General features: G+C 46.3%; 4 protein-coding genes and 1 long non-coding RNA gene across 10 annotated transcripts; 3 read left to right on the forward strand and 2 right to left on the reverse strand.

The window, feature by feature from the left end:
* The first annotated feature begins 721 nt into the window (after positions 1-721).
* LOC135901409 (copine-8-like) lies at positions 722-54,085 on the forward strand. 3 transcript variants are annotated; one of them, XM_065431177.2, is made up of 14 exons: positions 722-1,062; positions 18,271-18,358; positions 18,414-18,517; positions 19,231-19,270; positions 24,557-24,633; positions 25,914-25,945; positions 26,014-26,042; positions 27,151-27,401; positions 27,466-27,553; positions 32,790-32,843; positions 32,991-33,052; positions 43,417-43,773; positions 44,260-44,420; positions 48,039-54,085. In XM_065431177.2, the coding sequence occupies exons 2-14, from the start codon at positions 18,311-18,313 to the stop codon at positions 48,275-48,277; spliced, it is 1,542 nt and encodes a 513-aa protein (XP_065287249.1). In that variant the 5' UTR covers positions 722-1,062; positions 18,271-18,310; the 3' UTR covers positions 48,278-54,085. The 3 variants fall into 3 exon arrangements, with proteins under 3 accessions (XP_065287249.1, XP_065287248.1, XP_065287246.1); XM_065431176.2 differs by having other exon boundaries at positions 722-1,042; positions 27,478-27,553; XM_065431174.2 differs by having other exon boundaries at positions 724-1,042.
* Positions 54,086-56,054: 1,969 nt separating this feature from the next.
* Positions 56,055-65,406, reverse strand: LOC135901413 (uncharacterized). The gene is made up of 2 exons (XR_010564120.2): positions 65,274-65,406; positions 56,055-58,928 (listed from the first exon to the last, which is right to left on the reverse strand). It is a non-coding gene; the product is annotated as an uncharacterized lncRNA (long non-coding RNA).
* Positions 65,407-65,485: 79 nt separating this feature from the next.
* Positions 65,486-83,225, forward strand: LOC135901410 (copine-8-like). 4 transcript variants are annotated; one of them, XM_065431178.2, is made up of 14 exons: positions 65,486-65,706; positions 72,478-72,565; positions 72,632-72,735; positions 72,796-72,835; positions 72,907-72,983; positions 74,273-74,304; positions 74,381-74,409; positions 75,137-75,387; positions 75,453-75,540; positions 76,266-76,319; positions 76,385-76,446; positions 77,884-78,240; positions 79,110-79,270; positions 79,619-83,225. In XM_065431178.2, exons 1-14 carry the CDS (start codon positions 65,627-65,629, stop codon positions 79,855-79,857), a joined length of 1,662 nt encoding a protein of 553 aa, XP_065287250.2. In that variant the 5' UTR covers positions 65,486-65,626; the 3' UTR covers positions 79,858-83,225. The 4 variants fall into 4 exon arrangements, with proteins under 4 accessions (XP_065287250.2, XP_065287251.2, XP_065287252.2 ...); XM_065431179.2 differs by having other exon boundaries at positions 75,465-75,540; XM_065431180.2 differs by lacking the exon at positions 76,266-76,319.
* An 88-nt stretch (positions 83,226-83,313) lies between these two features.
* Positions 83,314-84,770, reverse strand: LOC135901411 (FMR1-interacting protein NUFIP1-like). The gene has a single exon (XM_065431182.2). The coding sequence runs from the start codon at positions 84,625-84,627 to the stop codon at positions 83,422-83,424; it is 1,206 nt and encodes a 401-aa protein (XP_065287254.2). The 5' UTR covers positions 84,628-84,770; the 3' UTR covers positions 83,314-83,421.
* A 2,395-nt stretch (positions 84,771-87,165) lies between these two features.
* LOC135901412 (adiponectin receptor protein-like) lies at positions 87,166-112,434 on the forward strand. The gene is made up of 2 exons (XM_065431183.2): positions 87,166-88,683; positions 112,142-112,434. Exons 1-2 carry the CDS (start codon positions 87,637-87,639, stop codon positions 112,253-112,255), a joined length of 1,161 nt encoding a protein of 386 aa, XP_065287255.2. The 5' UTR covers positions 87,166-87,636; the 3' UTR covers positions 112,256-112,434.
* The last annotated feature ends 6,953 nt before the right edge of the window (positions 112,435-119,387 follow it).

Consider the following 119,387-nt stretch of genomic DNA (forward strand, 5'->3'; position numbering starts at 1 on the left):
GAATGGACATAAAATATGATATTCAAAAAGTAATTCGCAAAGACAGTTTGCATAGATTGCATATACTGTGCAATATTTTTCTGGCCTTATATTTGTAACTTTATACTTCTCATTAGTTCTTTGTGAAACTGTTACCCATTGTATAATGATGCATGAGCTGCTTTCTTGTATCCTTCATTTTCTGTACATGCCCCCCTCACACAATACTCCTATTTGGAGCCTGTGAGTATTTTGAATAAATGAATAAATAAATAGTTTTCTAGACTAAGACTATGAGACAGTGCACATAAACGACTCCAGAAAAAAGCACCGACAGCAATAACTTAGAGCGCTAAAAACACAAAGGACGTAGCATAAGAAACACACACCACACGCGGTCACTCACAAAGTCACTGAGTTGTGACAGTTATGAGTCGCGGGCACGGTGGAAGATAGTTCTTTTATCGCATGTGTTCCATCGTGGTCGCGGGCGAGCAATAAACCTTAAAAAAATTAGTGCGCAGACTTTTTGCGACACGCGCTCGCTAGCAGACGACGCACTTGACAACGACAGCAAAATTGAAGACGGCATGCTGTATAACCCATGCCTCAAATATGTATACGCAGCAAAAATGTGTCAATATAAATTTGCAGTTTAAATAAAGCACCATTATAAGAACGTACGCGCGCAATCGATCTTAGCGACCGCGTACGTTATGCTGCGAAGAGGTTCTTCGCCCCATGCCTCGCTCGCAACGCCCTCGTACAATTTTTGCACACACGACGCCTCAGCGAGAGAGCGCCGTTCGGTCCACTATGCTTACATCATCGTTTCTGTACCGGATCATTACGGCTTGCTCAGCTTTTTTCTATGGCTTGCTTCTATCTCCCGGTTGTTGTTTAGACTGTGGTGCATTGTCCATGCGCTTTGTGGTGTGTCGACTGCTCGTACAGGCACCGCGGACCACCGGGAGCACGACGAAATGGCGAACCCGACTCAGCCGTTCACTCCAGCGATTGCCTGCACGCCTGTAACCAAAGTTGAGATCAGCGTGTCCTGTAGGTGGGTGCGGCTATGATATGGTGTGTATGCAAGCACACTTGGCGAGCTCGCATAAACTTCGCTAATGTGGGCTTGCCCCTTTACGCCCTGTCGATAAACACTGTCAGTAGTCGCATGCAGCTCTACAGGTGATGCACTCCGAACCGAATTAAAGGAGCAGGGCAAGGCTAGCTCCCTAGCACGGCACGCCTTCGATGCCGCCAGATTGCGTTATGGTACGGATGCTGTCGTACCTCAACAAGCAAGCAACAAACAGCAAGAATTTGTTTACGTATTTACGTTCGGCAGGTGCTCATCGTTTGTATCAAGTGGCGAGTTCTCGCGGTTGGAAACGTTCAGGAAGGGACGGGCGCTTATTTAGGCCAGCCTACTTTTGGCGTTTTTAAAGCGAAGCTTTCTTTGCCTCTTCCTTCGAATTTCCCACTGCAGCACCTGTTGCTCTATGACTACTGTTTGGCACACCGCTACGGGGGGTGGGCCAGAGACAAAGTTTGGACCTTTGCACCGCGTCGAATATGTATTGTGCTCTCTGGAGCTCCCTGGGCGTCGCCACAATAACCTCCAGAAACTGCAGCGCTTACCCTTCTACTAGCGTGCAACCGTCCAGAAGGGAGGTGTATATATATATATATATATATATATATATATATATATATATATATATATATATATGCGCAGGAAAGACACGACAAACTTTTTGGAAGACTTCTTTTACTTAACGTTTTTGGCTGGTGGACCAGCCTTCGTCAGAGTACAGTAACGCATGTACAACACATACACAGCTTTAAAGGCACCGTATCACGAACAGAGGGTGCGCTATCTACACTGACTAGACCGTACACTGCGCATACGGTGCCTTTAAAGCTGTGTATGTGTTGTACATGCGTTACTGTACTCTGACGAAGGCTGGTCCGCCAGCCGAAAACGTTAAGTAAAAGAAGTCTTCCAAAAAGTTCGTCGTGTCTTTCCTGCGTATGCTACGTCGGGTCCTGCGTGCTGAACTTATATATATATATCGTGCCGACCTGCGTATATATATATATATATATATATATATATATATATATATAACTTATATATATATATCGTGCGGGTCCTGCGTGCTGAACTTATATATATATATATATATATATATATATATATATATATATGTATGTATGTGTGTGTGTGTGTGTGTGTGTGTGTGTGTGTGTGTGTGTGTGTGTTACACCATAGTGCGTTGGACGGATGTGTTGTATGCGAAAGTGATGAATGGTAGAATGACATCCCAATTGGTGTGGTCAGGCTTGATATCAAGTTGGACAGCGTGCGATGAAAGCACTTTGTGAAGCCATTAGATTGAGGGTGGTAGCTGGAAGTCATATTATGGATGGTATTGGATGCACGGAAAACATCGTTGAGAAGTTGAGACAGAAAGGTCCTGCTGCGTTCACTCAAAAGGACATGTGGGGCTCTGTGCCCTAAAAAGATGGCTTCCAAGAAAAAGGCTGCAACCACTGCTGCAGATCCCGAAGATAGTGCGGCTGTTTCAGCGTACCGTGTCAAGTGGTCTACAGCTGTGACGATCCATTGTTTACCGCCAGCAGATGAGGGTGGCAGTCCATAGAGGTTGATACCAACCACTGTGAATGGACCTTCAGGACACGGGACAGGTTGAAGCAGTCCAGCTGGAGGTGAGGCCAATCATTTGCAGTGTTGGCAAAGCGAGCAGGAAGCCACGTATTTCGCTACGCTGGTTGGAAGTCCAGGCCAAGAGAAGCGGCTGCGGATTTGCTCATAGGTTTTATGGAAACCAAAGTGACTGGCAGTGGGATCGTCATTAAAGGTCTCCAATATCTGGGCCCAAAGTGATGGGGAATGCCAGGAACCCAACGGTGTTCTTCAGGATGAAACACGTAGGGGTGTAACTTCGAATTTTTGGTCTTGAAGTTCTCCGACTATCGACAGAGCCGAGTGTTAGGTGTGCAAGATGATCTGGGAATACGTTCCATAATGGAGTGGTAGTAGGAGTCACTACGTTGGCAAGATGCAAACATATGAGAGTGGCTGGATGGGAGCCAGTCGAGAGCAGCGAGTGAAGGAAGTGCAGAAGACGCGTCCTGTGGTTTGCGCATGGAAGGTGGGAAGCAAGCAGCGTTTGAACACAGTGGTAGGGGACAACGAGAGAGCATCGGCATCCTGGTGTTTTTTTTTTTCAGACTTGTAGGTGACGTCGAAGTCGGGTTCTTGTAAATGAAGTGTCCAACGGCCGAGCTGTCCCATTAAATTCTTTAGCGTCGCCAACCAGCACAAGGCGTGGTGATCAGTAACGACTGTAAAGTGGCCGCCATGCAGATAAGGCTGAAATTTTGGACGGACCAAGCAGCGGCAAGACACTCTTGCTAGGTGGCTGTATAATTTTTCTCTGCAGCTGTTAGCGTGCGACCTGCGTATGCAACCACACATTCTTCGCAATTTTGCTGACGTTGCAGAAGAACAGCGCTGATACCGGGGCCGCGGGCGTCAGTATGTAGAAGAGTGGGTGCGGTGCTGTCGAATTGACAAAGCACGCGTTCGGATGTGAGGGTACGCTTGAGGGTGTCTGTCACGCATTCGTTAAAGGGACCCTGAAACGATTTTGGTTATTTTCTACAAACGTACTGAGTCGTTAGAGTAGGTTCTTCTGATCATTAATTGATGCATCTAAGTGCTCTGCGTAAAGCGTGTAATTTATTATAAGGTTTTAAAAATACCCATCGCTGCCGATCGCAGCGCACTGCTCGGCGGAATTTTAAGCCGCCCCTACCCATATGATGCAAATAACCCATATTACGTCACATGGGCGAGCTATCTGATTGGCTGACCAGGGCGCGTGGTCGATAATTTTTCCAACTTTATGGTGAACAAACGATGCTCGTAATAGTTGGAATGTTAGTTACTTTGTTTTTGTAAAAAGAAAATAACTTAAAGAGAATACACAAAAATAGTTTTTTTAGTACACTTCAGCACTTCCGGCACACGGCAAGTGTCGTCTGCTTGTGTTACAACGTACTCCATTTTGACGAGAGCTCCGCGGTCGGAGTCGGTCTCAGTCTTTTCGCGAGCACTATGATTCGACTTTGTTGCCTTGTGGACTGCAAACCTAGCGACCTGCAAACCGCGAGTCCAGTATTAGGGCAAACGCAAGCGCAAGGGGACGGGGTCTGGCCGCTTGACTGTGCCGGGATGAGCCACGAGATGAGCAGAAGGGCAAATGTGAACGGTCTGCACGGTGCAGCCACCTGGTGGCACAGAGCTCAACCATACACAGTAGCAGCAACGAAGTGTATTCTTTGCTGCTGGTGTGTATTTTTCGCAGGAGTGTAATCATCAACACGTTGATTTAAAAATGTTTAAAATGTTTTACACTTGGTTAGAGCAATATTAGCGCTTTGTTTGACTGGTTAAGCGCTGCGCCAGCAAGTGTCTGGACCGTGCAGACCGATCAGGCTGCTCACGTACGTCTACGCTAAAGTTCCTTCATCAGCTCGAGTTTATGCCTCCAGTCATATGCCGAAATGACCAGCTTGCCTGTTTTTAGCGGGGTACCGGACACGTTCGGCGCTACGACAGAATGCTCGCAACGCACGCTGCTTCGATAGCTCTCGGTCGACGGCCAAGCGGGTAGCGGAGAAGTCTCGCGCGGGAGGGGGCGTGCTCCTAAACAACCGGAAGTGAGCGATGTGACATCGCATCGTGACGCTGAACCAGTGAAGGCGGAGCTTAGCGCCGCTCGCTCAGCGAGCGAGTTGAGGAGGAAAAGCATAGCTAGGGAGGAGGGTAACTTCTAATCGCTTGAAGCTCCATTAATACGTAACGCTTCACTTAAATTGTGGTGCGAATGTTCTACTTAAGCTGTACCCTACGCGCCTACAAAATTTGTCCGAACCGTTTCAGGGGCCCTTTAATGCCTGGTACGCTTGCTTGAGCGAGCGGAAGGAACACACGAACGCAAGATGCAGCACACACGTAACATTCATTCAATAGGCTATTTTAGCAACAGGAACACACGGTAAGATTCAACACATTGCACACGGCATGCGTCCTCCCTTACTAAGCTTTCCGCTCACACTACCGCGTTTACAAACGTCTGTGCGGCGATTGTCTATTCGCTGTAGTAGGAGCGCTTACAGTACCGGTACTGTTCGACGCGAGTATCGGCGTCCCCCGGTCTGTGGTCTGTCGATGCGATCTGGTCGTCGTCAGTCGTTGTTAGTGTCTGGCGTCACCGATGCCCCAGCCGACGTGACGACGGCACGGTCGCTGAGGGGCTGTCGCGCTCCGGCAGAGCGGGGCTCGTGCCGGCTGGCGCTCCCGGTGCGCGCCGGCCCGGCTTGGTTCTCCGGACGGGATGGTGACTGGCTGTAGCCAGCCTCCGCGTGTCTACGTTCAGCGGTAGCAACGCTGACGTGTCCTAGCAGGTAGGTCCGGGCCAGCGGTGGTTCCAGGGACGTCGGACATCTGCTCGCCGAGCCTGGTACTCGGGCGGGACGTCGATGTGTCGCCTAAGATCTGGGGCAGGACCCAGACAGGCGATCTCCGGCCGTCTTCTCTTGGAACGCTGCGCCCGGTCACCACGTCCTTCTCTGCGCGCGCCCCTTCTCCAAGATGGCGGCTCCACGCGCTCGCTCCACTCCTTCTTCCTCGTCCTTTTTCTTCGTTTCCGCTTGTCACTCCTGACAATGGCCCCCTCGTTTTCTGAGTTTTCGCTCCGCGAAAACTTCCCCCACTGCTCGTCACCTCTTGGGTTTACACGGTGTAGGGGTTGGAGGACGGACTCCGGGATGAAAACCAAACTTGGGAGGATTTATTTTACATTATATACAGAGAGGTGAGAGTCAATGAACCGTCGTACAGTCATTACGGGCCGGCAGCAACTCGGACGCTGCGGCCCGCGGCAAGAAGTTCGAGAGAGGTGAATCAGGGAATCAGGGAATGTCCTGGTCTCTCTGGAAGGCTTCTTATAAACCCTTCGAGCACTAAGTCACGTCATGTTTGACCAATAGGAGAGTCCGCTCAGATGACGCCACTTTCAGCCAATGGTAGGCGCCCGTGCGATGGTGTCATACCCGGCGAAGAGAGTCGGCGCCTGGTCCTCCTCTCTTGATCACTTGAGCCCGGTGCGCTCTTGCCTCGCAGAATTGCAATCCACTTCTTTCGAGGAGGAGAAGGAGGGGGGGCGCTCATGCTCCATTGCACGAGTGCCCACCTGCTCCCGGTGGTACGGCTCCGCAGTAGTGGCAAATGCCTTCTTCAAAGCCGAAGGGGGACGATTGAGCTCCATTGTCCGAGGCCCCCTTCTAATCCCGGCGGCGCACGACCTGGGGGCCGCAAACTTGTTTGCACGTGAACTTGTTTGCTCGGGCGCTCCTCTGGAATGTGCTTTCCTGCTTCTGCATTCCTCAATTAGCCGTGCTGCGTTTCGAAGTAGTTTGGGGAACTCGAAGTAATCGCAGGAAACAGCTCCATATCTAACAACGGACACTGCACTTCACTTCCCTACACCGCATAAAACTTCACTTCGCCGCTTCGTTGACCCATCACTGCATTTCACCGCACTTCACTGCACTAAACCACATGTAACTTCACTTCGTCGTTTCTTCATTCACACATCACTACACTTCACCGCACTTCACTGCACCCACGCGCACATCACGTAAGCACGTATGTTTCTGCCGAGTCTTAACACTACATCAATGTACACGCCAGCACCATTCACAAGGCATTGTCTTTCGCGAATGTTTGAGGAAGACGCCTCAGAAGCTCTAAACACTATATGTATGCGTAGCATGCTGTTCTCAAGTATGATTGTATACCTCTTTAGTGTTATTAACAAAAACGAACATGAGCAGCAAAGTCAGTAATCTCACTCGTGGCACGTTCACTCACGTAGTCCGCGAACTCCAGCCTACCGGTTCTTGTCTGACATGGATACAGCCAGGCAGGAAGCTGTGCACTGGTCCGGACTCTCACCACCAGCGCCTCATCAAGACATGACCTCGGGCAGAATGATTTGGATGACACCAGGAGTTGGGGCGGGACCCAGCCCTGCATGCCGAAAGCTTGTCAAAGTTGTCGGACACAGCGATGATGCGTCCATTGCTCTTCAATTCTTGAGTCCGTCTTTTCTCAAATACCCTCGGTTTAGACATCATGCTTGTTATCTTCGCCTTCTGAGGCGTAGTTTCTGTTGCTGGGATGTCTGTTTGGTAGGTGCTTTCAGCAACCAACTCTGTGATGACCATTCCGGAGTCCTTTTGAAATGGTTGCTCACTAATAGGCGTAGTCCCTAGAGGTACCTTTGATACCAATCCTTTTGATGTGGTTCTCTGGCATATGTCGCAAGATCGCACAAACCGTTTAATGTCGCTTTGCATGCACGGCCAAAAAAATTGTTCTGATACTCGGCTGGTCGTCTTCCTTACTCCTTGATGGCGAGCCATTATAGTGTCGTGCGCCAGCTCGAGGACTGCTCTTCGTAAACTCACTGGCACTACTAGCTGTCGTGTTTCTCTTCCATCGTGAGTTCTGGCTATACGGTAAAGTAATTCTCCGACCTTCTCAAACTTATGTACGACCCGGCTCTTCTTATTCTGAATCCATTTCCCTAACATTTCAAAATAATGTCGCAGCGTACTGTCCGCTTCTTGCCTTTTCTTCATTTCTGTCGCAGTTATATCGATGCCGGTGCCTGAAGTATTCTTTATACCGACATCTCTCCTATCCTGGTTCCTTGTGCTTTTCTCTACTGACAATATACTAGCTTCTCCGGTATACGGATCCGAACTTCTTCCGTTGTCTCTGCCACTTGCTTCGGTGGATTCATGCTCCGTCCTACTTGTAATTTGGATACTGGGAAAACTCCAGAGGGGATCTAGATCATCCACTCTTCTAACTCCTGGCACATTCCCAAGAATGACGTCGTACAGCGGTTCTTTTACGCACCGGGCTTCAATCCAACCGCAATAATAGGGCATCAAAAGCAACACACGAGCCATAGGCATTCGCCTTACTGTACCATCCGCCAATTGAACTGGTGCTTCTGTACCGGTGATATCTCTGTCCGACACCATGGATCGCCTTACCATAACAATGTTGGACCCGGTGTCTCTGAGTACTGACACTTTTCGTCCTTGCAGCACTCCCATTACTACTGGCATCGAGGTTTCCGGGTCTTCTGACCTCGGAACTGTCATGACAGCGCCTGCCTTGTCGCTGTACTCCGGCTCCATTTGTGTCCTGTCACCTTCGATGTGACTTTTGCTCGCAACAACACAGGCAGTCTTATTTTCTGAATTACCTCGGCAGGTTTGTATTGTATGTCCATGCCGTCCGCACCCATCGCACTTCAACGTCGAACTGCGAGTCCGACCCAAGGGACAATTCACAGCCCGATGCCCTATCCTCTCACACATAAAACATTTGATTGTGCTTCGAGTCTGTTCTCTTTCATCTGGTGTCTTTTTATCTTCCTTCCCCTTTCCCAAATTCTTTTGGCCTTGGGCTTCTAAATAGCGGTCAGCGTGTTCAGATAGTTCCGCCACCGTCCTCAAGTTGCGTTCTTTCAGGAATATTGCCACGCCCTGATGACATGATGCTAGAAATTGTTCTGCAATCATGTTGTCCCTCAAGTCTTCAAATGTCTTCTCTATGTTAGCCATCTCCAACCAACGATCAAAGTAGTTGGAGATTCGAGCGGCGAATTGCTGGCCTGTCTCGTTATCGTGTGGCTTGGAGCTTCGGAATTTATCCCTGAAACCTTCTGCCATTAGTCTGAAGCGTTGTAGGAGAGCCTTCTTCACCGTGTCGTAATCTAGAGCGTCAGCCGCTGACATCCGGCTGTACACGGCCAACGCTTCCCCAACAAGACACATACTCAATCCTGTCGCCCAGTCACTCCTCTGCCAGCCTTGTCCAGTTGCTATTCGCTCGAAATGTTGTATATAGGCATCTAGGTCATCTCGCCTTTCGTCAAAGGGGGCGATTAGCTTTTGGGGACACACTGTCGCTATTCTCTGGGGTACCATGTCTGAGCTCCTATTTCCTGCCTCTTCTCCACTGTTATTCATGCGCAGCTGTAATTTCTTTTCCGTAAGCTCATTTTCCAACATCAAGTTCCTATATGCACGCTCGTCCGCAGCTTTCGCTCTCTCCTCCTCTTCTTTAGCAGCCTCTCGCGCCTCTGCGCGTTCTTCTCTTAATCGCTTCTGTTCTTCGTGATACAGTGCTATTATGGCTTCGGCCGACATGCCCGCAGCATTCCCAGCCGTCATCAAACGTTCAAGGTCCATTCCGCTGCTCAAGACACCCCGAGGCACGTGACGAAGTTAAAGGGATCCTGGCAGGCTCGCCAATGTTGTCACGCATTCGTTAATGCCTGGTACGCTTGCTTGAGCGAGCGGAAGGAACACACAAACGCAAGATGCAGCACACACGTAACATTCATTCAATAGGCTATTTTAGCAACAGGAAAACACGGTAAGATTCAACACATTGCACACGGCATGCGTCCTCCCTTACTAAGCTTTCCGCTCACACTACCGCGTTTACAAACGTCTGTGCGGCGATTGTCTATTCGCTGTAGTAGGAGCGCTTACAGTACCGGTACTGTTCGACGCGAGTATCGGCGTCCCCCGGTCTGTGGTCTGTCGATGCGATCTGGTCGTCGCCAGTCATTGTTAGTGTCCGGCGTCACCGATGCCCCAGCCGACGTGACGACGGCACGGTCGCTGAGGGGCTGTCGCGCTCTGGCAGAGCGGGGCTCGTGCCGGCTGGCGCTCCCGGTGCGCGCCGGCCCAGCTTGGTTCTCCGGACGGGATGGTGACTGGCTGTAGCCAGCCTCCGCGCGTCTACGTTCAGCGGCAGCAACGCTGACGTGTCCTAGCAGGTAGGTCCGGGCCAGCGGTGGTTCCAGGGACGTCGGACATCTGCTCGCCGGGCCTGGTACTCGGGCAGAACGTCGATGTGTCGCCTAAGATCTGGGGCAGGACCCAGACAGGCGATCTCCGGCCGTCTTCTCTTGGAACGCTGCGCCCGGTCACCACGTCCTTCTCTGCGCGCGCCCCTTCTCCAAGATGGCGGCTCCACGCGCTCGCTCCACTCCTTCTTCCTCGTCCTTTTTCTTCGTTTCCGCTTGTCACTCCTGACAGCGTCAAAAGCAGTTTGGCATTCGTCCGACCACACGTAGGGAGCTCCAGAAGGAAGGAGTTGATGGAGCGGTACCGCAATGGTGGCAAAGTTACGTATGAAGCGCTGGAAATACGAAGCTAGGCTAAGGAAGCTACGCAAGTATTTGGCCTGTTGAGGTCTGGGGAAGCGAAGGACAGCGGTAATCTTATCGGGGTCAGGTCGAAGGCCCTCCTTGCTGACAAGGTGTCCAAGTACTTTAATGGTTTTGCTGGCGAAGTGGCACTTTTTTGTATTCAGCTGAAGGTCAGCAGCTGAGAGGCATGTCAGGACCTCGTCAAGGCGCTGCAAGTGCTGATGGAAGGTCGACGAAAATATGACGATGTCGTCAAGGTAGCATAAGCAAGTTTTCCACTTTAGGCCCCGTAGTACGGTACAGTGTCAATCATCCACCCAAATGTGGTGGGAGCATTACACGGGCCGAGAGGCATTACATTAAATTCGTTAACTCCATCGGGTGTGGCAAAGGCAGTTTTTTTCCTTGTCTGCTTTGTGCATGGGGATCTGCCAGTATCCAGAGCGTAGATCAAGGCTGGAGAAATACTCCGTACCTTGTAATGAATCTAACGCATCATCGATTTGGGTCAGTGGATGTACATCTCTGCGGGTTATTTTGTTCAAGGCATGGTAGTCTTCGCAAAATCGCACTGAGCCGTCTTTCTTACACACCAAAATGACAGGTGACAACCAAGGGCTTGAGGAAGGGTAGATTATGCTTCATTTCAGCATGTCGGCAACATGGGTATCAATGATCTGGCATTCGGCAGAAGAAACACTATATGGCCGCCGGCGCACGATGGAAGTTCCATCTTTGTCTACGCAATGAGCCGTCGCAGAAGTCTGTCCCAGAAGAGGAAAGTGCACATCGAAGGAGCCTTTATGATTGGATGACGCCACTAACTCCTTCGTCCGCTGTGGCATTAGATCGGTGCTGATGGCACTAGCGAGAACAGAAGCAGGGACCGCATCTATAGCTGTGGGTGGTTGTGAAACAGCAGTAGCCGAGGTAAGCACAGGGACAGGCTGATTGTCCAAGACGCACATAACAACAGCGCCTTTAGGAAGCAGTACTGGCTCAGTGGTAGTGTTGAGTATAGCCAAAGTGGCCATGCCATTGGTGAAGTGAACAAGGCTGGGTGCCAGAGCAGTTCCTTTGGATAGACAACGGGCTGACGGTACAACTAAAACGCCACCATCGGTGATGTCATTGTTAACTACAAGAAGTAGTTCGCAGCCAGGTGGCACCATAAAAGCGTCAGCAATTCGTAAGCGAAGGCGCGGTTTGTGCACGTCGTCGGAATTGTCGGTCTCTGTCAAGTTAACGAGGCATTGACGGCACGAGATGAAAGCAGATGCCAAAGAAAGTCCCACCCTAGTATAAGCATGTGAACACAGGAAGTCAGCACTGTGAACTGGATATGGTGGCGTATCCCATCAATCAAAACTCAAATAGTGCATTGCACCGATGGCCGAATTACATTGCAACACATAGAAGAGCTCCATTGTAACGTGTAAAAAAAAAAGGGGGGGGGGTTACGTGCCAAAACCACTTTCTGATTATGAGGCACGCCGTAGTGGAGGACTCCGGAAATTTTGACTACCTGGGGTTCTTTAACGTGCACCTAAATCTAAGTACACGGGTGTTTTCGCATTTCGCCCCCATCGTAATGCGGCCGCCATGGCCGGGATTCGATCCCGCGACCTCGTGCTCAGCAGCCCAACACCATAGCCACTGAGCAACCACGGCGGGTCCATTGTAACGTGTAGTAACTTTGCATAGACGAGAGCACAAGTCAGCGCGAATAATAGAAATAGCTGCTCCCGTATGAATCAATGCTAGAATTGGTACACCTTCTACACACACGAATAAGGTATTGGGCCGGCCACGCTGGAGGATTTATAGTCTGTGCGAGCCATGCAGCTTTCCCTCCAAAAACTGCACCATTTAGTTTTCTGGTCGATAGTCAGGAGTGTGAGTGGCCGGTTGCAGGGGTGATGTCGAGCGTCGGAGAGGGGAGGGTGAGCAGCGGCGCCCTGGACGGTAGTTGCGAGGCGCTTCAAGAGGTGGAGAAAGTGAGCGTGGGGAAAGCCGGCGCTGGTAGGGACTCGGAGGAAGCAACGAGTCTCTCTCATAAAGACCGTAGCCACAGCATTTGTCCTGTTGTCGTTTTCAACAAAACCGCTCATGTACTTAAATTTAGGGGCACATTAAAGAACACCACAGTAGCGTAGTTAATCTGGAGTCCGCCACTACGGCGTGCCTTATAATCCGATTCTGGATTTGGCACATACAGCCCCATAATTCAAATAACGTTTAATATTCCTGCCACGATTTGATGTGCCGTGTGAAGCAATGAATATGCTCAACCCTCTCGGAGGTTATGAAGTATGGTGCACACCACCACCTCAAGAAACACCTCTTTCTGTGTGTTCTGTGTGCTATGCTGACAAACAGCAGTGGTGCATGCAAGGTTACGTTTAACATCTACTCACCATTCCTGTGTTGGCCTAAAGTTGGAGAAATTAAACATTTGCCATCAACGTCACCACTAATTATCATCGCTCAAAGCAAACAGCACAAAAAGCTTCACTTACATAGATTCCGACAGTGTGCGGGATCTGCATATTTCTTTATTTTTATTTTTCAGAACAGCTCCTTGACAGGGGTAACTGGCAGATGCTGTACCAGAAAGAAAATATTTTTTTCTTACTTTTCGCTTTTGTCGCAGTAAACAAAAGCAGCGGCTTTCCTGTAGTGAAACATAAATAAATATTAACAAAAATAAGTTCTAGTCCTGTTCAAAAAACTCGAACAACTGTTGTACAGAGAAGTGGTGTAGCCAGGGGTGGCACATGGGGAATGTGCCCACCCTCGAAACATTATGTTAGTATGTAGCCTGCCCAGACCACTCTGACTTTCCCTGTAGTATTGCCCCCACCTGCCCCTGAAAAAATTGCCGGCTACGCCACTGATACAGAGGCCATGCAAATTATACATTGTTGTTGGGCAAGCCTATATATAGGTGGATGATCGTTGCTTATGTTTGGCCATTGTGGCTGAAAAGGTCTGCTGATGTAGGCTGAGCTGATTGATGACATTGCAAGATAGGTAAATTGGTAAATTGGATGTGCTGTTTAGATAGTGTGTGTGTGTGTGTGTGTGTGTGTGTGTGTGTGTGTGTGTGTGTGTGTGTGTGTGTGTGTGTGTGTGTGTGTGTGTGTGTGTGTGTGTGTGTGTGCGTGCGTGCATGCGTGTGTGTGTGTGTGTTAATTTATCTTATCATCACAAATGAAGGCATGCCCATTCCATGTGCAACATACTGACTGAGACGTACCTGTGTACATTTCTTCCAGTTCCTTACAAAGGTTTTATGAAGTTCTACATGATGGTTAGCTTGTGTAAGGGGTATCTGAGATCCATCAGGCTACTATCCCCTTGGATTTGAATGTGTTAGAATGTCTTGGAAATGATCAACAGGGGGACTTGTCTTCGTTGGGGCAGCAACTGCTTCCCTTATATAGGGTGTCCCAGCTGATGTCAGCGAAGCTTTTGAAAGAAAAAAATATTTTCAAATCACAGCACGAAATACAATTTTAAAACCTCCATTGTTCGGTCGTACGACCTCTGACGAGTGAACACCATAAGCCTTATAATAATTACAAGACAAACACGCCTATTACAAATAGTATTTGCATCATGATCTTTTTTTTTTTTTGAACAGCTTAGCTAACGTTAGCTGGGACAAATGGTGTACATGTTTCCCAGTAATGTAATTCAGTAAAGTGTGTTGAGGAACAGAAAGATTAGGGGAATGCTGGGAATTTAGGGAACTAGAAACATGAACAGGAAGTAGCAGAGAACTGAATATAGAAAAGCTGGAGGGGGATGGTCCCTTCCCTATCTTAGCTGATCTAATAACAGTAAAAGTGCAATAGACAGGATGATAAGAAACAGACCAGCGCTTACTACAAAATACCATCTAGCCCAAACTGTGGCCCTTATTAGCTTATCCCTCCTTTTGAACACTTACGGTTCCCTAGCTCTCACCTTAGTCTTTTGCACTTCCTAATGCTCCTCGCCTCTAAGTAGAAAATGAATTATGCATATAAATGTTGGCGAGGAGAGCAGTTGTTGCTCTGACAAAGACAGATACCTTGTTGAAACATTGGCTCTAACCTGAGACATTTGTTTGTCCAGTTTTGATTAGGTAAATGTTTTCATCTTCCTGTGAAGTCTTTAATTTGTTAAACCTTGCTTTACATCACTCTATGAAAAATGAACTTAGTACATGGCCGTTACCCATGCATTGACTGCAGCATTCATTAGATAAATGTCTGCCATACAAACTCGTATTAGCACTCTTCTATTAGTGCAGAGTAGTAGGCAAAAGAGTGTGCCTTGAGTCAACTTCTCAACGCATAAATTTGTTTCTGTGTAAGTGATCACTTTGAGTGTGAGATATTGTCTAACCTTGACATGATTGGCAGTTAAAAATTTGGGCACAATATTTTTTTCAGAGAATGAATGATCAACTTAACATTGCTCTTCATAGTGCCAAATTAGATTTTTCCATGCAAAATTTTACAAATAAAATGAGTTAAAGTAGAGCCTTTAATTTTGCTCTTCACCACGACATTCTGTGTTCTGTGAGTTTAATAGCATACTGTATAAAAAATTATGGGGTTTTACGTGCCAAAACCACTTTCTGATTATGAGGCACGCCATAGTGGAGGACTCCGGAAATTTTGACTACCTGGGGTTCTTTAACGTGCACCTAAATCTAAGTACACGGGTGTTTTCGCATTTCGCCCCCATCGAAATGCGGCCGCCGTGGCCGGGATTCGATCCCGCGACCTCGTGCTCAGCAGCCCAACACCATAGCCACTGAGCAACCACGGCGGGTAATAGCATACTGTATAGTTGAGCTAATAAAGAGAACTACCGTAATATCCCGAGAGATGCCCCACCCTGGAAAGATACCCACCCCTGTTTTTGACAAGATTTTCTAGTTTTATAATATAACATGTGCTAGTTCCTGTAGGTACACTGAAATTTAACCCACCACATATTTTCACTCGTTTTTCTCTTGATTTTAGATGGGCTATCTGGGGATTTTATGGTATGTCGCCTTTTCAGTTCTTTTTATCCAGCCACCATGGACAAACTGTCTGTGACGTTCTATGTAATATTGCAGGTTCAATTATTGCCACAGCTTCATTACAATGGAGGCAGAATGCAAAAATGCTTATGAACTTATATTTGAGTGCACAATAAAGCACATCACGTTCACGGTTTTAACACGTGCTTTTTAAATAGAAAGCGCCGTCGAGGTGGGGGCATAGCGCAACTTGTATCCACTAAACTCTAATGTTCAATTATTAGTGACTTTTCTAGCATTACCGATGATTATGAAACACTAGCCGTGCAATGCGGAAAAAATCTTTTTGCAGTTGTCTACTGCCCTCCTGATGGAAATATTGGGAGGTGTCTTGGTTACCTAGAAAAACTGCTCGACTTTTCCTCTTCTAATAAGCTAGACTTGGTAATAGGTGGTGACTGTAATATCAATATTCTACAACCCACATCTCATTCCCGTGAGTTACATCTGTTACTTGCCTTGTTTGACTGCATGAACGTCATATCAGAACCCATGCCCATTAGTTGCGTTCCTGAAACCCTTTTGGACTTGTTTATAACCAATTGCACAAACAGCAACATTTCGTCGGCTGTCATTGCCGCATATGTGAGCGATCACTTGCCCATATTTATGTTTTGCAAACAAAATGAGTTACAAAGAAATGGAACAGATAATCCCGATACATTTATTATTCAAGGTATTAACACACGAACGCTGGATATGTTTCGCCACAAAATAGAAAACATGGATTGGACTCCAGTATTTCAATGCACAGATGATGACGAGGCATATGTAAATTTTATGTAAATTTTTAAAATAGCGTATGACAACTCGTTTAGACCTAGAATGATAAGTAAGCCTAAGAAAATCAGGAAGCCATGGCTTACACATGAATGTATGAACTTAATACAAAAAAATAATGCAATGTACTCAAAGTTCATGCACACACGGGATCCTACTGACCTGGCCTCATTTAAAAAATTTAGAAATTATCTAACAAAATGTTTGCGCAGTACAAAAAAATTTGTATTACGAAAGCTTGTTCTTGCGATGTGCCGGTCGAGGGGAAGCTTTATGGCGGGAACTTAACAAGCTCTTGAATCGTAGTAGTCAGTTCAGTGAACTACAGCTTACATCCAATAATAGGCTTATGAGGGGCCGGGAGCTGGCTGACCAATTTAATACATACTTTACTAATTTAGTGTCAAGTGTCCACGACAATGCAGCTATGAGCTTTTAAAATGAACCTAACATTCACTCAACATTTTTTTCTCTGACTACACCCGAGGAAATTTATTCCATATTCTCAAACCTAAAGAACAGTAAAGCTCGAGATATTGATGGTCTTCAAATACGGCCAATGAAGTATGTACTTGACTTTCTTGTGCACGTGCTTAACCACATATATAACATTTCTCTTTTTACAGGCATCTTTCCTGAAAAAATGCAGCACGCGAAAGTAACCGTTTTATACAAGAGCGGGGACAAAAACGATTTTTCAAATTATCGACCCTATTTCTATTCTCCCAGTTTTTTCTAAGGGTTTGGAAAAAGTAATTGATAAAAGAATCGCCTCGTTCTGCGAAAAACACTCTCTTATATCACCACAACAGTTCGGCTTCCGCCAGCGCATGTTCACAGAACTCGCTTTGCTAATGCAGAAAGAAGTAATATTACAGGCTTTTGAAGAAAAAAAATTAAAGCTAGGCATCTTTGTGGACTTCTCCAAGGCTTTCGACAGAATAAGTCATCGAACCTTGTTTGCTAAATTAGAATACTATGGGTTTCGTGGCCTACCTCTTTCTCTTTTACAATCATACTTAAAGCATAGGAAACAAGCAGTAGCAATCACGAATAACCTTTCCTCTTTAAAAGATATTGTTGCAGGGGTACCCCAGGAGAGCATATTAGGGCCGATTTTATTTAACCTATATGTAAATGATATCATAAAAGTTAGTAACAATGTGCAGTTCGTTATTTTTGCCGATGACTCAAGCATATTCGTCTAAGCATACGATGTTCAGGAGCTCGCTTGCTTAGCGAACTCAACACTTCAAAAAATGCACACCTGGAGTATAGCAAATTCACTTTAAATTAATACAAAAAAAAAATCAGTTTTATTCACACCTTATCAAAAAACAGTTAACCATTCGCTTAATCTGTACCTAGGGAGTGAAAAAATAGCTGTTGTGAGTGAGGTTAAAACACTAGGAGTTATCTTCACCGAACACTTAAGCTGGGATGCTCATGTACAGCGTGTATGTGCAAGTCTGTCACGAGCATGCGGTGTGCTTTCTAGGCTTCGTCATGTACTGACGGACAAGATTAAATTATTGCTTTATAATGCCCTCTTTGCAACTCACATTAACTACTGTACTCTTATATGGGGAACTACTTCATGTAGGAACATTCAGAAAATGTGTACTCTACAGAAAAGGGCACTGCGTCATATAGCGAATGTAGTACACGATGCGCATACAAAGGATCTGTTTCTAAAATATGGCATACTTCCATTTCAACTATGGTATGACTTTACTATTAAAATACAAGAACAGTGTTAAGCAAAACGAAACCACCTTTCTTGGTTTATGCACCTTAACAAAACCATCCGACATACCCTATACGCTCAGAAATAGATAATGTCATGAACAGTGGTGAAGGCAGACATAGTGGGGCTGGATCAGATTCTCTCCTGTTGAACTGAAGGAGCTGCTAAAACATGTGTGCCTTGTGCAGTCTTGACTAGCCAAGTGCTAGCCGAGTACTGTCGAGTGAATACTCCCCATAAGAACATTATGAGTATTAGTTGCACTACAACATAAATTCTATGCTAGAAGAGAGGAATAGGGTAGGCACTGTGGCCTTAAATTAGCCTCTTCCTTGCAGACATCTCAAGCAGAAGGATCTCCTCTCAAAGTCCGACCCTATGTGTGTTTTGTTCATGCGGACCTGTGACACTGACCAGTGGTTGGAGGTAAGATGAGCCAGCGGTGATGACTGTAGGAAGCTACTGACCATTCTGTTTCCAGGTTGGGCGCACGGAAACGGTACGCGACACACTCGACCCAAACTTTGTGACCAAGTTTCTAGTGGACTACTACTTTGAAGAACGCCAGCAGCTCATGTTCAAAATGTAAGAGCTTGTTTGTCTATATATTTATTTTGCTTGCTTGGGAAAGTTTAAAATTTGGAGGACGCTTAAGCTTTGCCTGCAAGAGTGGTACACATTAGCTTTCTAAGACCCCTGACTGCTTCTCATGCTTCCTGGCAACTGCAGCTTATGTAACTGTTCTGTTAACCGGGAAACGCTGGTAGTGAATGCTATGCATGAAGTCGACCTATCTCATAAAAATGCGGCCTCTTGCGTTGCCCGAACCCGGAGGTGGTGCACAGCCATGCCAAAAAATTACATCATTTTCAGATTTCTTTTATTGTTTAACACTTTTAGTATTTCAATCTGAGAAGATTTAACATAAAAGGCAAGTGCTGTCGGTGTCTTGTTTCATGACATTTGTTTGTGGGCTGTCATTCTCAAAGCTCCGAAGAATAACATTGCCAAGAATGCAAGACAAGGTATGAGCAACTTTAGTGATAAAATGGTGTGGCAACATAACCCGCATATATCGCATGTCATATAGCAAGGTGTGGCATATACACATACCTAAATATATACAGTAATTTTCCCCCACATAGCAAGGTGTGGCAAATACACATACCTAAATATACAGTAATTTTCGCCCACGGGGATGCCTGCACCGGAGTCGGACTCCATATTTTCTGTGACATGGGGCCCTTAATTCTATCGCATTAAAATTACTAGACTTGTCTTTCATCTTCTTGGTGCAGGTACGACGTTGACAGCAAGAGCATGAATCTCCAGAATCATGTGAGTGCCCAATTAAAGACATAGCATTATAAGTTATTCAGGCTTGTTTAGTGCTGTAATGATCGAAAAAAACACAGTTTTCATGTGAATATTTGTCCGAGTACTCAAGCCCGTCAGTGTTAAACACATTTGTTTTTTTTTGACCCCTTTGCATTCAGCCAGTAACATTTCCTTTTTTTTTTACTGCTCCTGACATGCTGCGAGATTAGCTAGATTTTATGCTACATTGCCATTAATGTACAAACAGTGGCAATGTTAACCTCTTTTGAGTGACATGTGCCTTAGAAAGAAAGTTTGTTCATTAATGCTTGAAGGTGAAGCACTTCAGAACAGCAGCTCCAACATTTGCATGGGCATTTCGTCTGTGTTTACCTTCTTGAAAAAGCAGCATTTTCTTGGAGTTCATACAGGCTGTTTCAGCAAACACTTCAAAAATAAAAAATAAAAGAATTTCCTGTGGCACATAGCACAATTTTAGTCCATGTGCTGGTCTACTTGAAGAGGTGGACATTACTTGCACATAAAATTGCAATGCATAATTGACTAATTAACAAAAATTCATAAATTAGCTTTTAACTAATTACCTTATTTATTTATTTATTTATTTATTTATTTATTTATTTGTATTACCCTTAAGGCCAGGGGGCATTGCAGAGGGGAGTGGTATGAACAGTTTCAAAAGGTTACAAGAATGCAGTATGTTACAGTAAAAAAAAGAAATAATCATTGCTGATATTATACAATGTTAGCTAAGGTACAAATGAAATGAACATAAAGTCAGGTTAGGAAGACTAGACAGTAATAATATTCGGCGAGTACAAAATAGCTGCTACTTATACAATATTAGCTAGTGCTACTTTAAAGGCTTTGTTATCAGTAATAGTAACAATGTCTGGAGGAAGATGGTTCCATTCCTCAGATGTTCGCGGAAGAGATGACTGAAAAAGACTTTTGGTGTGGCACAATACAAACCCTACTTCGAGAGAATGATGAATGCGATGAGAAACATACATTGGTGGCTTAATTAAATCATTTCGTAGCACGGGATGATAGTATAATTTATGAAACAGAGCTAGACAGGATATTTAACGGCGAGAAGCTAATGGCGGTAAGTTGAGGTTATATTTCATAGTGCTTATGCTTGCAGTTCTATTATAGATAGAATGAATGGCATATATTGCAATTTACAAATTCTAACCAGGCAGTTCGCAAGGCAGGTCCGCTTGAAACAATATCTCAGGATGACACCAGTTTCAAGATATTAATTTCCGAACCTTGCGGAGAAATGTATTGGTGTCCCAGTTACTATTGTGCTTCTACACACAAAACAATGTTTTGTTAAACGGCCCCTCACCAGGCCCCATAGCAAATTTTGGTGATATGCTGCTAGTTGTTACATGTCTTCTAGGGAGCGTTGTGCCACAAAAAGTTTTCAAATCGGCTCATTATAGCTAAGATAGAAATATTTCAGTGCCCATGATTTCAGCAAGCATACTCCACTGCCAAGCAAGACACTCTCTCCATTCGCCCCGTCTAGCCTTCGCAAGCAAAATTCCTTCCCTGCATTCTCCCATACTGGACCTCAAGGATTGCGTGACACACGTCACAGGCCCCGACTTCATTCTTTTTTTTTTTCTCGTTTTTTTGGGCGGGAGGGGGGGGGGGGGCGCTATGCACTTCCGCTAACAGCATCGCGCACGAGCTGTTGTCCCGTTCATGCAGTGCACGATTTTGCGCATTGTGCACAAGGTCACATGACTAGCGGTATAATTCAGTGCTACATGAATACAGAGGCAGAACAAGTGGATCACAGAGCATGATCACACGCTGCAACACGGTAGAAAATGGCATAGTTTCGGTACCTGCGCACATGACAGCACGACCGTGGGAACAAGCAGACGAAGCGGAAGTACATCTCTGTTGCTTTGGTGTGAAGTAAAACAAAAAAACATGCAGTCATTCCGTTTGCGTGTTTTATTACTTCTCTAAACTTCAATTTCAATTTATTGATTCAAGCAACAGATCACACAAATAACAGATGGTGCCTTGAATAATTCTTGAAGTCGCGTGTCACCACGAGCGACGTCACACTGCAGACCCAAGTACGTAGGCGCAGGGACGCGAGTATGTCACCGTCCAGCTTGTAGCGCAGCGGCCATGAGGAGAAGGGAAAAGGGTGTTCGGATTGAAATTTCAGACCATTCTGTGGCGTGTATTGACGTAATACTTTGCAAACACAATCGTTGGCGCTCATTGTATGCTCTGCACTTGTCAGCTCAAAATGGCCACACCTGGTGAGGGGCCCTTTAAGGAAGTAAGTGGAATGACAGTGGATTCTTACAGCAAGTTTGCTGGCACATATCTCGTAAATGGTGTCATCCACACGTATCCAATGGTTTCTCTTCAAGTGGATATGCCTTGCAGTCTTACTCGCTAGAATATGTAAATTGGAATATATGCCATAATGTAATTAGTTAAAAAGCTAATTAGTGAATGTTGTTAATTATGACCAATCATGTATTTCAATTTTTTGCACGTAATGTCTGCCTCATCGAGTAGACCAACTCATGGACCAGGATTGTGCAATCTGCCACAGGCAATTTTTTAAAAATTTGGAAGTGTTCACTGAAACACCCTGTATATACCTCCTGATGGTGCTGATGTGTCAACCTTTCTTTGAAAGTTTCGTCTCGTCAGGCCAGATATTCAAGTCAGCGTTGCACACACTGAAGTTGAAATGATGTGAGTTTGTTTAACCAGTGTCATATTCAAATGCAGCAGGGATCTTGCTCTTGCTCAGCAGGGACAAAGGAACGACAACACAGTAGTGCAGACAATCACAAGGGCATTTATTGCGCCTTTTATGCACCAATCTATAGCCAGCCAAATTGTTACTTATAGAACATGCCGATGGTCGCACGACAAATCGAGGAAGGCCGACTCACCATGACTGGATAGCTAGCGAATATGTTTGCCCGTATGCACGACACGAATGTCTGATCGTTCACATGTCATCATCATCATCACCATCATCATCATCATCAGCCTGGTTACGCCCACTGCAGGTCAAAGGCCTCTCCCATACTTCTCCAACTACCTCGGTCACATACTAATTGTGGCCATGTTGTCCCTGCAAACTTCTTAATCTCATCCGCCCACCTAACTTTCTGCCGCCCCCTGCTACGCTTCCCTTCCCTTGGAATCCAGTCCGTAACCCTTAATGACCATCGGTTATCTTCCCTCCTCATTACATGTCCTGCCCATGTCCATTTCTTTTTCTTGATATCAACTAAGATGTCGTTAACTCGCGTTTGTTCCCTCACCCAATCTGCTCTTTTCTTATCCCTTAACATTACACCCATCATTCTTCTTTCCATAGCTCGTGGTGTCGTCCTCAATTTAAGTAGAACCCTTTTCGTAAGCCTCCAGGTTTCTGCCTCGTAGGTGAGTACTGGTAAGACACAGCTATTGAACACTTTTCTCTTGAGGGATAATAGCAACCTGCTGTTCATGTTCTGAGAATGCCTGCCAAATGCACCCCAGCCCATTCTCATTCTGCTTATTTCAGTCTCGTGATCTGGATCCGTGGTCACTACCTGTCCTAAGTAGATGTATTCCCTTACCACTTCCAGTGCCTCGCTACCTATCATAAACTTCTGTTCTCTTCCGAGACTGTTAAACATTACTTTAGTTTTCTGTAGATTAATTTTTAGACCCACCCTTCTGCTTTGCCTCTCCAGGTCAGTGAGCATGCATTGCAATTGGTCCCCTGAGCTACTAAGCAAGGCAATATCATCAGTGAATCGCAAGTTCCTAAGGTACTCTCTGTTAACTCTTATACCCAATTCTTCCCAATCCAGGTCTCTGAATACCTCCTGTAAACATGTTGTGAGTAGGATTGGAGAGATCGTATCTCTCTGCCTAACACCTTTCTTTATTGGGCTTTTGTTGCTTTCTTTACGGAGGTCTACAGTGGCTGTGGAGCCGCTATAGATATCTTTCAGTATTTTTACATATGGCTCGTCTACACCCTGATTCCGTAATGCCTCCATGACTTCTGAGGTATCGACTGAATGAAACGCTTTGTCGTAATCAATGAAAGCTATATTTGGGTTGGTGATATTCTGCACATTTCTCTATCACCTGATTGATAGTGTGAATATGGTTTATTGTTGAGTAGCCTTTACGGAATCCTGCCTGGTCCTTTGGTTGACAGAGGTATAAGGTGTTCCTGATTCTATTTGCGATTACCTTAGTAAATACTTTGTAGGCAACGGACAGTAAGCTGATCAGTCTATAATTTTTCAAGTCTTTGGCATCCCCTTTCTTATGGATTAGGATTATGTTAGCGTTCTTCCAAGATTCCAGCACGCTCGAAGTCATGAGGCATTGCGTATACAGGGTGGCCAGTTTTTCTAGAACAATCTGCCCACCATCCTTCAACAAATCTGCTGTCACCTGATCCTCCCCAGCTGCCTTCCCCCTTCCCACTTGTATGTGAGACTGGAGCACGAAAAATTAATTTTACACCATTTGCAACCAAAGCGTGAAATCTGTGAGCTTAACAAAGTGAAGCAAACATCCAGTGTGGAACAGTGTCTCCATATATCTGTGCATTTTCTCATGGTGTATTCTTTGACATTTACCCGCCATGGTTGCTCAGTGGCTATGGTGTTTGGCTGCTGAGCATGGGAGGTTGTGGGATCGAATCCCGGCCACCGAGGCCGCATTTCGGTGGCGGTGATATGTGAAGACACCTGTGTACTTAGATTTAGGTGCACGTTAAAGAACCCCAGGTGGTCAAAATTTCCGGAGTCCTCCACTACGGTGTGCCTCATAATCAGAAAGTGGTTTTGGCACGTAGAACCCCATAATTTAATTTTAATTCTTTGACATTGATAGCGAGCCATCTCGTGCCTTATGGCAGCCTTTAATGTAGTTACTATTGCAGCGCTAATCACTGCTATTTGTGCACTAGAATGCGTGCGGCTGTGGAATTTTTTTATCGTTAAGCCTCCTTGCAAACTCCGTGCACAGAGCATTGTGTTCTTGGTTCTGGGTTTTTGTTTGAAAGCTAAATGGGCTGCCAGAATCTATTCTTTTTTTCTTTGTTTAAGCATCCTGTTCCTATCTGGTAGCTCAATATTGATAGGCTGTGAAATTATGACAACTGGCTAGCAGAAGTTAAGAGTGATACTTGTCAACTACGACAACAGAAAATCAGTTGTGGCATCACCTGGTGGTACAGTTTGCCACATAAACTGTTTCCATGTTTCCATGCGACAGGATTTCCTTGGTCAGGTCGCTTCCACGTTGGGTGAACTGGTTGCCTACCAGGGAAGACAGGTCAAGCTACAGCTGACGTAAGTGTGCTCATATATGCCACCCTGTGTAGTTGAATTATGGGGTAAATCAAGCTCCTCAGGACACAAATATTTCCTTGAGTTGCGACATGTCTGAAATATTTGCACGTGAGGTAATCCAAACCGAAACATTCCTGCAAAAGTTTTTGTGTGGAAGCTACAACTATATAATAAGCCGACAAAGGAAAAGCAGGAAGGAAATTAACTGTCTTGTTATTGAACTATAAAATTAATTATGTATTGGGGTAAACATTGCAGTAAACTTATATCCTTCATAAAGCAAAATGTAAATGAAAGCAGAAGAAAAAATTCGGCAACATGATGCACTTCTGTGCACACTTGGTAATGTGCCATCTGGCATCGTTGCATTGCTGCTTTCGCATTTCGGCTTCCTCGGCTCGTTTTGACACTTAGCTGCGACTTCGCATACTCATATAGTGAGGACAGACTCACGGCAACGACGTTTCTCTTTGACTTTATGTTGCATCCTCTCAGCAGGGGATTGAAACCTATGCTGTTCTGTGTGTTGTATGGATGATTTCAATTAATGTATGCACTGTTCGCTTCACTTTGCTGAGCGCTTGTAGCCTCAGCCTTACTGGGTTTATGAGCCATTGGATGTTTTGCTTGCTTACGGGGGTATGAGCCATTGAGAAGGTCAGGTGGGTTTTTTGTACCGCTTGACTAGACGTCACATTTCTGTACATGCATGTGTGACTCCAATGAATGTATACACTGTACACTTCTTTTTGATGAGTGCTTGTCGCCTCTGCATTACGAGAGGGATGAGTGATTGCAAATTTGCTTGCTTATAGGTATGAGCCATTGCTGATGATGATAGTTTGTGTACCATTGGACTGGACATTGTATTGAGGGGTTGAGCCACTTAAGGCTTTTGCCTTAATATAAATTGTGCCTCCAGTGGGAACAGAACTCATTACCTCAGCGTGAAGCATGTGGAAGTTGCGGGCATGGCAAAGCACACAACTCTCATATTTGTGAATCTATATAATATAGCCTGCTTTTCAATCAGGCTGTATTTTTGTGCTTTGGTGGATCAGCTAAATAGAGGAGCAGCATAGAGATAGGACAAATGCAAGGGACAGACCCTGTTTTCTATACAGCAGTGATAAAGTACTGCCCCGACTATGTTTATACACGCTTTTATAGTTGATGCAACACTGTTGCCGAATCTCTTTAAACACAGAAATAACTGCCTTACTTGAAGTTTGTTTGTTGCTTGAGTAAACATTTGAAAGCTATACCTCATCCACTTTCAGGGGACTTTCTGGTGACTGTGGCACCATCTTATGTGAGTCTAAACCCTTGGGAAGTGCCCAGTAATGTGACCACCAAACGGCTTGTGTCTTTTGATTTCAGTAACTGTTGAAGAGGTACTTGACTGCAAGGTAAGCCCGTTTGTTAATTATTGTAATTTTGTTTTATTGTCACGAGTGGCTGCTAACATCTTGATGGCACTGAGTGTAAGTGAATGTCGAGGGAGAAAGCACAAAATATAGGCAAGCAGGTAGTGGCCAGAATAGATGTATTCCTAATACAGAAACTTTCTTTAAATATTATGCTGTAGTCTATAGTTATAACACAACTACTTGTAACAATTGTTGATTCCAAAATTACACATTTGCTACTCATTCCTACTAAACTTGTACTACAGTCAAACCCAAACATGCTTTGCTTAAATTTGTATAATATTTTTATTTTATATATCGAATTCCCTATATATAGAACTTTTTTGGTATCCCTTTCCAATTCGATATATCTGGGTTCAACTGTAAATGTGGGCAAAATAAGCATGGGCACAACAATATACAGCTGTAAGGATTACATTTTCAAACTTCATTCCTGTTTTGAGTTGCTGGCACATGCAACAAGTTAGGCCACTTCTGGTTGCCACAAAAATAACCAGCTGCCTTTTAAGTTTGACATAGTGTAATAAATTAATGCATTGCAACCTTAATAAGGCATGATGCGTATTATTAAAGTGCTGCAACAGTGTGATAATTTTGAGTTTACTACCACTGAAGTAGGTGAAAGAGAGATTTGATTTAACCTGATGGATAAGAAACGCAATGTCAACCCTATTTCCATGGAAGTACACCTTGACACTAAACTGTTATTTGGGGAAAAACATGGCATGCTCCCTGCCCTGCACCTTTTTCTTTGCGAGGCATCACATGGGTGCCCATTTGTGCAGGCACTAATGTGGACTTTCTTCTAAATGTTCCTTGTTTAGTCTCCAAAATACACTTTAATGTGCATCACTGTGCTCAGTCTGTCTGGAAAATGGAAAACATTGTTACTAAAATATGGGCACAGTGGTTAATTTTTAAATTTTTTCCTATTTGTACTCAATGTATTCTTACCTCTATGTATGGGAGAGTTGGGTAGGGGAGAGCCTGTCAAGTGGACTCATAACACCTATCTGTATGTATGCATCCACATATCATTAAAAAACATGAACTAGCCATAATTCATTGCCAACTGTTTTTTCCTCAGCGGGTGATTGACATGCAGTGGCAGGGAAAGAAGTTAGACAGCAAGGACTGGTTCGGAAAGTCTGACCCTTTCCTGGAGTTCTGCCGCATCAGCGAGGACAACAGCTACACGACTGTGTTCCGCACTGAGGTGGTCAAAAGGAACCTGAATCCAACATGGCGACCCTTTACCATCCAGATGCGTCAGCTGAGTGGCGGTGATGATGACCGGACTCTTCGGGTGGCCTGCTACGACTGGGATCTCGATGGAGGGTGAGTGTCCTCTGCATCCACCTGCCTTATGCTCAGCCTTATTGCACACTGTGCTGCATCCCAGCATGTCTTCCAGCCATGATCTCATCGGGGAGTTCCACACCAACGTGCGCACCCTTTCCCAGGGACCAGGCCCAGCAAATGAGTACAAGGTACGTAGTACCAGGGCTGCCTAGCTTGAAATACGGGGAATGAGGCCCTCAGTAGGATTTTTAGGGTAGCGGATGCAGTGTACACTGGGCATCTTGAGTCAGCTGACTGATGAGCCTGAACAAGTGAAGCATTCGACGTGTTCTCCATTTTCTGCTTGCCAACACCTTAACATTATACGGGTGTCACACGGTGCACTTTTGATCACGATCAAACCCGATCTGGATTGAAAATTTCTGTTGCAATTGGCTCCTTTGTGTAAGCTGCAGGAGGGAGCCAATCACGGTCGAGAATTTTGATTTGGATCGGGCTTGATTGTGATCAAAAGTGGCTATGTGGCACTAACGTCAAATAAAAGCGAGTGAATGTGAATGAAGATGTGGAATGCCTGGTAGTTTGCTTCCCATTGAAAAAAAGCAAAATGCATAACAATGGAATAAGCAGCATGAATAACCTGATTCATTTAATAATTTGCATCCATCTAGCAGTGTAGAGTTCAAAAAATTTAGGGATGTTGAATTTACCATTAGCTGCGACATCATATTACCGTGGACATAGCCTCCCGGATTTGATACACTGCTGTCCCAGTCGTCCCTGTAATTCCTAAACACTGTTCCACATCAGGTAAAATTAGAACTACTTGTTCACCTTTATTTCTAGCCATGGGGAGCACATCTGTACAAAAAAAAATGGAAATGTTATTTGAGTTATAACATCATTAGTATAGCAATTAATTAGTAATAGGTCTTCCTAGCTGTCCATTGCTGAGAACTTTATCCTGCGTACCATTATAGGCTGTGCATTGTTTCCCATGCTTAAATGTGATTTTCAAAGTATCAAACCTGTTTAGCATATATGATAGATGGGGCCTTACAGGGTTGTACTTAAGTGGAGAGTCACATGGAGGGCGTCAATACATGCTCGTCTCAATATATGCGGTGCAGTTAGGCTCTCAAATCGTTTACGTACATGCTCATGGAACCAGTTTATTGGAACCACTCGCACCTCGGAAGCGAGAGCCAGAAGCGAGGTTTAATGCCCCTTACACGATGGTGCGCACACTCCGCCTCAATTAGAAGTCACCGAGATGTGTTCCAAGCTGATAACGGGCGGTTGCGAATTCGGCACCGGCCGTGCCTTCCTTGTTTTCGAATCATTGGCTGACCTATACCGAACCCATTTGGCGTGTGCGAACGCCAACCCGGACCACACTGTCCGAAAGCGGTAGCCAGATTCGCACTTGGTACCTACCAGCCCTACCAGACGACTGTTTCTGACACTTGTAATTGCTGCTTGTTGCAGAAGTTGTGCGGTGACAGGGATGTGAAAAGTGTCACTGGCCTTCAGACTTTGGCTCTAGTTCATTTTGGCACAACTGGACAGGCATTGTAAGAATATACGAGGTATTAGGGCAAGCTATGCTAAAGCTTGTTACAAAAATCCTAGAGAAGGAGAATTTGCTTTCTCCCAGACCTTATGATCAAGACAAGATGATCCAAAGTAAAGAAAAAAGCATGTGCCATCCATTTTTTGAAAGCATGATGCATGGTGTGGGAGCATTAGTAAAATCACAAAGCGGAAAGTGGCTGCGGTTTTGACAAGTGCAGCTATGTTTCCTAGCCTTCTTGACTCTGGTTCTGTATGACAATGTCTTCTTGGCTTTGGGTTGAACACTGCTGTAAAATGTACTATGCGGCTTGCATTGTGCATGCAGTAGAGACCAGGGGACTCCTGGTGACGGTCCTACGAAGGCAATCCACCCCATTGCCACCTTCGACAGCTGTGATCAAAAGAACAGTTTCTTTCTTTAGAGACAATGAACTTCGGCTTTACTGAGTGACAAAGAGGGCTGTTTTGTGATAGCTCCATCTGCGGTCTTCAACAAAAAATCCATTCAGGCTGTCAACAAGAACTTCATTCTGGCAAATGAGAAAGCTCAGAAGGTAAAACGCAAAGCCATTTCTTTGTTGGAAAATATAGGCCTCACCAAGATTGTGAAAGATGCAAAACAATGTAAGGTACTGGCTCTAGAAGTTTTTTTCACTGCAAAAACACACAAACCGGATGTGCCTTTGCGTACAATAGTGACTGAAAACAACTGTTGGCAGGTTTTGGTTAGCCACTTTTTGCAATATCAGTTGAGGCATTTAACTATTGACGATCCTTATGGCATAAAGGATTCTTTCGATGTTGTTTCCTTTCTGGAAGACAACCATTCAGTAGCTGACATTTTTTCTGTTGACGTCGAAGATCTTTACTATTCAATACCGCATGATGAGCTATTTCGCAGTGCGATGACGTGCATAGAAGAAAGTGGCGAGGTAGATTTTCGCAATGCGACCAGTTTGTCCTCGGAAAGTTTCATGTCCCTTCTTGAATTTTATTTAAGTGCAACTTTCATCCGGTTCGAAAATAACCTTTTTATCCAGAAAATGGTGTGTGTATTGGTTCATGTGTGGTGCCTGCTCTTTGTAATATCTTTTTATCGTCTGTCGACCGCGCTCTTAAGAGTGTCTTAAACAATGACTCAGTTCAAATTTTTAGATATGTTGACGATTTTCTTGTTGTGTTAAAACAGACTAACAACGAATGCACCGTTACGGTAGCTGACATTTTAACTCTGTTCAATGACAATGGCAAAGCTTTAACTTTCACACATGAGCTATCTAGGGACGGTAAACTCCAGTTTTTAGATTTGCAGCTATCCTTACAAACAGGCCACGCCTGTTGGATGTATTTGCCACGTGCACGTAAGAAACTTTTACCTTACGCGTCTGCGCACTCAGACTGTGAAACGTGCCATTGCTTTGATGTGTCTAGAATCTTCCTTAATGAAATCTTGTCATCACTCTGCGAACATGAGTTTCATTGCACAGTTAAATAGGCTGCAGGCTGCTGGTTACCCAAGTGTGGTGGTGACGTCAGTCTCAGAGGTATTGCTTTAGAAACTGAGAGGGAAGCGGCACAAAAGTAAGTGCATCACACAAAAGAAGAGGCCTGAAGTTGTGCCGTACTGCCACAGAGTGGCTCACGATCTAAAGAATGTCGCCACTAGATACTGAATTCCGGTAGTGTTTTCCGCTCCTCAGAAACTGTCGATGTTGTGCAGCCGTATTTGTAAAACAAGTAAAAAAACAGATTGTGAAAGGAACCACGCGAAGTTTGTAGATTGCAGCGTCGGTGTGGTTTATAAGATTCCCTTGTCATGTGGCAAAGTGTATGTAGGGCAGTCAGGCCGCTGTGTTAACGAGCGCCTTAGAGAACATGAGCGATCCATACCAACAGGCACAGGTTCCCATTTGGCTCAGCATTGTAAAATATGCAAGTGCTAACCCATGTTTCGTGATACCACGAGATTGAAAAAGAGCGGTGACACCACTGCCCGAGAATTATCGGAAGCATTCTTCATTCAGTCATTGGGGTCACAGTGCATTAGTGTGCTTTCCCTAACCTTGTACAGCGCTGAATTTGGTTTTTTGGGTTCTGTCGCATGAGTGCACTCTTGGGATCAGATGTTGGTGGCTCCACCGCTTGGTGCTCACTGCGCATGTTTCTCTAATTTCAGCTGTTCTAGAAAGGAGTGACGCAATAAAATGTCAGTTGAGAGTAGCACCTTGACCTGGGGGGGGGGGGGGGGGTGTCGTCTTTCTTGTGTGTGTTGCTTTGCGCTAAACAAAGTATTCATGGATTCGCGCCAACTAGCCCGCCAATGCATTGTGCTCTCATGGTCGTTTCATTAACTTGGTATGTACCAAAACTGGTATAGTATGACAAGAGTGCATGACGAACATAAATGATAGGTCATGACATGCGTCTCATGCAGGTCATGAAAGAGCTGTCTACGTCTTGATGCTCTCATGGTCGTTTCGTTAACTTGGTATGCTGGCCACACACTGCTTTGCATAACATTGATTCCCACAGGACAAGAGATCTGCTGGCGTTTTAAATACAGTGATTTTCTTTTCTTTGTTTTTTTTTTGTACAGCAGTCTTGCAAAGGAGCCCACATTGTGTTTTCTACCAGATCAGCCCAAGCACCACTTTTGAGAAAAGAAGCTTATTCTAGCTAGGTCATCTGGTCAGTCTTCACGAATGTCATGAATCCAGTTGGTGAATCAGTCTGTTTCAGGCACGAGTGCTAGATGTTGTTTATGATATCATTGGAGCTGTAGGGTTTTATAGAGAAGGTTCTCGCATAGGAAACCATCAGTACATAGCTGACCTAAGGCATTTTACACATTCAGAAGTGGAAACACGATTTTGTGTCATGGTCAATCTGTCGAAACGGAACGAAAATAAAAACAAAAAAGAACGATACTTTTGGCCAGAACAAAACCTTAACTGAAATGTTATTTATTATTTTGGTTTAGAGTGAAACCGAAATATCTTTTATTGGTTTTTGGTTGAAGAGGAAAGTCGGCAATCCTAAACAACCAACATACCCCATGGGTCCACTTAAGCGCGTATCTCAGGCGAGGTAGTGCGAGCAATAGCCGATCGAGCGCTCCACTAATCTAAGCCTGCCACTTGGCGCACTAGCAGATTGGCATCGTAGCAAAACCCAGCGCTTGCGCACTGAAGAGCTTATCATTTTGTTTTCTATCGGTAGAACGTCTTGTTAGTGAAGTTTTATTGTTCGTTTATGTTCGTTCAAGTTCGTTTTATCAGAACAGCGGTCTCGCACTTCAACGAGTACACTTGATGATGCACTGCTGCTGAGATCGTGCTCAGTACCTTGACTCAAGGCACTGAGTATGATCTCAAAATTCATTATTTGCTTATTTAGAAAAATAAATACCGTTTTTATCGTTACTTTGCTTTGAAAATTTTTGCATGCGAACCAAAACCATCATGAACCATACGAATAATTTTTGTTTTGCTCCGGAGCATAACCAGCATGCAACTTTTTTCTGTAGAACGAAGCTTAAAACCAGAATGAAAAACAATTTGTTCTGACACCCTGGACACAGTGTCAACTAAAGTGTACTTTTATGTCCAATACAAGACATGCGGCACCATTAACACTTAATGGTGTGGTTTGCCATTTTGCAACTGGCAAGGAGTAATGGCTGGAGTGTAGATGGGAATGCAGCTTAGACGTAACAGGCTGGTGACATCTGGCATAGCAGTGCAACTTTGCTGAGTTAGTGACACAGCAGGATGCCATGACCTTGCAGTGATGTGCATTATATCCGACCTGCTAGAGGCTTTTCTCACACCTGGAAATTGTTTCTTTCAGCTGATTAACAAGAAGAAGCAGGCCAAGAAAAAGAGCTACAAAAACTCTGGTGTGGTGAGTTATTTGTGGCTACAAGATAGGGCATCCATGCAGGGCCGTACCCAGGCATTCTTTTTGGTGGAAGAGGGGCGTGGGGAGGGGGCATGTGCCCTGGCTGTGCCCCTGCGTCCATATGTTGAGTCCCATCGTGTGCACTTGCAGGTGAAGCTCATTTCATTCACAGTCAGGGAGCAGGCCACTTTCCTTGATTACATCCAGGGTGGGTGAGTGCATTTAGTTGTACACTTATAGATCAGGAATAGGTGCATGTACTTGTCTGCATGATGTGACCTTGCATGAAACAGAGCAAATCAGAGCCATTTGATTAAGACTTCTCCTCTATGAGTGGGTAACATCGTTGTTATGCTACAGTTTTTTCGTGAAAGTTTCAAATCCACCATGCTTGTATTCAAACTTGTTGTCAGGCTGCGTAGTAGGGTCCTCTAGAATTTTGCCTGCTTGAAAGCTCCTGTAATTAAGAGGGAAGTCATTCTTTACTCTCCAGAACTTGCCAAGTGTTCTACAAGAACCCTGCTGCATGAGCAGGCAGAAGTCTTGTTACTTGCTTAGTGGCTTTCAATTTTTTACAAAGCATACATGCTTAGGAAATTTGAGGTAGGTATGCCATTATTTTTTTTAAGGGAGCACATGATATCCAAACTCTACTTAGCTCTGCTTACCTATTACAGAGGTTTGTGTGCCTGCTTAGCCAAAAAATGCACCCAGTAATTTTTTGGCAGCAGGTTTTGCGAAATTTTCTGTTTTCTGGATCTTCATAGGATGTAAGTTCGTTAATTTTTGCATTTTCTGTCTGTAAGAACCCTTTACAGTGAAGTCTCGTTGATACGATCTTCAGGGGAATTGGAAAATAAAGTGTATTATCCAAAGCAAGCTCCAAAAAGTAAGAAAATAGGCATAATCAGTGACAAACTCAATAGTAAAGATTCATGTGGAGTCGAATGACATTGCTGCACATAACACCATATGCAGAGCAGCATCACTTGACGCCACATAAACCGCAGCCAACGCACTTTTATTTAGCAGCATTGACATAGCTCATCAGTTATACACAAAATACACGAACAAGATAGCTGTCGAGACTAATTCCACCCCTACACGTCAAATCATCTTCTGACTGGTGCCCCTCTGGGTTGCGCCGCAACAGTATTATCCAATTTCAGGTGAAAATGCAATCGCAATAACTTATGAAAATACACCGCTCCTGTGTGACGTTGACTAGGAAAAGAAAAAGAAACGTATTGTCTTGAAAAACCTATATGCAGTACTGTATCAATGAGATTTTACTGTAATAGTACTGTGTTATGTGTGTCTGTTGTGCTTTACACCAAATAGACATAGTTCTACTTTATATATATATATATATATATATATATATATATATATATATATATATATATATATATATATATATATATATATATATATATATATATATATATATATATATATATATATATATATATATATATATATATATATATATATATATATATATATATATATATATATATGAGGCAGGCGCTGAAGAAGAAGAAGGCGGGCGCTGAAGTGGAGACTGAGGACGCCGGCTTGGGTTTTTGCACGCCATCTTGTACAACTGTCTGTCTCGCCGACGCCGGGTACATCATCAATTGTCTTTTCGGGACAAAACTGGTGGAGGTGCGGGGTACGGTTCATCCGATGCCACAAACCCCTCCTGGTAGCAGGAGTACCAGTCCCATACTAGTGAATACACCTGTTCACCAGGCCAGCAGGAAAATCCGAGGATTGCCTCCGGAGCTTGATCATCTCTCCGCAACAAGATCATCTCTCCGCAACAAGATCATCTCTCCGCAACAACATCGACACCCCCATGGACCGGTATGGAAGGAACATTGACGTCTCTACCAACCATTAGGCAAGGTACGGCCACAGCAGCAACTCCCAGTACCTGCTGCTAAATCGAGTGCCAAAAGTGTTCCACGGGGATATCTTCGAAGATCTAGAAGACTGGTTAGCCCAGTTTGACCGCGTTGCCGAGATAAACGAATGGAGCGACGCGGAAAAGTTGAGAAACGTCTACTTCAGCTTGGAGGACAGTGCTCGCAATTGGTATGAGAACCGAGAAGGGCTCATCAAATCGTGGCTCGAGTTTTGCCGTGCCTTGCTGGAGATATACACCAGTGCTGATTGCCGCAACCGAGCCGAACGGGTGCTCCAATCCCTCATTCATGTGCCAAATGAGAGCATGACGTCATGCGTTGAGGATATGACACACCTCTTCCATCGGGTGGACCCAACCATGTCAGAGAAAAAGAAGCTGCACCATGTAATGCGGGGAGTTAAAGAACAGCTATTTGCTGGCCTTGTTCGAAGCCCGCTGAAGACAGTGGCTGAATTCTTGACCGAAGCCCCCACGATGGAAAAGATGCTTCACCAGCACTCAGCTTTCTATGAAAGGCAATTGAAAGCTACTTCACCTTTGGACCAGCACTCAGCTCCGTATGACAGGCACGCGAATGCTGCTTAACTGACGGATGCGATTGCCTTTGGAAACGTGGACGTTCTCCCAGACCTTATCCACTCTGTGGTGCATGATGAACTTCAACGGCTCAGCTGCCTGCCTCAGCCCACACTGGGTTCCATTTCTGCCCTTGTGAGAAATGAAGTGCAGCAAGCGATCCAAGGTTCCGTTCCAAGCAGCAATGCGCTGCCTGTGACCGTACAGTTGCAGCGGCCAACGTATGTGGAAGTTTTGGGGCGAGTCCCTGTCCCCGCTCTGACCCATTTCGTCCCCGCCATGTCTTACGCCGCGTCATACGTCCTGCCACTCCCATCAGTGCAACCGATCCAAGGTATGGAGGATCGGCACCCACTCGAAAGGAAATCTGACGTCTGGCGTACCCCGGGCAGAAGGCCTCTGTGCTATCACTGTGGAGAAGCCGGCCACATATACCGTGAGTGCCCATACCGCCGCCTCGGACTGCAAGGTTTTGCCACAGATTCATCAAGGCCCAGATATGGCGAAAGGTCTAGGGAGATTGAAGAATACCTGAACCAGCAGAGTATGCCACTGTTCCCGCGGCGGCAGTCGCGCTCGCTGTCCCCCATGCGATCTTCCCCAGCTCATAGAAGCCCTCCAATGGCAGCGCAGGAACAATCGCCAAGCCCTCGCCGGGAAAACTAAGAACAACGACCTTCGGGGGCGAGGCCGCTGATAATTGCCCTTCCGAAGACCTCCCATTGACACGAGCACGGTCTATTCAGCACGATTTAACGACAACAGCAGCCAAGCTCTGCGACAGACTCTCGCTAGACATACCTGTCGTGCTCGACGGCTACCACGTTAGTGTGTTATTGGACACAGGTGCCGACTACTCAATATTGTGCAGAAAACTAGCGATGGAACTTAGAAAAGTTATCACGCTTTGGTCTGGAACGCAAATTTGTACTGCTGGCGGGCATATCGTAACACCGTTGGGCATGTGCACGGTCAGAGTACAAATTTGTGGGTCTACTTTTCCAGCCAGCTGCCTTATACTCCGCGATTATTCTCTGGACCTCATCTTGGGCATCGACTTTCTGCGAGAGTATGGTGCCATTATAGACCTCCGGGAGAGCACAATGACTTTTTCGACAGAAAGAGCAGCGAACAGCCACGACAATTGCTGACGTAACATGCTTCGGGTTTACGCCGTCAGTGTAACTTTACCACAACGCGCAAGTGTCCTGGTAGTGGTCGTATGCGACAATCTGCGTGACGGCGAAGCAGTTGCAGAGGGCGATTCCTCTCTTATGCTGGCTCATGATGTATGTGCAGCCCGCAGTCTCATTATGCTTCGAGGTGGACGTTCTGTGCTCCTCCTGACGAATTTCACCCAGGAACATCGGCACCTATTTTGTCGTACTACTATCGCTTTCGCTGAGCCCGTAGCAGACATTGCTGAATGCTTTGTGTCTATGACAAAGGACAACCCAGCTCAGACACTCAGCAATATCGACATCAATTCAGAGCTTTCGGAGTAAAGGCAGAAAGCGCCGCGCGAGTTGTATCTGGAGTTGCTACTTCGGTTCAAGGAGTGCTTCACATCTTCTAAGGTATGCCAGACGCCCACGACGAGACACCGAATAATCACGTATGACGATTCTTGTCCCATACGACAACTGCCTTATCGCTTATCTGCGAAAGAGCGCAACGTGATTAATGCACAAGTGAAATAATTGCTTCACGATGACATCATACAACCATCCCAAAGCCCTTGGTCGTCGCCGGTCGTCCTTGTCAAAAAGAAAGACGGAACGCTTCGGTTCTGCGTTGACTATAGAAAGTTGAAAACGTCACAAAAAAAGAGTTTTATCCGCTTCCGCAGATCGATGATTTATTAAATCGACTGTGGCGAACCAGGTATTTTTTATCCATAAATATTAAGAGCGGTTATTGGCAAATCGAAGTTCACGAACGATATCGCGAAAAAACTGCCTTTGTTACCCTGGATGGACTGTACGAAGTTAAAGTACTTCCATTCAGCCTGTCTTCTGCACCAGCCACATTCCAGAGAATGATGGACACTGGTCTGACGGGTCTGAAGTGGCACAGTTCTTTAGTATACTTAGATGACGTCGTCGTGTTTGCAGCGACGTTCGAAGATCATCTGAAGCGTTTAGAAGCGGTACTTGAGGCGCTCTGCTCCGCTAATGTTACTCGAAAGCCAGAAAAGTGTCACCTCGGTTACGAAGAGCTGAAGTTTCTTGGGCCTGTCTTGAACGCTGATGGCGTTCGGCCTGACCTAGACAAAACATCTGCTGTTGCTGCTTTTCCGACTCTTCATGACAAGAGAGCAGTACGCTGCTTTGATGATAAATATTATTCTTTAGCGCAAGGGCTAGAAATGGCCAAAGAGCGTCATGACATTTGGTGATTAATGGCAATGAGAATAGTTGAATGTGTCGGAAATCAAGTGGCTGTATATTGGCCTAAAATATTCGCTGTATATGGTGTAAAATATGTACCTGTTAAAATAATGTCAATGGAAAGTGAGTGCTATGGATGTAAAAGTATGTTGTGAAGGATTAGATACTGAAATGTGTTAATTTATAGCAGCACTAGTGTCTCTGCAGAGCTCTTCAGCAGAAGGGCTGCGAGGCATGTGCTCTGTAAGTGACTGCAATGCAGCTACAGCCTCTAAGCAGAGGCTGTGCTACAAATAGCCTCTCCAAATGATTTATATGGTACTCATTTCTTCTAAGAACTTGAGTACTGATATAAAATTAAATGGAGGGTCATTTCCTATAAAAAAGACTGGGTGCAAAGGTATATTATGAAGGTATAAGGAAGGGAAGAACTTCTTTCTCTCCTCTTCTCATAATGAGCACTGAACGAGAACATGAAGGACTGTGAGTCTACTGCCACACCTAGTGCATGTCAGAGGGTTAGTTCCGTTTATAATATACGAGTGAGTGCTATAGGTGTGTCCAATTCTTAATCTACAGAGTAGTACTTCCTGCTGTCTTGTTGTTTTCTCTGAGATCCAGTTCCCTATTTTTGGTTTGATTAGGTGCAGTTTGTTGGATACCTGAATGTCCCACTGCCCCTGCCAATATTTCCGTAGTTTATATTGTAAAAATGGCTTAAGGTGTGTGTACAGTACAGGTATATTAATGTTTGTATCACAAAAAGCTACCCATGTAGCCCTTTTATCAGCAGCTACGTTGCCCTCTATGCCTCTATGGCCAGGCACCCAACAAAGAACAATTATTTGGTTCGACATGTATGCTGAGCATAGAAGGTTGTAGACTTCATTAAGGATGGAGTTTTTGTGTTTTCGTAGACTTGATATGCCACGATAACACAGCGCCATGTCGTCGTTTTATTCCTTCTGTTGTCCTTGTCTTGGGTGCACTTTTACAAACCTTACCATGAATGCCACTAGTACACTGCTTTCTCGGTCTGTGTGCATACTATTGTCGCTTCATCGCTAATTTCTCCCGGATCGCCGAACCACTCATATGCCTCATGTGAAAAGACACACCCTTCGTTTGGACGGATGAGCAGGATGCAGCTTTCACCAAGTTACGGCAGCGCGTGCAAGAATCACCTGTCCTCGTTCACTTTGACGAGGACGCTGACACCGAGGTGCATACCAACGCAGGCAACATTGGTCTTAGTGCTGTACCCGTTCAACACCAGGAAGGCGTTGAGCGAGTGGTCGCTTACGCCAGTCGCACCCTTTCATGCGCCGAAATCAACTACTCCACCTCCGAGAAAGGGTGTCTAGCGGTTGTGTGGGCCATCATGAAATTTCGGCCTTATCTCTACTGTCGCCCTTTCAAGGTGGTGACAGACCACCATTGCTTGTGTTGGTTAGCCAACCTACGAGACCTGTCCGGGCAACTTGCTTGATGGAGTCTCCGTCTGCAGGAGTTCTATGTTACCATCGTCTACAAATAGGGCCGCTAACACGAAGATGCGGACACGTTGTCGCGCGCTCCCGTCAAAACTTGCGATAAAGACATGGACGAAGACGGCGCATTCCTTGGGGCCCTCACCGCATCTGACCTGATCATATGGCAGTGTGAGGACGTCGAAATGCGCCCTCATCGATCACCTAGAAGCCATGAATGTTACAATCCCACAACATATTTCTCGCAGTCTCTCGACGTTCTGCCTCCGAAAGGGTGTCCTCTACAAGAAAAACTCAAGTGCCAGCGACAAGGAGTATCTATTGGTCGTACCTGCCACCCTCCGTGATGACATTCTCCAAACCTACCATGATGAGCTCACGTCTGGACACTTAGGATTTTCACGTACTTTTGCAAGAGTACACCAGATGTACTACTGGCCCAGGCTTTCTACCACGGTGAAGCTTTACGTGCAAAGCTGCCGTGAGTGTCAACGCAGGAAATCGCAGTCTTTGAAGTGCGGGGGGTTACTTACAACCCATTGCACCACCTAGCGCGCCGTTTGATCAAATCAGCATGTATCTTTTGGTACTCATTCCCTTGTTAGCCAGCAGAAACAAGTGGATCATAGTCGCCACGGACTATCTAACACGCTACGCCGAGACGAAAGCTGTACAACATGCCACGGCCTACGAAGTTGCCCAGTTCTTTTTCGATCACATAGTCCTCAGACATGGTGCTCCATCACATGTCATCACCGACAGAGGAACTGCCTTCACAGCCCAACTGATAGAGGACATATTCGAGCTGAGCTGCATGCAGCATCGCAAGGCAACTGCCTATCATCTGCAGAACAGCGGACTGACGGAACGTTATAGACAAAACCATTGCTGACATGCTGTCTGTGTATGTAGACGTCCAGCATAAAACGTGGGGTCAAGTCCTGCCGTACGTTACATTGGCATACAACACCGCCATTCAGGAAACCACACGATTCACACCGTTCCGTCTGGTCTACGGGCGCCGGGTCCAGACCATGCTAGATGGTATACTCCTGCACGACACCGACGCACCACTTCCAACGCTGAGCAATTTACTCAACACGCAGAGGAAGCTCGTCAACTCTCGCACATACACATCACGAAGCAGCAGAGTACAGACATGCGACGCTAAAACCTTCGACATCGGCAAGTCGAGTACCAGCCAGGTGACCAAGTCTGGGTGTGGACTCCAATCCGTCGCCAGGGGTTGTCTGAGAAGCTGCTTAGCAGATACTTTGGACCCTACAAAGTGATATGCCATGTTAGTGAGGGGAACTATGAGGCCATTCCCAACAGTGCCACGTCGCCTCGGCATCGACAGCACCACTCAGAGATAGTGCATGTTATTCGCCTCAAACCGTATTTCGTGCGTTAAGGCGGCGCCAACCTGATCCCACACAACTTCCACTTTCTAGTTTAGTGAGCATCGGGTCGATGCTTTTCTTTTGGCAGGGGAATAATGCTGCTAGGTGTTGTGAGCCAGCGCTGAGAAAGAAGTTGTGACTGTAACACGCACTCGGCAAGAGGCAGGCGCTGAAGAAGTCCAGGCTGAGGACGCCGGCTTGAGTTTTTGCACGCCATCTTGTACAACTATCTGTCTCGCCGACGCCGGGTTCACACACACACACACACGCACACACACACACACGCACACACACACACGCGCACACACACACACACACACACACACACACACACACACACACACACACACACACACACACACACACACACACACACACACACAGGGTGTCCCAGCTAACTTGGACCAAGATTTTAAAAATACCGAAGGGCTCTAGAGAAATCGTACCAACTGTATAGTAGCCGTAGTTGTAAGTATTTATGGCCAGAATTTTTTTCATCACGAAGTATTACTTAATTACGATTAATTAGTGAACTTTTTTATTATTGCTTGAATTGCAAACATATCAATTACAAAGTTGTTGTGCACCTCAAATAACCTCCAGATCAAGCATTTGTTTAGTGCTCAGCTTTGTCTTGTTGGTTTTTCCTAGAAAAAACAAAAGCGCGCGAAACATCCAAAATACGAAATAGATACGCGCTCGCGCGCCGCTACTCAAGCACTCCCAGGCGAATAGCCACGGATACACGGCATTACTAGCAGCGGCAGCTCGATACAGGGCTTTATGCTATTTGATAGTCACGGCATCAAGAGAACACGCCGCTGACGCATTGATAAGCGTAGCGGAGCCTTGTACAATGCGGCGATAAAAGAATGCAGCCGTACATCTTTCAGTGGTTTCTTGTAGGTGCTTGAGTAGCGGCATGCGAGTGCGCATCCATTTCATAATTCGCGGGCTTTTGTTTTTTCTGGGAAAAAGCAACCAGGACCACTTCAGCATGAAATAAATGCTTGATTCGGAGGTAATTTAAGGTGCTCTACAACTTTGTAATTGATATGTTTGCGATTCAAGCAGTAATTAAAACGTTCACTAATTAAAAGTAATTAATTAATACTTTGTGATGAAAAAAATACTGACCGTAAGTACACATGACTACGGCTACTATGCAGTCGGTAAGAATTCTCTAGAGCTCTTGGGTATCTTTTAAATCTTGGTCCAAGTTAGCTGGGACACCCTGTATATATCTGTATAACTTTGCTTTTTTTTTCCTTTCTCCCTCTCACCTCTGTACAAAAGAGTGAAGTGTTATATATTAGCAAAAGTAATAACAATAATGCTAATTTGAGCATAACTTTCGTCAACTGCAAGTTGGACAACAAAAGCTTTACTGGAATTCCTGCATGCCACAGGAATGAGCGCAGTGGCTTTAGTAGAGCCACCTAGTAATGTACATTTGCAACCCTCTTCATCATTCTTTACCACTTTTGCTCCTACTTCCCCAGTAGAGCACACCTGCTCCTCTCTGTCTTTCCTGTAAATAAAATCACCCTCTTGTCACTGATTGCACCAAATGCGGGGGTACGTTCTGCTTGAGGCTAGGGCTGAAAGCAAGCTCCAGATCATCTAGCCACACACAGTCGTTCCTTGGTACTCCCCAACCCGTAGCGCTTGCAATCGCAGCTATATTGGGTTCGGGCGAATAAGGCAATCAGCGATGTCAACTCTAACAATGTTTATTGCTACAAGCAAAAAGGAACACTTGCAGAAGGAACTTATTACAGAGTCCACTCTTTAATAAGTAATAACTAGGTTTCCCTCATTGTGTGTGATAGTCTGGCAAATGAAGTCACTCATGGCTTGCAGCAGGTATCTCTATCCAGCAGGTTCAAGGTCGGGGTGTCAGAGAAAGGAAGGCTCCCCCAGTGATGCTGTTATATACCTTTTTACCTTTACAAGGAGAATGTCCTCCTCGTGCGTCGAATGCCTTCCATGCGAATTGGTTGGGGGAGGGGGAGTGAGAAAGGGTTCGCGCATTGTGAGAGCAAGGGAGAACTGGGAGAAGGCATAGTGCACCTCTCTCCTGTCTATGCCAGCTCCCGACGACTCCGCAACATGTGAATGTGATGCCATAAGTGTGTGGGAGGAAACGGATGAATGTGCTTCCCCCATAACTTGCCTGTCAAACAGCTTTGCTGAGTAATTACATTTTACAAGTCTCCTAATATCTCTTTGTTCGTTTGCCTTATCTTCTGAGTGAAATTATTCCCATGCTGTCTCCCCCTGGCCTGTCAAACTCAAATAGAAGGGAGACCAAGCGAATGAGATTGCGACGGTCTGTGATGCAATTGATTCGAGCATCACGCCATGTGTTTCGACTGACCAAGCAAGAGATCTCACACTTTGCGCTTTGGACACACAATCATTTATAGAACAGGAAGCAAGTTGTGTACATTGTTGCCTACAGGCCATTTCCTAAGTTATTGATGATGTTTAACTTCACCAGATTCGATCAACAGCTGAGGTAGTTGTGATGGCACTTCAGCATCTTAGCATTTTGTAGAGGTTATTGTGTGTATGCATGTGCAACCTTTGCGTATTATATTACATAAATACAGGCTGTGCAACTGGGCTTTTGTACAGATTAACTTGCTTTTTTAAGAATGAAATGTGTGCCAGCTTTGCTTTTAGCATTGTTACGCTGCCTGGTGTGATGTCCTACATATTTCATCTTTTGGGAAGTTGCATTGAGATGCTCTCCGTGTCTTGCTTTGGGGCTTGTGGTAGGCTGCAGATGCACTTTACGGTAGCCGTGGATTTCACGGCGTCCAACGGGGACCCTCGAGACCCCGCGTCCTTGCACTTCCTGGATCCAGTGCGACCCAATGCATACGCAATGGCCATTCGGGCAGTGGGAGAGGTGATCCAGGACTATGACTCGGACAAGATGTTTCCTGCTCTGGGCTTTGGAGCACGCTTGCCACCTGATGGGCGTGTGTCGCATGAGTTCTTCCTCAATGGCAGCCCCACAGACCCGTACTGTGCAGGCATACAGGGTGTTCTGGAAGCCTACCAAAGAACCCTCCAGTCCGTTCAGCTGTACGGTCCCACCAATTTTTCGTCCGTCATTCACCATGTGGCAAAGTGAGCATTACCTGCCTTGTCTAGTAAAAGCTTGAAGTGTGTCTTTTAAAGTACAGTGAAACCTTGGTCTGTATTTGAACATTTGAAATTTCAGGAAATAACCCCCAGTTTTGTAACTGGAATTAGATGTAAGGATTTTTGCACACACTCTATATGGCCATCGTTGCCTTAGTCAACACGAAATGGGCCCACTCGGTGTCTCCTTCATCATAATAATAATAAATAATAATAATAATTGTAAATGCTAAAACCTTCGTCTTCTACATCAGTATTATTATTTGTCCTTCTGCTTGCTGGTGCCAATGATCTAGTGGTGTAGTTGGTAAAGCATCACTCCTTGGATCTAGCAACATGTGATGTCAGCATATGTGTGATTGCGCGAACCCTGAAAGACAGTGCAAGAGTGCAGCTAAAACCTGGTCTATAACTTTATGTAGTTTACTGTAATGAACACTACCTTGACAAGCAGTGCATGCTTTGTTTCAGGTTTGCGAGCACATACCGTGATGGTAGGAGCTACTTTGTGCTGCTCATCATCACAGATGGCGTCATCAGCGATATGCCACAGACAATGGAGGCCATCGTGCAGGCCTCCACCTTGCCTATGTCCATCATCATCGTAGGTGTCGGCAATGCCGACTTCTCAGGTGAGTAGCACGGTTGTCATCTTTTTGCCTGTCATGCAAGTCGGTTAAATTATAGTGCCTAGAATATACTGGCTAGTGTGCCGTCTGCGGCCTTCCGGGTGGCACCGGATGCAATGAATGCCGGCGGCTGCTGCTAGGAGCGCTGCAGTGCAGGTGGGTGCTGCGGCACCATCCGGTCTTCGTAGCCCGCCGTGTTTCCACAGCAATGGCAAAAGGGCTGCCGCACTTTTTGTTTTTATTAAGCTGTAGCAGCAGCACAGTTCAAACGTGGGCAGCTGATTTATAAATCAGGGTTTGTTTTGATTACAACAGGCTTCTCTAGCGCTTGTCGCTTGCGTGAAAAGCGTGTGCTAGCTCAGCTGGGCTTCGAGCAGGGAACCTGATGTGTGTCTATGCTGGTGAAGAGAAAACGAAATTTTTAAGGCAAATGCCTTAGATCTCCATGTTCCAAGGCCGTGTTGCGAGGTACAGAACATATCACATGATCCAAGGAAGGCTAGAAACAAACCAAAGCATGTCCAGCCATCTATAAAAGATGCTAAATAATTAACAAGTTTAATTATTGAGTATAGTGATTGGATTAAGGGAGATTAGGTTGAATTAGGTGGATTAAGGTGTATTAATCAAGGAGGATTAGGGTGGATGAAGGCCAATTAGGGTGCATTAAGGTGAATTACAGTAGGCTTTACAAGGCGTTCGCCTTGGTCTCTCTTCGGCGATAGCTAAGGACACTTAATTGTTTTTTTATTCTAGCGATGATGGCAGCGTAATTTTTTAAGGGTAAGTTTTAGGTTACATTTTTCATTCTAATAAAAGAAATTCTAAGGTTGCGTTACTGTTCTATTGATGTTATATTAATGCATAACCATTCAAGACCGCTGTAACCGATCATCTTTTGAAATGACTTGAATTTCGTTGTTCTTTCTTTTTATTTTATTTGCTGCTATTTCTGCATATTATCTTATTGTTGTCCTCATAGGTTTGAATGTTTTTGATTGTTTGTAAACCGTGGACCCATCTCCTCATAATGCCCATTGGGCCCCGAGGATAGGATAACAAGTAAAAGAATTTGCCTGTAAAATGGACTGCACATGGTGTTCCATGTACTATACATATTTTAATACCTGGCATACACATGCAGATTTATATTTATGTCCGATATACGTGAACAAAAATAGGAAACAGATCTTTCATTTAAGTGTAACAAAGATTTTATTCACGCATAACTACAGTCAAACGCAGGCATATAAGACAGCCCTATATGAGATAATGCACACATACATGAAGAAGATAGATCTAGTGGCAGTGACGCAGTTTAAGGAGTTTCTGCCGTTGCCTTTGCGCTGCCCTCTTTTTGTTGATGCCTTTTACAAAAAAAAAAATGAAACCTGAAGGAAACATAGAACTTTACAAGTGCTGTCAATGCTGGTTTTTCATGCTCTGGGCACCCTATAGTTGGGGAAAAGCCTCTGGGGAAAAGTGTCTGCAGCTGACCTGAAAAATCAGCTAGACTCGCTACATGTAACTTGTTTTTGCTAAAGAACACAGTAAAAGCATCTTCCATGGCCTTCACAGCGGTTGACAAGATCTGACTAAGATAGACAAGGCCTATTGTCAAAATGGGTAGTGCAATAATGAAGCAGCGTCGGCACTAGCTTCAGCTTTACTTACGCAAAGGAAGCCTGCACACTGTGGTCAAGAATTTTGGGCAGTGATCTTTCATGCAACATTACCTGCAGTACTGTAGATCAAAGCACTACTGCTCCTTTTTTCTTGTTTTTTCCCCCTGGTACTCGCGAAAAGTAAGGTGGATGCTTAGGATACTCAGGAAATATCGTGGGTATAGCTTAGGGTTTCAGGCATGGTCACGATGGAAGAATACTTATCTTCCACCGTGGGTGTGGTTTATTGCGGGGAATCTCGTGGACAGCGCCGTTCACGGTGATAGAAAACGCACACTCGACTAAGCTGTTTTCGAAATGTTTTTCACAAACCACAGCAGTTGGTGCCGGCCTTCTGTTCGTTCTCCTGATCATTCTTGCCCGTTCTGCTGCCGCTTCGTATCAGATGGTGGAGTGAACAAGGATACATGCCCTTTGTTCGAGCGGTAACCGCTTCCGCACAACGGCACAAAGCAGGTCCTCTCCTTGCACTGTCTCTATAGCTTCGGAATTTTTCACCGCCGCCACATAGTTCTCGTAATGACAGGCACACAAACACAGCAGCCACGCACTCACTCTTTGACAACACCAAGAACAAACACGCAACTCTGTAATAACACTGATAACGCAAGCATAGAAACCGACGCAACAGCTGCGAAACTGATATGTGAAGCAGACGACACGCGCAATCTGCACCCACCCGTGTGGCAGTGACCTCTGCCGGCCATCGTAGCCATTCATTGCAGGTGGCGCCACGCTCATCCATTGAAAAGAGCGGGTGCACGACACACTAGCCAGTATATTCTAGGCACTATAGTTAAATGGCTCACTTGATGATGGCACTGTGCTGCTGAGCATGAGGATTAAATTTCTGGCAGTGGCTGACTGCATTCCAGTGCAACAATGTTCTGGTACTGTGCTTGAGGTGCATGTTAAAGAAATCCAGGTCATCAACATTGATCCAGAATGCCTCGGCATGCTGTGCCTCCTAACCCCCTGTGCAGTTCCCACTGTATGTTTTGAGACATTATTAACCAAATTAAAAAAAATTCAGTTCAGTTCGATATAGTTTCATTATTATAACATATCTGGTAGAGCAAGAGTCACAGAAAGAATACAGTATCCAGAAAATTTAATGGCACTGACCTGAATGCATAAATACATACTAAATTAATTGAACAAATGAAACCTGATCCCATTTTCCATGGATAAGGTTTCCTTTCCTAGGGGTGTTAAGCTTCTAAGATTCATCATTCAGGTTTTCTTTTTAGAGCTTGATATAGTATAGAGATAAAGTTCAGTGTGTCTGGTGCCACAAGATCACATTGTGAATGCTTGTGACATTGGTGGCCCTGAGACAATGTTCTCGCGTTGCATTGCTGGAAGCTTGCATCATGCAGCACAATATGAATACTGAACTACGTGCTCTCTCTTTTGCACCTTTCACCTCGCTTTCTATTGGATGACATGGCCTACATGTATTGGCACCAAACAGGAGATGTACATCACTGCGTATTCCTGCTGCATGGTTCCAGCAGAACCTCAATTTTCTTGTTTGAGTTAATGTCGTGTCAGAAGGTAACTGACTGCCTCATAACTTGTTCTCACTGCTAACAAGCTATTGGGCATTGAGGGTATTGCAATAATCAAAATAATGATTTCACTGTGTAGAGAAAAATAAAGAGAGACAGTATGTTGGGCTAAGAAGCATCCTGCAGGGTGCCACGGTCACGCAATGGTGACAAGGCCAAGAAGGGAAGAACAGGATGGTGGAGGTTTGTAGGTAGAAGAGGAGGAAGGGTTCTAGATAGAAGAGATGGTGCATTTCAAAGAGCCAGGTCAGGTTTGTGCTTGAGGTGAAGATACCGGCATGACAGGAAAGTGGCTTGGAAGGAAAGAAAAAGGGGGATCAAGCGGATTCTGTGTCATGATTCCTTTATGCTTTCATTGTTCCCAGCCATGGAAGTCTTGGATGGGGATGTGATACAGCTGAATTTGGGTGGCCAGCGTGCTGAGCGGGACATTGTCCAGTTTGTGCCCTTCCGAAAGTTCCTCCAGAGTGGGGCCTCCTGGCAGAGCAACCAGGCCCAGCTTGCTAAGGAAGTGCTGGCTGAGATTCCCGGACAGGTCACAGCCTATATGTCCAAGTGCAACATCAAGCCTGGTCCAATTCCGGTGCCTCAGGGCCCGTCTTGAGTTTGTCTGCATACATGTCTCTGGGTTCATGTTGCATTGTTCATAGTGGCTGTGTAATATCACACTGCCAGCCCCCATTTGTGCGCATGCCAAATTCATGAGTGCATCGTACAGGTGACTGCTGGCACTTCGTACAACCATTATACTGGCCCTTGTTGTAGGGTGCTGAAGTATGGCTTATCACCCTGGCGTTGCTGCCTCTTGACTAGGAGAATTTCGAAAACTATACTTTTTCAGTCTGACTGCTTGTGCTGTCGTGACGTTACGCCACTTTATTTCGGGGAATACAAGTAGTTTGTATTCAATAGATTCAATTTTATGCTCTTAAACTTGACTTTTTTAATGCTCCCCTTCAAGCTGTGCTATTATTTTTTTTAGCTTAAGTATTGTGCAAAGTTGCAGTGCACAACACACCTTTGATGTACCGTTAAGTCTTGATATTATGAACTTCAATATAACGAAACTCTCGATACAATGGAGTATTTGACTTTTCATAACTTTTGTCCATAGAACATCATGTATTTAGAAACTCAGTATAACGAATTGTGTTTGTATGCGATTTCAATTTAACGAAATTTCACTGCCACTGCAAAGGAATGCCGAGACAATACAGGGAAACTTTCGCGGACACAGAGGGTCAAATAATCGAATTGCAAACAACTGCTTGCAAGTGCAGCTCTCAAACCACGTAGGGGGGACAAGAGTGACCGCTGAAGTGGAGCCGCATCATGTTCCGTATAAAGTCCAAGTGCAATAAGATCCTATCGAGCCTCGCGCACTGTATGCGTTAGGTGCGAGTGAAAGTGTGTGAGAGAGACAAGAAAAATGGTGGCTTCACGAGTGTGGCATTCCCGTGCGAGCAAAGGGAAAGAAAGGGAGGGGAGCTAGCTCGCGGTAATGCAATCAAGCGCGCGCGAGGGGGTAAGTTGGCGCCAGTCTCGATTTCTGGTACATCGCAGCCGCAGCTCACTCATCATGGCCGTGAAGCTTGGCTGAGCGCGTACGCAGCCACGTGTCCTGCTTTAGAGGTAATCTGCGGCCTGTGCAAAGAGTGGGTGTGCCGAGAGGGCATAGCACTTTGTAAGCTGCTTTCCTGCATGTTTAGTATTGGAGGTTGTGTAATCTAGAGTTTCGATGACCTGTTGAAGCAAAAGGTAGACGAAGCATTCACGCCCTGCTGCCCGCGCTTTTCCTGATAGTGTCGTCCCAATGCGGGTGACGTTATTAGTCGTAGGGGCGGAGTGCATGCGAAGACGTGGCTGGCTCCACTTAATTCGTACCGCTGATGTGAAGATAACGTCGACGTACATGGCATGAAACCTTAATATTCGTCACCAACTCCTAAATTTTGTAAAATAAGTTGTTTTCTCATTCAAATTTGCTTTTTTTGATTGCCTGATAATTAGGAAAATATTGCAGTTTCTTTTCATGCAAGAAACATCAATCAACGAGTGTAAGTATTTGCAGAAAAGGTTGATTTCAATATAATGAAATTTCGATATAACAAACCAAATTGCCGATTTTACAGACTTCGTTATACTGAGGTTTAACTGTAGTTCAGAAAACATGGGTTGTGTTCCTTGTGGCAGCATTAAGTTCCTGCTGTGCATCTACAAAGTATTTGATTTACTCTTTCAAAGTTAAGCCAACTTCAATTGAAGTCGTCATGTGAGAAAATAATAGAAAAAGAACAAGAAAATGGCATTCTTAAAGGCTTGCTGGTTTGGGTGTGTTGGTATTTCATTGTAGCAGGTCAGCATACCACATTACTGCCATGGTGGTACTGTGCACTTCATCCGTGGTGCTCCACCTGTCTGTTTCACTGCCCCCATATTCCTGTGAGCTGGTCTGCTGCAGTAGCGTTTGTGATTGCAAGTTGACTTACAAAAGCAGAAAAAGCATGAGTCCTTGGCATCAGAAATTGCTTATCTATTGAAGCAGTTGTGCTACCTAACTCACTTGCCTCATACAACCACTTGCCTTTCTTGTTGCAAATCTTTGTCAGTTGCCAGCTCCTAACAGTCTTCTTTGCCCTGGGAATTGTGATAAGTGACAAGCATGCAGGAGCACTTATTTCTGCACTTCGTCTTCTGGCTTACAGTGGCTGCGGTAACAGCTCACATTAGTGATTGCAACCTTTGAATTCACCAGCCGGGAATGCCAGGAATGTGGAACAAGGCTGAAAGCTTCTGAAGCAGAAAGACATAGAAGTGAGCTGCGCTACTGAGCTACAAGAATGAACGACAAAAAATTCCTGTAGGAAATCACACCAAGCATGAGAGAGGATAAAGGATTTCTGAGTTATGACTTGGTACACTTGTAGGTAGTCAAAAGAAGTGGGACATACTGGTTGAACCGCTGATATGTTGAACAGTTGCAAAAATTCATGTGACCATGCTGTGGCTCACAGTGTGATGGTCCAAATTGAAAGACTCATGTTGATTAGCTATCCCAAACCTTTGATTATGTCTTTAGCTAAAAAAAAACTGATCAACACAATCAACAAAAAACAGAAGACTGATGTGGTTCAGTTATACATTACAGGCACAATATTTCACAAGGGCTAAAGAAGATATCTTGTAAACACGGCAGTTGTATGGTTTTTCATGGCACCGTTCAAGCCGCTTGTGCCTTTGTCACAAAATCGCCAATGGTAACCAAAAAACGTAATCACAATGTATGCAATGCAACAGACTGAAAAAAAAAAATGGTTCGCTGAAGCTGTTCGGAAACTGTTCTCACGGTGGTCCCACGGGTTCCATGATGCTGTATCATGTGTTAATGCGTCCATTAGTTGCCTCGGCTTCCTCCATTGCCTTTGTGTTTATAATTAATGTGTGTGATGCTGGTGCAGCTACGCAAAGCTATGTTTTTGGTGCATATCATAGACAGTGACTGGGAGGACAACATGAAGCTTTTGCCGCAGCTTTAAAGGACATGTAAGTGCTTTCTGAGCTCATTACACCTTGCCTAACAGTGCGAGCAGCGTATACGGTGCTATTTCACTTCTGAATTTGATCAGGATTATAGTAGTTTCTTTTGCTATTCGTTTTTTATTTGGCAATCACTTTGAAGCAGTGGCTTGTCTTGTTTCTGATTCGGTAACATTCCTTGGTGTGAGCGCTGTATGATTGTTTTGATTGTTTATTTTCTGCCTAAACGCTCGTGGGTGTGATCAGTTGTGGTAGATTTTGTTCTTGCCGCGCACAATTAAGGCTTTCAGCGTAGATATTCAGTACTTTGTAATAGCTTGTAGCAAAAATGCAGTATCGCTAGTCACTCTCGTACTCTCTGGACCGTCGCGAAATTTTCAGCTTTGAGCATTCATGTGATGTTGGTGTTGTCACCCACGCTTCAGCATGTTGATTTCATTAACTTACTGTCAATACATGGGTGATAGAGTGGGTGTAAGATTTAGTGTGCTAGAGTGAATGTGTGGAGAGAACGTGCAAGTAACTTGCTATGCCAGGAAACAGCGCTACTCCTTTGTCATTGTGAAATGAGTGATACTCACCCTTGCCGATGTTACTGGGTTGAAGTACTTTATTTGTAGGTTAGCGGTACAACTTTGGTGGATGAGCGAACTTTTTTTCGTCCTCAAGGAAAGCTGTGAATTGTGAAGGGCCGGCAACACAGGCACAATTTGTGTAGCAGTAGTCCGTGAACTTAGCCACACAGATTCTTTCCATTCTTCCATTCACTATTCTTGCAGCCAACTATTGCACAGGTCTACCCTCTTCTGCGCCACATTTTTCAAGCGTGAATGGAGCACAGTGCTTTAGCAATCACCCAGTTGCATTTCCGACAGCTGGTCGCGCAGAAGCAGGGTAGAAATGGTAACGATTTCACATTCGCACATTATTGTATGCTTTCACCTGAGGCAACGCACGGTGCATTGCTAGTAGCGCCATCTTGTTCCTCTGGAGCAAACTGCTCCACAAAAATGGTCTGTAGCATCCCACTTTGTTGTGGGAAATCTTATATATAGGGCAAACCGGAAGATGCATCAACACTCCTCTGCATGAGCACAATCACAATTGCAAGCTGATTAGCCACCTTGAGAATTTAGCTTAACATTTTAGCTGTTATGCATGTCATTCGAAGTTAGTGAGCAACAGCATCGTTGGACACCTAAAGAATATGAGGGAAAGAGAAATCACTGAGGCTATCACCATGCAGCAGATTGGTGCTAATTTGTGCATCGATGTGCCATTCATTTCGCACTCTGACAATGTGGTAACATTTATTCTTGGGGATAAAGATGATAAGAGACTTCATTCACTGTAGGCGATTCTAATGGATCCTTTCTTATCCTTGACAGCTTGCTTTTTAAGTCTGTTTACTTTGTGCTGTACCACTCGTCTTATTCTGACATGGTTGTATTAGCGCAGATATAAGCTACTGATTCTATAGAACAAAGAGTTGCCAGTTTGTGCTTGTCCAGGTGCTGTGTGTGCCCCTTTTAGTTCGTTCTTGTAGCTTAGTAGTGCACGTCACTTCAACATGTACAACTGGCCTCAATCTTAGCCCTTGAAGCAGAAATAAATTTGTTTCTTTTAAAAGTTTCACAACATAATTATAGGAGGAATTTTTGGTTTGAGACAGCCTACTTCAGTGTGACTGCTGGCTGAGAAAAACAGATGGCCACTGCTGGAACTTTGAATCTTGCAACAAATACGGGTGGTGTACGGGATGCGTGACAGGCCGCACAAAAGGATCCAGGATAGGGCACACTTTTTCTTTGCAACATGGCAGGCTTGTCTCGTGAAACAGCTATGCAAGCCAGTTTCAGAATGAAAGAAGTGCTTAGCGATGACTTGCCTATCTTAAAGCACATATTCAAAGCAGAATGTCTTGAGCCAGTTGCTTATGGCAGACAGCACAAATGTATTTCTCGGCACACGTCTGCTATAACCCAAACAAGTTGGTTTGGGGCTGTGCGCACCAAGGTCTTCTGAGTTATTACATAACCTTGTTTGATCAGATCCGATCAGATCAGAATCATTTTATTGAGCATAGGATAAGCTACATGTACATGGCATATACAGAAGGAGGTCCAATAGTCAAAGACTGAAGGGGAGACCTCCTATAACACATACTTTAATTATTTATTTAATGCAGCATCTATGGTAAAAATAACACTTTTATGGAACACATTTTTGTCACAGTTGATTACCAGCACCATAATGGACAAATTTATTAAGTTGCATGATAGTGCTTTTCTGTCAATATCACTGTTCAGAATAAATAACCGTTCATCCTAATATGTGTATAGGCAACAAAAGGTGGTGAATTTTGGCATGTTTGCAAAGTGGCGGAGTAGTCCTTTCAGCCTCGGAACACTTGCATGGCAGCAGTCATGGAGAGCTAACTGTATGGCTGGGCAGCTGTGTGAATTGGATTGCTACCCTGAAGGCACATGGCGATTCTTTTCAGGAAAGGTTGTCTGCATGGAAAGCCTTGGTGTCTTTTGCGAAGTTAGTATTTTCTTACGGATAGTACACACATGTAAAAAATATAGTAGATCTCTTGCAGCAGCTGTCATCTAATGTATGTAAGAAGGGTGCAAGGGTGGAGTAGCAGTATGTCAAGAAGTAAATCTAAGCCACATAAAAAAAGCATATGAGGAAGTCTCAAATGTTGGAAGCAGTGTTAAGCATACTAGCAGGTTGAAAAATGCCATATGTGCTGATAATGTTCCACTTATGTTTATGGTGATTGTGCCACATGATATTTTGTTGGGGGGGGGAATCGGAACCTTGTTGCAACTGTACAAAAGATGATAAATTTTATGTTTTTTGTTTCGGATCTTTTATGTTGACTGTTTGCATTTTACGTGGACACTTTGACCAAGAAGGATGCGATTGTTGATCAGTGCTTGCACCAGGCTGATGTTTGGAGAGTGTTACAGCTATTTTTTATAATTTACAAACTGTTCAAGTTGTCTATAAAGTGCGCTGTCTGCAGGAGCGATGTGGTTTAGTACCTAATGCATGATTTGTGCCCATGTTAAGCACAGGTGCATTGAATATGGCAAACCCCTTTCTGTGAAAGCCCAGAAAGTGGAGGAAGGCAAAATTGAATGGTAATCCACCCGACTGTAGCATGAAGCTACAAATGTAACCCATACGGATTTCTCAGTAAGAAAGCTTCCTAGTTTGCCTTCCATGAGCCTTCTTCCACCTTACATGCTTCTCCAGGACTGGTTCGCCATGTGGAGGTTTATTGGTCCAATATCCTTCTCAGCTAGGACAGTATAAGCATACCTATGCAGTCAACTTCCATTTAATTTGACCCTGACGGGATTGGAGAAATTCATCTAATTATCCGGTGGGTCAAATTAACTAAGAAGCCAAAAAAAAAACACTGAAACACACTGCCGTTTCATTTCAGCCCACCCACGAATTGAACGCGTACCTTGTTTTTACGAATTCAATGTGGACAACTAACATAGAAATGACATTGGAACTTCTAAACAAAGTAAGCAAAACATGTAGCATCCCTCCACTTCTGGCTATGGGAAAAAGATGAAACTAGCAAATTTTACTTCACAGAAAAAAATTCTCCATGCAACCCATTGCACGTTTGATATTCTGCATTTATTAACTGACTCTGTAACAATTGCAAGCAGGATTGTTGCCCATGCTGCTTAGAAAATCACTTCGCTATTTCATCCTGCAATGCATGAAATTCTCCACAATGCCACAAATACGTGCACAACTTGTTACTGCTAGCTAAACATGTAAAATAACCATTCTTTTTAATGCGGTTTTATAATCGAAAACCGAAAGTGACATGTCGACATTCTGTCGACATGCCACTTTGAGCATGTTCTGTTGACATCGTGTGATGATGTTGGCTGGGCCGGTTCTGATGGTGTGCTGTTGCAAACATTGTGAACGCAGTTTGGATTTCATATTTAATTGCGTTGTACATGCAATCTTCAGATCAAGTTGCTATTAAAAAGAAAGAAAACGAGGTGTTCATTAGAATTGGGTAATATTTTTCTTCTTATTTACCTATTTGGTTCTGAAAGTACCTGGCATTTTATGATTTAGGTGGTGCTGGAGCCAAATGAGAATACTGTAATTATGATATTGCAAGGCAATGTTCTAGCTTGAAAGTCTTTTTAGGGCAGGTTGAAAATGGGCGTTTTCAACAGATGACCTGTGTTAGATGCATTCACTGACCCCTTGCACCACCAAAACAGGCTTTGCTATGGGGTCACAATTGAGCTCACCACAGGGGTCAGGCATGCTTCTGCTGACCGGTCAAGTTAAATTTTCCAGTGATGGCGAATTTAAGGATTAAAATAATGAAAGTTTTGGCCAATAAAGGAGTACGAGTGCCAGCTGGGCCCTTCATTTCATATCTGATTAACCAAAAAATCTAATTATATAATGTTGAATTAACGAATGTCTACTGTAGAATGTTCTGTTGTATCACCTAAGCACTGAATTTTATGTTCGTTGTAGAACACCTTGTTTTTCTCTTTGCTCTTGTAAAGTAATTTGATATCAGCTCATTGAATCTTTGTAACAAGCTGCTTCTGCACACATGTTGTGCTCTCGGACTCTGGTCACGGTGCGCATGCTCCTATTGAGCCTGCCGATTGGTCATCGTGGGTTCGAGCACCATAGGCCTCCCATTGCACACAGGGCACCGTGTCTGCACCTGCTCCGTATGCCGACGCACTGCTACATGCGCTCTACCAGCTGGTCTCTGCTAGGCAAAGGCGAGACCGCACATGCAGCAAGGGAGACCCTAGACGAAGCTCTCCAGGCAGAAAACAGGACATTTATTAGGCTGAGTTTTGATACAACACAAGTTAATGACGCAACCGAATCAAAATCTAATTGCTATACAACATGGCCACATGACTGCCGCTGGCTGATAATGGCGCACCGCGACAGAGAAAAAGACCAGAGCACTCAGTGTAGAGAGGCCACCTAACCTTAGGCCAATGCCTGCCATTACGCACCCCACAGCAGAGAAAGTAGAAAGAGATACAAAGAGGGGAACAGACAGAGGCACGATTGGAAAGTGCTGCCTCAGGATATTGAGACCACGGGAGTGTGCACACGCCCACCGAGACTGGGACCCTGACGAACCGAAGTGACCGTCAGCCAGCAGTGCACAAAGGGGCCACTGCCAGCAGGGAGGAACACATACGCACCTTCCGACACCTGGATGTGGTCTCCTGAGACCCTGTCTTGGGCCACACACAAGGGCCTGAGTCCCGCCAGAAACTCTGCCACTGGGACATCTAGTTTGACCTCCTGTGGGTGGGAATGACAGCTGAGTGACAGCATTTTATGTCCAGACAGGAAGGTGAAGGACATGAATTTCTCGGGAGCGTAGCTTTGTTGCGCAACTATTAGAAGCACTCAAAACCCCACAATATGCAGTTAGATATTTATAGCAAAGCAACTTTTGATACATTGAACAGCTTCATAATATCCTCAGGTGTTACTGTACTAATTGTCCAGCAACAGGTCGAGATCTTTACTGAAGCTGATTCCTAATTCTTAAGAAAAAAACTAAATGTCTATGAATTAGTGTAATTAATTCAACATTGTTCTGAAAGTGTGCCAGTTGCCGCATTCAAGCAGTCTGCATTCACTGCATTCTAACACCATCCACTACCATTAACAAGCTGCATTTTGGTTTACCTAGTTTACATTTGAAAAATAATAATCGAAATGCCTTTGTTTCAAAGAGTTGATGTCCTGTCATAGTGGTGCCTATGGGCTTTCCCATTTCGCATTATGGGTGTATTCTGAGTGAGAGTGAAGCATGTTCCCACATTTCTTTTTGATCATTTATAAAGACTCTGCACAAAGTCTGAACAATGGTGCCATCTTATATACATCACATTTAAGTGAGGCTTAAATGCTGTTTAGTATATCTTGCGATGTGGGATACCATTCTAAAAGTCACGAGTCATTGGAGAATTTTAAAAAATCAACAAAAATCTAAGGACTTAATCATCAGTGATCATCATAACGCTCAGTGGAACACAAAGTGATACCAGTGATATTTGTAACAAGATTGAGACAAAGATGGCACTGTAGATTAGAGTTCATAAATGGGTAAATGGCATTGACATTAGAAGCAGGGTTGGTACGTGGCCAGTCAGTGTACTCATATAGTTGCCGAGGATAGAGCAGCAGAGTGGAGGATGGCAGAGAATTAGACGAAGCGATATTAGAAAATCTGCAGCTACAAGCTGGGTTTGGTTGATGCAGGACAAGTTAAGTGGCGATCTCCATTTGGTCCTGCTGTGGTGTCTTAACGATATAAGCTGACATAGGACACTTGACATGTTGCTACAGGAGTTAACAATTGCTGTTATACGAGTTACCACATCTCTGACTGTGTGCTGGGAGTTATTGCTTTGTGTGTTGCCTGTACCAGAAGTATTAGCTAGAGAATGCCGTAACTACCTAGCAGCGTAAAGCTGTCTACCTTCAGTATGAAGAGCTTGTGTATGTAGATTGCTGTATCTGTCCCTGCATGTAGGGACTGACAAATGCAGTGCATTTTTTCTGCTCTCCATTTTGGCCTCTGGCCTACCCCTTTTGACTGTTTGCTTTCTGTGCTCAAACGTGCATGAGAAAGTCTTGCACTATATGTTGTATTACGCATACAAGAACAAATAAATCACATGTGCATCTATTTACATTTCATACATTGGCACACAGGTGTTAATCAATGGTAACCAACTGATGGGACTGAAACTTTTACTGGGTTCTAGCTAAAAAAGTTCACCAACGATTGCTATACTCCCTAATGCAACTTTTGAGTGCAGCTGTTTAGATATCTTGAATTTGCAATATATTGTGGCAAAGAATTTGATTCTGAACTACCCGGTCCTCTCGGTGGTGGTGCTTGAGCCTCTGCTCGACCAGCTCGTTTAGCATCGCTCACTGTTCAGAAAGAACTGGCTGACACTATTTTCTATTATGATTATATTGTCATGAGGTAGTGACGGTGAAGAACGACAAAGTGTTGAAACTGTGAGTTACAAATTTAACTCTTTACTGGGCGAACTTGTACCCAGCAAAACAAGTCACACTCAAACATAATGATAGTGGTGAGTGGAGTCGGCAATCGTCGAAAATCTGATCTGTGGGTAAAGCACGGCGGCTTTTGTACAAGTGTCGTCGAAGGATCCAGTGTAATCGCTGGTGCCCGCGTGGCTTCCGGAAAGTACAACACATTATGTGTTCTGCATACAATCAGATTACAAAACGCTTTGGTAACAACAGCCAGCAGATAGAACTATTGATAACATTCGAGAAACATCTGATACATGCAGGCGCGTCGTGCGTCGAGGGATAACGTTTAACATTTGTTAGCCTGTGAATAGCAGTGTCCGAAGAAAGATAAAGGAGTGAACAGACGATGCGCAGTACTCCGGCGCCATCTCGTAGCCATAGTCGCAGAACACGTCTTGCGCAGCACTGCGCTTTTCTTCTCATGCTTTCCGCCTCATGGTTCCGCTGCACCCTCCTCCTCCGGTTTCCTCTTCATGCAGTCTTCACTATCGCCGCCTTTCATTCCGAGCAGCGCCCCGCGTTGCTCTTTTGTCCTTCACTGTTGTACTCGTTCGCTCGGTTATGCCGACGCTCGCTGCAGGAACAGGCGCCTATAAAGTATAAACCCCATGTAAGCAATCATATAGGAGGTCTAAAAATGAATCTGCAGAAAACTAAAGTAATGTTTAACAGTCTCGGAAGAGAACAGCAATTTACAATAGGCAGCGAGGCACTGGAAGTCGTAAGGGAATACATCTACGTAGGACAGGTAGTGACGGCGGATCCGGATCATGAGACGGAAATAATCAGAAGAATAAGAATGGGCTGGGGTGCGTTTGGCAGGCATTCTCAGACCATGAACAGCAGGTTGTCATTATCCCTCAAGAGAAAAGTGTATAACAGCTGTGTCTTACCAGTACTCGCCTACGGGGCAGAAACCTGGAGGCTTACGAAAAGGGGTCTACTCAAATTGAGGACGACGCAATGAGCTATGGAAAGAATGATGGGTGTAACGTTAAGGGATAAGAAAAGAGCAGATTGGGTGAGGGAACAAACGCGAGTTAACGACATCTTAGTTGAAATCAAGAAAAAGAAATGGACATGGGCAGGACATGTAATGAGGAGGGAAGATAACCGATGGTCATTAAGGGTTACGGACTGGATTCCAAGGGAAGGGAAGCGTAGTAGGGGGCGGCAGAAAGTTAGGTGGACGGATGAGATTAAGAAGTTTGCAGGGACGGCATCGCCACAATTAGTACATGACCGGGGTTGTTGGAGAAGTATGGGAGAGGCCTTTGCCCTGCAGTGGGTGTAACCAGGCTGATGATGATGAAGCAATCTTGCGCACGACAGCGACAAGCAATGCGATGGAGATGGCTGTCGCGTCGCTCATCGCCTACAGGGTACCCCATGCGAGTGACGATATTGAGTGACACCTCCCCGGTGTTGCCGGTATTAGGGCAGCAAATGCACGTCGAAACTACCATGACACATCCTTTATTAGTTTACGTTGATGTATTTTACTGTAAAGAAGCAGCATAAAAGATTTCTGAAGGTCTTGCAGTAGGTTCTTATTCTTGCACGTCTAAATATTCAATCATGTGCTTGTTCCGTGCGACAATCGGTAGTATTTGAGTGATGTACAACCAGTTCCGGCTTCGCGCTATTGGCTAGTGGCTTATAGCCCCTCCGGGCGACGAGCGACGAATTCTAAATTTCCAAAACCGAGCGATCGAGCGACAAGACCGAGCAATCTGTTCAAGCGACTGCCTGTTTCGTTGCTCAAAGCCATCACTCGTCACCGTCGCGCACAAAATCACTCTCATGCAGTTTAGCCTTAAGAGGAAGCTTTAGCTCTGGTGCTCCAGTCTAAATACATGTAAAAGGAGAATTCTCTTTTCTCAGCAACCACTGCACCAACTTTGACGAGGTTTGTTGCATTTAAAAGGAAACATTAAAATCTAGTTAGTGACTGTTGGTTTGAAATTTTTTATTCGGGTCGTTATATCTTTATTGAAAAGTCTCAAAAATCGAAAACTTTTAGAAAACGAAACTATTTAGTTTACAACTCTGTAATTCAGCAATGAGAAATGATATCACAATTCCGTGAGTTGCATCTAATAGTACATCTAAAGCGGACAAAATTGATGTGTTCCACATGAATCTTGAAAAACGTAGTAATATGAAAATAGAGCTTTTGCAGGACCCTTGTACACAACGTAATAAATTCACGTAAGATATAAAATGACGTCGAATTTCTCCACTTTTAATGATCTAATGGGTGCTGTTTACAGAACCGCGATGTGTGTTCTTGATGCACAGCTTTTAATTTGTAAACTTCGTGCATCTACTTTTTTCAGACATGAGAATTTTTGAAATTCTTTTTAACAAAATTGAGGCCTTAAATCGAAATTCCGCTTCCAACAGTCACTAGAATTCAACTTTCTCTCTCAAATGCAAGAAATTTCATTAAAATCAGTCGAGGGGTAATCTCAGAAAAACGTTTTAATGTTTTACATCTATTTAAATAGGCCGCGTTGGAGTTAGGCCAGAGCTAAAGCTTCCTAAGCTTTAGCTCGGGCCCATTACCGACGCTGCACATTCTTAGGCAAAGTTACACCCTTTGGAGTGCCCCTTCTGCCACACAGTGATAATCGTCATCTGCTTTGATGCGTTTCCTTTCTTAAAAATGACGCGCCCGCTACTTTCCTGTCGGGAATGCTATCATGCTAATAACGCGCATGCCGTTCGTTACTTGAAAGTACCAGGCTCGCAGCGTTAAAGAAAGGAAACGCATCAAGGCAGATGACGATTATCGTTGTGTGGCAGAAGGGGCACTCCAAAGGGTGTAACTTTGTGTAAAGTAGCGGTGGCGCAGAGGTAGAACACCCGCCTCGCGTGCAAGAGGTCCGTGGTTCGAATCCCGGTGCCGTGCAATTTTCGACCGGATAAAAAAAAAAAATCTGCGTATTGATAAAATTTCATAAACAGGCCCGGAGTGTGGCCTGATCCCGGTGACCAGAACCGGTAACGCACTCCCTTACCAGAGCAGGATTGGCCAACCTGGTGCAGCACTTGTCCACAACCTCCTATATGAACACAACAATCAAACCCCGGCCCTCACTCCTCAGCAGCTGCGAAGCAACTGACCACGGCGGCGGTCAGACCTGCGACGCAGCAGAGGGTGCTAAGAATCCCTGGCTCCGGAGAGGCCGCCATTGGAATTTGAACCTCACAATGTTTAACGCTAGAACTTTGTCTAGCGAGGCGAGTCTAGCAGTGCTATTGGAGGAATTAGAGGGCAGTAAATGGGATATAATAGGGCTCAGTGAAGTTAGGAGGCCAAAAGAAGCATGTACAGTGCTGAAAAGCGGGCACGTCCTGTACTACCGGGGCTTAACGGAGAGAAGAGAACTAGGAGTCAGATTCCTGATTACTAAGAATATAGCTGGTAACATACAGAAATTCTATAGCATTAACGAGAGGGTGGCAGGTCTTGTGAAACTTAATAAGAGGCACAAAATGAAGGTTGTGCAGGTGTACACCCCTACATCCAGTCATGAAGACCAGGAAGTTGAAAGCTTCTATGGAGACGTTGAATCGGCGATGGGTAGAGTGAAAACAAAATACACTATGCTGATGGGCGACTTCAATGCCAAGGTAGGCAAGAAGCAGGCTGGAGACAAGGCAGTGGGGGAATATGGCATAGGCACTAGGAATAGCAGGAGAGAGTTTATTAGTAGAGGTTGCGGAACAGAATAATATGCAGATAATGAATACCTTCTTCCGCAAGCAGGATAGCCGAAAGTGGATGTGGAGGAGCCCGAACAGCGAGACTAGAAATGAAATAGACTTCATACTCTGCGCTAACCCTGGCATCATACAAGTTGTGGACGTGCTCAGCAAGGTGCGCTGCAGTGACCATAGGATGGTAAGAACTCGAATTAGCCTAGACCCGAGGAGGGAACGGAAGAAGCTGGTACATAAGAAGCCGATCAATGAGTTAGCGGTAAGAGGGAAAATAGAGGAATTCCAGATCAAGCTACAGAACAGGTATTCGGCTTTAACTCAAGAAGAGCACCTTAGTGTTGAAGCAATGAACAACAATCTTGTGGGCATCATTAAGGAGTGTACAATAGAAGTCGGTGGTAACTCCGTTAGACAGGATACAAGTAAGCTATCGCAGGAGACGAAAGATCTGATTAAGAACGCCAATGTATAAAAGCCTCTAACCCTACAGCTAGAATAGAACTGGCAGAACTTTCGAAGTTAATCAAAAAGCATAAGACAGCTGACATAAGGAAGTATAATATGGATAGAATTGAACATGCTCTCAAGAACGGAAGAAGCCTAAAAGAAGTGAAGAAACAAGGAATTGGCAAGAATCAGATGTATATGTTAAGAGACAAAGCCGGCAATATCATTACTAATATGGATGAGATAGTTTAAGTGGCTGAGGAGTTACAGAAATTTATATAGTACCATTGGCACCCACGACGATAATGGAAGAGAGAATAGTCTAGAGGAATTCGAAATCCCACAGGTAACGCCGGAAAAAGTAAAGAAAGCCTTGGGAGCTATGCAAAGGGGGAAGTCAGCTGGGGAGGATCAGGTAACAGCAGATTTGTTGAAGGATGGTGGGCAGATGGTTCTAGAGGAACTGGCCACCCTGTATGCAATGCCTCATGACCTCGAGCGTACCGGAATCTTGGAAAAACGCTATCATAATCCTAATCCATAAGAAAGGGAACGCCAAATACTTGAAAAATTATAGACCGATCAGCTTACTGTCCGTTACCTATAAAGTATTTACTAAGGTAATCGCAAATAGCATCAGGAACACTTTATACTTCTGTCAACCAGAGGACCAGGCAGGATTCCGTAAAGGCTACTCAACAACAGACCGTATTCACTCTACCAATCAGGTGATAGAGAAATGTGCGGAATATAACCAACCCTTATATATAGCTTTCATTGATTACGAGAAAGCGTTTGATTCTGTCGGAACCTCAGCAGTCATACAGGCATTACGGAATCGGGGTGTAGACGAGCTGTATGTAAAAATACTGAAAGATATCTATAGCGGCTCCACAGCCACCGTAATGCTCCATAAAGAAAGACACAAAATCCCCATAAAGAAAGGCGTCAGGCAGGGAGATACGATCTCTCCAATGCTATTCACAGTGTGTTTACAGGAGATATTCAGAGACCTGGATTTGGAAGAATTTGGGGTAAAAGTTAATGGAGAATACCTTAGTAACTTGTGATTCGCTGATGATATTGCCTAACTCAGAGGACCAATTGCAATGCATGCTCACTGACCTGGAGAGGCAAAGCAGAAGAGTGGGTCTAAAAATTAATCTGCAGAAAACTAAAGTAATATTTAACAGTCTCGGAAGAGAACAGCAATTTACAATAGGTAGCAAGGCACTGGAAGTGGTAAGGGAATACATCTACTTAGGGCAGGTAGTGACGGCGGATCCGGATCATGAGACAGAAATAATCAGAAGAATAAGAATGGGCTGGGGTGTGTTTGGCAGGCATTCTCAGATCATGAACAGCAGGTTGCCATTATCCCTCAAGAGAAAAGGGTATAATAGCTGTGTCTTACCAGTACTCGCCTACGGGGCAGAAACCTGGAGGCTTACGAAAAGGGTTCTACTTAAATTGAGGACGACGCAATGAGCTATGGAAAGAATGATGGGTGTAACATTAAGGGATAAGAGCAGATTGGGTGAGGAAACAAACGCGAGTTAATGACATCTTAGTTGAAATCCAGAAAAAGAAATGGGCATGGGTAGGACATGTAATGAGGAGGGAAGATATCCGATGGTCATTAAGGGTTACGGACTGGATTCCAAGGGAAGGGAAGCGTAGCAGGGGGCGGCAGAACGTTAGGTGGGCGGATGAGATTAAGAAGTTTGTAGGGACGACATGACCACCATTAGTATGTGACCGGGGCTGTTGGAGAAGTATAGGAGAGGCCTTTGCCCTGCAGTGGGCATAACCAGGCTGATTATGATGATGACCGGGCTCGCAGCGTTAAAGAAAGGAAACGCATCAAGGCAGATGACGATTATCGTTGTGTGGCAGAAGGGGCACTTCAAAGGGTGTAAACTTTTCTTAGAGTGTGAGAGTGCATACACTCGTAGGCAAAGATACACCCTTTGGAGTGCCCCTTCTGCCACACAACGATAATCATCTGCCTTGATGCGTTTCCTTTCTGTAACGCTGCGAACCCGGCACTTTCCAGTAACGAACGGCATGCACGTTATCAGCATGATAGCACTCCCGACAGGAAAGTAGCGCGGACGCGGCGTTTTCAAGAAAGGAAACACACCAAGGCAGATAACGATTATTGGTGTGGCAGAAGGGGCACTCCAAAGGGTGTAACTTTGCCAATGAGTGCATATATATATATATATAATGTAATCATAAAGTTTCGTAGGAAACTCTGTGGTGATCGGCTTATGCATTTGTATATGCATTTGGGTTGCATCGCTCCGTGAGTTGCATGTACCTGTGCGTGTACACTCGAGACGTTCATTTGAGGGATCGCCAGTCGTTTGTACGGAGGCGCGCGAGTAAGAGCGGGCGCGAGACTAAAAATCGGGGGCTTTTGCTCCTTGAGTACATGACTCTGCCTAGGCGCTACGGAGGAGGTTTCTTAGCGCGTTTTGTATGCGTTTGCCCCTAAAGCCCCTCCATGGAGGGGCTTTATTTGACTCCCAGATATGCCGGTATCGCGGAGTGCGGTCGAGTTTGTTTCCGCCGCTGGCTGCCCGCGCGGTGAGGCCACAGATCACCTGCGGGCCCGGTCAATCAGACTCAGCGGGGGGCGTCATCCGGAATACGTTGCTGCATCGGGAGTAGATGTTTATTTTTCCAAAGCTGGGCAAGAACGCCCGTTCTCTAAAACAATTCTTAACTGCACGAACTCACTTCACTTAACATACCTTTGTAGCTTCTGCCAGAAATATCAGACCTGAGAACGGGCTCACGCTACACTGTAAACGGTGACGAGCGAAAAGAGGCCCGTGGAGGTGTTTCGCCTTGTTGTACTGGGATGCAATGAACATGGCAATGAACATGCAGCGGTCAGCATCAGCCGCCAGGTGGCGCGAGCTGACCGAGCTCTGTTTGCGCAGGGTCGTTTTGCAGAGTTTTGCCAGGTTTTGCTTTGACGATGGCGTGGTTGCGTTCTTGTTGACGGTGCGTGCGAGGCCGTCGGGCCGACGATCATGGTTACATAGGAGTTAACGTCGGCCAACTAGGCTCATCACTTGCCAGTTCAGAGAGCGGCCGCCGAATGGCGAAAGCGGCTCAGCCGTTCGCCCCGGCGGTTGCCTGTGCGCCGGTCACCAAAGTGGAGATCAGCGTCTCATGCAGGTAGGTGGGCGCGGCGCCGCGTTGACGTACAGCAGCAATGGGCGTGCCGTTAACTCCCCATTTTTCGGACTTGCGGACACGCTGACTGTCCGAGCAGCGACTCGGGCATGTCCAACAAGTCGATATGCTTCGATTATTCCGCGGACGCTGCGCGGCTCGCGGTCGATCGAGCGCCGCCATCTCCGTCATTGATCCGAGCTCCACAGATGATTGCTCTCGACTCGCGTGGAAGGCAGCGCGCAAGGGAACCTTGCCTCTCGCACACCGCATGTCTCCTTGGTAATTGAACACCACAGTGTTAGCGGTGTTCTGGCCGTGCATCTGCCTTATCTCGGAATATGTGTCGAGCGCGACTGCCGGGCGCAGTTGGAATAATTAAAAAATCACGACGTGCTTCGGTTTAATGTATTTTACGCCTGACGTATGTAGTACGTTGCACTCAATTATTTGCTGTCGGCCCCGATCAGCAGATGAGTCGGTGTATGTCGCGCTCGCGAATCTTTGCAAGCGGTCGCGCATGGCTGCTGAACGTGATCAGCCGTCGATGACTGTTGTAGTCATGAGAGAGTGGCTATGCGCGATCGACAGGTTCTGCGTGATGTCAATAAAGGAGGTGACTGAGGGACAAACTGATTCAGTACAAAAGTGTGCTGTGATGAGATATTAATTATGTAGCCGGAAAACATGCATATGCAAAACACTTTGGAGGCGCTCCATACGCGGTAGCACTGAAGGTTAAAACGTTGGCGGGCTAGTTAGAATGACAGAGTGCATAAGCGTGACTGAACGAGGATGTAGAAAGAAACAGATACAGAGACAGCGCTTCACTTTCAACTATAAATTTTCGCACGCATCGATAAATATATACCGTACAAGCGGAAACAAACGTGACGGCAAAAAAGAACATTCAGTGTGCATGTGGTGTATCTGTTTCTTTCTACATCCTCGTTTAACCAGATTAACGGGGTTAATCTTGTGTGCAATATCATTTATATCACTGAGAAAAAGGACAGGGCCCAACACTGATGCCTGAGGGACTCCTGACCGTTACAGGCAACACTCCGGATTTCGTGCCATTCACTTCCACAAACTGTGTTCTTAATAAATATGATTGAATCCATTTCACAATGTTAACGTTAACGCTGACACTAAGCAGTTTATCAAGAAGTTCTGGGTGTGGAACGCGGTTGAACGCTTTCGCGAAATCGAGGCGAACAGCATCTAACTGACCTTTCTCGTTAAATACGCTTGGAAAATCATGTATGGTTTCAGTGAGTTGGGTAACAGTTGACAATTTTTGCCTAAAACCATGTTGGTTAGGAAGAAGGATATTAGCATTTTCCAAGTGATTGAACAAGCTTTTTGATATTACATGCTCCATAATCTTGCAGAATGTAGAGGTAATTGAAATGGGCCTATAATTTTCGATGCTGTGTCTGTCGGCAGATCTATAGATGGGGACAACTCTAGCTATCAGCCAGTCAGATGGCAATTCGTGCTGCTCTAGGGACGCCTTAAAGATGATACAGAGATACTTAGATATCCATTCCGCATATCGTTTTAAAAATTCATTCGGGATGCCATCAGGACCGGCTCATTTTTTTGTGTCTATGTTAAGGAGTAGTGCAAATATCGTATCCTCAGAGAAAGCGATGTCTGGCATAGGCAACATACCTTTGGTGCGATTCTCATCAAGGTCAGTAAAAGATGGCTCCGGTGGAGCGAACACAGAATGAAAATATTCATTATATTTTTCAGCAATTTGTGCACAGTCGTTAATTATATTGCCATCAATACAGTCGTATTGCATTTGTTCGTGTGACTGGGCAAGATGACGCCAAAAAACGTTGTGGTAAATCTCATGAAATTGGGTAACGTCTGCGAGTAAAAGTGTTCCTGCAAAATCTCCACTTTGTTCCTGACTTTATTAATATTTTTGCGTCTTATTCTTCGTTTAAGCTTTATTATATTGCAATTAATCCAAGGATTGCGCTTTTTTACTGCCTTGATTCGTTTTGGCACGAAGTTTTCCAGACAGTAGTTCACCATATTCCTAAATCTATTCCGCAAGATGTTGACATCAGTCGCCCCGTCGAACGAGTACAGTGACATTTCAAGACAGTCGAAGATGCTAACATTGTTGGCGTTACTATAGTCTCTTATACTGATAATTGGTCTCTTTGAATTTTCGTCGGGAGGGCTTCCTTTACACAAAGCAAAACCCCTTTATGATCAGAAATTCCGTCTTTGACGGAAACACTACAATCTGGTACATTGCCTAAAATGAGCACAAGGTCAAGTAAGGATTCCGAGGTCTGTGTAACTCTAGTACTTTCAGGAACTATTTGCATGAGGTCGTAACTAAAAGTGAAGTTTAACAAAGCTTCACAATGTGCAACATCTGTAGTGCCCACTGCAAAATCAGCCCAATCTATTCCCGGAAAATTGAAACCTCCTGCAATAATGACATGGGTGTTAAGAGGAACATTGTTGCACATATAATCTTGAAGGCATTGTAAAAATGAAAGAGGAGCATCCGGAGGTCGACAGAAAGCTGCAATAATAAAAGGAATGCCTAGAAACACTGTTCTGTACCAAATACTTTCAGTATTAGGGCAGTCATCCATAACAATCAGCTCAATGTCTTCTTTACAAACAACTGCTACGCTCCACTACGCATTCCGCTGTCCTTGCAGATCATGATATAACCCCAGGAGATTAATTCACAGTCTTTTATTTCGGGGCGTAGTCAAGTTTCTGTGACAACATCTGGCATGTACTGCAAAAAAAGGTGTTCAAATTCAACAGTCTTGTTTGCCCGGCTACGAACGTTGATGTTAATGAAGTTGAAATCCCTGAGTTTGCTTTCTCTTAGTCACTTTGTTGTACGCGAGCTTGACCCTCCCTTACCCACCTTCTTTTGGCACTTTTTTTCTTTGTCCCAGATAAACATGTCGTTGTCAATCAAAATCTTCTCATGCATAAGGCGAACCTTCATTCCACTCTCCTTTTCAGCTTTCACACTTTCCCAAAGGTTTTTACGCTTTCGTAGCGTCACCTCGGAAAAATCATCTGCAACTGAGGTACTGCTGCCCTTTAGCTTTTTGCAGTTCTGGAATATTTTCGCCTTTTAGTTGTAGTAAAAAAAATCTTACAATAACTGGTCGACATTTATTCTCCCGTTGTCTCCCAATTCTGTGAATTCTTTCAACTGTGCTGACTTTCACTCCAAGTTTCTCCTCAAATACATCTTGCAGAACTCACGTTTTTAATTCATTCGTTTCACTAGTACTCTCTGTTATGCCGAAGACAATTAAGTTATTTCTAAGACTTCAATCTTCTAAATTAACCATTCTTTCTTGGCTGTACTGTAGAGCACTACTTATGTTGTTAATTTCTGTTTGAAGGCACGCTATTTTTCCTTCATTTTCCTTTACAGCCCTCATGGTCAATTCCATCTCCAATATCTTCTTGTTTATGACTTCTAACTGGTCAGAAAAGGTAGCCTGTGTAGTTCTTACTTGTTTTATATCCTCACTCATTAGTTTTTGCCCTTTCAAAATTTCCGCGAGCATTTCTTCAATTGTTTTGGGACCAGGATTAAGCTCAACATCACCAGACAGTATCAGCAACATAAAAATACATTCCAGGGCACAAGACGCACACAGTTCGGGGCATGGCAGAACAATAATAAATCGATTGTCACTTCTGAAGCACTTCTCAAATTTACTAACCTGTAACAACAGAATGGCCGGTTCAGTCTTCATGACAGCACTTTCGCCATGCCCATGGGATTGCTGTATGTCGACTGCTCTTATATAGCCACTGTGCTGGGATGTCACTGTTGTTATCAGTGCTGTTCCGTGCGCATGCTCCAGGCCGGGAGCAGCAAGCTGCCACGACGGTCCTTGGATGTGATGTACCTCGCTGCTGGTGATGGCTGTTTCCTTGCTTGAAGTGTATGCCAAAATGGGTGCATTGCACAGGAAAACCTGTAACAACAGAATGGCTGGTTAAGTCTTCATGACAGCACTTTCGCCATGCCCACCAGTCACGCTTATACACTCTGTCATGGGTAGCACTGAAGGAATACAAATATCTGGGAATATTTGGGAGTGTGGATAAATTAGCGAACAATGTCTGTACGAACCCCCGAAGATGCACTTAAAAAGCAAAACACACCCAGCTGTATTGAAGCACAGTTCGTTATGGTGCGATAGCAATTGTACAAAGCAGAGGACTGTGGAAATGGGTAATAGTGTCGAGGATTACTTTTTGGAATGCTGTGCTATGTTTAAGTAGGTCAGAAATATAGTCTGTGAGAGAGAGAATACAGTTAGGGCGTGAAGCAAACCAATTAAAGACTTTTGTAGAAATGGTACAAATGAGGGTGATAAATAAGTATATACGATAAGACAGGTGCCACTAAAAACTTTCACTAGGGTTGAGGATTGGGCGAGTTGGTATTGCATTCTAAAACTGGCGCAACGTAGAAAGGAAGAAGCAAGCCGAGCCGGCCAAATAAAGAAAGAGAGCGCTGACTTCCAAGGAAGTCAGCGCTCTGTTCCTTTATCTGGCCGGCTTGGCTTGTTTTGGAAGTCTGCACTCTGTTCCTTTATCAGGCCGGCTCGGCTTGTTTCTTCCTTTCTACGTTGAGCTGTAGCAGTTTTATACTAAAAACTTTATTTTCTGAAGGTAGCACAAGTGCACTATGCCAGTGCTCAACATACAAATCACTTTTATAAAAAAAAACATGCTTCCAGTATTATTAGAAAGCAAAAAGCAGACAAATGTGCGACATACATCTTTTTGTGCGCCTGAGATGCGGTATCTCAGGTCCGTTTTCAGTGGGAGGTACATGATGTGTATTTTGAGCATTGGCACAGTGGCACTTGCACTGTGAGGGAAATGTAATGTATGTCTGGTACTGCCTTCACAAAATAGAGCTATTAGTGGCACAAGTCCTGTTGTCTACTCCTATTTGCTGTCTTTTATGGTGCCGTTAACCTGTACCAAATAGGCCAACAATAAGTCCTACTTGAAGTGCAGTAGGTAGATTAACATTAGAAGCCCATGAAAAATCTACAAAAGAAGTACTACTGTGTGAGGGGCATATTTCAAGGTCAAGCAAGCACAACGAAAAATGTCTTGCAAGAGGAGACTGAGACATGGAGGACCGCAGGTGGGCAGCAGTGATGCTTAAGCATCTAATTGTATGGATAAAATGTAAATTTCCATTGGTAGAGAAGAACTGGAAATTTGGCTGGTAAGTGCACAGGACAGTACAGATGTTGAAAAAAAGCGTCAGGATTAAATTGGGATAAACAGTGAATTCCCTTTTGAACAGAGGTGTTGGCATGTGCAACCACACTACAGCATACTATTTAAGGCAACCAGCAACTTGTGCCATACTTTTATTATCATTCCTTGTTGTCTATTGGGTGCTTCACATAACTAGAACCAAAGTTTAGAATGTAATGGTGCATTAATAAAGTGAAAATGAGACATCCTCCCAATCGTAGCAATTGCTACAAAGGAAGCCCATACGGGTTCCTCGAAAGAAAAGCCTTGCAGTTGAAGAAAAATTTGTCCTGGTCTGGGACACGAGCTCGGGACTACCGCCTTTTCGGGGCAGTTGCTCTACCATCTGAGCTAACCAGGCGGCTAGCAGACGGCAGGGCGAAGTTGAATTTGTCAACAACTCTAAGCAAAGCAAGAGTATGGTGTAACAGTTCTGCGGGAACCCGCAAGGTAGAGAGAAGTAATTAAAGGGAAAATAAAACACCCACCCAATCATAGTAATTGCTACAAAGCACTGTTACCTACAAAAGCACTGTCACAGGCACCTGTCTTATCATATATCGTCCTGATTTGTGTCATTTGTTTAATTGTGAAAAATCTTTAAATAGTTGTTTAAGACCCTGAGTCGTACTGGAAAAGTTGTAAAGCCTGCTCAGAAACACTTGTAGTAAAGTGTCTTTGACGACGTTAATAGTGGAAACAAACAGTTGTCTATGAAGACTACTATGACGAATATGCTGTTGGCGTCAATAGTCTTACGTGTACCAATCTATTTTTTAAGGTTTAGTTCTAGTTACATGAAACACACAGCATAATAATAGTGCATGATTACATGTACTGTAGCCAAGTGCAAATTTTAATTTGACGTTACTCTTGTTTTTCTCTAGTCTGCCACCTTCTTCGAAAAGTATTTTGCTTACGTTTACTGCTCTAATGTTTACACTGTGATTACTGTGTTTGAACATTGGGGTTTCATGCAGATTGCCCACAAGTTTATTTACTTTTGGATGCATATTTTGACATTTTAACCAGATATTTGTGATTGTTTCCACAACATTTTGCTTGCTACACACAGGTTGTCGCCTTGTGTAGACTTCCTTTATAACTTCACATCCTTAGACAGCCTGCTAGCGAATATTCAATGCCACCTACTGCAATTTCTGTGTTAGCAAAACAGGGCTAAAAATCTTCTCATATCCCACTTTCAGGCATTCCCTTGGACATTCAATTGCACTGTTTTTGTTGAGAAAGCATTTATAAATGTCCTGCTGTAACAGCGTGTACCATAATACCATAATCCGCGCTCTAGTATTCGCACTGTGAGAAGTTAAGAACTTTATTTTTTAATACGCAGAACTATTGAGAAAGAGTTGAGAGGGAAACGTGCCAGTTTGTGTAAACTAACAATAAATTGTTCTCTTATGAAAAAAGACTGAGACCGCATCCCAATATTGTATTGTTATTTTACAGGCAACTCAAAGACAAGGACTTTTTCTCCAAGTCTGACCCTATGTGCGTTCTGTTTATGAAAGAATCTGACAGTGACACTTGGCGTGAGGTAAGTCAGTGCAGTCCGAGTAGACATACTGAGTTTATTAAAGTGTTTTTCTTCTTTCTCTCTTAGGTGGGACGCACTGAGACTGTCGACAATTGCCTCAACCCTGATTTTGTGACCAAGTTTCTTGTGGATTACTACTTTGAAGAGCGACAGCAGCTTTTGTTCAAACTGTAAGATCCGGTCGCAGGTTGACTGGCGCTCTATATGCTGATGATCCTCTGCTTTTGTAGGTATGACATTGATAGCCCCAGTGTAGACCTTCAGAATCATGTAAGCAGTCACGCATGAAATGTACGCAAGTGCTTGCAGCAGTGCACTGAACGTCCACACATGTGTTGCAGGATTTTCTTGGTCAGGCTAGCTGTACTTTGGGAGAGCTCGTTGCCTACCAGGGCACACAAGTCAAGTTCCAGCTGTCGTAAGTTTTTTGGCTTAGTACCATTCTGTGCTGCTTATCTCTAATTGCTAGTTTAATGCCAAAATGAAGCATGAATGGACATGTAGTATGAAACATGAACACATGGTTATTTGCTGTCACTGTGATATTCTGACTCATTGCCCATCCTAAAGGCTGCCTTGACAAAGACTGACAGAATATACTGTGCCAAAGTTTAACCATGTACATTGGAGCAGCTTTGGTAGCTGCTGGTGGAATTTTATTTACTTGCCTCTGCTCTTTGCAAAAGTGAATGTTTGTCAGTGATATGTAATAAGCACATGTTGCTGTAAAAAGTTTGTAAAGCAGTTTGCTTAACAATACTTCATGCTCAAACTATGGCCTATGACATCACAGTGGTAACATTTCCCACCCACCCCTTGCTGACAGCTTGGTGAGTCGATGGCAATGACTTGGGATAATAAGGCATTCCAATTTGTCATATGATACATCTGTAAGCTGCTGCTAAACATGTGTCAGTCGCAAGCTCAAATTCTTCAGCTCACTCGCACTAATAAAGGTTTTCTCCTTGTATATTTGAATTTAATTCCTAGGTTGCACACAAGGAAATAAAAATCAGCCCGGTGGGGTGGCACTACCCTATCTCAGGTGTATTGGCACCATGACTGTGCATGATTATACTGCGCTTCCTAAATTTCACTATATTGTGCATCACTGGTCGCGGCGAGCTTGAAGTCGTAGGTTTAATTCCCAGCCATGGTAGCCCCATTTTGGTGGGGGCAAAATGCAAAGGTGCCCTCGCGTACTTAGATTTTAAAATCAATTCTTCCACTACAGTGGCTCTCCTAGCTGTCGCTTTTGGGCGTTAAACTCCATCAGTGAAATCGTCAAACTTTGTGCCACTGCATGCACAGAGCATTTCAAGTGTCAGAAATATTTGCACACAGTAGCTGAGTTTATTCTGTTTGGATGCCATACTCGGTGATTTTGCTGCTTGATGCACTGATGAATAACCTAACGCAGCACAGACTTCGCACTTACCTCATGTACTTTCTATTGACTCTGAATCGCTGAATACGACTGCTTGTGCAGTGCGTGTGAATAACTAGTGCACTGACTACTAGCAATTTTTTTTTTCATGTGCATTTTTGTTAACAGGAAAATTGTGTTTAGATTCTTCAGGCATCACTTGCAGTCTTGACGTGTCATTTCATATGAGCAAAAGTTGAAGACCTCAAGTTTGTCAAAAATTTCTTACGATGTGGCTTCCATGCTTGGGCATAACTTGTTTCTTCTCTATTTATTCACAGGGGCCTCCCGGGCAACTGTGGCACCATTTTGTGTGAGTCTCTGACACAGAGTTGGATTAGCTTTCCTATGTTGTTGTTGCTACACAAATTCCCTCCTTTCTTTTTCAGTGACTGTTGAGGAGGTGCTTGACTGCAAGGTAAAACTTGAAATATTTGTGAGACAGCAAACAGTGGCACTGAAGGCTAAGCATGTCTATTGAATTTTATGCTGAAAGCATACACAGCGTGACAACGAAAAATATGAGTGGAAGAAGCCAAACAACATAAGCACAATCTCGAGTCCTCTACAGAAGCAGGAATGAGAAAGTGCAGCTAGAGTATGAGGCACACTGTATAGACAAACTTAATAAAACGTGTATCAGGTGTGCTCACCTTGCTTCACAAAGATTAGCAATGCCTGACCTGTTTTGTATAATCTGAATGCATGAGAATTACACAGTTGTGGCTTAACTGCATTCACTAGTAAGCACTAGTGTTAGGCACATTCTCCTTAGGTTTTCTTGTGCAGCTTTCCCCATGAAATGTGGGAGATAGTAGTATGGTATGGTATGGTATGATGAACTTTATTTAATGTCCTGAAGATCAACCCTTAGGTTGACGCAGGCGGCTCCCACGTCGGGACAGTAAGGTTTAACCTTACCGCTGTATCATGGGCCTTCTGGACGGCCTGTACTTGATCGGAAAGAACTCCACTGTGTAGGACTCGCTGCCACCAGTTTCTCTCCTTGTCACAGTCTGTGAAAGTCACAGGACACTGCCAAAGCATGTGATCCAGAGTAATGATGCCATTACACTTCTCGCAATTGATTGGTATCTCTCTTTCAGGGTATATCTTGTGCCAATCATTTTTTTTTTTTTTTTCAGCGGGTAATTGACATGCAGTGGTACGCTCAGAAGCTGGACAAGAAGGACTGGTTTGGGAAGTCGGATCCTTTCCTAGAGTTCTACCGCATTAGTGAGGACAACACGTACACAGCAGTATTCCGCACAGAAGTGGTCAAGAAGAGCTTGAATCCGACATGGCGGCCCTTCGCCATTCAGATGCGTCAGCTGAGTGGTGGCGATGAGGACCGCACTATCCGCATTGTCTGCTATGACTGGGACTTTGATGGAGGGTAAGTGGCCGCCGCGCCTAGGTAGTCTGAGGTTGAGCCTTCCTCCACGCTGCGTTGCATACCAGCGTGTCTCGCAGCCACGATCTCATTGGAGAGTTCTACACCAACGTGCGCACGCTTGCCGAAGGACCTGGTCCAGCGAACGAGTACGATGTGAGTGAGTGCTGCTGCCTTGCATGCACTTCTGTCTCCCACAATGTAATGTCAAGTAGGATTGAAGCAAGGATTTGTAATTCGTTTGTAGTGCTTTCCTTGCTCGCCCTTGCTAGCTACCAGCCTGGTACATGTTCTGATGCATGTGAACGGTCAGGGGCCATTGAATGCTTTCTCAGCTGGTGCTGATTACAATTCAAACTTGCTTTTAATGTGTTTACTTTTCATACATTTTCTAACTTTACGTGGCCCAACTCCTGTGCTCAAGCGCTGTGACCACTAGCACTATTTTACGTGACAATGCCAAGAAGTGACCCACAGCCAACTGTGACATTGCCCAAATGCAAGGTTCTAAGCTGAAGAGGAGAACGAGTATGTAAACAAAATAGGATTGATCAGTAGTAAGTAATTATGTTGCTTTGCTTGTCGCTGCCTTCGTTATATATTTTCGTGTCCAAAAGAGAACGAAAAAGGCAATGCTTTTGATGTATTCACTGGATTACAAAAATAGGAAATAGAGTCGAAGCCCTAAACATTCTCTCCAGACTAGCGTGAATACATGTTTTCACTGCCATCATGCAACAATTTAATCTTGCCTATACGATGTTCTGTTGTATGCTCTGAGAATGTGTTGTGTATTTTACCATGAGAACATACAGTGAACCTGCAGAGGAAGAATCATGAATGCTGGCCAGTGAGGTGCTCATTGGCAGTTTATGTTGCAGCTCATCAACAAGAAAAAGCAGGCTAAGAAGAAGAAGTACAAAAATTCAGGTGTGGTAGGTATCATGTGTTATTTACAAGTACTGACAGCCTGTTGACTGTGTATACCACCTGCATGCAGGTGAAATTGATGTCCTTTGGAATCCGTGAAGAGGCCACCTTTCTTGACTACATTCGTGGCGGGTGAGTTAATTCTTAACGGATGCCCCTTGCTCAGAATAATTTTCAGTAATAAATTGTAATTAAGTTAGCTCATAAGCCTTGAATTTGGGCTTGCTGATGTTATACTTTGTATGTTCAAACAAAATAAAGAAGGCAAATACATATGGAACACAATGGAAAACAGAGAGAAATATGCTGTTTTCTTTGTGCTGTTCATACATCCAGAATAGTAATTTAACAACCAGAACATGATATGCTCAACAGGTCTGGCATCTCCGTATACCCACCAGTTCAGTGTACTTTGTTAAGCTGAACTTCTGATTCCGGGGGCCACTTCGTATTTGGTGTTTTTGTCCATAGGCCGAATTACCTAACTACAGTTGTAACTTTGTGACTTTAACAGGTTTCAAGGTATTTCCATTGAGCATTGTGTGCATGTGTAAAAATGCCATTTGCTGTTACTTCACATTTCCTTGTGCATATTTTGTTGCCTCCAAAGAGCTCTGAATACCTCATATGGCCAAGTTGTGCCCTTCAAAACAGCAACAATAGCATGATCTCCATGCTTCACAGGCCTGAGATAGTACACCGGGATTTACATGCCTGTCCGACTGCTGGAGCAACTGTGACTGTCGTCGTGTGTCATTCAAACATGCTGTAGTACACCAAGTTTGCAAATGTACGAGTATAACAACTAAGTGCTCTTCTATAATTCCTTGTGGTTGCAGCCCAAGTTTGACGACTAGGCAGGGAACAGTTATCTCAAGTCACCCATAATGTAAGGGTGTGATCATCGTAGTTCTCGTCATTGCAAACCTAGCATGATCTAATAGGTGTGCCATAAGCCTCAATTGCACTAAATAGTGAGTAGAACGTAATGTGCCAGGCACCTCACAATAGCTATACTGGTTCTGGCAGCATAGTGCATGGCTTCTGCTTTTTTTTTTCTTTGTGTTCACTGCACCTTGCAGCCTCTGTATCATAATTATCGCCCCTGCAGGCCAGTGCAGGGGTAAGTCACGGTTGTATTTTCCTACTCGTGAATGCTCAGTGTTCACGTCACCATAGCCTCCTGTATATTTACACAACCTGCCCCATTGCTCCAAGATGCATGGGAGCTGGCGGTCCACTGCAGTGGTTCCACCTTCCTAGAGATATCCCTATTGCTGCTACAGCATGGACAACTTGTGCTGTGTGCTGCCGCCACTCCCTTGCTTCTGCATGCAGCTCTATGAGCAGGGGCAACATGCGCCGAATGTTGGCCAGGCAACAGCTCAACTGTGGCCCTCATGTGGGAAACCGGCATGCTATACATGCCCCTTCTCCCTCAGTTATGGCACTACTGGGTAGGCATAGTAAAAATACAGGAGGGTGTGACCTCATATAGGCAGAGCTCAGGCTGGCTTTGCACAGCAGCAGTGAGAAAGATGCAGAGGCACAACCCGTCTAATTGGGCAGCCTGCAGATGCACTTCACTGTGGCTGTGGATTTCACTGCATCAAATGGGGACCCCCGAGATCCTGCATCCTTGCACTTCCTGGACCCATCGCAGCCGAATGCGTACATGATGGCCATCCAGGCAGTTGGCGAGGTGATCCAGGATTACGACTTCGACAAGATGTTCCCTGCGCTGGGCTTTGGCGCACGGCTGCCACCCGACGGGACTGTGTCGCACGAGTTCTTCCTCAATGGCCACCCGACGGACCCGTACTGTGTGGGCATCGAGGGTGTCCTTGAGGCCTACCGGAGGACCCTGCGGTCCGTGCAGCTGTACGGGCCCACGAACTTTGCACCGGTCATCAACCACGTGGCAAAGTAAGGCCCACTTAAAACAAAACAAAATCTTCTTGAACGAAAGTTTTGTGTGAATATTTCACCCGACAAGACGGGAAACTTTTGCTGCTTTGGAACACTCACTGCTGTTGCACACACTATGATTGCGTACTGTCAGCTTAGTTGCACAGTCAAGACACTCTTATGATTGCCTTCTTGTAAAGAAATAAGCAAGCTTGTGGTCACGTGCTACATGATAAGAGAAGGTGGCAAGAAAGCTATCAGTGAGGATCTTGCTGCCAGCATGATTTTACTATTTTGCTGGGGCAGATATGTGTTGGGTTTTCCATACTTAAGCCATACAGTAACATGCATAATTTATTTCGTTGTTTGTAGAAGCTTCAAGGCATACAAATTTGTGTTCTTTATTTTCTGAAGATACACTGCACTAAACATGCCCTATGTTTTCCCCCAACATCTAAACCACTGCAGTTGCGCTATGAATCCAGCTAAAAATTTAAAGCTTTTCTTTTTTTTTTTTCAAGTAGAATGTGGGTAACATGTTCTTATGTTAACATAGATCTTAGTGCTTTTGGCTGCAATTATTGTCTTAATGATATAGGCACAATGGTATTCAACGACAGAAACGAAGGTTAAGCACCAAGCACATTCTGCATCACTTTAATGTGTGTGTCGGTTTTTCCTTGGAGTATAAACCTCATGCATGGTGCTGCAAGTTTGATACTTGCCTGCACAAGAATGCCAGTAAGTTCTTCATTGAGCAAATTCACATCTGATGTTGTTCTGTGCGTATGTTCAATTCATGATGAGCAACATTCACATCTGGGTTTAGTTACCAGCCTCATTGAGAACAAAAGTAAAATGGCAATTTGGTTGTCGCTGCCGTGCAGGTTTGCGAGGACGTACCGTGACGGCACGAGCTATTTTGTGCTGCTCATCATCACGGACGGGGTCATCAGCGACATGCCGCAGACTCTAGAGGCTATTGTGCAGGCCTCCTCCCTGCCAATGTCCATCATCATTGTGGGTGTTGGAAATGCTGACTTCTCAGGTAAGCCCAGCTGCATGCATCCATCTTGCAGTGATTGTGGTATGTAAAGAAACATCTTGGAATAGTGCCAATGATGTTGTCTGTTTGGGCTCTTTGCCCTGAACCACTAAATGCCACAGGTGAAGGCTGCACAGTAAGTTTAACAACATGGCTTTGTTTCACGAGTGACGAAATCGTGTGTACGGGTATTTTCACATTCCATCCCTGTCAAACACAGTTGCTGCGGTAATAATTCAAAACCACGGGTTTGTGCTCAGCAGTTGCAAAGCCACCGTAGTGAATCTTCGCACATGTGGCATAGTGCAAGAGATGCCTGTCTCTATGTCCACCTGTGTTGTGTTATTGCAGCCATGGAGGTGCTGGACGGAGACGTGGTGCGAGTGAGCTCGCGGGGCCGTGCGGCCGAGCGGGACATTGTGCAGTTTGTGCCCTTCCGCAAGTTCCTCCAGGGCGGGCCTTGGCAGAGTAACCAGATGCGGCTCGCCAAGGAGGTGCTGGCCGAGATCCCCGACCAGGTCACCAGCTACATGCTCAAGAATCACATCAAGCCCGGGCTGGGCTCTGCCTCCCAGGGTGGGGCCTCCTGAGTGCCAAAAGCAGCAGCGCCACACTGTAGACAAGTAGCCAGCACAGTCTTTCACATAGAGCTGGTCCACTCTCAACATGCTAGAGCAGAGGCACCCACACCCCATCCACTAGGCTGGCTGCAGCAGTGCCAGTTCACGGGGCTGGTCTCGTCGTGACTGCACACACACACATACACACAATACACTTCGTTGTCGCTTGTGTGTCCGGGCGGAGGTTGAGGCACAGGTACGCAATCCGTGTGCTTCGTTGCGAATTCTTTTGGGCTGCTGTCAATAGAATAGGCCATGCAAAAGTTTTCACGGGCACCTGAAGTTGCCAACATATTTTCGAGATTGACACAACTAGGACTGTAAAACTCTTGCTCAAAGTGTTGTTCAACCTCGAGGGCCCTTCTAACAAAGAGTGAGGAAGGAAGGCTAGCACCTGTCCACGCAACACTTCAAGCACTAGGTAGTCAACCCTGCTTATGTCAACCAAGATTATTGGGGAACCTGAGTCTGCTGTATGCGCATAAGGCACATGAGCACCTCAGTGTATGATTGATCTCACCATATTGATCACGAAAAAAAAAAAAAAGGCCAAGGTACCTTCTCTTCGTGTTTTGATGGCAATCCAAAAGAGTCTTGAAAGGGCGTGTAGTGTAGCTTTGGCCAGTGTTCCACAACTGGTGCAGTGACCAAAGCTCAATTTTGCATTCTTGTGCCTTTGCCTTCAGCCATATACAAGTTGCGACGAGTTACAGTTATGTTGAATATGCTCAGGGGGTCGAACAAAGGGAGCAGAGGTGTGCCATTCCTGCAGAGAGCAGGTTGTACATGTGCCGTCTACCCCAGTGACAGAGGGATCTATCAGGCTAAGAGACAGAAACAATAGGAGTGCCACAACGTGCCAACATTAGAAAGCAAGCCAAAGGTACTCACTCATCAGACCTGTAAAAATATTAATTCAAAGTACAGGATACATTTTCACTGTATATGGCTTGCGTGTTTTAGACACCACACAGGAGCCCTGGTCACAGTTTAGCACAGCCTTTCTAGAGAGATGGGCAGATCAGATCAGGGGGCAGTTCCTTGTCCATGTTTTCAGACACGGCAGCTTGTGATGTAATCCAATTAGCACCAGCCGTCTGTAGGTAGCTTGCACGGACATTGCCATCGCTGCCACATGGGAAAACCACTGGCATGGCGACTGCTTTTTAATCTGATAAAAGGAAAACTTGGCATCCACTTGAATGTAGCACAAGGCTGAAAAAGAAACCCATACCGGTTCCGCAGGAAAGAAAGCTGGCAGCTGAAAGTAAAATTCATGATGGTCCAAAGACAAACCCAGCACCATCACCTTTTCGTGACATTTGTCTTGCCAACTGAGCTGACCATGAGAGAGAATTGACAAAAAATTGAGTCACATGATTTGAATGAGAAAGCATCACGACTTCCCTAATTGACTGGTTATGTCCACAATACATGATACTATGCATTGTCACATGACCTTCACAACTCTACCTTAATCCACTTTGCTATAATTTGTACCAATCATAACCCACTTTACTGTAATTTGTACCAACCTTAATCCAATTTAATTTGCCTTCATTCACTTTACTCCACCTTAAGTCACCTTACTCTAACTTGTACCAACTTTAATTATGTATTACTACTGATGGCATACAAGACGCTGATGACGTCACTGATGATGATGATCTTTGTTACCACTCGTGGACAGCGCCAACTTTTTTGCCTCATGCGACATATAATTCTTTCACATCAATAAGTGGGTGAAGGCTAGTTAATGAGACAAGTTCTAGAGAAATGCATTAAATGGGCCCTGACACTCCTTTTCGAAGACTGTAAGAAAACGTTGCATGTCTGTCAATGAGGCTCCCGTGAACTGAGCCAAATATAGCACTGAATGCAACAGGAAACCTACAATCTCTTGTCGATAGTAGTGAAGGATTGCTTGCTCTCTCCTTTGCAATGTCGTCATGCGAACATCATCACAAGCAGCAGAGCCCACAACAGCTATTGGCTGATTTCGTATTTGTGAGGACATTCTCAGCAATACAATTATTGCTCATTTGCATTATATGAATGAAAAATATGTGTGTGATCTCAAAAAGAGAGAAAAGCCATTTCATCATTGCACTGCCAGTCTACACATGACAGTTGTGCATTACTGTGTGTGGCCTCAAGAGGTGAAAAGTGTTGCATAGATATTGCGGCCATCTCGCTACCAAGGCTCAACCTTTGGGTAGGGCCAGTGCTCCCTTGCAACCTCTTGCCATCTCCCCTGTGTAGCTTCCAGCGCACTAGTGGAAATGAAAGAGGAGAGAAAGCCGCCGATCGCTCCGATAACTACATCTAACTTTAGTAGTCAAGAGTTCGACGAAAGTTTGTCTGGTCAGGTAATATGATGAAGAAATTGCAGTCACTGACCAAGCCAAGGTGAAAATAAGACGTTTTTAACACGCTATTGGGTTGTTTTAACACGCTATTGAGACGCTATTGTGATCAAGAAACCCGTATGGGTCCCTAAACATCTGTGTTATTTTCATGTTGACTTGGTCAGTGACTGCAATTTCTACATTTAACCTTGCTTGTGCTTGAAGGATTATAAAAATTTTTGTGGCTGGCAATTCGTGAGGCTACATAATTTAACAGTGATGTCATTCTACGATTACTTAAAAAAAAGCATTTCAGGGCCCCTTTAAGTTGAGGAAAAGTTGGACCCCCCCCCTAATGTAGCACAAAGCTAGAAAGGAAACCAACGTGGCTCAAACGAAAAGATGCATTGATCCAATGTGCACATCTTATGCAGCCCAATGGAGGTACAAGCTGCCTTATTGGCAAAATAATGTAGGTTCATGAGAAAAATGTGCGCCAGCTCCTATTGTTTGGCTTGTTAGGTGTACACCATCCGTTAGCTATAGTCACAGCCACTGCACTGGGGCAGACACCATCTTTTTGTTCATATGCAAAGGCTAGCACTCTCCTCCCCGTCAGGCAACGCCAATCACGTGTGATATTTTTGTGTCGGCTGCATGCAGTGGGGCACTCGTAAACAACGAACAAAACTCCCACGAGGTAGTTACCCGCTCTTTGCTCAGAGACCCGGTGTGGTCAGTGTAGGAACCTCCCGTCCCCCCTTGCCAAGAAGGAAAATGAATGCCATGCTCCCTCAATTTGACGTGCCACCACTGCCTGTGGCAGGTCCATGTTGTTGTTGGCCTTGTGTTCCTCCATGCTGTTTTAATGTATGGGGCTTTATACTGACTATGTTGGAAGCTTTGCTGTTATTTTTCTATTGCGCAGATGAATCCACCAAGGGCACTGAACACAAATAAAAACCCACAAGTGTTTTTCTTGTTTGGCAAGACTGGTCTTATTGTCTGTATGTCACTCTATCACTGTGTGGAGTGGGAGCACCATACAACCTGTGCTCCTTTTAGGAAAAAAAGAAAACAAATTTGCTACACACTCTATTCATAACCTACGGCTGAAGGTTTACACTTGCATTTGAGGGCGAAAGCCCAGTAGAATTTCTCCAAAATCGTGGCGGCATGCACTTCATTACCACTGCACATGCAGTTCAGGTGGGCCAGAAGTGTGCCCCTGTTTGGAGAACCCCGAGTGTTGCACGCAATCCACTTGGTGGCTGAGCACCACGGCAGTGGTTCCAAGGGTGCCCCTCGTGGCCGCCTCGGGCCCTGTCTCACCAAAGAAGTCATTGTCGACAACATAGTGCACACACTGCAGTATCACGTTGCGTTCATGTCGTACTTCAGGCGCCAGCAGTCGCTCCAATAGCGTCAGCTTCCTCCGGGGGGGCCAGCATGTCTTTCGAGGAGGCGGCGTCGCCTTTCCTCGCATTACGGGGCCGGCCGCTTTAGCTGACACCAATTCGGTGGGTGGAGGTAGCGCCGCCTCCCGCTGCATCGCTTGCTCTTGCGGTTCTTCGCTGGCCGGTTCGTCGTCGTCGCTTCCACTGCTGTAGCAGGCCATGAGCGAAGCCAAGGCACCACTTACCAAAGGTCGAGGCGCGGGCGGGTCCGGTACTTTCACGTTTCGCTGCTCGCTGTCCGAATCCGAATCCGTAATATGGTCCGGCGGTGGCTTGCCTTGCAAATCTTCGCACGGCGAGGGCTCTTCCTTGACAGGTGAAGGTGCCCGCCGAGACGGCTGTTGAGTGCGCCTGTGCGGTGAGGCGCGTCGGCGTGCGCGCTGCCGACGCTTGTTGTTACGCGGGCGGCGTCGGCCACGGGCGTCTTCACGGATGACTTCGCGGCGTGCCTGGCGCTCCGCCTCGGCCGCCTTCTTAGCCTCGATGTTCCGCAACGTCGGATAGCGCAGCCTGCGTTGGCGACGCCACTCTTCCAGGTCTTCGTCGGTGCCACTAGCGGCACTACGCCGAATAAACGGGCTGTCGTGCTGCAACTTTTCGTGGAGCGCTACAACCGCCGGGCTGGCCGCGAAGTCGCAGTCCTCCCTCGGACACGAAACGTGCTCGGCGCAGTGGACGGAGAGCTCCGCCTGGCTTGCGAATCCTTGGTCGCAGTTGGCGCAGCAAAAGTCCCACACCAGTAAAGGACGCTTGAATCCCCGTTGAACGGCGGCAGCGCGCTGCTGCCGTGAAGCTTCTCCGCCGACGCTGTTTGACAGAGCTGGGATCCCGAAGCAGCCATCACCGACAACACAGGGACCCGGCGACGCGTCTCCATTTAAAGTAGATGCGGGACGGAACGGGTTGTCTAGTACGTATTTCTCAACAGCAGCCATTGTAGAATGAGCATTCAACGTCGCATGAGCGAAGTTTGTCAATGCTCACAGAAGGAAGCATTCGTCTTGCGCGAGCAGCGCTACTGACGCGCACGTGTACGAAAGGTTCATTGGCGTGAGGTAGTGTGACTGTAACCACTGCAGAGGCGCAATGAGCGATGAAATTTCCCGGCGCCGCTAGGGGCGCTGAAGCGCGCTGGTGTGCAAGGACAAGCCGCGCCGCGCATAGTTAGGAAACTCTATGGCACCGCGGTCTTTGCCAGTGTAGCATGTGGACATAGCATAGCCATAGTGTAGCTTCTTTAGCGCCATAGACGCCAGCGCGAGGTCTGCCTTGTAGGAAAATCTATGGTCTGCCGGGGCTGCAACGTTCCTAGATATCTAGTAACGTTGGGCTTCGGCGTGTAGACCGCGCTTGTTTGCACGTCGATCGTGATCACTGTGATTATTTCGAGGTGCGTAGTGCGTGACATTGTGCTGTTCATGTGCAATGTATTAGATAACGCGGCGTGCCCTCAGGGCGTCGAAAGCGCGAACATGTTTTGTTCCCGGGTGCAGTAGCTGGTACGGAACGTGGAAATCCAAGGCCTCCTTTTGTAAACCGGCTACAGACGCAGCTCAGCTTGAATTGTGGTCGCGAAACATCAAACGTGCTGACAAGGAGTTGACGACAGAATGTGCCCTTTGCGAACGGCACTTAGTATTGAAGTACATACGTCGAGAGGACTTTGCGGCATGTACTGTCACCAGAAAAGCAGCTGAATGCAATGCAGACAGCATGTTCGTGCAAAGATTTGACAGGGGAGGTCTATTGTACCCTGGAGATAAGTTATACGCGCTCATTATAGTGCTAGAGGATCCATTCACATCATTTTTTTTTTTCAACAGAGAAGCTTTATGTGCAGTGTGTGTGATTTTGTGCAGTTCTTGAGCAGTTTAGCACTCCGCCAAATGGGATATGCGAGCTCCATCGCAAACAGCTCACTGGAAAAATGATCCAGTTTGTGGTGTTAACTAGTCTGCGCTTTTTCACATTGAACAGCCTACATCTAAGCTTGGTCTGATGAGTGCATGTGGATTAGTGTGCTACGCAATAACGTGCTTCCTCTCTCCTTGTGGACCTATATACAAGAGCAGCGATGAAAAATACTTAGCGCATGTTGAAATTCGCCAAAGTGCCCACATATGTCCTTTCTTTCTTTTTTAACAAAGCTAAAGGTTTTTAAAGGACATGTTGCTGGCGCATGCGGACGTGAATAAAGAACTTAACGACGCGGTGATGCTATTCCCCGTAGCCCCAGCGTTGTGTTTGTCTATTTGTGTGTACGATTTTATCTGCGCCCACTGGCTGCATTTGCGGCAGATGACCGAATGACAAAAGTCTGCGTTCCGGGTTGTAAATTTGGGTTCACGGCCCACGTTCGCTTGCGCTAACACCATGCAAGCCTTTTAGTAACGACCAACTCGTCCAGAGTGGCCTTCAAATGTGGTCTTCCTACTTTTTTTTAACTCTCATGTGGCTAAACATCTGCAATTAACGCATCTTTCCATTGTTTGCTCCCTGAAGAAGTGTCGCGCCTATCGTACGTGAGCTGCAAACAGCTGCCTATCGTATGAGCTGCAAACACTTCGTGATGTTTGCAGCGCGCATTACATTAAAAGAACTCGGTGCCCTTCCACTCTGTGAAGAAAGATGACCAGTGAAGCTGTGTATGTGGGCCCCTAATTAATGGCGAACTGCACCTCCGCCGCGGGTCGGGCCGGCATTTGACTAACTCCGGGATCGGCCTACGTATGGGGAGTTTTTCGCTTGCCACGCCAACGACACGAACATTTCTTTAGACGGTAGAGGTAGCTGTACAATTTTGGGTATTTGCGCAATCGCGCTGGCGCAGTCATCTGTTCTGCAATCCCTACACCTCACCTACAGTGTAGTACCGTAGTACACCGTAACCTCACCCCATTCTGACCTTATTCGGCATAGAGTTAGTAAGTATAATAACTCTATGATATTCTGACTCCGAACCGGTTGTCAGCGGTGGTGCTCCACTCGCGATGGTTCGCGGCGAGGGCGCAGGGACTGACGTCCCCGAAGGCCCCATAAAATTCAAACGCGACGCAAAGTGACCGCGACGCGCCTGCGAGCTACTGTAAGCCGCCCCTTCAAAAGGCACGAAAGCTGCACACCAGCTGCAAATTGCGCCATCTACAACTTTCATCGCTATCCCGTGCAAGCCAGCTGGCTCCCGCCCGTTACACTGTCCCACTTCTATCGCGTGTCTAGACCCGTGTGCCTCGGTCGCCAACTGCTGTTCTCTTTTTAGGTCGTGTTCAGGGTCGTATCCTACTATACCCACTGTACCTATGGTTCAGCGTTTAAAAACACGGTGGTGTAAAAGTTTAATTTTGAAATAACTATAAAACACAAACCATATATTTTAAAGACCTAAAAGACGTCGTAAAACGAAATTAGACTCTTCAACGTTCTTGATTCAAAAGAGTAATCATTTTCACCGATCGTTGTTAGGGGACGCTGTAGTCGTGTTTCCGTTAAGATTTTAGAGTTTCCGCTTCATATAGTTGGGGCGGTCGTGGTGGTTGAGTCGTTATATAATAGTTTCAGAAATTCCCCTTAAATGCAACTGTCGCGCATGACATAGCTGGAGGTTACTTGTGAAAATTATCCGCTTATGGGTGACGGGTTTCTCCCAATGTCAGCGTAACCCGACAGCGTTGTTCTGTGGCCCGACGTCAAGATATAATCGTGTGCTGTTTGCACGTAAAGGAAACTAGTGTCGCAGTGTAACATTCGATAACGACGGAGTCGGTTTCGCCCTAAATTGCGCTCTCCCGTCAGGGCGCCACCGAAGAGCAGCGTCGGCCCGCAGGTGACAAGAGCGGTCTCGGCCGGGACACTTCACAAATTTTCGTCGTCGGAGGGACCCTTGTGACCGACGACAAGCGCGGACGGGTGACCTTGGCGGCAGCGTTTCGCGATCAGCTGCAGCGATGATGGAGGTGCGCGAACGTCGCGGCGCGTCCGCATCGGCGGCGGCCGCGGTTTCGAGCAGCGGCGGAGTCGTCGTACTCCGACGAGGAGCGGCCACTACGGCGGCGCCCGAACTCGAGGGCTTCCTTGACGACGCTTGCTTGGACGAAGACGAGTCGTCGCTCGCGCCACCCGGCACCCCCGCCGAAGACGAGGAGGAACAAGGCGTAGACGAGGAGCTGTCGCTGCCGGCGCGCGCCGCCGAGCAGGCCGAGCACCTGGTGCGCAAGGTGCTCGAGGAGGCCGAACAGGCCGAGCAGCTAGTGCGCAAGGTGTGGGAGGAGGCCTGGAAGGTGTGCCACTTCAGCTCGCTGCCGCAGTGGCTGCAGGACAACGACTTCCTCCACCGGGGTCACAGGCCGCCGCTGCCGTCGTTCTCGGCCTGCTTCCGCTCCATCTTCCGCATCCACACCGAGACGGGCAACATTTGGACGCACTTGCTGGGCTGCCTGGCGTTCGTCGGCATGGCCACATATTTCCTCACGCGGCCCTCGGCCGAGATCCAGTGGCAGGAGAAGGTGGTGTTCGCCAGCTTCTTCGCCGGGGCGATCATGTGCATGGGCATGTCGTTCACCTTCCACACCGTCAGCTGCCACTCGGAGAAAGTGGGCAAGCTGTTCAGCAAACTCGACTACTGCGGCATCGCGCTGCTCATCATCGGCTCGTTCGTGCCATGGCTCTACTACGGCTTCTACTGCGACACGCAGCCCAAGCTCATCTACCTGACCGTGGTCGTGGTGCTGGGCATCGCGGCCGTTGTGGTCTCGCTGTGGGACAAGTTTGGCGAGCCGCGCTACCGGCCGCTGCGGGCCGGCGTCTTCACGGGCTTCGGGCTGAGCGGCGTGGTGCCCGCGCTGCACTACCTGATCGCCGAGGGCTTCCTCAGCGCCGTGTACGAGGCCTCCTTCGGCTGGCTCTGCCTCATGGGCGCGCTGTACATCGCGGGCGCCCTCTTCTACGCGCTGCGCGTGCCCGAGCGCTGGTTCCCGGGCAAGTGCGACATCCTGGTGAGATAGCGCTGTGTTCATTCACACATTAGCGACTGTATGATATTTTAAAAAGCTAGAGGTTGGTTGCGCGACCATTTGCGAATGGCGACCGTTGTCTTGCCTCTGACCTGCACGTGCCCATCCTTGTTGGTGGAGTCTGCATAGATGAGCTGGCATGGCGAGGTGTAGGAGTCATCCGAGAGAAAGAGTATAATTTACACGGAGAAGTGGCCGTTCACACTGCCTGTCGCTTTCCCTCAAATGCTTCCTTGGCGACTAGGGTGACACACCCGCAGTCAAGTTGGCTGTTCGAGGTGTGCTGGCTGCCTAAACGTAAGAAAGAAATTGGATGAATGTCAATACCAGTGCTATTGCTTCTTGCCTCTTACCTGCATTTGCCTCCACGGCCTCTTGGCTTGCAGAGTCTGCATTAGGGAGCCGATGTGGCTAGGCGTAGGCATTGTCTAAGCGAAAAGAAAAGGCCATTCAAATGGGGAATCGTGAAAGTAAATGCAGTTCTTATGTCTGCTTCTTGCACTCTTCTTGCCTAAAAGTTTTCTATGATAGTGTCCAATGATAGTGTCCAGAATACACCAGCACTTCGACTGCTTTTGCTTTTTACCTGCAGGTGTTGCTGTGAGATCCTTAGTATGGCTGCGTGCAGCATTGTAACACTTGGTGGAGGCATTTGAAGTGGTAGCCAAAAATATAAAGAATCATCCTTGTCTCCATGAATGTTTTCAATTTCTAAATGCAGTGGTAACTATCACTATTGGTACAAGGCCCCCCACATCTATACGGCAAGTGCCACAGCTCGAAATTGAATTTTTCCTTTAGTGTTTCACAAGGTGTCTGATATGTCCACATTTGATGTAATTGTTTTCTTTCTATTTATCCCCGTGTGGAGAGAGCATCATTAAATTGTTTTTTTATTTTTATTTTTGCATGGCTTTTTTTGTCTGTTTTTGAGTTTATGAAGCAGCAGTCTATTAAGGCTAAAGTGACTCCATCTAATGACAATCACCAGTTTTGTTTTGCAGAAAAACAATGCATTTCCTGACCCTTACTCGCATAATTTTGCAGAGTATTCTACCTATATTGACTTTCTTGGCCTCCACTAAAGAGTCTTGCATTTCCAAATACCATTCTTTCTTTGAAAAAATCATTTGACACTTCACATAATATCTCTACCTTGGGCTTCTGATGCTATGCATTCATAATTTTTGCTTGTTTCCGACTAGAAATGTCTTCTGTAATTTAGAGCTTAACTTTTACCTTTGGAACACACAGAAGGGCTTGTCATTAAACATTTGCAAAATCCAATAGAAGATTGATGAATGCAGCTTGCAGTGCGATTTGACTGAATGAGCCATAAAAGTAACTCATCTCACTTGGTAAATTAAAGCACATATTAGCGTGATGTACAACATATGCTACACTAATGTGGTGGATTCTCTTTCTGATACAGCAAAATAATCGGTGTGCGAAAAAAAGTTATTTTTACAGACCCCTTGTACACACTAATTTAAGGAAAATGAGATGGAGCTGTCCACATGATCTACTTATTTTACCTGCCAGTGTAGGCACCAAAGATGTGTCCCAGTTGCTTAGTAGTATTTAAGATTATGTCGGTATTGTATATGTGCGTGTTGTCTAAAATAATTGAATTTTGAAAATGCTCGTAGGGATCTGATGTGCATATCTGCAGTTTATGGATACATGTAAAAGGCTCAGCATTAAATGCAAGTGAACAATCCCACAGGCCCGGAGTCTATCATGCAAATAGATTCTCTGCACACATTTGTGACCAGAAAAAATATGACACATGAAATAGGACGCAAGGAAGTGTTGCAAATATTGCACAGTTAATAAAACGCCTATGCTATTAATATGTGGGTTCATGCACTCGACTTCGTCCGTATTAGGCACTTGCCTTTTGATTGCTTCCTGACACAGAAATACTCGGCATCAGGATGTTTTTCTGCTGTGGCCTTTGTAGAAGCATGATTGTTCAAAGTGCAACAATTAAACAGATTCTATGACTTGCTTGTAGATTCTCCAGTACAATTCTGGTGCGCTGGTCCGCCTGTCCAGCAATTTCCTACTAAAGGGAAACCTGCAAATAAGAACACCATTTCGCATGTAAAAAAATGCTCTACTGTGACGCTTCTCAAACGATTGTGTTGTATGACAGGAGCTGTCTACTCGCGTGATGTTCTGAACAAGAAGATACATTCGTTTACCTGCATGTGAAGGTATACGCCAGAGCACTTCTGGGCTTGGGTGGCACAAAAGGCAGGAATGTGCCATAGCGTCCGATGTCGTCACGCGATCACGTCAAACCTAAACTGTACGAAATTCGTGCCATGCCATAAGTCACGCACTTAGCAAGCGCTTTCTGTAAACTTAATATTGGAGAGTTTTAGAATAGGGGCCCCAAACGTTTTGGGGCCCCAAAGAAATAGCGTCGAAGCCACTGCGCATGCGCGAGACGCAAACTGCGTTCGGGTTTTGCGTTGGGAACGCTATTTCACCGATTTAGCGGGAGCTCAAATAGCGTTCCCAAAAGCTTTGCGTCAAAAACATGGCGGCACCCATCTAAGCGACGGCTCTAAGCTAGCACAAAACTGGGTTCGATTCGCGGTAACGCGTGAAGTTCGCCAGCTAGGAGAAATGACTGCAGTTATCGCTTTCTCTCAACTAGCGTGTGTTATGAAATTGATTCATTAGACGCCGCTGATTCCGAATTCGAGTGTGGATATTATGGCCCGTGCCTAACACGGCTAAGCTTGGCTGGTGAAGGCACGTAAATTTGGTTTTGTTGCTGAAAACTAAGCACAACTAATTGTTTGCTGCTTGAAGAATAACCTCTAAATTATAATTAAACGCGAATACACACATGTCAAAATTACTATTCATATCATAAAACGGTATATTTTATTTAATTATTTTTAATCGTTTTTCTTAGGCGCCAGTAAAGTTTCGTTCGTTCTCTGTTGTCCTCGCTTCTCCGTTGGAACTTGATTTCTCGGACGATGATCGGCAGTTGTTGATCAAACGCAGGCAGGAAGCGATGGAGATCAGACGTACAAGAAATATTTATAGGTAAACTTTTCTATATACATGGCAGGTAAAACAAATACATTACAAACTTGAACAATTGAGAAACAGTCTCACTCTTCGACTGTCTCAATGACTGTTAGAGCCCAGACTCGTTTTAACGTACATAGCACGGATGCTCACTGATCTATCAGCAATTCTGATCTCAGCCAAGTCTAACGTACATGGTACGGAGCCTCACTGATCTATCAGCAATCCTGATTTCAGCCAAGTCTGAGGGACAGCATGTCGTCCCGATTTTTATAGCCCACATATACAAAGAAAAAAAGGCGGTAGGGCCGTTGGCCCGTCCCACAGGTTCAGTTGCCAATCAGAGTCAACCGTTTGTTAAGCCACAACCCATAGGGATGGGCTTACTCTTAAAAATAAACATATTGGAAAACAAAGCTCTTTTCCTTCTGCCCTAAAACTCCGTTGCCCTCTCATTTCTCCGTAGTTAATGACGGGCTCAGCAAAACACGCCAGGCCCGAACAAGTTATCGCTAGGCCGTCTCAAATCCCAAGGGCGTCTCTAGGCCGCAAATGTCTCGGAAGCGAGGGCATCGATACCACGTAGTGCGGCCGTACTCAAAGTTTGTCCGCGTGGGAGACTGATGGCCTTCCTTGTCCTTCAAACTTATTAGAGACTTTTAGCTTGTACGCTAATCCGGCAAACGGGAGTGGTTTGGGCGGATTACCGGATGGTCGGGGCGTAAACGTAAGCGGCCGGAGCGGTGAAGCCGCCTGGTGTTTTAGAGCTCAACCAGACAAGCGCATAGCTAAAACTGCAGTAACTTACCATATCCTGCTTCGCCACTCGTGCAAATTTTTGGCAGCGGCGTAATTGTGAACACGATTACGCCACTGTCGAAAATTTACGCCAGCAACTAAGCAGAATATAGTAATTAGCTCTGTGTTTGTGTGGTTGAGCTTTGCGCCACCAGCTGGCGCTACCAATCTGGCCGCTCACGTTGACGCCCCCGCTACCGGAAAACCGCCCGCGCTTGCCCGAATACCGCACACGCTAAAAGTCTCTATTGTCTGCAAGACAAAGTTATCCGAGTGCGTGTTTCCAAGACGCCGCCGTCCAAATGCACTCTTCACGTGTGCACCGCATCCCTGCAGCGTGCACTGTAAGCTGGCCTTCGACACCACACAGGCAGTCGCACCCAACAACAAGGCTGGCGATTGCGTTCCGAACGCGTAGAAGAATAGGTCCCTGCTCAGTACATGCGGCACGGGGTTAGAATAGGTCCCTGCTCAGTACATGCGGCACGGGGTCAAAGTTGCTAAGCCCTTCTTAACCTCGGCGGCGCCTCCAATTAGTCAGGTACTCGGGAGCCAGACCCACAATACCGTCGAATTCACAATCCACAATCGAATTCAAAATCAGCGGCATCTAATGAGTCAATTTCCATAACACACGCTAGTTGAGAGAAAGCGATAACCGCAGTCAGTTCTCCTAGCTCGAGAACTTCACGCGTTACTGCGAATCGAACCCAGTTTTGTGCTAGGTTAGAGCCGTCGCTTCGATGGGTGCCACCATGTTTGCCGACGCAAAGCTTTTGGGGCCGCTATTTGGGCTCCCGCTAAATCGGTGAAATAGCGTTCCCAACGCAAAACTCAAACGCAGTTTGCGTCTTGCGCATGCGCAATGGCTTCGACGCTATTTCTTTCGGGCCACAAAACGTTTGGGGCCCCTATTCTAAAACTCTCTAACGCATCACCTTCATAAAGCAGTCAGGCATGCGTTTTTAAATGACAAAACATAAGGTGACCTGTTCTTGTTTTCAGCTCGTAACTGCGCTGACCGCATTGACCAGTGGCCACAGGGCGGCGTCCTAGCGGTTCCCACTTGATCGGGCCAGCGTTTGCTCTAGAGTTGGCCATGTATTAGACAGTTTTAGTATAGCGTACACTAAAGAATAGCGTGTCGTCACTGCGCATGCGCTGAACGCTAGATGAAATAGCGGGTATAGTGGGCGTACGCAACGCAAACGAGTTAGCGTTCTTGCGTGGTTTGCGCAGTTTGCGTGAAACATGGCAGTGGTCCCGGCTGCCCGCTTCGAATTGAATTTGGCATTGCTTCTGTAAAGTGCACTTCGTTCGTAGCAAATGATTGTGTAAACGACCTTCGCTTAGTCTCAGGCCGCTTCGACAACAGAGTATTATGGAGAACCTCATGGTGTTTTTGAAATCGCTTCTCGTTTCAAACGAGTCGAAGCCTAACGAAAGAAACATTCGAGATGTCAGCGCCAGGCGGGAAATAGCCGCAACGACGGCATATGGCCGCCCTCTCTAACATTCCCACTAACATCAAGCCACGGTCATGGACGGACTGGCTCACTCCACCACCCCATGCAACTCACATTCTCCTGCCGGTGCTTATCCAGCACGTCAGAGACGTGTTGGGTGAGGACTGGTAGCTGACCGACCAGGGTTGAGCGCCGGACGCTGGCGTAAAAATAAGTTTTCTCTCTCTCTCTGAGATCCAAAGATATTGCCGGTCAACTAAAATTGTAGGAAACGTGCACTGCTTAGTGTACGCTACACTATAACGTATAGCGTACGCTAAACTAAAACTGTCTGTTAGAGAGTTTTAGAATAGGGGCCCCAGAGAGCTTTGCGGGTGTTATCGTTGGCGCACGCAGGAGTGAAGAGTTTTAGAATAGGGTTTTGCGTTTGCGGATAGCGTCTTGCGCTGACAGCGCCACTACGGCGTCAAAGAAAAGCTATTACAAATAATTAAACTATACCATTTTATGATAGGAATAGTAATTTTGACGCATGTATTCGCGTTTAATTACAATGTAGAGGTTATTCTTTAGGTAGGGACTACAGTGACGGGGCCCGGTACTTTAACATGTGCTCTACAGCGACGGGGCCCGGTACTTTAACATGTGCGCTACAGCGACGGGGCCAGGTACTTTAACATCTGCACTACAGTAACGGAGCCAGGCGGGGTCCGGCTTTTTAACCATATTGACATGTGACAAAAATACGAACATATATATGGACATGTTGATATAGGAACGGTAATCGAGGTCCCATGACCATGATCGTATACGACAAAACGTGGAGAAAAGCGTTTTTGTGATTTTGCTAAGTTTGGGGCCCTCCATGTTTGGGGCCCTCCTGCATATGAATACATTTTTGTTGCACATGAATTTTTCTCAGCGATCAGTGATAAATCTCGATACATCTTGCGTGAAAGTTGGGCTGAAAAGTGGCTTCTTCGTAGCGCGTAGCTCGTAGAGAAATGTTTAGGAATTTTTCCCAGAATAAGAAGACAACAAAAGAAATAGTGTTTGAAACAAACAAGTTTTTAGGCCTACATGAGAAAATACTCAAGCATGACAAAAAAAATTGTGCATGCAGGAGGGCCCCAGACTTGGAACTTTGCGAAATCGCAAAAATAGCATGCTCCATTTCTTGTCATATAAAACGTTTTCCCAAGAAAACTTGAGCATTTCGAGCTAAGGGTTATTCCTTTGTGTCAACATATTCGCCCATCACATATAAAAATTCTATAGAAAACAAGAAAATGGTAATGGGACTTTGATTAGCGTAATCTGAACACGCCCATATTGAGAAAACTTTGCATAATTTCGAAAATTTCACAAAATTCCGGCAAAACCACACCTTACTTTTTGGCGTAGATGTGACAGACACACATTTAAAGTGCAGCCACTTCAGGCACGCGTCACCCCCAATGGCGTTATCATGAACCCTTTGTCGACATGCACTACATGTCTGCAAACTATGATCACGCTTCTGAGTAATTGTTGCAGTGAGCGCGGCCCACCCATCATCGGTGAAATAGTTCCGAATTTCACCTATCTCAACTCTGTTGTCAAGAACTGCTGAAGGAACTTTCTCAGGGGCGACTTCAATTCCTTTTTCGCCAATCTTGTGTCCCCTGATAGCCTTTGGAGACATGGAACAACGTACCCTCCCCCCCCCCCCCCCAAAAAAAAAAGCACAAAGTTTCGACAAAGCACTACAATCATATTAGCTATAAACCACTGATTTGGTGCCTGTATTCCTGCTTGGCGTTCTCTTCTTTGCGGTTTGATAATTTATGTAACTGGTTATAATTTTTATGCGTGCTGTAAAAGAATTTTTTTTTCTGTTTTTAATGTGCTGAAGTGTTGCATTCACCCTCTGCATTGATCCCCCTATGCTTGTACCGAATGTGTATTATATTTCGCATCCGGACCCATCCACTAGCTTGCGCCTATTGAGTCCAACACTTTTTTGCGTATGCACTGTATCACTTATGATGATGATAAGAAAGAAAGAAAGAAAGAAAGAAAGAAAGAAAGAAAGAAAGAAAGAAAGAAAGAAAGAAAGAAAGAACGTTTACTAGAATGGAAAGGGAACGGTACAAAGCGCATAAAAAAAAAGGCATGGCATATGTTCATGCTTGTGTAGCACCAGACAATGAATACTGTACTGGATTAAGAAAAAGAAGCAGCGGGTAATTGCTCGCGTAGAAGACCGATGAGCATCCAGTGCGATGCAACTTGAGAAATAGTGATGTTGAAGCTTCGGAGACTTTTAGAAGAAAAGAAAAAGAAAACACTATCAACGCGACGGCACAGCACAAGTCGCCGTGTAGACGTCGAAGTCCGTAGCTATAACAAAATTATTCTTGAACAGCTCTGATAGTGTACATGCAACAATGGTTGCTTGCGTACGGTCAAATGCTCATATACTGCGGCGTAAAGCTCATGGAACGGTGCGAAGACGCTCTCGCAGCGAAAGTGAAACATTTTGCGCTGACATGCATGCAGACGCGCAGTTGGTCACCGCGAACCCGTGCGATCGCTGCATTGAAGCTTCACTCTGTGATGCTCCATTTGGTTACACAGACGGCCCACTATAAGAACTTATTTCACATAGTTTTCTCTCAGCGATTGCTACCTTTAACGCAAGAAACCGGTTCGGGGGAATCGACCGCGGCGACCTCGCGCAGTGTCCCAGCTTACCGTACGCAGTAGGTAACGAGATGGCGTCTGTAAACCATTCTGTGCCTTCTGTTTGTCCAAGATTATTATTTTAAAGGTAGGATGCTTCTGTCATTTCGAGAGTACTTGCAAAATGTCTAGGAGAGCTCCCGCGTAGTATGTTTATTTAGCGCCGATAGCGAAACCTAGCTATGCGGAGCGCGCCGCATTATCCCTCAGACTACGCAAGTGAGGCGCTTCCGACAGATGGCGACTCCGTAAGCACTCGCCCCCCATTAGCGTTTTTTTTTAGGAAACGCTATGCTCGCCCCCAATACCGACATCGTTATAGTGATGGCCCCGTCGCTGCAGTGTTGTTGTTAAAGTGCCGCGCCCCGTCACTGTAGTGCAGATGTTTAAGTACCGGGCCCCGTCATTGTAGTCACTACCTATTCTAAGTGCAACAATTAGTTGCACTTAGTTTTGAGCAAACCAACTTTACATGCCTTCACCAGCCAAGCTTAGCCGTGTTATGCCTACAAGCCATAAAATCCACAATCGAATTCGGAATCAGCGGCGTGTAATGAATCAATCATCATAACACACGCTAGTTTAGAGAAAGCGATAACCGCAGTCACTTCTCCTAGCTTGCGAACTTCACGCGTTACCAGAAATCGAAACCAGTTTGGTGCTAGGCTAGAGCCGTCGCTTCGATGGGTGCCGCCATGTTTGCTGACGCAAAGCGTTTAGAACCGCTATTTGGGCTCCCGCTAAATCCGTGAAATAGCGTTCCCAACGCGAAACCCAAACGCAGTTTGTGTCTCGCGCATGCGCAGTGGCTTCGACGCTATTTCTTTGGGGCCCCAAAACGTTTGGGGCCCCTATGCTAAAACTCTATACGCCTAGACCGTTCGGGGGCGGACAGCAGCAAGTGTTTCACAGTCCCGCTGCAGTTCGGCGCCCTCGCAGGAACGAGAGAGAGAGAGAGGGAAAGCGGTGGCCCGCGTGCGCTAAGTTCGAAAGCGACCTCGCCGCGATGCGGCTCCTAAGCCCCAGACATGCTGCGCTGTGGCGCTGCAACGAGGTGGACAACGCAGTCCGCACAACTGCGAGAGAACGGCGTTCGTAGCACGGGACGGCCTCTACCAGTTCAAGGTTAGGCCGTTCGGCCTTTGTAATGCCGCGGCAACCTTCGAAAGAATGATGGACTCCTTACTTCGCGGCTTTAAACTTGTTTAGAAAACACCTTACAGGCCCTGTCGGGCATTGAGTCGAGGGGGCAATGTAACAATGAGCTGTTGAGTGCAATGGAAACAGCTCAAAAATAAATCTAGCACAATTGTACTGTGGCTGAACTAAAAAAAACAAAAAGCACAGAATGCTCAAGCATAACAGCAAGTAAGAGGAAGGAGATTAAAGGGAAGCTGAAGAGTCTGTCTTATTCAATAAGACGCTCATATACGGATGCGGGAACCTTATAGACCATGAAGATAAAAATTTTGGGGGGGGGGGATTTTTCACTTAGGAGCGAAGCAATCGTCGGTTAAAATTGCGCTGTAGCTCCGCCCCCCGTCGAGCGCCGCGCGCTGCTGCTGACGCTGACGATGCGAGCGGAGACCGGAAACCGCGGCTTAGTGACGTCAACACTGGTGTTCTGCTCCTTCGCAGTCTCCGCGACCGTGCCTGACCGGGCTTATTTCTGCGTGCGTGCCGTCCTAATCTGCTTCGCTCGACCCTACATTCCTTTATTAGTGTGTATATAGGAGTGGTAGCTGACGTGCGCAGCATCAATTGAACTTGTAGGCCGATCATGCCGGCGTTCTGTGCAGCCTACGCTTGCACGAACACTAGCGGCCGCGATGATGTTCCGATGTTCCATTAGTTCCTGGAAGACAAGAAGCTTTCAGCTAAGTGGGAGGCTGCTGTGAAGCGAAACAACTTCAAGCGCTCAAGAACAAGTGTTGTGCTCTAACCACTTCCGTGACGATACTACCGGAGTTTATCAATAATGCGTGCTTTGGGTTCTCATAAAAAAAAAAAAATAGCACGCTGAACGGAAGGTGCATGCATGTTTATCGCCCACCCTTGACGCAGGTTTCATCGCCAAGCGCCGCGAATTTTCTATTCGCACGTGTGTTGTGAAACAGCCTGCATGCAGCTACCATAACGCAGTGCAAGCGTAATGTTTGCATGTGTTGGAAAGCCTGCTCACGCCAAGACGCTGCACTCCCCATTCTCTCACACACATAAGAAACCGACCATCTCACGTAGCCGACGGAATTCGCCGTTTACGAGTAGCGTGCGGATGGCGCGCTGATGAAGGTTCTATACTACACGTGCTACAACAGCCGGTAAACTTTTCCCGCGTTTAAACCGTCTGTGTAGATTGCCGACAGCTTTGGGGTAGCGCACAAATGCTGAAGATCGCATCACCGCTTACGTTCTACGAGGAGGCATGCAGGAACATAACACTACAGTTGTTTGCCCGGAAACGTACTCACTGGAACGCTGAATGCAGCTTAGCAAAAAACATAATCGCCAAAGAACATTTCCAACACAAGGAGATGCTAACACTTCGCCTTCGTTCGCGTGGAAAGCAGTGCTTGCACCAGCATTTTTTGCTTCTTGGAGAGGCCGGCTCTTCGCAATCGGCTCGTACACGTAGTATGTACAAGTATGTACGTACGTGTAGTATGTACAAGTATAAACCCCTTACAAGTGATCTTGCACGCGACAGTGACAGCGCTACAAGCGATGCGCTGGCTGTCGCGTTCACTCGTCGTCTGCAAGCCGAACTCCACACGAGCGACGGCTTTGAGCGACGACTTCCTGGTATGAGGGCAGCGATATACGCGCCCAAACTAGCGTGACGCATGCTTTATCAATTTAAGTTGATGTATTTTACTGAAGAAGGAGCATAAAATATTTCTGAAGGTCTTGCACTAGGTTCTTATTCTTGCACGTGTAAAATTCATTAGTTTGCTCGTTCTGTGCAACAAACAGCTGTATTTGAGTTATGTACATCCAGTTTCGGCTTCGCACAATTGGCTAGTCGCTCATAGCATTTCCGGGCGACGAGCGACGAGTTCTAGATTTCTAGAAACGAGTGATCGAGCGACAACACCGAGCGATTTGTTCAAGCGAAGGCCCGTTTTGTCGCTCGAAGCCGTCGCCCGTCACCGTCGCGCGCAAAATCGCTCTCGTAGAGTTTGGACTTAAGGCCGAACTCCTCAAAGAAACGCAAGCTCCCGAAAATTTCCATGACCGTCTCAGCAAAACACCACCAAACTACTTAGCACGGTGCTTCGTGTGTAGCGGCAGCAGTCGGTCCGGACGAACACCATTGTTGACGTCACGAGGCGCCCGACCAATCACAGGCGGAAACGAGGCGCGCGAGCTGCCCTGAGTCTGCTGCTGCAGCACTTTTCGTCGAAATAAGATCTGTTTGCGCTTTCTTTCGCTCAATTTCGATGCGATATTCGAATTCAGAGGGTTGAAAACTATGACGTACTGATCTTCACTCATTTTTTATGGAAAAGCTTTCAGCTTCCCTTTAAGCCAAAGCCGTCTGCGCCCTCGTACGCTTGCTCACGGCTCCCACATTGCTGGCTCATTATGATCTGCCGCCACTGAACTTCATATAGATGCCAGTGGCCATGGAATCGGGACTGTACTTGTTCAATGGCAACATAACGCAGAGCGCGTAATTGCATACGTCAGCCGCCTCCTGTCACTCGCCGAGAGGAATTTTTCAATTACCGAATGGGAGTGCCTGGCATTAGTTTGGGCAGTTGCCAAGTTCCGCCCCTACATGTACAGCCACACATTTTGTGTGGTTACCGATCACCACGTCTTGTTCTAGCGCTACTCACGTAAGGACCCCACTGGATCATTGGGTTGATGGGCGCTACGGCTCCCAAGAATATTAATTTGGTGTTTTATGCAAATCAGGCTGTTTCCACAAGGAAGCCAACTGCCTCTCCCGTTATCCTGTCGACCGCCATGAATATGATGCCTATGACACCGACTCTTGCGTCCTGGCAATTTCTGATCTGCACGACATCCGCACTGAAGAACGGCATGACTGCTTACGTGTTCTCATCGATCGTCTCAATTCTGGACATTTGGAGCCCACGCTGCACATGTTTGTGCTCGACTTTCTCTACGGCCGCGCCCCGAAAGACCAGGACCACGCCATCTCCAGACATCGTTTCTTGAGCAGTTGCGTGACGCCCCTACTGCTGGCCATCACGACCGCGTTACGGCGCCTGTGTACCGCTCTGTGCACCGCTACGTTGCAGCCTGTGCTGCCTGCTGGACGCCTTCACCCCATTGATGTGCCCTCACAACCATTATTACGCACGAAAAAGTAAAAAAAAAAACGATTATGGTATAGTAATTATTCATAACGCTTCTAAATAAAGCAGAAACATTAAACGACACACTTCAATTAGGATGCTGCCTATTCCTTCAAAGTATTAAATATCTGAAACACAGAGTTCTCTTGGGGCATTGGGAAGCCTAGCAAATAGCAGCAGCGTGACACTTTCGATTAGTTGCTTACAGATTTTTTAAAGGGACTGGCAACCAATTTGCATGGTACCCGTCCTTTTTCTCTTTTTGCAACGGAAAGCTTACCAGTCAGTGTCCAATCATGAAGTGATAATGCGGAAAACGCCTTTGAACATTTTTTGTCAGAATTTTTCAGTCTGCATTGAGGATGTCGTGCTACAGTGTATTCGTGGTCTGTAAACATGCTGGAAAGTGATAGGTGAGCACAATAGCCATTATACGCCGGCATTGGTGGGAAGCAGACAAGTGTGGCTTTAGCTGTAACAAAGTAATGTTTTGCTTATCAAGCCGATATTCCTACAATACATGTTTTATGAAGCTTTGAATTATTTTTACAATCGAAGATGGTGTCCGAATCTACGCTCCAGCAACGGCTCCCTCCAGTTAACGCAAACTGATCTCGAAGGTTATGCTTAGCCAAACCAGGCTAAGCGGTAGGATACGGCAGTAGTGCTATTAGTGCAAGGCTGGAACGGCACAACTCGGGGCACTAATTAACCAGGGTTGCCAGATCTCTGCAACCACAGGTAGCCAAATTGGTCTCCGCAGTAGCCCACATGTAGCCAAAAGCGAAATTTTCGGGTAGCCCAAAAGTAGCCAAAAAACTTCGTCTTTTTGTGAAGTCATTTCTTAAGCATAGTGAACTGATTTTCTGCAAGAATGCCTACATATTAGTTTTTCCATGCATGACCACCGCGCGCATCGTCACGGAGGCCATGCGGCACGGAAAACAGATGCTGCACAAGCGCAAAAAGTGCAGAAACGCAGACATGCAGGCAAATTCATAATAAGGCAAATGCAGTCTTCATTGCAAGTGCACTGTTTTTTTTTCCCAGAGCACCGAATAATCACGAAAAGAACAACAGAATGATAAACACGCTAAGTAATGGCATGCTTCAGGCGTTCAGTATTGTTACTTACAGCTCATAATTTCGCGTAACACCACACAGTGCACTAAACAAAATACTACAAAAAATTTCAAGACAAAGTCTAACACAGTAGATGGCGATTGGTACAAAATCTAGTACGATATATAGACATAAAAAGTTTACTATGATTAAGCATCACGAGCTTATTGAGAAGTGGAACTGCTTGGTCCGTACAAAATGTCAGAGCTGAAACGTGACGAAAATTCTTGGCCCGGTTTAAAATCCTTGCAGCAGCCTCTGTTCCTGGCCAGGCCAAACTTCCCGTGGAAGAGCGCAACCAATGTCACTTTCGACATTCTATTTCGAAGGTCGGTTTTACTTAGCGAGACCTGGCTGAACACTTGTTCGACGGCGGCATTTGATAAGGGTGGCGATAGCAAAGACAGGAAGGGGTTTGGAGTTCAGGGAATGGATGGCTGTGGTGGCTGTGGGGCAACGGAAGAGGATATGTTCTACGTTGGCGTTGGAGCAGGGGCAATTTGGGCAGGAACGGTAAGAGCGAATTGCCGCGTATAGGCGCCATGCGGTAGACAGAAAATTCAGCAAATTTCGGTTAGGTTCAGCCCGGTGTTCTCCCTCCGTTCTGGCGCCGATGTCACCCGCGGCATACCGTCAGCGGGAGCTTCTCGTGCTTAAAACGTAGAACGGCGAAAGCTCACATGTGGAGACAGCAAGGGTCTACGTTCGCTGGCGCGCGCGGGTAGCGTTAATTCGCGGATGGAGACGTGTTTCCTGAGGCCAGCTTTCTTGATTTTAAATTATCAAAAGGCCGCGATCCTTGACCTTTTGACATGCATATATGTTCTCTAACATATCATTTCCAAACTTTGATCTTGTAGCAGACGCGCTCAATTTCTTCAACCAGCCATCGTCTGCACATTGATTCCAGCGTGCTTTTCATTTGTGCTTAACTATTTTTACTTTTGCAGCCCAAAAATAGCCATATAGCCAAAAGGAAAATTTAGACGCCAACTCGTACAAAAACTAGCCCAATCTGGCAGCCCTGTAATTAACTCGCATACTCGTGCATGCACGTACAACAGCCCTCAGTGATGCATTGAACAGCTCTGCACGCTCCGCTCGTTACCACAAAGGCAGCGTCGCTCGTTAGCGTGCCCTTCTTTTTTACTTCGTAACACACGTAGAATGTAGGACGAAAACCGAATAATGTGTGAACTCCGCTTTTAAGCAACACGCATGCACTTATTAACAGCCGGCTCACGTATACTGTAATCTCATGTACTACATTCGAAGTGGTGACTTCACCGCCAGGTTACGCGACTTTGTTACTCTTTGCCAATTTAAAATTATAATTCCTACTTAAATCGCAAACAGCGTGGTGGATTGTATCACTATAAATCATGGTCATTTCATTTCCATCAACGTCTCACAACACAATCTGCCAAGTTGTCTATCCATTTACAGGTGTATTTGATCAGCACACATTTACCATCGCTCATAAACTTGGCCTATTGTTCCTCCTATGTTCGCAAAATTTTACCTCAGTTGTAGTTGTAATTAGGCCGGAGCAGCTCTCTTAAACTGGTCTTAAAATAGTCTGGTTGACCTCCCTGCCTTTCCTCTCTTTGCCATCTCTCTCTCTTAAACTGACTGACAACCAGTTTTCGTGGTACTTTTTTTTAGTGCAATGGAAATCTTACCAGTCAGTGTCTAATCATGAAGTGCTAGTGCGGAAAACGCCTTGGAACATTTTCTATCGGAATTTTTCAATCTGCAATCGGGATGTAGCTGTTCACTTGAAGCATGCTGAAAACGGTGATAGGTGAGCGGGATATAGCTATTGTACGCAGTGTTAGATATGGAGCTGTTTCCTGCGATTACTTCGAGTTCCCCAAACCACTTCGAGTCGCAGCACAGCTAATTGAGGAATGCCGAAGCAGGAAAGCACATTCCAGAGGAGCGGCCGAGCAAACAAGTTTAAGGCAACAAGTTCACGTGCCAACAAGTTCGTGCGCCGCCGGGATTAGCAGGTGGGCCTCGGACAATGGAGCATGAGCAGCCCTCCCCTTCTCCTCGTTAGAAGTGCATTGCCAGTCTGCGAGGCAAGACCGCAGAGAGCCGCCAGGTGTGACACCGCGACACGGGCGCCTACCATTGGCTCAAAGTGGCGTCATCGGAGCGGACTCTCCCATTGGTCAAACATGACGTGACTTACAGTGCTCGAAGGGTTTATAAGAAGCCTTCCAGAGAGACCTGAGCATGCTGGGACATTCCCTGATTCCCTGATTCACCTCTCTCGAACTTCTTGCCGCGGGCCGCAGCGTCCGAGTTGCTGCCGGCCCGTAATGTCTGTACGACTGATACTTGACTCTCACCTCCTTGTAAATAATGTAGAATAAATCCCTCCCAAGTTTTGGTTTTCATCCCGAAGTCCGTCCTTCCAACCCCTACATCTGGTTGGCAGCGGTAGGATCGCCTCCGAATGCATCAGCTGGTGGCAGCGCTACGGATCAACCTTCGTCGAGAGAGACCCTAAGGAACCGAGAAGAGCGAAGAAGAGGGAGCCTTCGTCGAAAGAGGTCCGAAGAAACTGGGAGTAGCGAAGAAGGAGCGAGCCTTCGACCCAGGGAGTCCGGAGGAACCGGGAACAGCGGACAAATGAACCGGATGGCAGGGTGCTGCAACCGTAAGTGAGCGCGTGGTTTTTTTCCTTATGATTCGCCAGACTCAAAGGTTGTGTGTTCAATTTTGATAGTTCTTGGAATCGGGAGTTTGTTGCATTGTGTGTTTGCACAAATTAATTAAGGAAAACAGTTTTAACCACCTGTCGGGGCAGCTGCCATGGATCTTAGATGGTTGACGAGGTTAGACTTGTTGTTGGTGTGCGACGATTTGGGAGTTGAGGCGGACGAACGGATGGAAACGCCAGCTATCATAAAGGCAATTCAAGATAGTGGCAATGATGATGAAAGCATTAGGCTTGCTTGGGAGGTGATACAGGAGCCACGGGAGCGTGTGCGTCGTGTACGTTTGCGGGAGCGTCGTGAACTTAAGAGTAAGAGTAGGCGTGAAAAACGCGAGAATGAACGGAAGCAGGAGCTTCAAAAACTTACTCTTAGGTGTGAGCGTCACGTACGTGAGAATGAACGCGAACGGGAGTATCAGGAACGTAAGCTTGAGCGTGAGCAAAAGTATGAGAGAGAGAAGGCAGCACTGATCAAAGAGATACAGTATTGTGATCAGTTATTGGCACAGAGACAACGGCTGTCTGAGAATTCTGTACGTAGTACAGAGCGAAAGAATGAGGCAGCATCGAGCGGATTTTCGCCAGAAGCCGACGAGAAGAGTAGTGCCTGTGAGATTAGCTGCAGATTCATAAGTAAAGGGAAAAGGCTAGCTGCTAACGATGCCTTAGTGGCAACAGAGGCCGTTAAAGGCCGCAAGGAGAGCGACGAGGTGCTGTGCCAACAGATGACTGTAGAGACAGCTAGGCCAGCTGCGAACAAATTGGCACAGTTACCGCGCGTGTGCGTCGCTGGTAATGTTAGCGAGGTTGCTAGCGAGGAAAAGGGTACTGTTGACGCGACAGACGCGAGCACCCATGTAGAGCCAGATCTGCGTGTAGAAGTGAAGTGCGAGCTGGACGATGCAGGTGAGAATAGTTCTCGGGGTGGCGAGCTCCGTAGCTCACGAGAGAACAACTGCATTGTTCAGGGATCGGTGCGGCTCTCCGCCAGTCTAGATAGCCTAGATAGGGATGGTTCAGTTATTAATCATTCGGACTGTGCGCGTGAGACAGCGATTGATACCGACGGGCTGTGTGCCGATGCACAGCGTGAGCTGGGCAATGTAGTAGAGGGCAGTTCGCAAGAGTGCGAGTTGTCTAACTCGAGTAAAGCCTGCTGCATTGTTCCAGAGTCGGTTGGGCTGTCCGCCAGTCGAGGCAAAGTGAGAGTAGATTTAAATGTAAATCACTCAGACTGTGCGGGTAAGAGGCCGATCCGGGCCGACGAAACGTGTACCGGCCAGCACAAGGCACGAGAAGGCGACGTGAAGGCGAGTGCAAAGAGAAAGCGCCGTAAAAAGAAGCGCGGTAAAGACCGAAAGTCGGTAACTTATGTAGCGCCGCCAAAGATGGCGAGAAACCCAAATGGGCAGGGCGCGAGGAGTAGCAAGGTGCGGTCGTCATTGACGATGTTGACGCACCCAAAATGTTCAAACCACCGGTCCAAGGGGGACCGCGAAGCATGTTCTGCACGGACGCGGACAAAGGGCACGAGGCTGTTAAACTCCTCGTCGTTCCGTAGTTCTTTTCAAAGCTCAGCGTGCAGTTCGAAGAAACGCAAGGTGGCAGGACGAGACCAGGTGGGGAGTAGCGACGCGGTCAATCGAGTTCGTGTTGAAAGCGGGGCGCCAGGACGCAAATTGGCAGGAGACCGTAACGTCTTGGGGGAGCTGATAGTGAATCAGCCCTTTTGTTGTCTCTCGGCAGCCAGAGTAGCTTTGAAACCGCGCCCACCGCGGGTCAGGCTGAAAGTATGAGTCAGTCGTAAGCAATCGGGAACGGGAAGCCAAGAGAGCTTCCGTAGAAGTAAAAAGTGTTATTTTGTTTTATTTTTGAACATCGGAAAGTTTTCGCGAATTGAGACTAGGATTTCTTTCAATGTGTAAGGTTTGAGCTTTGTTTGTGTTTTCGTTTGAGAAGCTCGAGATTTGAAAGATGCGTTTTAAGTAAACATGTAGTCTCGCGAGATGCTCATTAATAAGTAGATAGGCTTTTTTTTGTGTGTGTGAGTAACCTGAGGGTCAAGGTTATTGTTGAGAGGCCTATCGTAACGCGCGTGTGTTTCATTTAACCTTCTTTCTTTTTAAGTGTTGAATTTTCTAAGGTTAAGCGCGTAGATTTTCAGTGAGTGCATGATTTGCACGGAGAAGCGTTCTTAGTTCCATTAGCGCGTGTCCTGTGTGGACGGAAGGTAGCAGACTTTATGACTGGGTTGCTAGGTGTGTTGAGGGCAGCCGTATTCTGACTTCTATTATAAGTGCGCGTGGAACGAGTTATTAAAAGACGCATTGGTTTAAGGGTTCTGCGGAGTGTGTAAGTCCCGCAAGTTTAATTGTTCGTTTACGTCACGTGTCCTGTAGGACTTACAGGGAAGAAACGTGGGTAAGCGTAAATGAAAAGTTTGCCTACAACGCAAGTACGCGTTTTGTTTAGTGACCACAAGGCTAGCGCGCTTGTGATTACGTACTTGTGAGGTTGACCAGATTGTTCAGTGGCACCATTACGTGCGATAAGTACGCCACTGCGATAGATTGGAAACATGCTGTTCGTGTGGTTAGGCCACTTAAGTTATGTTCGGCTGTTTTCATTTGTTGTTTGCATCGTCAACGACCCTTTTGTTTTGCAACAACAATAGTACTCTGGTCTTGTCGGCATTCGAGGAGAAATGGATAGCTGTTTGGAAGGGTGGTTGGAACTGCTTTGTCAAAATTGGGGAAACAAAAGATCAGGGTTCATTTTGACTCAGTAATAGCCTGGCGAGTCAGGGGTGAAGAGCCTGCGCTTACACGTGGGGCAGCGCTGTGTTGTTTTGTTTGTTTGACGTCTGTTCTCCAGGGCCAAGGATCCCGAAGTTCGTCAAACGTGGCTCGACCCCAGTACCCTGCAGCTTCTATCAGCGTTCCTCATGGCCAGCGAATTGAGTTCACCGGCCATTCAGAACAACCGGGGCGAGGACGAGCTGTTAGATATGGAGCTGTTTCCTGCGATTACTTCCAGTTCCCCAAACCACTTCGAGTCGCAGCACAGCTAATTGAGGAATGCCGAAGCAGGAAAGCACATTCCAGAGGAGCGGCCGAGCAAACAAGTTTAAGGCAACAAGTTCACGTGCCAACAAGTTCGTGCGCCGCCGGGATTAGCAGGTGGGCCTCGGACAATGGAGCATGAGCAGCCCTCCCCTTCTCCTCGTTAGAAGTGCATTGCCAGTCTGCGAGGCAAGACCGCAGAGAGCCGCCAGGTGTGACACCGCGACACGGGCGCCTACCATTGGCTCAAAGTGGCGTCATCGGAGCGGACTCTCCCATTGGTCAAACATGACGTGACTTACAGTGCTCGAAGGGTTTATAAGAAGCCTTCCAGAGAGACCTGAGCATGCTGGGACATTCCCTGATTCCCTGATTCACCTCTCTCGAACTTCTTGCCGCGGGCCGCAGCGTCCGAGTTGCTGCCGGCCCGTAATGTCTGTACGACTGATACTTGACTCTCACCTCCTTGTAAATAATGTAGAATAAATCCCTCCCAAGTTTTGGTTTTCATCCCGAAGTCCGTCCTTCCAACCCCTACAGCAGGCATTATTGGGAGGCAGACGACAAGTGTGGCCGTAGCTGTAAGAAGAATAAGAAGAAACTTTATTAAAGAATAGTCTGGCAGTTCTTGCTGTGGTGGCCTCAGGTGACGGCTCGAAGTCCTTGGACTCGAGCGGCATCTTCGGCTTGCCGGACGGCCCAGAGCTGGTCTGCCAGCTCTGAATTTCTGATAGCCGCCTTCCAGCGGCGGCGACGCCTACGGAGAAGGTCCCCGGCGGCTCCCGCATCCGGAGCGGCGTCGGGAAGAAGCGAGCTCGAGCCTTCTACTCTGGCAACGGCCACGATTATGGACGCGTCGCGAACGGAGCTGGTTTTATTACCGTTGTTGCCGGCCATAGAGTTTCTAAATAAATATGAAACTCTATGTTGCCGGCACACTCCCAGAGCATGTGTCGCAGCGTTGCTCTCTGTCCGCATGTTTTACACGCGTCTGTTGGATATAAACGCGGATAGCAGTGGTGTAAGATGGCGGGGTAGGTGTGTGTATGGAACAAGCGTAAAGTTACGGCCTCGTTCCTGTTCAATTTATCGTGCGGTGGCGGGAATGTGCGTCTTTCGAGTCTGTAGTGTTGGGTGAGGTCTCTGAACGTGGTTAGGCGATCGCCCCACGCCCAGTGTGTTTCTTGTTGCTGTGTTTCTCTTGTAGTGTCCCGATCCGGCAGATCCGATGCCCCGCTCTCGGGGGTGGAGGCGGCCACATAATCAGCGGCGGCTCGGCGTGTGAGACTTCGAGCCGTGGCGTGGGCCGCCTCGTTGCCCGCGAGCGGAACATCGTTGTGTGCCGGGGTCCAGAGGAGGAAGACCGTAGAATTTTGGGGTTGCGAGGGCGATGACGAGTCGCCGTCGTCAGAAATTTGGAGTATGCGGGCCGCTTCCCGCGAGACACGACCGCGCGCGAAGCCGCGGATTGCCGCCTGCGAGTCGCTGATCACGATCGCAGCGTTCGGCACCGCGACGAGTGCTAGGGCTATCGCGGCTTCTTCGGCCGCCTCCGTGTGTCCCGTGGTCACCGTGGCGCTTTCCGAGCGGTCTACCGCCGCTATCGCTTGTGCGCTTCTCCCTCCTCCATATCGCGCCGCGTCTTCGTACACCGCCTTGTTACTGTTACCGAAGTTCTGAAGGTCGCTTGCTCGTTTGTTGCGTCTCCCGGCGTGGTGCGTCGGGTGCATGTTCTTGGGAAGCGGCGATATGATCAGGCGGTCGCGAACAGAGGCGGGAACCGCCGTCTTTTCTCCATGCTGAGTGTGGTACGCGATGCTGAGCGACTCGAGGATGCATCGCCCTGCCTTTGACCTCGATAATCGTTCGTATTGCTCAACGTCGTGCGCCTCGATTAACTCGTTAAGGGAGTTAGCTGTAACAAAGTATCATTTTGTTTATCAAATCTATGTCCCTGTGATTCATGTTTTCTGAATTGTTAAATGATTTCTGTGATAATAGCTACGTGTTTTCGTGGCTTCCTGTCCAACTGCATTGGTATTTAACCAATCAAAACAGAACTAATTGGATCTAAATCGCAACGACGCTTTTACACGTGATACGGAGTTCAGCTTGTTGCCGTAGCCGCGCTTGCGTTTTTGATTTCCGAAGCATAGAATAATGCGCAAGTTCCTAATAATATGGCAACTGCAATTTTAAGCAGTAATTATATGATGCACTCGTACAGTAATCTCATAGACTACACCCGAAGTACGAAGACCTCGCCGCCAGGTCTTGCCACTTACTGGTTCTTGAGACATTGCCAATTTCAACTTAGAATTCTAGCTTAAATCGTACCAGCGTGGTGAGTTGTATCGCTATAAATCATAATCAATCAACGTCTCGCAACACGTTCTGCCAAGTTGTCAGTCCCTTTAACAATGGAACGCGATAGCATTGAGAGATCCCCGACTGGTTCCCACGCTTTCCAGTAACTGCAGTTTACGTAACCGTAATGTTTACCGGGAAACGCTGGTGGCGAACGCTATGCACAAAGGCGAGCCTTCTGGTGGAAACGCAGCATCTTGCGTGGGCTGATCCCGGAGGTAGTGCACTGCCGCGCCAAATTCATTACGTCATTTTCAAGTTTCTGTTAGTGTTTCACGCTTTTAATATTTAAGTCTGAGAAGATTTAAAATAAAGGGCATGCGCTGTCGGTGTTTTTTTTTTCATGACACTTGTTTGTGGGCTGTCATTCACAAAATTCCGAGAAATAACTTTGTCATATATATATACTGTGGCGAGGAAAGCGTACGTCGCCTTGAAGAAGACAGGTCCACTTGTCGAAACGTTGGCACCAGCATTCACCTTGTTCACGTTTTGCTCTTTGTCAAGACTGTAAGACGAGGCATGAGCAACTATAGTGATAAAATGGTGCGGCATTATAACCCGCATGCACCGTATGCCATGTAGCAAGGCGTGGTATATACGTATACCTAAATATATACGGAAATTTTCGCTCACAGACAACTCTGCCGACACCAACACAGGATTTTCTGCGACACCCGGCCCTCAACACTATCGCATTAATATAGTTTGACTTGCTCCGTGAAAGCGACGCCAAACAACTTCTTGGTTCCGTACAGCTACGTGGCTCGCATAGTTTTAAAATTTGGCACAAATTACGTGGGACACCCTGTATATGATATGCAGAATGTGGAAGCGCGTGGCTCGATGTCAACGCTGGTTAGACAGCATTGTGAACGCACCCTGCAAGATGTGATTACTCCGCTGCCTAGGATTTGCCGCTGCTGTCGGCTTGAACATAGGGTGCCCGAACGGTCTCTCCCTCGCCGCCGTGGTGGCGTTGCGCTGCCCGAGGTCGCGGGATCGAACCCGGCCACAGCAGGAGGCGAAATGCGAGGACGCCTTTGTATGCCACCGCCCAATGGGTGCACTTTACAAGGAACTCCAGCTGGTCAGAGTTAATCCGGAGTGCCCCATAATCATCTCTTGGTTTTGGCACACAAAGCCCCAGAATTGAGTTATACTTGAGTGGTGAAGTAATAACATGGCATTAAAAGGTTCGACGGTGCGTTGCGGCTGGCTTGCAGTGAAGTAGTCTCAGCCGGGGGTTTGTCGGTGGTGTATGTGCGTACATTACGGCGACCCGGAGTATGTTCATTCCGGGCGCGCTCGGTCAGATCGAGTGAGAGAGCCGCCAGACCAGTGACGGGAGGCTTGGCCAGTTGAGCTCAGCGTGGGGGGGGCAAGTGTTCACCAAGCCCCGCACCGGGGGCTGTCAGCGCTGCGTGACACGTGTTCGCGACCGGCGCGCTTGTCCCGCGGTGCATCGGCGTTGACTCGCCAATGAATGAACGTGAATACGCTCTGTTCTCGCCACCATCTGTTTCGGTAGAATTTCTTTCTGCCGCTGTTCCAGCTTTGCTCTTTTCTCTGATTGTTGAGCGAGTGTCACGATGTAGCGCACATGGCTTTTGGAGCACCTCTTCCCCAACGCACTCTATCATCGTGATAACGTGACCACCTTGGTGGTCCTTACGTAGTCTTTATTGTGAGCACTTCTGTGGGTTTGAACTTCCCCATCTGTGCATCGTGTCTGTCTCAAACCGCTTTACCTATATTGTTGTACCAGCGCCTCTTTTTTGTTGTTCGCAGTTCCACAGCCACCAGATCTTCCACATCCTGGTGATTGCCGCCGCCTTGGTCCACTACCACGGCATCACCGAGATGGCCATGAAGCGGCTGACCATGGGCGAGTGCCAGGACTGAGGGCGCGGCGCTGCTGCATCGGTGGCGGGAATAAATGGAGAACGCTAGGCTTTCTTTTGCAAGCACTGTCTGGTGTCTTTAGGGAAAGTGTGGACCGCCGGGTGTACAAGCGAACGCAAGCAGACAGAGGCGATCTGGGTGCGCTATATTGTGCACATGTAAATATTTCTTCTATTCTATCCTCTTTCCGTGCCGTTTTGCTCCCCCTTCCCTCCTTTCTCCACTGTTGACTGCGTTTCAGGTGTCAGCAAGCAGAGAGCGCTGGATGGGTACTGCGGTCAGTAGCAATTTTTCCTTCTTTCTTTATTTATCTAGTTATTTAATATAAACAACCAATTACTACTATATACTGTCACTGTGCTTGCGGGTGCGATCCACGGGGTGACTGTTTAAGGTACCTTGCGAACCTGTTGCACGGGCACTGTCGAGTGCACCTGAGTTATTGTTAAATCAAAGTGCAGATGGAGCGTTGCTGTACATGTTATCTTGAAGCGTGCTTCGTACTTGGCTCCTGCTGCGCGCACTGCGCTTCGATCACTTTCTCGGATTGCCCGTGAGGCGGGACCGTCGGATGTCTGCTGCAGATAACGAAAGGGAGCGCTAGCTGCGCCAAGGGAACCGAAATGTCGGTGTCCGACGCCAAGAGCCGTGTGGGCCGGCGTACGTCCCTCGCGCGACGCGTAGTCGCGTATTCACATCCGTGGACGGGACGCGTTCTTCTTTTTTAATGCAAGAGCATTACACATCCCATGAGGCAGAAAAGCCAATAACCTCTGTTTCGCAACGAATGGTACCAAAAGTAAATGTGATGTCATCAGCGTGCTGTACAACGTCAACAGTAATACAGAAGATAGTAAATGGTAGAACAATGTGCATTAGTAGTAATTATGGGTAATTAATGTCAATTAGAGTGAAGTTAATTAAGGTTAGAACAACTTAGAGTAAAAAGTGACTGAGGGTGGAGTAAAGTGAATTAAGGTGAAGGTGGATTAAGAGGAGACTTCAGCTCGACAACGCCTACACCGCCTATTAAAATACATGGCAAACGCAGAAATGCTTCTCTGAGAATTCTTGGGTTGATCTTAATAAAATTTACGGCACTTGAGAGAAAAACTGAAATTCTAGTGGCTGTAAGAAGCGGAATTTCGATTCATGGCCTCCATTTCTTTGCAAGAATTTTCATATAATTGTGTGCTTAAAAAAAATGAAAAGCCCGTTTTTTACAAACTTGTCCCTCTGCATCTAAAACGTATATCGCCGTTCTGTAAATGCATCCATCGGAACGTCGAAAGCGGACAAATTTGATATATTAATTTGTCTTATGTGAATTTATTACAATGTTCACGAGTGTTTTGCAAAAGTGGTACTCGCATATTAGTGGTGTACTTGTGAAACATGTATGATACATCAAATTTGTCTGCTTTAGATGTGCTATTAGATGCAATTTACACACTTGCTATATCGTTCTTCATTGCTGAGTTCGAGTTCTAAACTTCATAGTTTTGTTTTCTCAAAAATTTGCGATCTTTGACAAGTTTACAAAGACATCAGCGGCCTAAATAAAGTATCCGCTTCCTACAGTCGCTAGATCAGTCACTTTCTTTTAAATGCAAAAAAAAAACATCAAATCTGGTGCAGTGGTTGCCGAGGAAAACGATTTCTCCTTTCCTGTGTGTTTAGATAGAAGCCCCCGAGCTAATGCGTCGTCATAAGGAGGTTTGTGCAAATTAGAGCAAGGTGGATTAAGGTAGAGTTGGGAAGGACACGTGACAATGTATAACGTCAGGCATCATGGACGTAACCAATTAGAGACGTCATGTTTTGTCATTCATGTCACGTAAGACTACTTAAGCGACTGTCAATTTTTTTTTTTAAATATCGACCCAGGATGTTTGAAACCGATCCTAAGTCACGAGTCACAGGAATTGAACCTGCGACCTCTTGCGCTCCACATGCATGACGTGGCAGCTGCAGTGTGTATGTACGCTTTTCATGCACGCTTGGATGTGTTGACGCTGCTAATGCTGTCGTGTTACTTCGCCTGGCCTATACCGAACTGTCTTGTCACATGTCACCTCGCGCGTAGCAAGCTTTGCGGTTAAGCATTGCGAACGAAATACGTGCCGTCGAGTGGGTGTTGGGACGTTGATCATTACTGTGCATAAAGATAGGCATGGACTCGACAGGATAAAGAGAAAAAAGGGGTCACTTGCATATATGATAGCGTATACGCGTTTCTAAAATCTGTATAAAGCCGAAAAAGGTATCGGAAGTATCGTACAAGGCTTCTGGGGACAAGTGAAAGGCACTTGAATACCTACAAAGATGAGAGCGGATGAGCCCGTGTTCACGTGAAATGCACTCCTGGCCGGTGGAGAGGGATTTTTCCGTGCCACCGGAATTCAACTCGAGAATCGATATTCACTGCCTCCGGCCCGAAGATAGCGCGCTTCAGTTGCCTCCGTGGGTTTATCGATAGCACAGATAGCAGCTGGCGTGGCGGTGTGGCTTTAGCCTGACAGGGTTTAGGCCAGAGATAAAGCCCGGTGGCGGGCGTGCTTTGCCGTGCACAAATGGCGCCGTTCTGTTTCTTGGAAGCCGTGAAGTGGCTCCTGGCCGTGTACTACGTTCGGCGATAGTCCGACGCCGTGCTTACTGTGAAGTGTCGACCACAGTCTGTATGCACAGGGCTATATTTAGTGCTGGCGCGCAATCGGCAGGGCTTCTTTCTTTTTTTAACCTACACTGGCTACACGAGTGTAGCTAGCGCAGGAAGTCGCCATTCTTTATTTTACTTGGTGTAGCACAGTGTAGCTCCGCCCACCTACACGAAGCTATTTTTTATAGCTGCAGTGCAGCATGAAAATTACTTTCTACACTGGTTTTGATGAGTGTAGGCAGCAGACAACAAACAAGCAGGCTGGCGTTGCAAACGCGTGACGCTATTTCGTCTGCGACTGTCTGCGCTGATATAGCGACGGTAGTGAATATTCGCTGCAAGGACGCTAGCAAAGGACTGGCGTGACCATGTCTCACAGAGGAAGGTTAGCTAATCTTCTAAGAAGATAAAATTATCTTGCAGATGTAGCGGGCTGTTTCAGACTACGCGCATTGGTGATTTGTCTTCGCGCACTGCGCATTCGCGATGTATTTCGCTGCAATTTGTGTATGTTTGTTGAATGGAAGGAAACTCGTACATTGGCGTTTAGTTTCAGGCAAAGACATATACGCAGCCAGTAGTAAGTGCGAAGCCAGGCGCTTTTCGTCAGCTGATGCACAAGACGGCGCGTTGTCTGCTCTGATTGGCTACAGTCCAACGAGCGAAGTGCAGAACACGGCGTCATAGCCTCTGCCCGGCACTACACTCGCCTACACCAGCCTGTACGTAGTGTAGCTAAAAAAAGTTAGCCTCAGTGGTCATCGGACTGTGCAATAAGTTCAACCAAATGGAGCGCGTTCCTACGTGTGTATGCCACAGTACGCATCCGGTGTCCGTAGACGCAGTTCATCACGAAATAAAACGTTGGCGGCTCCACATCGTGCACAAGTCGTGAATTCTGCAAGGTCGATCCAAATAAGTCGCGAACTTCGGCCGAAAAGCGGTTCAGAACCGATTTTCACCGACATCAGCAAGGGTGGTTATAGCAGCAGCAACTGAAGCACGACGATGTGAGGGAACGAACATTAAGGAAGAAAAAAGCTTTTTTTTTTCTATTTAAGCGAGAAATAGTTTGATTCAAAGAAAATAAAATTCCTAATTGGATTGCATTCTTTAGTGGGGGCCTCCGGATTAATTTTGACCAACAAGAGATCTTTAACGCGCTTTTGTAAATTCTAATTCTTTTTTTATAATTGCTTACTGTAGCTGTTTTCGTGCGGTTGCGCTGGGCGGCGGGCTTGGCGCCTTACAATGCGATCAGCACTCTACGCCCAAATATTTATTCGGCCTCCAAAGAAACGATGTTCTGTTCAGGCGTGTGATTCGACACCCGCGCGGCCGACGTTTTGCTGCGTCGCTTTCCGCGCCGGCAGCTCGAAACACCCATCGAGTCGAGTTGCGGGGCATTTCAAGATACCACCCTAATGGCAGACCACCAGAACAAATTTCGCGCCTTTGTGAACGAAAATGACGTCATTTCTGTTTCATTGCCGGCACAGAGACATCTACCCAAGTCTTGCCAACGGCACTACAATGAATTACGAAGTGATTAGCCGAGAAATCGACGAGGTGTCCGTCAGGAACGGGTGGTGCGACATCGCCTCACGAAGAACGACCAAGCCTAAGCCTAGCCTCAACGTGGCTGCCAACGTGGCAGCCTCCGGTGCCAGAGAGAAAGCACCTAAGCCCTTGTCGGCTCGTAAAGAAATCAAGGCAAGTAGAATGCCTTTACTCCCACAAAACGAGGCCAAAGTAGTAATTCGCATCCGCGGCAGACTGAACATCGCCAAAACCGGACACGTAGCAATTGTGCTGGCCATTCAAGAAGCAGCCGGACTCGAACCGACGCAGTGCGACGGGGACACGATTTGCCCCAACCTCAAACAGAACATCATGGCCGTGAGTTCCCCGCTACCCAACAACGTCAACGGATATTTGAAAATTCAGAGCGTCACCATCGCCGGGCATACGTACGAGGCCTTCTCCTACCAGACTGCACCGGACGGCACGTGCAAGGGAGTCATTCGCAACATTCCGCTCCACCACACGCAAGAAACGATAACCAAGTCCGTCGTCAACCAGAGAAACCCCCTCGCACTGGCGGCGAAGCGCATTAAGGAAACCGGGACGGTGATCGTGGTCTTCGAAGGATACAAAGTTCATAACCACGTGATGTACGGAAGTGCATGGGTAGAGTGCTCGCTCTACAGGAAGCAGATCGTCCTATCGTCAGGCTTGTGGTAAACTAGGGCACCGAGCAGACGTATGCCCCACACCGGAGGAGCACACTTGCTGGGACTGCGGCATTCCAGACCCCGGAGCAGATCACGCTTGTGAAGTCTCTTGCGCGCTGTGCGGCGAGAAACACCCCACGGCCAGCAAGGAATGCAAGAGCAGATACCAGGTCCCGTACGTGGTACGCAAGCGAAGAATCGAGAACAAGCAGGCAGCCATTGCGTCCAAGAAACTTCGAGAAAAAGCGACGAGTCTTTTAAGGCAAAACGGCACAGGTGCGGCGCAGCAGCCAGACGGACAGCGCGAGCCCAGAGGACGCTCCAGATCCAGAGGGAGTTCGGGATCCCGATCGGTCAGCAGAGGTCGCAGGAGCCGCTCCCGCACACCGGGGCCGCTCCACATCGGGGGTGCGTTTCGCACCCGCGGCCGGAGCCAACAGCTGGGCCTAGCGAGTCAAGGCGACAACGGGATGCCAGGCCTCCGCCACGGCAGGGACGCTGCCCACTCACTGCGGGCCACTGAGGGACCAATCTCAGGTGAGCTTGCAAGCGCGGCCAGAGAATAATGTACACAAAGACATCTTAGAGAGAATCAAAGCACTCGAGCACGAGAACGCTCAACTCAGGCGCACAGTGACAGAACTGGATAACGAAAACAGATTGCTTAAAACGCAAATCGGCACACCAAATGCACACAGGACACGCACATGGACACTTCACCCAGTCCGAACCCCTCCAGCGTAGCGGAATCAGAAACGGCTACTCAAACTCCACCCGCGGGCACACCAGCCATTAAGCAACGAAAGGCCAAGACCACGGAATGCGACACGCCTGCCAAGGACATAGACGGTAAATTGGACAAGATCCTTAGTACCCTAGGTCAACTCCAATTCGATGTCGAGTCACTAAAGAAGCGGAACGACAGACTAGTAGAGGTGGTCGACGGCCTAACAAGCAGGGTAGAAGTGATGGAGAAGGGCTTCGGCGCCAGGATTGAGGGTCTCGAGAGAACCGTCTTTACTCACTCCATGGCACCGGTCAACTCACCCGCCTCACCCATGGTCAGAAGGAACATTGCAACAAGCGATATCATCACACCCAAAATGGCGGTAAAGTCCGCAACCAAAGGAGAAAGCAGAAATGGAGAAGGCAATTAAGCGAGAACCAGCCGAAAGGCACCAAGCGCAAACGAGCAATCTAGGCAAGCTTATAATCTGGCAATGGAATTGTCGCGGGTTCCGCAACAAGAAATCGGTCCTGCAACAACACATCGGACACACTACAGACAAGCCGGACATCATAATTATTCAAGAGACGAACACCGACACACCCACACTTCCGGGATATGAAACAATTGCCGTTCCACCCACAAAAGCCTGCAGCGGCGTAGCGACGTTTATCAGTAAAGGCTCGCGTGGGCCGAAATTGACAAGTAATCCGGACAGAAATGCGAGCACCTGTTCATCGAAGTCTTTCCCAAAGGCAAAAAGGCCAAGAGCATACTAGCACTCAACACGTACAGCAGCCCGAACCACAGAACGCAAAGTTTCAGAGAACTGTTGAAGAAGGCCAGGGACAAAGCCGGGGACAACCAACTGATTATTGCCGGAGATTTCAACGCCCCAAACGTAGAATAGGGCTACGGCATCACCAGCGCCAAAGGCAGATGCGGAAGAGATGGGGCTCAACCTGATCACGTCTGCGCTCTACCCCACCAGGATGGGCAACTCGGTCTCGAGGGACACCCCAGATCTCACGTTCGTCCTCAACACCGAGGGGGTCACCTGGCATCATACCAGTGTCGACCTCGGCAGCGACCATTACATTCTGGAAACGTCAATAGCAATCGCCTTGAAACAACTACGAAAATGGAGATACACGGATTGGGATGCGTTTAGACAGGTAAGAAAGGAACGTACCGACAAGCCCGCTACACTAGAACAATGGACGCAAGAACTCGTAGAGGACGCAACGCAACGCTACCAAAGAAATAGAAACAGATATCCAGACAATCTGGATGGACGCTAAGCTCGCTCACATGCTGGAAGCGAAAAGATCCATATTTCAGAGATGGCGTACCGAGAGACTCAATAGAAGACTTAGGAAAAAGGTCGCACTACTGAACAAAAACATTGAGCATCACTGTGTGGTACTCTCCAACCAACAATGGGACGAAGTATGCGCAAGAGCCGATGGCAGCATGACATCGGGAAAAACCTGGAACCTGCTCAAACACCTT

This window comes from Dermacentor albipictus, chromosome 6 (assembly GCF_038994185.2).
Source record: "Dermacentor albipictus isolate Rhodes 1998 colony chromosome 6, USDA_Dalb.pri_finalv2, whole genome shotgun sequence".
Classification (NCBI taxonomy): domain Eukaryota; kingdom Metazoa; phylum Arthropoda; class Arachnida; order Ixodida; family Ixodidae; genus Dermacentor; species Dermacentor albipictus.

Coding starts and splice junctions, on each gene's coding strand:
- LOC135901409 (XM_065431174.2), top strand. CDS start 963: ATGGCGAACCCGACTCAGCCGTTCACTCCAGCGATTGCCTGCACGCCT. Junction 19,271..24,556: donor GCATGAATCTCCAGAATCAT/GTGAGTGCCCAA, acceptor TCCATGCGACAG/GATTTCCTTGGTCAGGTCGC. Junction 43,774..44,259: donor GTCATTCACCATGTGGCAAA/GTGAGCATTACC, acceptor GCTTTGTTTCAG/GTTTGCGAGCACATACCGTG.
- LOC135901410 (XM_065431178.2), top strand. CDS start 65,627: ATGGCGAAAGCGGCTCAGCCGTTCGCCCCGGCGGTTGCCTGTGCGCCG. Junction 76,447..77,883: donor CTTGACTACATTCGTGGCGG/GTGAGTTAATTC, acceptor CTAATTGGGCAG/CCTGCAGATGCACTTCACTG. Junction 78,241..79,109: donor GTCATCAACCACGTGGCAAA/GTAAGGCCCACT, acceptor GCTGCCGTGCAG/GTTTGCGAGGACGTACCGTG.
- LOC135901411 (XM_065431182.2), bottom strand. CDS start 84,627: ATGGCTGCTGTTGAGAAATACGTACTAGACAACCCGTTCCGTCCCGCA.
- LOC135901412 (XM_065431183.2), top strand. CDS start 87,637: ATGATGGAGGTGCGCGAACGTCGCGGCGCGTCCGCATCGGCGGCGGCC. Junction 88,684..112,141: donor CGGGCAAGTGCGACATCCTG/GTGAGATAGCGC, acceptor TGTTGTTCGCAG/TTCCACAGCCACCAGATCTT.